The sequence below is a fragment of the Thalassophryne amazonica genome, chromosome 11 (genome assembly GCF_902500255.1).
Source record: "Thalassophryne amazonica chromosome 11, fThaAma1.1, whole genome shotgun sequence".
Taxonomy (NCBI): Eukaryota; Metazoa; Chordata; class Actinopteri; order Batrachoidiformes; family Batrachoididae; genus Thalassophryne; species Thalassophryne amazonica.
Window position 1 is genome coordinate 69,234,491 of NC_047113.1, and position 144,179 is coordinate 69,378,669.

Genomic DNA, 144,179 nt, shown 5'->3' on the forward strand with positions numbered 1-144,179 from the left:
CAAGTCACTGATTATGTTGTGGATGTCATTTACATCAATCTTTAAGAAATACAAACAGGACTGTATGGCAAGTCTGTCTGGAGGAAGCAGTTCTCAAAACCTGAGTGACCGACTGTGCAAGAAGGAGATGACTGAGGAGTCATAGGCTTCTGTGGCTGCAACTGGAGAAATTGTGCATAATGCAAATTTTGAATTTTGCATCAACAGTTACACAGCTTCATGGTGGAGTGGAACAGAGAAGGATTTTCTGAAAGAGATGTGAAATTTCAGCAACAGTTCGCCAGAAGGTACACGAGAGATGCAAGCCTAGATTTCACTTGTATAAAAATTCTTCTCTGTTCCACTTCACTATGAGGCTGTGAGTGGAGCTGCAACAGACAAAAGCTGCACTATGAACAATTCTCCAGTCACGGCCACAGATGCCCATCTCTTCTTCAGAGTTGTCTTGGGTGTCTTGGTGGCTTCCCTCACTCTTCTCCTTCTTGCACAGTCACTCGGTTTTTGAGAACTGTCTACTCCAGACAGATTTACCATACTGTTTGTAATTCTTAAAGATGGAAATGAAGTCCAAGACAAAATCAGTGACTTGGAAATGTTCATGTAACCATTCTCTGACTTTATCGGCTCGTTTCTGCTTAAAACTGATTTTAGAATGATTTAAGAGGTTTTATTTTGTTATCGGATGGTTCATAATCACATTATTCCCTTTGATTGCTTTGGGTGTAGAGAATCAGACTCAGAGAGTCAGACTCAGATATGCTGCTGTGGCGCTCTAATTGGTCCTCTGTCTTTTATTATGAAATAATACTGAATTTATGTGGAAATGATTGTTGTACAAAAGCTTCAGATATCTGTCACTGAGACAGATGATGACTGGAGTGCAGTTTGAAGCAGAAAATTGGTCAGTTGCTGGGGGGACCGATCAGAATGGAACCGATTTTTACATGGAAATAGAGACTGGAATGGTCGTCACGTGACTAGCGGCGTGCCGCACGGCGGCCATTACTAAGAGTGGAGAGGCCGCCTTGAGCCAGTTAAGACACCTGTTATTAAACAGAAGTGAAATGAGGGGAAAAAAGGCAGCCAGTGCTTCGCCATCAACTGCACCAACTATAAAAACAAATTCTCCAATACTAAAATGAACTGTACAAGAGCCTTAATGTAATTATGTAAAAAAAATGTCTATTTTAAAGTCGTTATGTTGCAATTTAATATCGATATACTGAGACTATAACTCAACGCCATAAGTTCTTTTCATTAAGCTGCATTCACATGCATACAAATACAGAAACAAAAATGTTTAAATATATTTATGTCTATATATATATATATACTTACAGTGTTGTTTAATATGATATGTACATGGTGGTCGCAGGCGGCATTTAAATTTTAACAGTGTGGTTGGAGGGGATGGGGTTGGCACTTTTTACCCTGACTGAGGGTCAAAAGTCATAAATTCTGAATGGCTTTATATCTACTTGGAATAAAATGCTAGTAAAAATCATATATATGTTGTTGTCATTAAAAGACTAGCCATAATATTACAGTGGAAAAAGCAGCAAGGTAAATGACCACAATGGCAAGGCATACTTCAGATTAATATTTTAATACATAAGGATTATTTATCCAGGCATGTATGGGTTCATTAGAGCTTTTAATCAGCTTGAATACAACTTACAAGGCTTAATTTATAAAAATCCATCGACAATTATGACAGGAAAAAAAAACTTCACAGTAAATGAACAGAATAGCATATTTTCCCCCAAATTTCCACACTTTACATAAAACATTTTTTTTCTACCCAGGCATGTATGGGTTCATTAGAAAGAGCAATTAAAGGACTTTAAAACAAACCTACTTTTATTAAAATCTGTTAACAAAAAGCGGCAATAGAGCAAGAAAAGCAGCAGAGTTTGTCATAATTTTCCCAAATTTCGGCATTTTACATAAAAGTTTTTATTTTCACCCACACATGCATAGGTTCATTGGAAAGAGCTTTCACAGGGCTTTAAAACAAGCCTACATTTATTAAAATCCGTTAAGAAATAGTGACGCTAGTGCAAAAAAAAGCGGTCAGTTTATTATTGATGATCGGCATCTCCACCCTTAGTAATGGTGCCTTTCTGTCCTGAGCGACGCTAATAGATTGAGGCGCGCACGTCCATTCCAGGGCTATATTTCCATGGATTTTTAGAGGGGACCATTTGGTCAGTGACACCAACATACATTTTATGTCAGGGATTTTTTTCTGCACTTTTGTTTTGTTCTTGTTGCCAAATAACTTGGGACATTTTTAAAAATATTTTGATTAAACAAAATGGCTTTGTTCTCATGGTCTGCCTCTCTCCTTTCCTTTTTTAACCTTGTGTATAGTTTGTTAGTTTTTCCCCCTAGATGGTGCACTGCAGAGTCGAGGAACACTTGCTGCTCATCACTGCCACACACCTGACGTGTATGAGCGGCTCATCAGCAGTGGGTTACTTAAACCCGGGGTTTCATCTTTTTCACTGCCGGATTCTTGTTTTTTCATGCCATGAAGCCCGAGTCTTGTATCGCATCCTGCATGAGATTCCATGACCTTGACCCTGTCTTTTCCTGCCGCTTCCATGCACTCAGACTTCGGAGTTTTCTGCAGCTTGTTTCAAGGTAACCTGGCCAACTCTAACTCAAGTATTAGAGCTTGTTGATTTCTCTCATGCTTCCAGACACTCTCCTGCGCAGCTTCCACGTTGCATATGCTCACGGCTCCACGACTATCTGCACCATGTCACTGTGAAACTCTCTCTGCCATGCTTCAGTTAAGTTCCATCATGTTCTGTGAGATCCTGCTCTCACACTGTTCCTGTCAGTGACTGTGCTTGACTAAGAACTAGTCAAGAACTAGTACCAAGAACTATTTCCAAGAAGTGTTTTCCTAGAACTGTATGAACTCTGATAATGAACCACTAAGAACTTTCCAAGTCGTTTCTTAGTCCTGCTTAATTGGAACTACATCCAGATGCACAGCACTTGACCTCTGAAGATACTCATGAACTGTGAACAATTCCTGAACAGCAAACCTTATTTCCTAGAATATGGACATTATTTCCAGAACAGTGAACATTCCTGTTTTAAGCCTACAGTGAACTGCTCGTTGTTAAAGGCTTCAGTGCTATGAGTGCAAGCCCTCACCTCTGTTCTCCTCCATTCTCCTAGTTCCTGTCCTCATCTCTGTGCGCCCATCTGGCTCCTGATCCAGTTCCCCTATACCCCAGAATTCCTGCTTGTTTTCAGAAATAAATCTCTTTTCATTCACAGTGAGTTCTGTTCCTTGCTCCCAGCATTTAAGTCCATCACCTGTAACGGTCCTGCCTGGACCCCTAACCCTAACATTTGTTTGCATTTATTTCTGACCATATATTAACATGTGTACATAAAACAAAGATCTACCTACAATTTTGTAGGTATTGGACCAAAAAAAGGAAGGACAAAAACTACGTACAGTAATACTGAATGTTTAAGATCGATGATTCCCACAGGTTTCCCCATATGGAGCTTAAAGCATACTTACACAAGAGCAATCTGAGATTTCTGACATCTGCCAAGGGTTTACAAGGACTCAAAATAAGTTATGTGATTCACATTGTGACTTGGACTGCATCTGGAATACACAATGCAATAACTGCATACTGATCCAGAATGGTCAGACTGATAAAGATGGAGCAATCTGATATTTGATTCACAAGCTGAAACAAAATGGTGTCTTCCTGATCTTGGTTTTACATTGTGAGGTCGTATTCATGAAGTAGTTTTCGAGTAATCCTTAAAAGTCTAAGAAGTGAAATACTGATTCCGGATCACCTCCAAAATTTAATGGTCTTCCAAGGCCTAACATCAATATGTGATGAAAATTTGGTGAAAAATCAATTAATCCTCAAAATCAGACGTAGTGAAGCATTGAATTTGAAATCCTGATTCCGGATCACCTCCAAAATTTAATGGAGTCTTCCATGGCCTAATATCTATCTGTGGTGAAAAGTTTGTCAAAATCTGTGCAGTAGCTTCTGACATAATCCTGACAAAAGACAGACACAAATAAACTCTGCTGATTTTATTATGTCCTTGGTGGGCGTAATTTACATCACGGAGTACTTGTCCGGGGTGTAAACCACATCCCGATCAGTGTAACCGGGTGTAACATTCACAATCAATCGGTGAAAATAAACAGGATAAATTGGGCAATGATAACAGATATGCAAAAACATTTTAACCTCCACCAACCAATGGACGAAGGTTAACTGATCATCTGTCTGTCCAACTGTGTGATCATTCAAGGTGCAGAAAATCAGTTGTAACAGAATTTTGTTGAACAATGGTCAGTGTCTAAGAAGAGTTGGCCAAATTTTGAGACAGAGCCAGATTTGATGAAAGAAAATTTCTTGTATGTTATTTTATAATTTGGACCTTTTCTCAGCATTCCAAGAGCTGCTATTATGGCTTCACAAAGACCTTTACATGCAGTGCTTGAAACAAAGACCAATCGGCCAGTGTTAAAAACTTCACTTCTGTTAGCTGGTGGAAGTATTATCACTATTATCACTATTTGAGTTCTTTAACTTGATATACATTCGACTCCATAAGTACTTGGACAGTGACAATTTTTGTAATTTTGAAACCAGAGTGTGTGTGCCAGCTACAGGGGTATCACACCATTCGGCCTCCCTGGTAAAGTCTACTCCAGGGTGCTGGAAAGGAGGGTTCGGCCGATAGTCAAATCTCAGATTGAAGAAGAACAATGAGGGTTCTGTCCTGACAGTGGAACAACTGACAAGCTCTTCACTCTTACAAGTACCCTAGAGGGTGCCTGGGAGTATGCCCATCCTGTCTACATGTGTTTTGCAGACTTGGAGAAGGTGTATGATCGAGTACCCTTGGGATGCTGTGGGAGGTGGAGTGAGGGGGTCCATTCGGTCATCTAATCCCTGTATTCAGAAAGCTAGAACTCTGTTCAGTCCTCGGCACTAAGACAGACTTATTTCCGGTGATGGTTGGCCTCCACCAGGGCTGCATCTTGTCACCAATCCCATTTGTGTTATTCATGGACAGGATATTTGGTGGGCTGAGGGTCTCATCACTGCTTTTTGCAGATGATGTGGTCCTGTTGGCTTCATCAGCCTGTGACCTCCAGCACTCACTGGGACGGTTCACAGCCGAGTGTGAAGCGGCTGGGATGAGGATCAGCACCTCTAAATCTGAGGCCATGGTTCTCAGCAGGAAACCGATGGATTGCCTACTCCGGGTAGGGAGTGAGGTGTTGCCCCAAGTGAAGAAGTTCAAGTACCTCGAGATGTTGTTAATGAGTGAGGGGACAATGGAGCATTCGATTGGCTGCAGAACTGGTGCAGCAGGGAAGGAATTGCACCCGCTCTACAGAACTATTGTGGCAGAAAGGGAGTTGATGCTCTCAATTGACCAGTCAGTCTTCGTTCCTAACCTCACCTATGGTCATAAGGGTTGGGTCATGACCAAAAGAACTAAATCACAAGTACAAGCGGCCAAAATGGGTTTCCTCAGGTGGGTGCCTGGTGTCTCTCTTAGAGATAAGGTGAGAAGCTCGGTCATCCGTGAGGAGCTTGGAATAGAGCCATTGCATCTTCACATTAAAAGGAACCAGCTGAGGTGGTTTGGGCATCTGGTAAAGGTGCTTCCTGGGTGCCTCATTATGGAGGTGTTCCAGGCACGTCCAGCTGGGAGAAGATCCAGGACTAGTTGGAGAGATAGCTCCACACTTGTCTGGGAACGCCTTGGGATACAACAGTCAGAGGTGGTTAATGTGGCATGGGTATCAGGCTGGGCTGAAAGAGATGTCTGGATACAAATGCAGGACTCAACAGAGCAGCTCTGGTTTTTAAGATCTTTTACTGCATGGTTAAGCAGGGTCCGGTATACAAAAAGGCAGTCTAAAGGGGCTTTCACACCGCACGCTTTGGATGCGGCAGAGGAGTCATGAATCGGTCTAAAAAGCATTATTTTCAATAAGACGCATTACGTCAAAACCTGAGCTAAAGCAACACTTCTGCCAGGAGCATGCATTGCCGCTTGTCTACAGGCTGCCGCGGTCAAAGTTCAACCCAATCCAACTTTTGCCACGCTGAGCTGTGACGTAGCTTCGCGCTGTCCAATAGAAATGAGGCGTCGGCCCAAAACACGGACGACTGCAGTGCAGAAACCACTGATCTGTCAGTGGCAGAAACGTGTCACAGGACTGCTCCTTTATACACAGCAGTTTTCTGAAGAAAATCCTTGCAAATGTTTTTGTAAAACCTCAAAATTAATTTCTGATTACTGAAAAAAAGTTTAGAAGACTTGTAATTATAGTAAAAATAAATAAAAGATTATTTCAGAACCTTTCTTCATCTGTAAATTAAAACCATAATTTACCTGTTATTTCAGATTAGATGATTTCTTGTTTTAACATAAGGAACTGTAGACATTTATTTTTAGACAAATAAAATAGCATAGAAATGTGTACATTTTTAAAGTCTTACTTTTTTAAAGTCTTATCTCATTTCAACCAGAAATCTCAGGATGAACAAAAACGCTGCAGCTTTATTTGGTTAAAAAAAAAAGAGAGTTATTTACAAGTTAAAAGTTCACTCTGCTGACTGTGATTCTGCAGCTAAAAGGCTAAGCTGAACATTAAACCTTCAGAAGTGCACGTCAAAATTTATTTTTAAATTATTCACACTAACTAAGCTTCATTGCTTAAACTGGGTGTTTTTATATATCCAAAAGTGAGGAATTTCGGACTGAGTGGGTGTGTTCCATCACCCCAGCTGCCTGCCTCAGTCTGCCCAAGGATGAGGCTAGAACCCTGGCTGCTTTGTGTGGGTCGGTCTGCTGTCACAGTTCGATCGATATTCCATCAAGTCGTCAGTCCCCCCTCGGTTTGGCATCACTCCCAAAAGTAGCTGAAAAAAGCTTCTCCCAGCAGGGTGATGGGAGATTCCTTCAACTGCTGTTTTTAAAGCTTTTTCATGGTTTAGCCGACACAAATCCAACACGGCGATCACTCAGCTTTCTCAGGAAAAAAATCAGAGTGAAAATCTCTGCTTCCTTACCGCAGCTGACGTGAGGTCATGATGTGACATGTTGGGCTGATGCCTTCAATGTGAAAAGGCCAATAAGAACAGCAAACAAATCAGATACATCAGGCGACAAGGCGTTTTCGTAAAAACAGGCAGGTTGTCAAAAACATAACGTGGCAAGCAGGACTAGGAACACACAAGAACAGAGCTGGAAGCGATGGCATGAAGCACAACAATCTGGCGGGGAACTAATGCAACCAGTGAAGCTTATATACACCCTGATGATGAGCTACAGATTAGAAACAGGTGTGTGGAAAGCTCCGGAATAGAGTGTGGCCCAAACAGTGTGCACCGCCCACCACCAAGCATAAAGAGATACAGAAAAGAGAGACAGGGAAAGACAAAGCCCAAGCAGGAAAAACCCAGCAAGAGACATCACACACTGAAAAAATAACCAAGCCTAAACTACAGAAAACAAAACAGAAAAAAACATGATACAAAAGTCCAGATCAAGACACTGGGAATGGGAGGCTTGGGGTATCCTACTGGAGCTTTTGCCCCATGACCCTATCCTGGATAAGTGGCTGAAGATGACTGAGAGTGCCTCAGAAACAAAACAATCAAGGTGCCCTTGTAGTGTAGCCAACTTTAATTAAAAAGATTTAGCAAAAAATATTGCAATAACAATTCAGGAATTACAGCCATTTTTATACACAGTGGGTCAATTTTAAGAGACCATAAGTATTTGGACAAATAACATGGTGTTTACTGTCAATACAAATAATTAGTTTTACAGCCGGTTTTCTTTCGATAACTCAGGGGATGGATACATGATTATTTCCAACTCGTTTAATATGCCTTGGACTGTCCAAGCAGTTATGGACCTGACTCTACATACAATATTTATATACACTGCACTATGCATGAATGAATTCTGCTGCATGCAACTGTACAATAACTTACATCTGAACAGTCTAACTGGGTCTATCAATGGTACAACAGCATCAAGTAAAATATATCCGTACAACAGCTTTGCTTAGCAATCATTTACATGAAACCAAAGACACAAGACTTCAAATAAAGATGGTCAGCACTGACTGGTGTTCACCCCAATTCAACCAAAACGTCAAGGAACATACACTGTATAAAATGTCTCAAAGCAAATGGGACAAGTGTGCATATCCTTAAAGTCGTTGAATAAACTGACTTGAAAAATTTTGCTGAAATTACAGCATGGCTTGGTGTTCCCTAAGCCCCAACCTCTCACCATCAAAAATTAGAGTGCATCCAGAAAGTCTTCACAGTGCTTCACCTTTTCCACATTTTATGTTACAGCCTTATCCAACTTATAATGATGTGATACAGCCATAATCCAGTTGCAGATGTCGCTAGCTATGGCTGCTAGCTGTTGTGAAAGACTGTGTTTTTCCTTTCTGAGCATTTTATTTCAAATATCTGTAATAATATGTCTTGCTGTGTGGTTAATTGTCCTAGCAGATCATGTAAGAAGTCTGTGCTTCGGTATTTCCAGCAAATGAATTTTTCAAGTTGCGCATCATGTTCAGCAACATGCTGTGGGGAACTTTTCAAGTACATTTGTTGGTTCTAATGCGGCTAACAAAAGTATGTTAGCAGCATTAGTACTTCTAGAAGCTATCGGTAGCTTGATAACATTAAATCTAGTTAATCCACAATACACACAAGCCAACCATCATGAAAACCACTGCCCAGTCCACAAAATCATGCTTTAATAAAAACACCCAAACCAAGGTTAGCCTGTATGCTGTTAGTTCAGAAACTGAGATGGGCACCAAACAACAGGGGGCGCTGGTGATATACCTTTTAAAAAGCCTTTTTAATCGCAGAGGTGCAATCGCTTGTGCTATTACTTCTTTTCCTTCCTGCAGCGGAATATGTGAAACATTACTGATGTTATGTCACAACAGAAACCAATCTAGTCTTTTAATTATGGGCAGGGAGACGTAAAACTCCCCTTTGGCACAATCACTCAGGCAAGGGTTCAAAATGATATAAATAGGAATGGGACAGTACATTATGACATGTCATGTTTCCTTGATGACTATCTTGCTGACTCTTATGGATTTGGTAATTTTTCATTTTAGGATTTTTTTTTAATATTCTTCACAGTCCAGGTGTTTCAGGGGCTGTCTGATTTGCATATGTTCCAGGCTGCAAGCATCACTATATATAGGTGAGACAGGGGGTATAGAGGGTGCCACCCCTCCACTCAGTTTCCTTAGCATTTGCATCAGTGAGGATCTCATCTGGTCTGACAACACATGCTAAATCATCAAAAAGCCCCAGCAACGACTTTACTTTCTAAAAAGGCTGAAGAAACCTGGCATGCCACCCACAATGCTCAGCAGTGTCTATAGGTATATGATCAAGTGTCCTTACAATCTCATCACAGTGTGGCAGGGACGCTGGGGACAGGACGGCTCTTCAGCGAAACATTAAACTGCACAGTTCATGTCTGGAGCAATCCCCCCCCCCCCCCCCCCGCCGACTCCAGGACAACGTGCCTACCAGAGTCATTAGCAGGGCACACGACATCATCAGGGACAGTGTGCTGCCCCCTCACACACGCCCCCCACCCCAGCACAGCCTGCTCTGTCTTCTATTATCAGGCAGAGTGTGAAATACAGGACACGAAGACTAACAGCTCCAATCCACAGGCCATCTGGTCGCTGTCCCGTCACATCAGTCTGACTGATTGAGCGCTCAACACAAATGGTGCAAAACAATACACTTTTTGGTCTTGCCACAACTGCTGCATTGTGCTTCTTGCACAAACCTACCCGTCACATATATCAGGGTTTGGGCAATGTCAGCTTAATGAAAAAAAAATCATTGTGTCCAAAGTAAAACATAGTGATGAAGAATGAGACGGACTATGTACATTTGTCCATGTTCACAAATCAGAATAAATTGAATTCCATCTAACGACATGGTTAATGCTTGCAAAGTTTCAGGATGAGTCAAAGCAAAAGAAAGTACAGCACCACCAACAGGTCTGGGGTGGTAAAGATGTGCATGAACCAATAGAGTGCTTTGTGCACACGTTCAGAGGTCTAAAATCAAGATGTCACTTGTCTCTTCCTGTTAAATGACGCTTTTTTAAATGCTAACATGACTTACCCTGCAACACACGGAATTACTGAGATTAATCATTTATCACATTATGAATTGGTCCATATTATGCTAATAGATGAGTTCTTTTGTGCATGCCATCATCTGTTTCTGTGTGGACAATTTCGTATGACACTGCTAAGGTCACCGTTTGTTTATCCACAGAAGGGATCTTGATTCCTGTTGCATGGAGTGGTTGGTCCAGGGTGAGGCTGTGGCTGTTCTCCTGGAGGGGCCACATTTCCTGCCACATGACCAACGGGTGAAGACTTGGCTGTGTGCTCATCAGTGGCCTCCGCTGCCTGTAGTTGGCCCACACCTGCAGGATGGTCTCTTTGAAAGGCCGCGTGGTTAGTGTGTAAAGGATGGGGTTCAGGGCACTGTTGATTGGGAGGATAAATATGACCACCCAGGAGCAGATAGTCCCTGCCGGAGGAGTGACAAAAGAAAGAAATAAAGATTGGAAAAAAATCAATAGAAATGGTATTTCACTGTGCCAAGTCACCGACCATTTATAGCAAATAACAGGACTCGATCACCTGCAGATGAAAGATTGTATCTGGGACCCAGCCAACGACAGGTTCATTCATTCATTCATCACAGTAACATCACAGCTCCATTATAATGTTGGCAGTGTTATAACTGAGAAACATTTTCTCACCCACTTTTGTAGTCGATTCTTGAACTAGGCCAAAACATTCTTGACCATTTTAGTTTGTCATTGCCCTATAGGGCAGGTGGCTCAATGAAGCATGAATTGTTGTGTGGGCCGCTGAAGAGGAGGTACTGCTGGCCCACTACCAAAGGGCGCCCTGCCTGAAGTGCGGGCTTCAGGCACGAGAGGGTGCTGCCACCTCACAGGAACAGCCGGGGTGACAGCTGTCTCTCATCAACTATGACAGCTGTCACCAATCACCTGGTCATCACCCACACACACAAAAGCCGGACAACATCTCCACCTCATCGCCAAGATATCATCTACCTTCACGGTAAATTCTCAGCCGTTGTTGTGCTGACACACGTTACTTGTTTCCGTGTTTGTTGAACTGTTTGCAGGTGTCTGGCTCGCTACTTTCAGCTGGAGGCTGGGTTCGCGGATGGTGGAGGAGTGACGCACTTCACTCCGAACTCCGAACTTCAATAAGTAGAAATACAGACTCTGCATAAACTGGGTATTTGAGGTGGAGGTGTCTTTCCCACCCGACTAATACGAGAAGAACTTGCTGACTGTTTACTGGGTGTGTTTTTCACACACTCATTACTTCTGTCTTCTGCTCCTGCCAGCAGTACCAGATCCGACAGTCGGAGACGGTGACCACCTGGGGACTCAGGACTTGGCGGCTCCAGTATCCTTCGGGTTTGGTGGCAGTGGAAATCGTGTGGGATCCGGTTCTACTCGGGACGGACGTCTCCTATCCTCGAGCCTACCCACACGTCACCTTGTATATTTTGATTGTGATCCAAATTCTATGTTTGTCTGTATTCTCGTTGTGCACATTTCACAAGAGTAAAGTGTTGTATTTTTGGCTCATCTATTGTCCGTTCATTTACGCCCCCTGTTGTGGGTCCGTGTCATTACACTTTCCCAACAGGATATCTCGGCCATCGTCATGGATCCCGAGGGGCGTCAACCATCTGTTGGACAGCCAATGGAAGAGCAGGGTGCACAGGCGTCTGCAGGAGGCGTGATTGGTGAGTTGCAGCAAATCCTCACCGCCTTTACTGCTTGCTTGGATCTAATGACCGAGCAGAACGTCATCCTCAATTGCAGGATGGAGGCACTCACCGCGCAGGTGGAAGCGTGCGCTCAGGGCGCTGCTGCAGTTCCTCCTCCTGCTGACCCGGTGCCGAATATAGACATTCCACTGGTCATTCAACGACCCCCCCCACCATCCCCTGAAGCATACATAAGTCCCCCAGAGCAGTACGGGGGTTGTGTGGAGACGTGCGTGGACTTTTTAATGCAGTGTTCGCTCGTCTTTTCACAGCGTCCTGTGATGTACGCTTCGGACGCCAGCAGGGTGGCTTATGTAATTAATTTGCTTCGAGGCGAGGCACGCGCCTGGGCTACGGCGCTCTGGGAGCAGAATTCACGGCTCCTTACCTCTTATACTGGGTTTGTGAGGGAGTTCAAAACAGTATTTGATCACCCAAACAGAGGCGAGACTGCTTCAACAGCGCTGCTGTCAATGAGACAGGGGAGTCGGAGTGCAGCTGAGTATGCAGTCGACTTCCGCATCACGGCTGCGAGGTCTGGCTGGAATACCACTGCACTCCGCGCCGCCTTCGTAAACGGACTATCGTCAGTCCTGAAGGAGCATTTGGTGGCTAAGGATGAGCCACGGGATTTAGATGGGCTTATTGATCTGGTCATACGATTAGACAATCGGCTAGAGGAACGCCGTCGGGAGCGAGACGAAGAGCGTGGTCGGGTACGCGCCGTCCCTCTCTCTTCCGGGTCCGAAAGGGTACCGCCCTCCCCACGCTCCACTGCCTCAGCGCTCCGTGTGGCGACAGCTCCCCCTGCTGACGATGCTATGGACACGAGCAGGGCTAAAGTCAGAGCCACTAACAGACAAAGGAGGCTGGCCCGCGGAGAGTGCTTTATCTGCGGCTCAAGCGAGCATCAGCAGAGAGACTGCCCCAAACGTTTAAACACCAACGCCCGCTCTTAGAAACTGGGATAAGAAATTCACGTGGGACAAACCCGTCTTTCTGCACGACTCCCAGTTCAATCCTGAGTGGGGATTTAACCCTTCAGGCCCCTGCACTGGTGGACACAGGGTCAGAAGGGAATCTGCTGGACAGCAGATGGGCAAGGGAGGTAGGGCTCCCTCTGGTGGCGCTTCCTTCGCCATTGAAGGTGCAGGCACTAGCTGGCACCCTTCTCCCTTTAATCACACACAAGACACTACCTGTGACTCTGGTGGTGTCTGGGAATCATCGGGAGGAGATTGAGTTTTTTGTGACTCCTTCTACCTCCCGCGTGATTTTGGGCTTCCCATGGATGATTAAACACAGTCCCCGGATTGATTGGCCGTCTGGGGTTGTGGCTCAGTGGAGCGAAACCTGTCACCGGGAATGTCTAGGATCCTCGGTTCCGCCCGGTTTGACCGCTAACGAGGAGGATAAAGTCCCCCCCAATCTGGCGGCGGTGCCAGCCGAGTACCATGATCTTGCTGACGTCTTCAGCAAAGATCTGGCACTCACTCTTCCCCCGCACCGTCCGTATGATTGCGCCATTGATTTGATCCTGGGCGTTGAATACCCGTCCAGCAGGCTGTACAATCTCTCACGCCCAGAGCGCGAATCAATGGAGACCTACATCCGGGACTCATTAGCTGCCGGGCTGATCCGGAATTCCACCTCCCCGATGGGTGCTGGTTTCTTTTTTGTGGGTAAGAAAGATGGCGGACTCCGTCCATGCATTGATTACAGAGGGCTGAATGAGATTACGGTTCGCAATCGATACCCGTTGCCCCTGTTAGATTCGGTGTTCACGCCCCTGCATGGAGCCAAAATATTCACAAAGTTGGATCTTAGGAATGCGTACCACCTGGTTCGGCTCCGGAAGGGAGATGAGTGGAAGACGGCGTTTAACACCCCATTAGGTCACTTTGAGTACCTGGTCATGCCGTTCGGCCTCACCAACGCCCCCGTGACGTTTCAGGCTTTGGTAAATGACATCTGGCGGGACTTCCTGCACCGATTCGTCTTCGTATACCTAGACGATATTCTCATCTTTTCCACGGATCCTGAGACCCATGTCCAGCATGTACGTCAGGTCCTGCAGCGGTTGTTGGAGAACCAGCTGTTTGTAAAGGGCAAGAAGTGCGAGTTCCACCGCACTTCTTTGTCCTTCCTGGGGTTCATCATCTCCTCCAACTCCGTCGCCCCTGATCTGGCCAAGGTTGCGGCGGTGAGAGATTGGCCCCAACCGACAAGCCGCAGGAAGCTGCAACAGTTCCTCGGCTTTGTGAATTTCTATAGGAGGCTCATTAAGGGCTACAGTCAGGTAGTTAGCCCCCTGACAGCTCTGACCTCCTCCAAAGTACCATTTACCTGGTCGGATCGGTGCGAGGCCGCATTTAGGGAGTTGAAACGCCGGTTTTCGACTGCACCAGTTCTGGTGCAGCCCGATCCTAGCCACCAGTTTGTGGTTGAAGTGGATGCCTCGGACTCAGGGATAGGAGCCGTGCTGTCCCAGAGCGGGGAGTCCGATCAGATACTCCATCCTTGTGCCTATTTTTCACGCAGATTGACCCCAGCTGAGTGGAACTATGACGTGGGCAATCGGGAACTCCTCACGGTGAAAGAGGCTCTTGAGGAGTGGAGACATCTGTTAGAGGGAGCCGCGGTGCCATTTACGGTTTTCATGGACCACCGGAACCTGGAGTATATCAGGACCGCCAAGCGGCTGAACCCCAGGCAAGCCCGCTGGTCATTGTTCTTCGGGCGTTTTGACTTCCGGATCACCTACCGCCTTGGGACCAAGAACCAAAGATCGGATGCCCTGTCCCGGGTTCACGAAGTCGAAGTCAAAACTGAGCTGTCGGATCCGCCGGAATCCATCCTGCCCGAGTCCACTATCGTGGCCACCCTCACCTAGGACGTGGAGAAGACCGTCCGGGAGGCCCTGGCACGGAACCTGGACCCAGGGAACGGACCGAAGAACTGCCTGTACGTCCCACCAGAGGCCAGAGCTGCCGTCCTGGACTTCTGTCACGGTTCCAAACTCTCCTGCCATCCAGGGGTGCGAAGGACCGTGGCAGTGGTCCGGCAGCGCTTCTGGTGGGCGTCCATGGAAGCCGATGTCCAGGACTATGTCCAGGCCTGCACCACCTGCACCAGGGGAAAAGCTGACCATCAACGGGCACAGGGACTCCTCCAGCCGTTACCTGTGCCCCATCGCCCCTGGTCCCACATCGGCCTGGACTTCGTCACGGGCCTCCCGCCGTCCCGGGACATGATTACCATCCTCATGATAGTGGACCAATTCTCCAAGGCGGCCCACTTCGTGGCCCTCCCGAAGCTCCCTACGGCCCAGGAGACAGCAGATCTCCTGGTCCACCACGTCGTGCGTCTGCATGGGATACCCGTGGACATCGTGTCAGATTGAGGTCCCCAGTTCTCCTCTCAAGTCTGGAGGAGTTTCTGCCGAGAACTGGGGGCCACCGTGAGCCTCTCGTCCGGGTATCACCCGCAGACCAACGGACAGGCAGAACGGGCCAACCAGGAACTGGAGCAAGCCCTGCGCTGTGTGACGTCCGTGCACCTGACAGCCTGGTGTGAACATCTGGCCTGGATCGAGTACGCGCATAACAGCCAGGTGTCCTCTGCCACCGGCCTCTCCCCATTTGAGGTGTGTCTGGTGTACCAGCCCCCATTGTTTCCTGTGGTGGAGGGAGAGGTTGGTGTGCCCTCGGTCCAGGCCCACCTGCGGAGGTGCCGTCGGGTGTGGCGCACCGCCCGTTCTGCCTTGTTCAAAGCCCATGCAGATCGCCGGCATTCCCCGGCCCCTGCATACCAGCCCGGGCAGGAGGTATGGCTTTCCACGAAGGACGTTCCTCTCCAAGTGGACTCCCCAAAACTCAAAGACAGGTACATTGGACCATTTCGGATCCTCAAAGTCATCAGTCCTGCCGCAGTGAAGCTCAAGCTCCCAGCTTCACTGCGGATCCACCCGGTTTTTCATGTCTCCAGAGTGAAACCATATCACACCTCACCCCTCTGTGCTCCCGGACCGGCGCCGCCTCCTGCCCGGATCATCGACGGGAAGCAGGCTTGGACTGTGCGTCGGCTCCTGGATGTCCGCCGGAAGGGCCGGGGTTTCCAGTACTTGGTGGACTGGGAAGGTTATGGACCTGAAGAACGCTCCTGGGTGAAGAGGAGCTTCATCCTGGATCCGGCCCTCCTGGCCGATTTCTACCATCGCCATCCCGACAAGCCTGGTCGGGCGCCAGGAGGCGCCCGTTGATGGGGGGGGGGGGGGGGGGTCCTGTTGTGTGGGCCGCTGAAGAGGAGGTACTGCTGGCCCACTACCAAAGGGCACCCTGCCTGAAGTGCGGGCTTCAGGCACAAGAGGGCGCTGCCGCCTCACAGGAACAGCTGTCACCAATCACCTGGTCATCACCCACACACACTAAAGCCGGACGACATCTCCACCTCGTCGCCAAGATATCATCTACCTTCACGGTAAATTCTCAGCCGTTGTGCTGACGCACGTTACTTGTTTTCGTGTTTGTTGAACTGTTTGCAGGTGTCTGGCTCGCTACTTTCAGCTGGAGGCTGGGTTCACGGATGGTGGAGGAGTGACGCACTTCACTCCTCACTCCGAACTTCAATAAGTAGAAATACAGACTCTGCATAAACTGGGTATTTGAGGTGGAGGTGTCTTTCCCACCCGACTAATACGAGAAGAACTTGCTGTTTACTGGGTGTGTTTTCCACACACTCATTACTTCTGTCTTCTGCTCCTGCCAGCAGTACCAGATCCGACAGTCAGAGACAGTGACCACCTGGGGACTCAGGACTTGGCGGCTCCAGTATCCTTCGGGTTCGGTGGCAGTGGAAATCGTGTGGGATCCGGTTCTACTCGGGACGGACGTCTCCTATCCTCGAGCCTACCCACATGTCACCTTGTATATTTTGATTGTGATCCAAATTCTATGTTTGTCTGTATTCTCGTTGTGCACATTTCACAACAGTAAAGTGTTGTATTTTTGGCTCATGTATTGTCCGTTCATTTACGCCCCCTGTTGTGGGTCCATGTCATTACACTTTCCCAACAATGAATTGAATCACTAATATACACATCAGAGTTTGATTCAAGGTGTGTGCTTCACACTACCTCTGTCCTTGGACATCTGAATTGTCCAAATCCACTCACCTGTAATTGGGTATTGGTCTTGGCTGAGGAAGTAAGCACCAATGGACTGTTGCCCTTGTCCATGAGAAGTCATAGCCTCCCATTTGCTTCATGTTAAGGTATCCAAGAATAAGAACTAGCCTGATGGGTCTCTGGGTGTGTATAGGACTTAGTGTACTTGACACCGGCGATCAACTTAGTATTCCTTGTTGCTTAATGCTGACAAATTATACTGTATTTGTTGTCTTTCTGATGGCTGATTCTATCTTTTTCTCTCTGTTTGAGGTGCGGTGTGGTGTCTGTTTCTGAAACCCTCCTGTCCTGTGCACCGGCAACATTTCCTGTATGTGAATTGTTTTGTAATTTGTGTCAGTAGCATGGCCCAAGCAGAGGGTCACCCCTCTGATTTTGGTCTGCTTCAAGTTTCTTCCTCAGAGGGAGTTTTTCCTTACCGTCACCTGTGTGCTTGCTCTGGGGGTTGGTAAGGTTAGACCTTACTTGTGTGAAGCACTTTGAGGCTACTTTGTTGTGATTTGGCGCTATATAATTTAAAATAAATTGAAATTGACACTGCATTATTGCTGATGACTCACTTCAATGATCAACTAGTGTTTTGGACCATGTCTCTAAATAAAGATATGAAACTGTAAAAAAACGAACAAACAAACAAACAAAAAAACTCAGCTATTCTAGATGTCATTCTTGTACACGGGGAAGATGTAAAGCAGGTAAGATAAGAGCCCATGACTTTGTTAGTCCATTATTTACAGTTGGTGTACTGTGACACGGTGCATGATGTGTCTTGTCCAAGGACACGGTCAGGTACCGTAGGATGAGCAAGATTCAAACCCAGGTCTACATGTTCGTGTTACCGATTACTGTGACTGTGTACTGCCATTTCCTAACCATCAAGATTTGTTACCAGACTTTGGATTTGTTTGCATGGTAGCACTGCTTTTGAATTCTGACCTGTGACTGTATTATTGGATCACCCTTTACTGTTCCCTCCAGAAAGACCGTAGTTCCATTGATTGCTCACTTGTGTACTGATCTTGCTAGTGATATCGACTACAAGTCAGCCTGTCATCAGATATTGACACCACTAAGCCATGTACAGGTGCTAGTCAATTAATTAGAATATCATTAAAAAGTTGATTTATTTCAGTAATTCCATTCATAAAGCGAAACTTGTATATTATATTCATTCATTACACACAGATAGATATATTACAAGTGTTTATTTCTTTTAATTTTGATGATTATAACTGTCAACTAATGAAAATCCCAAATTCAGTATCTCAGAAAGTTAGAATATTACTTAAGAATAATACCAAAAAAAAAAAAAAAAAAAAAAGATTTTTAGAAATGTTGGCCAACTGAAAAGTATGAACCTGAAAAGTATGAGCATGTACAGCACTCAATACGGAGTTGGGGCTCCTTTTGCCTGAATTACTGCAGCATGGCATGGAGTTGATCAGTCCGTGCCACTGCTCAGGAGGTATGAGAGCCCAGATTGCTCTGATAGTGGCCTTCAGATCTTCTGCATTGTTGGGTCGGGCGTGTCACATCTTCCTCTTCACAAGGTCAGACGGGTTTGCTGGCCAATTAAGAACAGGGATACCATCGTCCTTAAATCAGGTACTTGTAACTTTGGCACTGTGTGCATGTGCCAAGTCCTGTTGGAAAATTAAATCTGCATCTTCATAAAGTTGATCAGCAGCAGGAAGCATGAAGTGCTCTACAACTTCCTGGTAGATGGCTGTGTTGACCTTGGACTTCAGAAAACACAGTGGACCAACATCAGCAGATGACATGGCACCCCAAACCATCACTGACTGTGGAAACTTTACACTGGACCTCAAGTAACGTGGATTCAGTGCCTCTCCTCTCTTCCTCCAGACTCTGGGACCGTGATTTCCAAAGGAAATGCAAAATTTACTTTCATCAGAGAACATAACTTTGAACCCCTCAGCAGCAGTCCAGTCCTTTCTGTCTTTAGCCCAGGCAAGATATCAAGTCAGCAGTCTTCCCCATGACTGTGTAGCCTCCAGAACTAGACTGAGAGACCATTTAAAGGCCTTTACAGGTGTTTAGAGTTAATTACCTGATTAGAGTGTGTCACCAGGTGTCTTCAATATTGAACCTTTTCACAATATTCTAATTTTCTGAGATACTTAATTTGGGGTTTTCTTTAGTTGTCAGTTCTAATCATCAAAATTAAAAAGAAATAAACAGTTGAAATATATCAGTCTGTGTGTAATGAATGAATGAATATAATATACAAGTTTCACTTTTTGAATGGAATTACTGAAATCAACTTTTTCATGATAGTCTAATTATATGACCAGCACCTGTAGTCACCCTGTGCACTGTAGTAGTCAGTGGTGCACTAGTGCATGCCTCTGTCCAGTGTTTGTGCAATATAACAGCAAATTTTTCTGAAACACATTCCCTGTTTCGGGGTTTCCGTCTGGTCCATTACATGTCTTCCTCACTCTTGCAGATAGCCTTCTGTCAAAAATGACTCCTGCCACCTTTCTCCATCCACTCCACCCTGCGTGTACTCTCTTCTTCACCTCTCGATTACACTTGGCATTACTTTGGATAGCTGATCCCAAGTATTTATAGTCATCTACTTTCACCACCTCCACTCCTGCATGATTCCACCGGGCTCCCTCTCATTCACACACACATGTACCAAGTCTTGCGCCTACTGACTTTCATTCCCCTTCTCTCCAGAGCATACAGATCTCTCTCCAAGCTAGTCTGGTCCATTACAAGTAGCCTTAAAAATTCCTTTAGAGGGCCAACTTTCAGATGAAATTGTATACAGTGCTAAAACATTTAAAATTTGATATCACTTATACTATACCGGGAATGTCCACCTGCAGTAGTGATAAGATCTTGAGGATGAAAATTGGGATCCAGCAAAGGGAGTCAGTAATGACAATGGAGAAGAACCTTTTGGCAATGGTCACCTCCTTCTTGATGTGGTTACTGTATTTGGTCGTCTGTGTTCCTGTTCTTTGGATGTTATAAAACATACTTGCATAGGATAAAACAATGATGAGGAATGCCACCAAGTTCAGACCTGGAGAGAACAATAAAAAAAGATCAATATCAAATTTGTGACAAACGAAAATAAGAGGTTATAGTTGGACAGCAATTGATAATTTACTGGTGCTATGTGCGCACATATAAAGAAACAAACATACTCATTACTTATTAGGTATTAATATAATTAGATAAACAATGAGCATTAATAAGATGGAAGATAAAAAATGCTTGAAGAACAACTGTAAGTACACATCCTCACCGAGAAATATGATGATGGAGTACACATGAGCCCACAGTGTCTCAGGTTGCTCAGAGTGCAAGGGGAAGCAAACACCATTGGTTCCATAGAAATTGCGGAATAACCCTTTGCAGACCAGTGGCAGGAAGGCAACAACAAAGCCAAACACCCATATCCCGAGAAGGATGGTTACAGTTCTCCGCCATCCAGGTGTCAAGTATTGGAAAGGGTAGACGATGCAGATGTATTTTTCCAGAGTGAGGTAAGTGAGAAGGAGGACAGATACCTCAGTGGACAACATGGCCAATGAGCCAATGACCTGACACTGACTGCTGTCCATCCAGGCCTGAGCATGTCGGTTGTACTCGCCACGGAACTTGAGGTCATACGCACCAATCATGAAGAGATAGATGCCCATCAGCCCATCTGCACCTGTTTGAAAGGAGAGCTATAGTTTACAATGTTTAACAACTGAGCAGCAATTTTGAGAAAGTTTAATCTTTAAGTAGTTATAAGACTAAAAACTGAATTCAAAGATACTTTTACTTTTACTCAAACTGTGGAGTGTTTACACCTTGCATTAATTTATTTTAGAGACAAAGTATAATCTTCAAATATACCGTGCAGACAAAGTATGTTTATGGAACTCAAATTTCCCTTTCCATCAGAATGCACAACTCAAAATTTTCAACTTTATAATAAACCCTGTTGACTTGGTAGCCAAAAGGCTGAATTATTTGGTATAACTATGAGTCTGGGTTTGGAGCTGTAAACTAACTGGGAAAACACTGAACTCTATTATAACACACTGAGTATTCATATTGGAAAAATTACTCCATATACTGTAATTGGCATTAATTTTTTAAATTCCCATTAGGAGTAGGGGGAGGAGACCACTTATGTCAAGTCTGAGTCAAGACCTAGACCTTAATTAGCTAAGTGTGAGTCAAGACCAATACCTTAAATAGCTAAGTGTGAGTCAAGACCAGTCATTGAGAAGGCAAGACCAAGACCAGAGTACAATAACACCAATTCCCACCATATGTATCAAGTTTTATGTCAACCTGAAAGTGTAACAGATTAAACTGGAAGAAGTAAATCCTATTCTGGAAAAAGTGGTTTCATGGCAGCTCGTGGACCACCTTATTAAGAATAAACTTTTTGAGCCACTGCAGTCTGCTTTTAGAAAATACCATTCCACAGAGACAGCTCTCACTAAAGTAGTGAATTATCTTTTGCTTGCAACTGATTCAGACACCAACTATGGTTCTGGTGCTGTTAGAGCTCAGTGCTGCGTTTGATACCATGGATCATCATATTCTACTCGATAGGCTGGATAATCATTTTGGGATTACTGGGAGTGCCCTTGCGTGGTTGACGTCATATCTGACCAGTCGTTCTCACTGTGTTTTGTACAATAACACTAACTCTAACCTTAGTGACATGAAATTTGGGGTTCTGGGGTTCCACAGGGGTCTGTCTTAGGCCCCCTGCTTGTACATGCAGATAAATTCTGGTAATCTCATCCACATAAAATCCTTAAAAGATTACTTTGCATCAGCAAGAAGGTGGATGTCTAGCAACTTCTTAATTTTAAATTCTGATAAGACTGAAATGATGGTTATTGGTCCAGTAAGACATCAGCATCAATTTGACCAGCTAATGCTTAGACTAGGCTCGTGTGTCATACATCACACTGACAAAGTGAGGAACCTTGGGGTAATTTTTGATCCTACGTTGTCCTTTTTTTAATTTTATATATATAGATAGATAGATAGATAGATATAGATATAGATGTATACACATGCAACACAATAATTAATGGTCAACCAGTTGAAATTGTGCAAACTTATAAATAACTTGGGACTATCATTGATAATTCGCAGAAGTTTGAGGCAAACTGTGAGGTGGTGGGCAGGAAGGGACACCAGCGCTTGTTCTGCCTCAGGAAACTGTCCTACTTCCAAATCGGCCGAACCATGTTAACACTATTTTATCTTGCTTTTATTGAATCTGTTTTATCTTTTTCTTTGGTGGCATGGTTTGGCAGTCTGACACTGAAGGACAGGGACAGACTGGGTTAGATTATTAAATGGTCCAGTCGGCTGATTGGTGAGTCGCAGCTGAGTTTAGAGTCCCTGTACACCAAACAATTACAGCGGATAACCAGCTGCATCACAGTTGATGACTCCCACCCCCTGGCTAATGAATTTCAGCTCCTACCTTCTGGCCGTAGGTTTAAAGTCCCAAGGTGTAGGACAAAACGCTACAGGAGTAGTTTTGTCCCAGCGGCAATTGTGCAATTGAACAAATCTTAGTAGGTTTTGCACATATTTATATATTTATTTATTTATTTACCCTTTGCACATCAGTTTTATGCTGACCATCTTTTAGTGGTTTTTCCTGAGGCTTCTTTTTAATAAGCTTGTGAGTCCCCGGTGGTGTTTGTGTTACATTTGTTTTGCACATGTTCTTTGTTAGTATTTTTAGTGTTTTCATTGTTATTGTTGTGTTTGACTAACATGGACGCCCTTTTCTGTTTGCTGCAAGTCAAATCTACCTACGGGTACCTGACCTGACCTGAAATATAGCGAAGATTCGTCCCATCCTGTCTATGGCTGATGCTGAGACCCCGATTCATGCATTTGTCTCTTCTAGATTGGACTACTGCAATGTTCTAATTTCTGTTTACTGCAGTCCAGCATTAGGGGTCTCCACATGGTTCAAAATGCTGCTTCCAGACTTTTGACATAAAACAGAAAGTTCAACCACATTACACCCATTTTGGAATCTCTTCAGTGGCTTCCTGTCCCAGTGAGATCAGATTTTAAGGTTCTGCTACTTATCTATAAAATTGTTCACGGACTGGCATCCCCCTACCTAGCTGACCTAATTAAACCTTATGTACCAGCCCGAATTTTGCATTCTCAGGGTGCAGGACTACTTTATGTCCCTAGGGTGAATAAAAAGTCTACGGGTCACAGAGCTTTCTCTTATCACGCCCCTGTTCTGTGGAATGATCTCCCTGCATCAATAAAAGAGTTAGATTCTGTAGAGACTTTAAGTCCAGACTTAAGACGCACATATTTTCCCTTTAGTATGGCTAGCATACTGGCATAGTGTGTTACTATGCCTTTTACTCTTTTAATTCATTTTATTAGGATTAGGATTAAATTCTGTGTCTTTTAGTGAAGCTTAGAGCTACTGGCCGGCGATCACCTTAGTATTTATTTTGTTCTTCTTGTTGCTTAATGCTGACCAATTATACTGTATTTGTTATCTTTCTGATGCCTGATTCTGTTTTTTTTTCCTCTCTGTTTGAGGTGCAGCTCCATCCAGAGATGGGTGTGGTGTCTGCTTTGGAAACCCTCCTGTCCTGTGCACTGTGTTGTGTGGGCCGCCAGAAGAGGAGGTACTGCTGGCCCACCACCAGAGGGCGCCCTGCCTGAAGTGCGGGCTTCAGGCACGAGAGGGCGCTGCTGCCTCACAGGAACAGCCGAGGTGACAGCTGTCACTCATCAACTATGACAGCTGTCACCGATCATCTGCACTTCACCCCAGATAAAAGCAGGATGACACCTCCATCACGTCGCCGAGATATCGTTCTTCTAAGGAGGTAATATTCTCAGCCATAAACTAAACTGTATCTTAGTCTGACCTCTTTTTGCAGCCGCTTTCCTGTGGAGCCTTGTCCGCTGATTGGTGGTTTGTGAGAGTGCCGACGTCTTCGCCTCTCACTCTTTCCAGATAAGTGCTGAAACAGGAGCTGCACGAGTGTGTGATTTGAGGTGGAGGTGGAATTCCCACCGTTGTTGTTACTGGGTGTACACACACCCACACTTGACTGTCTTTGCTCTTCGCCAGCGGTACCAGATCCGACACGCGGAGACGGTGGCCACCTGGGAGATTCGGGACCTGGCGGCTCCAGTACCCTTCGGGTTCGGTGGCGGAGGAAATCGTGTGGTTCCGGTTCTTCTTTAGACAGACGTCTCCTATCGTCGAGCCTGCCCACACGACACCTTTATCCATTGACTTTGTATCATTCTATAATCTGCTGTGTATGGTTGTCGCATTCACAACAGTAAAGTGTTCAAATTTGACTCCTTCTATTGTCCGTTCATTTGCGCCCCCTGTTGTGGGTCCGTGTCACTACACTTTCACAACAGGATATCTCGGCCAGCGTCATGGACTCCGAGGGGCGTCACCCAGCGATTGAACGGCCAATGGGAGAGCAGGGTGCACAGGCGTCTGCAGGAGGCGTGATTGGTGAGTTGCAGCACATCCTCACCGTCTTTACGGCTCGGTTGGATCAGATGACTGAGCAAAACATCCTCCTGAACCGCAGGGTGGAGGCTCTCTCCGCACAGGTGGCAGCGAGCGCTCAGGGCGCTGCTGCGGCTCCTCCTCCTGCCGACCCTGTGCAAGATATGAATGTTCCAGTGGTTGTTCAACAACCCCTCCCACCATCCCCTGAAGCATACATAAGCCCCCCAGAGCCGTACGGAGGTTGTGTGGAGATGTGCGCGGACTTTCTTATGCAGTGTTCACTCGTCTTTGCACAACGTCCCGTCATGTACGCGTCTGACGCCAGCAAGGTGGCTTATGTTATTAACTTGCTTCGTGGTGAGGCACGCGCTTGGGCTACAGCGCTTTGGGAGCAAAACTCATGGCTCCTTACCTCTTATACTGGGTTTGTGAGGGAGTTCAGAACAATGTTTGATCACCCTAACAGAGGAGAGACCGCTTCAACAGTGCTGCTGTCAATGCGACAGGGGCGCCGGCGCACAGCCGAATATGCAGTCGACTTCCGCATCGCGGCTGCGAGATCTGGCTGGAATAACGTTGCGCTCCGCGCCGCCTTCATAAACGGACTGTCGTCGGTCCTGAAGGAGCACCTGGTAGCTAAGGAAGAACCGCGGGATTTAGATGGGCTTATCAATCTTGTTATACGGTTAGACAATCGGTTGTAGGAACACCGTCGGGAGCGAGGCGAAGGACGTGGCTGGGCACGCGCCATCCCTCTCCCTTCCGGGTTCAAAAAGGTTCCGCCCTCCCCATGCTCCACAGCCGCAGCGCTCCGTGGGGCAATAGCTCCCCCTGCTGACGTTGCTAGGGAAACGCACAGGGCCAAAATGAGAACAGCTGACAGAATGAGGAGGCTGGTCCGCAGGGAGTGTTTTCTCTGCAGCTCAAAAGAGCACATACAGAAAAACTGCCCCAAACGGCCAAAACGACAACACCCGCCCTTAGAGACTGGGCTAAGGGGGGGTCATAACATTCACGTGGGACACACACATATTGCTACACGACTCCCAGTTACAATCCTGAGTGGAGATTTAACCCTTCAAGCCCCAGGACTGTGGACACGGGGTCCGAAGGGAATCTGCTAGACAGCAGATGGGCAAGGGAGGTAGGGCTCCCTCTGGTGGCGCTTCCTTCGCCATTGCAGGTGCGGGCACTAGATGGCACCCTTCTCCCTTTAATCATGCACAAGACACAACCTGTAACTCTGGTGGTGTCTGGGAATCATCGGGAGGAGATCGAGTTTTTTGTGACTCCTTCTACCTCCTGCGTGATTTTGGGCTTCCCGTGGATGTTGAAACACAATTCCCGGATTGATTGGCCGTCTGGGGTGGTGGTTCAGTGGAGCGAAACCTGCCATCGGGCGTGTTTAGGATCCTCGGTTCCTCCCGGTTTACATGCTAAGGAGGAGGTCAAAGTCCCTCCCAATCTGACAGCGGTGCCGGTTGAGTACCACGATCTTGCTGATGTCTTCAGCAAGGATCTGGCACTCGCCCTTCCCCCGCACCGTCCGTACGATTGTTCCATTGATCTGATTCCAGGTGTTGAGTTCCCGTCCAGCAGGCTGTACAACCTCTCACGACCTGAGTGCGAATCAATGGAGACCTACATCCGGGACTCATTAGCTGCCGGGCTGATCCAGAACTCCACCTCCCCGATGGGTGCAGGTTTCTTTTTTGTGGGCAAGAAAGATGGCGGACTCCGTCCATGCATTGATTACAGGGGGCTGAATGAAATCACGGTTCGCAACCGATACCCGTTGCCGTTGTTAGATTCCGTGTTCACCCCCCTGCATGGAACCAAAATCTTTACTAAGCTGGATCTTAGGAATGCGTATCACCTGGTTCGGATCCGGAAGGGAGACGAATGGAAGACGGCATTTAACACCCCGTTAGGTCACTTTGAGTACCTGGTCATGCCGTTTGGCCTCACCAACGCCCCCGCGACGTTCCAAGCCTTGGTTAACAACGTCTTGCGGGACTTCCTGCACCGATTCGTCTTCGTATATCTGGACGATATACTCATCTTTTCTCCGGATCCTGAGACCCATATCCGGCATGTACGTCAGGTCCTGCAGCGGTTGTTGGAGAACCGGCTGTTTGTGAAGGGCGAGAAGTGTGAGTTTCATCGCTCCTCTTTGTCCTTCCTGGGGTTTATCATCTCCTCCAACTCCGTCGCCCCGGATCCGGCCAAGGTCGCGGCGGTGAGAGACTGGCCCCAACCTACGAGCTGTAGGAAGCTGCAACAGTTCCTCGGCTTCGCCAATTTTTACACGAGGTTCATTAAGGGGTATAGTCAGGTAGTTAGCCCCCTGACAGCCCTGACCTCTCCAAAAGTCCCCTTCACCTGGTCGGATTGGTGCGAAGCTGCGTTCAGGGAGTTGAAACAGCGCTTCTCGACTGCACCCGTCTTGGTGCAGCCCGATCCCAGTCGCCAGTTTGTGGTTGAAGTGGACACCTCTGACTCAGGGATAGGAGCCGTGCTATCCCAGAGCGGAGAGACCGATAAGGTTCTTCACCCGTGTGCCTATTTCTCCCGCAGGTTGACCCCAGCAGAACGGAACTATGACGTGGGCAATCGAGAACTCCTAGCGGTGAAAGAGGCTCTTGAGGAGTGGAGACACCTGTTGGAGGGAGCGTCCGTGCCATTCACGGTTTTCACTGACCACCGGAACCTGGAGTATATCAGGACCGCCAGGCGGCTGAACCCCAGGCAAGCCCGCTGGTCACTGTTCTTCGGCCGTTTTGACTTCCGAATCACCTACCGCCCCGGGACCAAGAACCAGAGGTCAGATGCCTTGTCCCGGGTGCATGAACATGAAGTCAAAACCGAGCTGTCGGATCCACCGGAACCCATCGTACCGGAGTCCACTATCGTGGCCACCCTTACCTGGGACGTGGAGAAGACCGTCCGGGAGGCCCTGGCAGGGAGCCCGGATCCCGGAACAGGGCCAAAGAACAGACTATACGTCCCACCAGAAGCCAGGGCTGCCGTCCTGGACTTCTGTCACGGGTGCAAGCTCTCCTGCCACCCAGGGGTGCGAGGACCGTGGCAGTGGTCCAGCAGCTTCTGGTGGGCGTCCGGGCTTACATCCAGGCCTGCACCACCTGCGCCAGGGGCAAGGCGGACCACCAAAAGGCACAGGGACTCCTTCAGCCGCTTCCTGTGCCTCATCGGCCCTGGTCCCACATTGGTCTAGATTTCGTCACGGGCCTCCCGCCGTCCCGGGGGCACACCACCATCCTCACGATAGTGGACCGGTTCTCCAAGGCGGCCCACTTCGTGGCCCTCCCGAAGCTCCCGTCGGCCCAGGAGACAGTGGATCTCTTGGTCCACCATGTCGTACGTCTGCATGGGATACCAACAGACATTGTCTCAGATCGTGGTCCCCAGTTTTCCTCGCAGGTTTGGAGAAGTTTCTGCCGGGAGCTGGGGGCCACTGTGAGCCTCTCGTCTGGGTATCACCCTCAGACCAACGGACAGGCTGAACGGGCTAACCAAGAGCTGGAGCAGGCCCTGCCATGTACCACATCTGCACACCCGACGGCTTGGAGTGAACACCTGGCCTGGATCGAGTATGCGCATAACAGCCAAGTGTCCTCTGCTACCGGCCTCTCCCCGTTCGAGGTGTGTCTGGGGTACCAGCCCCCTTTGTTTCCTGTGGTGGAGGGTGAGGTCGGTGTACCCTCGGTCCAGGCCCACCTGCGGAGATGCCGTCAGGTGTGGTGCACCGCCCGTTCGGCCTTGTTGAGGGCCCGGACGAGAGCAAAGACCCATGCAGACCGTCGACGGTCCCCGGCCCCCGCATATCGGTCCGGGCAGGAGGTGTGGCTATCCATAAGGGACATTCCCCTCCAGGTGGATTTCCCCAAACTGAAGGACCGGTACATCGGGCCCTTCAAGATCCTCAAGGTCCTCAGTCCCGCCGCAGTGAGGCTCCAACTCCCGGACTCACTGCGGATTCATTCAGCATTCCACGTTTCAAGGTTGAAACCACGTCTTACCTCACCCCTCTGTGCACCCGGTCCGGCGCCGCCTCCTGCCCGTATCATCGACGGGGAGCCAGCTTGGACAGTGCGCCGGCTCCTGGACGTCCGTCGAATGGGCCGGGGTTTCCAATATTTGGTGGACTGGGAGGGGTATGGACCTGAAGAACGCTCCTTGGTGAAGAGGAGCTTCATCCTGGACCCGGCCCTCCTGGCCAATTTTTACCGTCGCCACCCGGACAAGCCTGGTCGGGTGCCAGGAGGCGCCCGTTGAGGGGGGGGGTCCTGTTGTGTGGGCCGCCAGAAGAGGAGGTACTGCTGGCCCACCACCAGAGGGCGCCCTGCCTGAAGTGCGGGCTTCAGGCACGAGAGGGCGCTGCTGCCTCACAGGAACAGCCGAGGTGACAGCTGTCACTCATCAACTATGACAGCTGTCACCGATCATCTGCACTTCACCCCAGATAAAAGCAGGATGACACCTCCACCACGTCGCTGAGATATCGTTCTTCTAAGGAGGTAATATTCTCAGCCATAAACTAAACTGTATCTTAGTCTGACCTCTTTTTGCAGCCGCTTTCCTGTGGAGCCTTGTCCGCTGATTGGTGGTTTGTGAGAGTGCCGACGTCTTCGCCTCTCACTCTTTCCAGATAAGTGCTGAAACAGGAGCTGCACGGATTTGAGGTGGAGGTGGAATTCCCACCGTTGTTGTTACTGGGTGTACACACACCCACACTTGACTGTCTTTGCTCTTCGCCAGCGGTACCAGATCCGACACGCGGAGACGGTGGCCACCTGGGGGATTCGGGACCTGGTGGCTCCAGTATCCTTCGGGTTCGGTGGCGGAGGAAATTGTGTGGTTCCGGTTCATCTTTAGACGGACGTCTCCTATCGTCGAGCCTGCCCACACGACACCTTTATCCATTGACTTTGTATCATTCTATAATCTGCTGTGTATGGTTGTGGCATTCACAACAGTAAAGTGTTCAAATTTGACTCCTTCTATTGTCCGTTCATTTGCGCCCCCTGTTGTGGGTCCGTGTCACTACACTTTCACAACACACTGGCAACATTTTCTCCATATTGTTTTGTGAATTTTTTGTAATTTGTGTCTGTAGCATGGCCCAAGCAGAGGGTCACCCCTTTGAGTCTGGTCTGTTTGAGGTTTCTTCCTCAGAGGGAGTTTTTCCTTACCACTGTCACCTGTGTGCTTGCTCTAGGGGTTGGTAAGGTTCGACCTTGCTTTTGTGAAGCACCTTGAGGCAACGTTTTTGTGATTTGGCACTATGTAAATGAAAATAAATTGAAAATCCTATATAGGCCTTGAAACCTATGTGGCTGGTGCTCAATCCCAGATACAGCAGCATGAGGCAGATGAGAGTCTGAAATACGACTCCTTGAGAAGAAGAACATTACTTCTACAGTGAAGTACCCAGTTATCAATGAATTCAATTTATTTATTTATATAGCGCCAAATCACAACAACAGTTGCCCCAAGGTGCTTTATATTGCAAGGCAAAAGCCATACAATAATCACAGAAAAACCCAACGGTCAAAACGACCCCCTGTGAGCAAGCACTTGGCGACAGTGGGAAGGAAAAACTCCCTTTTAACAGGAAGAAAACTCCAGCAGAACCAGGCTCAGGGAGGGACAGTCTTCTGCTGGGACTGGTTGGGGCTGAGGGGAGAGAATCAGGAAAAGACATGCTGTGGAAGACAGCAGAGATCAATCACTAATGATTAAATGCAGAGTGGTGCATACAGAGCAAAAAGAGAAAGAAACACTCAGTGCATAATGGGAACCCCTCAGCAGTCTAAGTCTATAGCAGCATAACTAAGGGATGGTTCAGGGTCACCCGATCCAGCCCTAACTATAAGCTTTAGCAAAAAGGAAAGTTTTAAGACTAATCTTAAAAGTAGAGAGGGTGTCTGTCTCCCTGATCCAAACTGGGAGCTGGTTCCACAGGAGAGGAGCCTGAAAGCTGAAGGTTCTGTCTCCCATTCTACTCTTAAAAACCCTAGGAACTACAAGTAAGCCTGCAGTCTGATAGCGAAGCACTCTATTGGGGTGATATGGTACTAAGAGGTCCCTAAGATAAGATGGGACCTGATTATTCAAAACCTTATAAGTAAGAAGAAGAATTTTAAATTCTATTCTAGAATTAACAGGAAGCCAATGAAGAGAGGCCAATATGGGTGAAATATGCTCTCTCCTTCTAGTCCCCGTCAGTACTCTAGCTGCAGCATTTTGAATTAACTGAAGGCTTTTCAGGGAACTTTTAGGACAACCTGATAATAATGAATTACAATAGTCCAGCCTAGAGGAAATAAATGCATGAATTATTTTTTCAGCATCACTCTGAGACAAGACCTTTCTAATTTTATAGATATTGAGCAAATGTAAAACAAAAAAAGCAGTCCTACATATTTGCTTAATATGCGCATTGAAGGACATATCGTGATCAAACAGCTGGGTGGACTGAGACAATTTGGACATCCAGCCCACACCTGAAATCAAACACCACTTTCTATATTAGTAGTGCAACTTCTATCACACAGATCTACCTCCTCTTTAATGCACTATCAAGGGATAATGTTGAAGAAAGGACACAAATAGGTAGCATCAATGGTAACTGAATGACATTCTTTTGGGAGGCAGTCCAACTCTTTACCCACTGAAATATCTGCTCTGTGCAAATTTTATTGCAAACATGCAAAATTGGGTTAATAGAAATTATTGAGGTTTCCCCTCCCTTACATCTGCACTAAGACTTACAGCAGAGGGAGATGATGCACATGGCATGAAGCTTGTTCTCTGAGCGGATGTACGATCGCATGCAGATGACAAAGATGTTGCCAAAGCAGGTGGTGGCAGACACTACCCAGACAAAGACCCTCAGAACAATGTTGGCCAGCAAGTCCTCAAAAGACGAGATGCCATCAGTATTGGGCTTGCAGCTACGCACATGAGGAGCATAGCCACAGTACTGGAACTTTTTGAAGTAACTGTGAGTACAGACCAAAGCATAAGGTTAGCATAGCTCAGTCAGTCCTTTTTCTTTTGCAAATCCATGTTGGAGAGGGGTTATTAATGGGATCGGAGCAGGTCATCAGTCTTTCAGCTACCTAGTTCTTCCAGAATAAATGAAAGATCAAACTATTTCATTCAAAGTACAGCAAATGGAATTCAAACCAAGTTCAACTTCTAGAGATTTGAAAATTGGCATCTTGTATCAATCAGAAGTTCCACACTTGTTTTCAGGTTATAAGTAAAAAATGATTTATCATCATGACATGATACAAAATTCCAGATATACACACTGTAGGTAAATGTTTTATACGAGGTCTATTAGAAAAGTATCTGACTTTATTATTTTTTTTCAAAAACCATATGAATTTGAATCACGTGTGATTACATCAGACATGCTTGAACCCTCGTGGGCATGCGAGAGTTTTTTCACGCCAGTCGGTTATGTCATTCGCCAGACGACATCGCCTGAAGGGCTGCGCAATGTCCCGCTCCGTGGGAAGTCCTTAAAGCGACAAAAACACCCCATAATCTCTCATCAGCCGTTAAACTTTTCACCGAAAACCAGCTGAATTTCTCGAATAGTGTCCACTTGGATATCCCTCACAGGTCCTGAAAAAAGTTTGATAAAGCAACGCGCGCCATCTCGAGCAGCGTCTCAAACAAAGGAATTCAGCAAAGAGGGCTGGACCAGTGCTCACTCAAAGCCTGCCCACAGGGAAATGGCGTCAAGCATGATTGGTGTAATTGCATGTCATTCAAATCCATATAATTTTTTTTTTTTTTTATAAAACTGCCGGTTAGTTTTATAAGATACCTCGTATATCTTCAAAATACTTCCTTCTTGTAGCCACACAAATGTGCAGTGCATCTGGAAAGTATTCACAGCCTTTGCCATGAAGCTCAAAATTGACCTCAAGTGCATCCTGTTTCCAGTGATCATCCTTGAGATGTTTCTACAGCTTAATTGAAGTCCACGTGGGGTAAGTTCAGTTGATTATATGTAGACACTCATCTGTCTGCATATAAGGCCCCACAGTTGACAGTGCATGTCAGAGCACAAACCAAGCATGACGTCAAAGGAATTGTCTGTGGGCCGCCGAGACAGGACTGTCTCAATGCACAAATCTGGGGAAGGGTATAGAAACATTTCTGCTGTCTTGAAGGTCCCAGTGAGCACATCGGAGCAGAGCACATCATCCATAAATGGAAGATGCTCGGATCCACCAGGACTCTTCCTAGAGCTGGCCACCCATCTAAACCAAACAAGTGGGGAGAAGGGCCTTATTCAGGGAGGTGACCAAGATTCTGATGGTCACTTTGTCAGAGCTCCAGCATTCCTCTGTGGAGAGAACCTTCCAGAAGAAAAACCATCTTTGCAGCAATCCACCAATCAGGCCTGCATGGTAGAGTGGCAAGATGGAATTGACTCCTTAGTAAAAGGCACATGGCAGCCCGCCTGGAGTTTGCCAAAAAGGCACCTGAAGGACTCTCAGACCACAAGAAACAAAATTCTCTGGTCTGAGGAGACAAAGATTGAACTCTCTGGCGTGAACCGGGCATCATGTTTGGAGGAAACCAGGCACCATCCCTACAGTGAAGCATGGTGGTGGCAGCATCATGCTGTGGAGATGTTTTTGCAAAAAACTTTTTTCATGTCATTATGGGGTGTTGTGAGTAGAATTTTGAAGGAAAAAAAAAGATTTTTTTTTAAATAAGGCTGTAACATAGCAAAATGTTGAAAAGCTGATGTGCTGTGAATACTTTCCAGAAGCACTGCAGCAGCAACTGCACAACAATTGCAATCGAGCAGCATGCACAAAACCAATTTCATCTAACACTCAGTAAGAAGAAAACAGTCACAGTATGCGTTTCAGCCTCAAGCTTCTCATTGCCAGATGTTAGGGTACATTTACAGGTTCATAAATGAACTATATTTAGACAGTCGTCATGGCAATCCCTCAGTGGTGAGAAAGATTGTCTCTTGATCAATTTACTGGATGGGATGGTGGATGCAGAGATGACTGAACAGGCCAAGTCTTGACACGCATTGTTTGTGACCAACACTGCATGTCTTTGCTGCAGGAAGCTTCTGCCAGTCAGAATCTTGCTCTTTCTCCTTCCTCATTCTCTTCTTGCCCTCTATGTTGTTTATCTACTTTTTTTCAAATCCTTCCATTCCCTTGTAGTGTTTCTTCTACCCTCCTCTGGGTCATTCACTTAGCTGGAAGCAGAAAATCTGGTTGGGAAGTCGGCTGTCATACATCCTAACTACATAACCCACCCACCGGAGCTGACTCTTGATTTGATGGTGATGCACTCTATGCCCTAGACCTTCAGCCAAGACACTGATGTTGGTATGGTGGGCTTCCCACCGGATGCGGAAGATCCTCAAGCAACTTTGGTGGAATCTTTCAAGGGCCTTCAGCTGGTGGCAGCAGGTCAATCAGGTCTCAGATCCATAGAGCAGGGGTGGCTTGACAAAGGCTTTGTAGATGAGGATTTTCATCTCATGTTAAAGGTCTCTGTTGTTGAAAACACAGGTGTGAAGCCAGCCAAAGGTAGTTCCTGCACATTTGAGTTGGTGTTAAGTTTAAACTGCTTCCTTTATGCTCTATTTTATTAATTATTATATGGTGTGGGATTTTGCCAACTTCTGATTGGCCCATTCGCCACTTTCTGAGCTGTACCACATGCAGAGTTGACCGCTGGTGGAGTTGAGTAGGCCGCGCGTGCGAAACAAGTACACCTCGCGTGCAGCGTAGAGCTAGCTAATCGAGCGACGTCTTCTATCAATAACGACCAATCAGATAATGTGATACAACTCCTACTTTGGCTGTCACTTTGTTGACAAGATGGCAGAAGACAGGTTTGCATCTGTTAGCGACGCTGACTTAAAACTAATTTTACACAAAAAAGATGTGAAGAACACCCGCAGAAATACACAGTCAGGAGCCAACTTTTTCGCAAGTACGTCACTGAAAAGGGACATGCGCCCAACTTTGAAACTTATGACAGACGGATGCTTGACGGAGTACTCGGTCAATTTTACGTAGTAGCTCGACATGCGAATGGCGAACTTTATAAGAAAACAAGCCTGATGACTCTTCATCATGGACTTAACAGGCATCTCCAGTCAATCGATGGAATGTCAGTTGGTGCAGTATGACAGTAATAAAGAGCTGAAACTTGAGATTGATTTTTCAGTTTTAGTATGTTTGACAAACTCCCAATTTTCTTGTTTACCATATAATAAAGCAGTTATAGACTTTTGATTTCGGTGTACCCATGATTATGCGGACCTGGGGTGATCCCCATCCTGACCAGGTCCGCATAATCACGGGTACACCAAAATCAAAAGTCTATAATTGTATAGTGTATGTGGTTGGTTTAACTGTAATCATATTTTATAACATTGTCACAGAGATAATAGTAGTTGACTCTTATTATGCTCTCAGATAGTAGTTGTCTCTTATTATTCTCTCAGACACAGTCACTCTCCTAGTGAACTTTTAGTTTCCTCTTCAAAACGACAGATCTTTGTTATGTCATAAGGCAAACAATTCTGCATATAGAAAAGAGTAGTCACATCCTCTGTTGACTGGTGGAGGTACTAAAAAATGTTTGCGTGATCCATGTTCCATAAAAACAAACAATATATATATATATATATATATATATATATATATATATATATATATATATATTTGTCAGAAAAAAGTAATCAAAGCCATTTTCTTGTATCTTTTAGAAAAGAATAGTAAACAATAGCGTATTCTTTATTGTGTCTTTGTTGTATTGTTTCTGTCGTGACTATGGCATTCAGTCACTCAGCTGGGTGAGGGGAGAGATCCGTTTTCAAACGCGCTTCAAATTAAGTCCAAAAATCTCTGTTAAAATTGGGTGACGTTTCCGTTTATTTTACTTTAATAATTGCACTAAACATTTCTAATTAAAATAACAAAAACGTGAAAGCAGTAGCCTCTCCCACACACAAGCTAATTAAAAGCCTGCATCACCTGTGGCTGCTATTTAATATACACCTGGTGCACCTCTTCACCCTCACCTACTGTGCCAAAGCAAAACAAAACAAAAATATAAAGTGGCAAAAAAAAAACAAACAAACAAAAAAAAAAAAAAGAAAAAAAAAAAAAAAAACCAAGCCACAAATGGCTCCTAAACTTTCTTGGTTCTAAAGGTGTGTATCTAAAGCCACTTTACCCACTGAGAAGGCAGATTGTGCAATGCTCAACTTAATCCTTTCCCATATGGTAAAGAAATCTGAAAGCAGTGATAAGAACAGTTTGGGACTCTTTTTTTAAAAAAAAAGAGGGCTACAGTCTACCTGAAAGACTTTGTGGATTAACATCATGAATAAACAAGCGTAACAATGGCATACTTACATATGAGTTAAGTACTTAAGGGGTTCAAACATTCGCCGTTGTATGTTTCCAATCTCTATTCCTTCTATGCTCCTGGAGGGCGAGAAAAACAACTATAACAGCGTTGTTGACAATCCATAACATAGTAATTAAAGTATGGCATGCACACAGAAATACAATGTGCTGATGAAGAACCAATGCAGGAGTCATTCGAGGAAAAGTATCACTGGTAACACCAACACCACTGTAAGGAGCACACGCTAAATACTATACAACATACTATAAATACTTTGTTTTCTGTCACTAAACAGATGCTGACTCACACTGTAAATGCTCATTTGTGAATATTTGATCAGTTTAATGTATAATACACCAAACACCTTCTCCATTTTTCTTTAAAAGTGATTTCCCGCAAATTCACGGAACGTCAGAAGAAACCTACACTGTAACTATCCTTTACCAGCCCTATCTGGAAATGTAGTTGGGAGTTCTTTTTGTTGGAGTTATTCTGTAGATACACTGTTTTATTTTATCATGCATGTTTTGTGTTCTCTGCTCTGGCAGAATGTAGTTCTCTCTGCTCTGATAAAGTGTACTGTACTGATGTGATGGGTGAAGGTTACTTAAGATATGTGACATGACGTGCTTCTGCAAGTTGTGGTATCTCTGTGTGCACGCTAAGCTCTTTTTCAGGACATGTGAAGATGACCCAGGCAGAATGCAGCCATAAGCGGAGCAGTGAGATAAAGAATAGAGAATTGAATGTTCCAACCACAGTGTGATTATGATACATTAGTCCTTGTGTCAGAAGAAGTGTGATTAATCGTTAGATGTCTTAAACACATCTTAATCGAGCCCAAGATTAAAAAGGTTCTGAAAGTCCTGAATGTATTGTGCAATCAGCGGTTCTGCGGCAACAGCTCACGCGCTATCACTCCTCCCCTTAGGAGCTGTACCGCCCATGTATGTAGGGAAGTCCTAAATAAAAGAGCAGGAGCGCAGGCCAGACTTTAGTGTAGCTTTGGTGTACAGCCTGACTTGCACTCCTCGCGAGCTAAATTTGACTTTCTGTCTCACTGGTGGTTCTTGACTCTGTTTGTCTTGTTAAAGGTTTTAAGAATGTTTGGAGGCGAAAATACCCAACATTGACTGGGGGCTACGTCCGGGATCTCAACAATACCGGAGGTGTCTGGCGGGGGTCGCCAAGTCCAGACGTAAATCCTTGGCCAAGGTCAGATCGATTGATCGTGTCTGCAATTGTCGACCGCCGGTGGCATCGTCTGGTTGACGAGATTTTCCCGAAGAAGACAGACAGGAAGTCGAGTCAGTGAGTAGAATTTCTTTGTAACAGTACTGAGTGAATGGTGATCAGATCACATAAACAGTTAAATTCCGCAAGCGATGATACAGAATCGTCTGTTAATGAAACACAGTTAAACTCTGTAAGGAGGTCGGACTCCTCTACGATGGCGAGGAACGCACGTAGTTAAATTCCGAAGGAGGGTGCGGACTCCTCTGTTTATATACGCGTACCGGTAGGGAATAAAAGTGTGATCACATAAACAGTTAAACTCCGTAAGCGATGGCGTGGAATCGTCTGTTAATGTAAAGCAGTTAAACTCCGCAAGGAGGGCGGACTCCTCTACGGTTGCGAGGGACGCACGTAGTTAAATTCCGAAGGAGGGTACGGACTCCTCTGTTTTAATACGAAGTAATACCGGTTTTTGAGAATAAAAGTGTGAAAGTGTAATACTTTGGACAACGTAAGTGACAACCGTGTGTGTGGATGCAGAGGCAAGTGATTCCGCTTCCTACGGGGAGGTGAAAGGAATCAACCACACGACGGCAAATTAATTGTCACGTCCAAAGAAAGTGAAAACTTCAGATTTAGAACACCCTAGGTGTGCCCCCGTCTGAAGTCCAAATTATAACAAGGAATAATAAAAATGGGGGGAAAGACGTCTAAAAATAAGGAAAATTTATCAACTGACGACTGGAAATTTATGGAAGCAAAAAATCCAAAAGCAACAAAGAAATTGGAGACCTGGATAAATAAACATGACTTTGACGGACGACTAAACCTGACTAGTATTCAAAAACTGAAGGAAAGGTTGGAAAAGGAACATAAAGGTGATAAAAAAAAGAAGCAGAAAGTAGGGGCAGATTTAGTGGCATTTTGGGAGGAGGAAGCAGAGAACAGACGGAAGGGAGCAGAGAAGCGACGATTAGAGAAAGCAAGGAAAAAGAAAGCTGTAGGTAAGGCAGAAGAAGATGTGATAATTCAGCACAGAGAACCTGAACAACCTCAGAAACCACCGACGGCTGGACCGCCGGCAACAACGCATTTGTACCCTCCTCTACCAGAGGATGATGATGTGCCGCCACCGCAGTATGATATGGCGGTGCGACCTAAAGTAAAAAGTGAAAAACAAGAAAAGCCACAAACACGCAGTCAAACAAAAGTGCCTACAGCTCCTCCCATGGAGGAACACAGTGACCAGGAAGGTACCTATCCTTTGATAGAAGTACCAAATCCTCGTGCAGGAACTCCAGGGCACCGATCAACCATGCTCGTATATCGAACATGGAATGCTGATGATATCAAAGCAGCAGTTGACATGATACCATCACCTCATGTTGACATTGAGGGATTCATGCAAGACATAGAAAACATTAGAAAGTCGTATCACCTAGATGGAACTGTGGAAGGTGTAACTCCCCCACGAGAAGATGTAGCCCAGTACATTATTGACGTAACCGCTTTGGTTAAATCCTACAATCTTAGAGGGGATGAAGTTCAACAAGTCATAATGGCAACTGTGACAAAGGATTGGGCTGATGTAAAAGGAGATTGGGATCCTGCAGAGGCAGACCACACTCCATTAGCCCATGATAGTCAGGAATTGGAAGATCGATTGGCCGCACTATTGCTGAGAATTAAGCAGAAATACCAGCAGAAGTCAAATTACACAGAAATAAATCGCACAAAACAGAAAGATGATGAACCATTCGAAGACTATCGACATCAAATGGAAAAAGTTTTTAAAGTGCACAGTGGTCTTCTACCACTGAAAAATGATAGCGTGTATGAACAACAATTGAAAAATGCACTCCATGCCAACTCCAGATCAGATATCCGAGCATGGGTAGACAAACACATGATAACGTTCCCAACAGCTGGGTTACAAGAGTATGTAGACCACGCCATACACGAAGAAAGAAATCTGAAAACAAAAAAGGCAGCCCGCTACTGTATATACAAATTTGGCCCAGGCCTGGCAGTGCTCTTTGGATCTGTCGGAATTGAGACAAACTGAACAATTATTGGAGGAAGGTCTGATGACCTGTGAAAACAGAGAACATGTAGTAATGATGTCACCTAAAGATCTACACATAACTATACTATTCACTCCACGAAAGGATGAAAGGTATGGAGCAGGATTTCTGAAAATTCCATCAGAATTACAGACAGTAGCACACTTATACACAGACAGAAAAACCACCTCTGTGTGTAGTGTAGTGCTGACCCAAAGTGCAGACAAATGGTACAGAGGAAAACCTGAGGCTGTGCCGCATATTTCACTGATAAGGGCAGACACTCAGTCCTGGAAGGACCTTGGAGGAATTGTTAAGATAGCTGAGGAAGCAACTGATTGGCATGAAGCAGATGCAATGTCGGTGTGGGATTTCAGTCCATCCACAGGCTTGTATCGGAAATACAAGTTTGTAAGTGCTTGAACGACACCGGTGATACATGAAGTAGATCTGGATGATTGAAATTTAACAACATCTGTGTTGTTGACACAGGAAGATGAGACTTTATTGGCCAAACTGCCTCCTCATCTCTGGGTGAAAGCACCCACAGATGTAGGACTGTTGAAAAATATTCCGCCAGTCGAAATTAAGCCACGATCTGATTGGAGACCACGGATCAAACAATATCCGTTAAAACCTGAAGCAGAAAAAGAAAATGATGACTTTTCTAGGTATCTGTAATTATTGCAGAGCCTAGATTCCATGTTATGCAGAGATGGTGCAGAAATTGCAGGATTTAATACACTCTATACCAATGGATATGACTGACAAAATACAGTGGAATAAAGAAGCTGAAGAACAGTTTACAGCTCTTAAACAAGAACTTGTGAGTTCCACAGTATTATCTCTGCCCAATTATGCCAAGCCATTCACTCTCATGGTGGACACAAAACGGGGATTCATGTGTGCAGTCTTGCTACAACAACATGGTAATAAAAATAAACCAGTTGGCTATTATTCCAAACGTTTGGATACATTCTTATCGCCTGCCAGACAGACAATGAACCATTAATAGATTCTGACCTTTTATTGGATATGCAAAAACAGGCACCAGCGCAGGAACGACATTTGTGGTTGAAAAATGGGGCAACCCCAAACCCCAAAGGACTTTATTGTATACATAACAAACCCATCCTACCCAAAAGCTTATTCAAAGCAGCTGCAATTGCGACACATGGGTGTGTCGACAGGGGGGATGGTATATATGGTAGACCAATACTTTACTACCTATGGATTTAATTTATACTCAAAAAAATTTTGTAAAGCCTGTGTTACCTGATTGAAACACAACCCACAGGGAAGTATAAGACCCCTTAGAGGGCAATTCCCAAAACCACAGTATCCTTTTCAAATTGTCCATATGGACTTTATTGAACTAAATCGATGTGGACCTTATCAATACAGTCTAGTATTATGGAATACCAGAGACATTGTACAGTGATAATGGAACACATTTTGTAAATGAAGTTGTACAAAGAGTAGCAGAACACATGAAAATTAAGTTAAAACATCATTGTGCTTACCACCCACACAGTGCAGGATTAGTGGAAAGGACAAAGGGCACAATAAAAATAAGATTAAGGAAATGTATAGAAGAGACAAAACGAACCTGGATTGAATGTTTGGACCTAGTAAAATTGTATATGAGAATAACACCAACACCATCAGGGTTAACACCATTTGAGATACTTTATGGACGACCATATCGTCTACCAATTTTGACATGGATACTAAAACAGCAGATGAGGAACAAACATTAGCAAATTTTATGAAAAAGACATTAACACAGAAAGAGATAACTTAAACACATTTACTGCCGAATAATTTTGATCTTCCACAGGACGGCCTTCCAGTAGTCTAGCCAGGAGACTGGGTGTTCGTCAGAGTGATTAAGAGGAAGAACTGGTCCAGTCCTCGTTGGGAAGGTCCATACCAAGTGCTGTTAACAACACCAACTGCAGTAAAGATAGCGGAGAGATCAACGTGGATACATCACTGTAAGATACAGCGTGTGTTGGCTGCCTCCACAGTGTAAGGGGAAGTCTGGCTACAAAGGGAGTCTATTTAATTAGTAATAGATTGTCTCAATGCCAGTGAAGCAGGGAGATCCTTGCACTATTAGGTGAGGTTGGTTAACAACACTGTATCCTAGCAATCATGACTGAACTACAGCAGACCCCGGAGCAGCGTGCTCAGCGCCGCCGCTGCCGGACTGTTGGTAGGGCAGCCGGTTGCGTTGTGATCTTAGTGTGTTTCGTGCTCCTCGGATTCCTGGCCTGGTGGTTGACCCAAGAATTGCAGCTCACTGTGGACCGAGCCAGAGAACAACGCAAGCAACGTCAGAAGAGGTTTATTCATAATGTGAATGAGACAGATGGACACCCTCATATATACCATACTAATATGTGGTACAGATATGTTCATTTATTGGCTATGGAATTACGTTACTAATTGTTATGTTTGTTCGCAAATACCTATATCCTCAACACACCCAGCTCTGACGGCTAAACCGTACCCTGCTAGGGTGACAGAATGTCTTATCATACGGATGCATAATCAAACTGTATTTCGGGGGCAGCAGTTCTCAGCAAATCTGATAAGATGTAACACCACTTGCCTCAGTGCAACCACTTATATGATAGGGATTTCAACAGAGGACGTACAAGCGTGCCCAAGTGCTGCTCCATTGACTAGACTGAAGGGAAACGCAAAAATATCATCACATTAAATTGTCATCACAACGGCCATTCCCAATTTGCTTTTACGGGACAGGGAATAAAACTGTAGGTAAAATTAAGAAACGTCTGTGTACCCAAACGTATGTTTTATCAAATAATTTAAGCCTAACCAAAACATAATATGTGGATGGTACTTATCTTCATCACATTGGACGGGGATGTAATTATACAGGCTCCTGTCCATGGGGAACGGATGAATCATGTGCTTATGTTAGTAAGTTTTTGCTACCACCTGTAAATGGTACTCCGGTGTATGATGACATCTATTGGCTTTGTGGTTCCAGACTGTACATGAGTCTCCCACCAAATTGGGGTGGTGTGTGTGCACCTACCCAGGTGACTGACCATACATATGTGGTAGTGCCAAGGACCTCCACAGAGAAGAATGGCAGCACCAGACGGAGGAGATTGATATACCCAGATGTGTTACCACATGATCACATGTGGGGCTCGGATGTACCAAAGGACCAAAAATTGTGGTCTGTAGGAGATAAAATAGCACATTCATTGTTCCCCTGGATAGGAGTGGGAAAAAATTCATTAATGATTGAAACTCTGAATTATCGATTGGGTCTGTTCATGAATGTAACTGAAAAAATAGTAGCAGCTCAAAACACTGAAATAGATGCTTTACGTACCATGGTGATGCAAAATCGCATGGTTTTAGACTTGCTTACTGGTTCACAGGGAGGAGTTTGTGTTCTGCTGAACACAACATGCTGTACTTTCATCCCAGACTCCATTCATTCAGTGGATATGCAGGACGCATTGGAAGAGCTGAATAAACTTCGTGATGCAAAGCATAAAGACACCCTAGCCATGAACCGGTGGAATCCCTGGTCCTGGTTGACTTCAGGACCATGTTGGCAGTTACTATTGAAAATGGTGACACCAGTTATTATAGTCCTAATTCTGATTGGACTTTGCATGTGTTGTGTGATCCCTTATATCAAAACAATGGTTGGCAAAATGGTGTCAAATACATTTGTACAGTGTAATCTGGCCTTCCAACAAACTATGCCAAAATATCAAGCATTGAAACAGTCAGACCTTAGTGGAGAAAACTATAATGACTGTACTGAGAATTATGATGATATTGAAAAGCTCACAACTCCAGTTCAAGCTTGAACTGTTGACGTGATGAGTTAACACACTCTTAGCCTATGAAGCTTTAGCTGAAAATGTAATAAGACAAGTGGTGTAGTCGAATAATACAGATAAACGGTTCATTTATACCAGTCAGCCGAAGTGACTGTGTGGTGGTGGTGTGGAGATAATAGAATTTTTGACAGATTGCCTAGGAATGTGTCAGGCTACTGTGCTTTAGTGTCCCTACTCCTCCCAGTAAAAGCCATTCCCATTTTAGCCAAGGACTTGTTGACGCACCTAAAGTCTGTGGTGCCTGAAAATTGCAGCTGAAAATCTGAATAAGAAGTGGTTGCTTAGTAACAATTGTTTACTTTTAGGTGAAGATGTAATACCGTTGGAATGCATGATAAACAGAGGGGAATGTTGGAGTTATTCTGTAGATACACTGTTTTATTTTATCATGCATGTTTTGTGTTCTCTGCTCTGGCAGAATGTAGTTCTCTCTGCTCTGATAAAGTGTACTGTACTGATGTGATGGGTGAAGGTTACTTAAGATATGTGACATGACGTGCTTCTGCAAGTTGTGGTATCTCTGTGTGCACGCTAAGCTCTTTTTCAGGACATGTGAAGATGACCCAGGCAGAATGCAGCCATAAGCGGAGCAGTGAGATAAAGAATAGAGAATTGAATGTTCCAACCACAGTGTGATTATGATACATTAGTCCTTGTGTCAGAAGAAGTGTGATTAATCGTTAGATGTCTTAAACACATCTTAATCGAGCCCAAGATTAAAAAGGTTCTGAAAGTCCTGAATGTATTGTGCAATCAGCGGTTCTGCGGCAACAGCTCACGCGCTATCACTCCTCCCCTTAGGAGCTGTACCGCCCATGTATGTAGGGAAGTCCTAAATAAAAGAGCAGGAGCGTAGGCCAGACTTTAGTGTAGCTTTGGTGTACAGCCTGACTTGCACTCCTCGCGAGCTAAATTTGACTTTCTGTCTCACTGGTGGTTCTTGACTCTGTTTGTCTTGTTAAAGGTTTTAAGAATGTTTGGAGGCGAAAATACCCAACACTTTTAATGAAATAGGGTTGAATGATACACGTGTATCACAATACGATACATATCACAGTTCGATACATTATCACATCTCTGTTTAGACTAATTATGCACAAAGGTAATCAACAGTTAAAGTTTAAGGTTTAAGAAACAAATTATTCTGAAATATAAACTGTAATTCTCAACATAACCTGCTTTCTATTTGCATGTTATATACAAATCATTTATACTTATTTTTATTACTCTTATTTATACTTCTTCCATTGAGCAGATGGCTTTTAATGGTATTACCTTATTCATAAAAATAAATAAATAAATAATAATAAATAAAAAAAAATAATAATAAATAATAATAATAAAATAATAAATAAAAAAATCAATAAAATAAAAAGATTCAACACAGGCTCCACACTATGATTATCATGATATGCAATGTATCATTCCAAACCTGTTTAACATAGCAACCTTTAGCCACTTGCTTAGTATTCATCACAAAAGAAATCAGAAATAGGACTGCCCCCTGTCTCACTTGGAAAGGCTAACGATAGCTGGAAATGATTAATTAAGCACCTCTCTAAGTTTTTGGTTACTTTTCGAAGATTTCTCTAATTCAGCAGAATGCCCCTAACACATTTGTGAAACATTATGTTCTTTTCTTAATGGAGAAAAGACATTTTAACCAGAACATATGTTTTATTTAATAATAATTGTTGTGAAAGTGTAGGAACACGGACCCACAACAGGGGGCGCAAATGAATGGACAATGGAGGAATCAAATAACACTGTTTTTACTGTTGTGAAAAAGGCACAACAAATACAACCGATTACAATATGGAGATTGAGTCTTATTACAACGGTGTCGTGTGGGCAGGCTCGACGAAAGGAGACGTCTGTCCAAGTCGAACCGGAACCAACCCGATTTCCTCTGCCACCGAACCCCGGGAATACTGGAGCCGCCAAGTCCCGAATTCCCAGGTGGCCACTGCCTCCGCTCGTCGGATCCGGTACTGCTGGCAGGAAACAGAAACAGTCAGGTGTGGATGCGGCTGCACCCAGCAACACGGAGAGTGGAGAGTCCACCTCCACCTCTCGTCAACAACAATCAAGAAATGTAGGAAGGTGAGTACTTATCCTACTTCGTCCAATACGGTCTTCAGCTGACCTAAGCACAAGCAACACAGTATTAATTCTCAGAATAATACAACTGGCTGAGTTCGTTACCTCTTTGGTAAGGCGATATCTCGGCAAATGAGGTGGAGATGCCGTCCTGCTGATATACCTCCTTATTGATTGGGATCAGCTGTCTCCAGTGATGGGTGACAGCTGTCATCCTGGCTGCTCCCGTAAGGCGGCAGCGCCCTCCGGTGCCTGGAGCCTGCACTCCAGGCAGGGCGCCCTCTAGTGGTGGTGGGCCAGCAGTACCTCCTCTTCAGCGGCCCACACAACAGGACCCCCCCCTCAATGGGCGCCTCCTGGCGCACGACCGGGTTTGTCAGGGTGGTGACGGTCGAAGTCGGCCAGGAGGGCCGGGTCCAGGATGAAGCCCTTCTTCACCCAGGAGCGTTCTTCGGGGCCGTACCCCTCCCAGTCCACCAGATACTGAAAACCCCGGCCCATCCGTCGGACGTCGAGGAGCCGGCGCACGGTCCAAGCCGGCTCTCCGTCGATGATCCGGGCAGGAGGTGGCGCCGGACCCGGAGTGCAGAGGGGTGAGGTGTGATGGGGTTTAATCCTGGAGACGTGGAATACTGGATGAATCCGCAGTGAGGCTGGAAGCTGGAGCCTCACTGCGGCGGGATTGATGACCTTGAGTATCTTATACGGGCCGATGTATCGTTCTTGCAGTTTTGGGGAGTCCACTTGAAGGGGAATGTCCTTGGTGGACAACCACACTTCCTGCCCAGGACGATACGTGGGAGCCGGGGCCCGCCGCCGGTCTGCATGGTTCTTCGCCCTCGTCCGGGCCCTTAACAAAGCAGAACGGGCGGTACGCCACACCCGACGGCACTTCCGTAGGTGTGCCTGGACCGAGGGCACACCGACCTCCCCCTCAACCACCGGAAACAACGGGGGTTGATACCCCAAGCACACCTCGAAAGGGGAGAGGCCGGTGGCTGATGACACTTGGCTGTTGTGGGCGTACTCGATCCAGGCCAGGTGGGTACTCCAGGCCGTCGGGTGCGCGGCTGTCACACAGCATAGGGTCTGCTCCATCTCCTGGTTGGCCCGTTCTGCTTGTCCGTTGGTCTGGGGGTGATACCCGGACGAGAGACTGACCGTGGCCCCCAGTTCCCGGCAAAAGCTCCTCCAAACATGCGAGGAGAACTGGGGACCGCGATCGGAGACGATGTCTGATGGTATCCCATGCAGACGGACGACGTGGTGGACTAGGAGGTCCGCTGTCTCCTGGGCCGTTGGTAGCTTCGGGAGGGCCACGAAGTGGGCCGCCTTGGAGAATCGGTCCACTATCGTGAGGATGACGGTGTTTCCCTGGGACGGCGGGAGACCCGTGACAAAATCCAGGCTGATGTGAGACCAGGGGCGATGAGGCACGGGCAGCGGCTGTAGCAATCCCGATGTCTTGCGGTGGTCGGCCTTGCCCCTGGCGCAGGTGGTACAGGCCTGGATGTAACCCCGGACGTCGGCCTCCAGGGACGCCCACCAGAAGCGCTGCCGGACGACTGCCACGGTTCTACGCACCCCAGGATGACAGGAGAGCTTCGAACCGTGACAGAAGTCCAGAACTGCAGCCCTGGCTTCTGGTGGGACGTAGAGTTTGTTCTTCTGTCCGGTTCCGGGGTCCGGGTCTCGTGTCAGGGCCTCCCGGACGGTCTTCTCCACGTCCCAGGTGAGGGCGGCCACGATAGCGGACTCCGGGATGATGGGATCCGGGGGATCCGACGACTCCGTTTTGACCTCATCTTCATGTACCCGGGACAAAGCATCCGATCTTTGATTTTTGGTCCCGGGACGGTAGGTGATCCGGAAGTCAAAACGGCCGAAGAACAGTGACCAGCGGGCTTGCCTGGGATTCAGCCGCTTGGCGGTCCTGATATACTCCAGGTTCCGGTGGTCAGTGAAAACCGTGAATGGCACGGACGTTCCCTCCAACAGATGTCTCCACTCCTCAAGAGCCTCTTTCACCGCAAGGAGCTCTCGATTGCCGACGTCATAGTTCCGTTCGGCTGGGGTCAACCTGCGGGAAAAATAGGCACATGGGTGAAGGACCTTATCGGTCTTCCCGCTCTGGGACAGCACGGCTCCTATCCCTGAGTCCGAGGCGTCCACTTCAACCACTAACTGGCGACTAGGATCGGGCTGCACCAGAACAGGTGCAGACGAGAAGCGCCGTTTCAACTCCTTGAACGCGGCTTCGCAACGATCCAACCAGGTGAAGGGGACTTTTGGTGAGGTCAGGGCTGTCAGGGGGCTAACTACCTGACTGTAGCCCTTGATGAACCTCCTGTAGAAATTAGCAAAGCCTAGGAACTGTTGCAACTTCCTACGGCTTGTGGGTTGGGGCCAGTCTCTCACCGCCGCAACCTTGGCCGGATCAGGAGCGACGGAGTTGGAGGAGATAATGAACCCCAAGAAGGACAAAGACGTGTGGTGGAACTCACACTTCTCGCCCTTCACAAACAGCCGGTTCTCCAACAACCGCTGCAGGACCTGACGTGCATGCTGGACATGGGTCTCAGGGTCCGGAGAAAAGATGAGTATATCGTCTAGATATACGAAGACGAACCGGTGCAGGAAATCCCGCAAGACATCGTTAACCAACGCTTGGAAAGTCGCGGGAGCGTTTGTGAGACCGAACGGCATGACCAGGTACTCAAAGTGACCTAAGGGGGTGTTAAATGCTGTCTTCCACTCGTCTCCCTTCCGGATCCAAACCAGGTGGTACGCATTTCTAAGATCGAGCTTGGTGAAAATCTGGGCTCCATGCAGGGGTGTGAACACTGAATCCAACAGGGGCAACGGGTATCGGTTGCGAACCGTGATCTCGTTCAACCCCCTATAATCAATGCATGGACGAAGTCCGCCATCTTTTTTGCCCACAAAAAAGAAACCTGCGCCCATCGGGGAGGTGGAATTCCGGATCAACCCGGCAGCTAACGAGTCCCGGACGTAGGTCTCATTGATTCGCGCTCAGGCCGTGAGAGGTTGTACAGCCTACTGGACGGGAACTCACTGCCCGGAACCAAATCAATGGCACAATCATACAGACGGTGGGGGGGAAGAGTGAGAGCCAGATCCTTGCTGAACACGTCGACAAGGTCGTGGTACTCCACCGGCACCGTCCCCAGATTGGGCGGGACTCTGACCTCCTCCTTAGCTTGGGAGCCGGGAGGAACCGAGGAACCTAGACACACCCGATGGCAGGTCTCGCTCCACTGAACCACTACCCCTGGATGGCCAATCAATCCGGGGATTGTGCTTCAACATCCAGGGAAAACCTAAAACCACACGGGAGGTGGCCTGAGTCACAAAAAACTCGATCACCTCCCGGTGATTTCCTGACACCACCAGAGTTACAGGTGGTGTCTTATGCGTGATCGGAGGGAGTAGGGAGCCATCTAGTGCCCGAACCTGTACCGGCGAGGTAAGCGCCACCAGAGGGAGCCCTATCTCCCTGGCCCATCTGCTGTCCAACAGATTCCCCTCAGAGCCCGTGTCCACCAGTGCTGGGGCCTTCAGGGTTGAGTCCTCATAAAGGATCGTGACTGGGAGTCGTGTGGCAATGTGGGTGTGTCCCACGTGAATGTCTTGGCCCACCCCTAGCCCAGTCTCTAGGGGCGGGGCGTTGGAGTTGAACCGCTCGGGGCAGTCCCTCATGTGGTGCTCTATCGCACCACAAACAAAACAAGCTCCGTGGGCCCGTCTCCTCTGTGCGTCTGGTGCCCTAAATGTTGCCCTACTCGTGTCCATAGCTTCGTCAGCAGGGGGAGCTGTGGCCCCACGGAGCGCAGGGGCCGTGGAGCGTGGGGAAGGCGGAGCGTGGTCGGAACCGGAAGGGAGAGGGACGGCGCGTGCCCGGCCACGCCCTTCGTCTCGTTCCCGCCGACGTTCTTCTAACCGGTTGTCTAACCGTATGACAAGATCGATGAGCCCATCTAAATCCCGCGGTTCGTCCTTAGCCACCAGGTGCTCCTTAAGAACCAATGACAGTCCGTTTACAAAGGCGGCGCGGAGGGCAGCGCTATTCCAGCCGGACCTCGCAGCCGCGATGCGGAAGTCGACTGCATAGGCAGCTGCGCTCCGACGCCCCTGTCTCATCGACAGTAGCACAGTTGAAGCGGTTTCTCCTCTATTGGGGTGATCGAACACGGTTCTGAGCTCCCTCACAAACCCATCATATGTCTGAAGGAGCCGTGACTTTTGCTCCCCGAGCGCTGTAGCCCAAGCGCGTGCCTCGCTGCGAAGCAGGTTTATTACATAAGCTACCTTGCTAGCATCAGTCGCGTACATAACTGGACGCTGTGCGAAGACGAGCGAACACTGCATAAGGAAATCCGCGCACGTTTCCACACAGCCTCCGTACGGCTCTGGGGGGCTTATGTATGCTTCCGGGGAAGGTGGGAGGGGTCGTTGAACGACCAGTGGAACGTCAATGTTACGCACAGGGTCTACGGGAGGGAGAGCCGCAGCGGCGCCCGGAGGGCGCGCTTCCACCTGCGCGGCGAGAGCCTCCACCCTGTGGTTCCGGAGGAAGTTCTGCTCGGTCATTAAATCTAACCGAGTCGTGAAAGCGGTGAGGATCCGCTGCAACTCACCGATTACCCCTCCTGCGGACGCCTGCGCGTCCTGTTCTTTCATTGGCCGTTCAACAGCCGGTTGACGCCCCTCGGGATCCATGACGTTGGCCGAGATATCCTGTTGTGAAAGTGTAGGAACACGGACCCACAACAGGGGGCGCAAATGAACGGACAATGGAGGAATCAAATAACACTGTTTTTACTGTTGTGAAAAAGGCACAACAAATACAACTGATTACAATATGGAGATTGAGTCTAATTACAACGGTGTCGTGTGGGCAGGCTCGACGATAGGAGACGTCTGTCCAAGTCAAACCGGAACCAACCCGATTTCCTCTGCCACCGAACCCCGGGAATACTGGAGCCGCCAAGTCCCGAATTCCCAGGTGGCCACTGCCTCCGCTCGTCGGATCCGGTACTGCTGGCAGGAAACAGAAACAGTCAGGTGTGGATGCGGCTGCACCCAGCAACACGGAGAGTGGAGAGTCCACCTCCACCTCTCGTCAACAACAATCAAGAAATGTAGGAAGGTGAGTACTTATCCTACTTCGTCCAATACGGTCTTCAGCTGACCTAAGCACAAGCAACACAGTATTAATTCTCAGAATAATACAACTGGCTGAGTTCGTTACCTCTTTGGTAAGGCGATATCTCGGCAAATGAGGTGGAGATGCCGTCCTGCTGATATACCTCCTTATTGATTGGGATCAGCTGTCTCCAGTGATGGGTGACAGCTGTCATCCTGGCTGCTCCCGTAAGGCGGCAGCGCCCTCCGGTGCCTGGAGCCCGCACTCCAGGCAGGACGCCCTCTAGTGGTGGTGGGCCAGCAGTACCTCCTCTTCAGCGGCCCACACAACAAATAATAATAATTAGACTAGATTAGATACAACTTTATTGATCCTTGGGAAGACTCTCTCAGGGAAACTGAGGTTCCAGCAGCATTGTATAGTAGCACGCAGGGTAAGAAGCACACAGAGTATCAAAAGTGAAAAAAATAACAATTTGCAAATATAAATATAAAGACACAATATAAATACCAGACATACTGATCAATACTGGTTTACTGGCTTAGTGTTCATAATAATAATAACAACAACAATAATGATAAGCCCTGCGACAGACTGGCATCCTGTCCAGGGAGTACCCCGCTTCATGCCCCATGACTTCTGGTATAAGCTCCAGCCCCCCTCCCCCTCCCTGTCACCCTTAATCGAGTAAGCAGGTATAGAAAATAGATGGATGGATAATAACAACAACAACAACAACAACAATAATAATAATAATAATAATAATAATAATAATTACCCACCAGTAACATTAAATCCATTGTCTCATCTCATCTCATCTTCAACTGCTTATCTGGGATCGGGTCGTGGGGCCAAAAGCTCTAGTAGGAGACCCCAGACTTCCCTTTCCCATGCCACATTAATCACCTCTGACTGGAGGATCCCCAGGCGTTCCCAGGCCAGTGTGGAGATATAATCTCTCCACCTAGTCCTGGGTCTTCCCCGGGGTCTCCTCCCAGATGGACGTGCCTGGAACACCTCCATAGGGAGTCACCCAGGAGGCATCCTTACCAGATGCCCAAACCACCTCAGCTGGCTCTTTCAACACGAAGGAGCAGCAGCTCTACTCTGAGCTCCCCACGGATGACAAGCTTCTAATTCTAGGGAGACACCAGCCACCCTCCTCAGGAAGCACATTTCATCCACTTGTACACTCAATCTACTTCTTTTGGTCGTGACCCAACCCTCATAACCATAGGTGAGAGTAGGAAAGACTGACCAGTAGATCGAGAGCTTCGCCTTTTGGATAATAATAATAATAATAATAATAATAATAATAATAATAATAATAATAATAATAATAATACCACCATGAACATTAAATCTATTGTTTACCTTTAATAATGAGGCTCATATGTTGCTGTTCAGTTAATAATACTTACAATGATTTCAGCTTATGCAGTTGGTCAAAGTGGTTAACCTGGAGCTCCATGATTGGATTGTATGATATGTTCCTGAAAAGAAAAAAGATAGTTCACTCTGAGGCAAAAAACATTTAACATGACTGAAAAACATAACACCACATGCCAGACACATTTAGGTGCATCATCATTTCCTGAGTGCAGTGTTACAAAAGCACATTAAATAATCATATTCACACAGAAATATGAACACATCTGCGTTCATAGAACTCACAGTTGGAGCAAATCTCCCAGTAAGACAAAAAGATTCGGAGGGATCATCGTTAGTTTGTTGCTGGAGAGATCTCTGCATCCCCATGAAACACATAACAACAAATAGCAGCATAAAAAACTGTGCTTGCTAAAAAAGTTAATATGGCACTTTTTCCTTGCAGTATAAGCAGCAAGAGGAACATGTGGGATAACAAATTATATAAGCTGATCAAGTTTACAGTTTTTGTTCAGAGATGTCGAGCTAAAGACACTCAGGTCCATAAGTATTTGGGCAGTGATGTGACTTTGCCTCTGTACACCACCATAAACAAGCTGAAAACAAACCACCAAGATGTTGTTGTGATGTAGAATTTGAGCTTAAATTCAAAGTGTTTAACAAAAATAGCTCATGAACCATTTAAGAATTACAGCCGCTTTTGACACAGTCCCTCCATTTTCAAAGGACAGAACTAATTCGACAAACTGCCCCACACTGCTGCAACTTCCCCAGAGGTACAGCACCGTCATACTCTAAATTTCTGGGGAGAGTGCTTGGATCTCTTGTATTTAATATTGATTTCATCTGATGCCATGCTTAAACACTACTGATTTTATGTTATTTGGTAGTGGTGATAAATGTTGGGCCCATATAAATTACATTACATCATAACATAATGTAGAGTCACTGTGACTTTTTTACTGCATCCCAGGGGTATAGAGCTCTGAAACATGACGTAAAGTCTCCATGACAACACCTGAGCTGGTTCTACTGTAATGTTTCAAAATGGCCCAGTCTGACTGCAGTGTGTGGGCCTTTTTCCATCCTTGTGCACAGAACTGAGAAGCGAGCTCTGAAAAACAAAATGTTACATTTTCATTGACAGTTTGCCAAAAGGCACATGGGAGCTTTGAGCCTAGATTTAACATATTTTCTTGTGTGAAAATGCTTTTTTGTTCCAGTTCACTATGAATATGTAACTGGTAACTGGTGGTTCGACTGGGGAACCAAGTCCTTTTCTGGGATATAACTATGACATCATAGTTAAAAATTGGTGCTTTCTCTTGGTCTTTGAATTCTTGTGTGATAAGGCCCTTTTGTCAACAGTGTGATGAAAAATGTTTTACTCTCTGCAATAAATGTGTTATAGTTCTGTGAGTTTGACAAGGGTCATACATTTGCAGGAATTCAAAAAAAAAAATCTAAAATATTAAAGGCAACCTTTAGAGTCTCTCAAAGGTTCTTTTTATCCTGCTATGGATCAAAACAATATTTAAAGAATCAATATTTCCTCCTCTTGTGTCCACTGTCCTTTTACTGACATGTCTTTTGTTTCTTTGATGCACAGTCCCGAGAGCGATGACATGTTTTTTCCTAACACACTTTTTTTTTTTTTTTTGCACTCATAACAAACTTACAGTTCCCCAAGTTTCTGAAGAACCGAAAAAGCATCCTCGTGGATGTAACTGATTCTATTACGCTGGAGAACACTGCAGAAAAACAATCAGAGAAAAAGAATCATTCTGTTCCCTTTGCTCTCCTCAGCCTCTTTTAATTAAATGGCAATGTGGATTTCATGCACAAGATGAAACATGGAAATCATATTTTAAGAAACTGAGACTGATGCCTAAGGCTATTATGCATGTAATTATGTAAAGTTACACTTACAGGACTGTCAGCATATGGCATGACCGGAATGACACGTTACCAATGGATTCAATGAGATTTCCCTCCAAATCCCTGCAAAAGCATTCAAATATACAACACACACAAAATATCATCAAAACAAAAATTTGTTACACTTGGTATAACAGCCTTATTTCATCATCCTTACAGCCAGTTCAGTCTTGGCATTTCCCGACAGATGTCACCTAGCTTTGTCAAAGAGTTGTTCAACAAAACCCTGGAAGATGAAATAGAATAAGTGCAACAACAATAGTACTACTACTACTACTAAAAAACACACACATATATATATATATCCATTTTTCATGCATTGAACTAAAAGACCTAAGATTTCTTCTATGCACACAAAAATCTTATTTCTTTAAAATTTTGTTCATAAAGTCGTTGAAATCCACCTTAGATAGCACTTCACCATTGCCAAGATAATCCGTCCATGTGGCAGGTGCGGCATATCAAGATGCCAAATGACCAGCATGATTATTGCACTTTGGTGGAAGGGTGGATTAGTGGTTAGCACTGTTGCCTCTCAGGAAGAAGGCTCGGGGATTGCATCCAGCCTGGACCTTTCTGTGTGGAGTTCATATGTTCTCATGTGGGTTTTGCTCCTGCTACTCAGATTTCCTCCCACTTCCAAATACATGCAGGTTTGGTGCAATGGAACCATTAAATTTGACCATGTGTTGGTCTATAATGGCCCTCCTCTTGCCCTATGACTGCTGGGATAGTTTCCAGCTTCCCCGTGACTCCTGATTGGAGTAAGTGGATGTAGAAAATTAATGAATTATTGCAGTGGTTTGTCTTGGAGTGATAATACCAGGTCACTCTAAAATGTGCAGTTTTGTCACACAACACCTCAGATATTGCAAGTTTTGAAGGGTTGTTTAATTCTCATGAAGACAGCAGGAATGTTCACCAGCACCAGGTGATGGTCTAGTGGTTAAGTAGTGGGCCCGAAACCAGAGCATCCTCGGTTCAAACCCCCGCCTGGCTGAAAAATCACCAAGGGCCCGTGAGCAAGGTCCTTAATCCCCAAGTTACTCCCAGAGTGTAGTGAATGCCTTGCATGGTAGCACCCTGACATCAGTGAGCATGTGTGTGAATGTGAGGCATTACAGTGTCCATTTTTAGTCTGAAGCGCATCATTTTCAGTAACTGATTAAGTATTAAGAGTGTATTGTAAGTGGTCCAAAAGATTCTGATTGTATAGTATTTTGGTTTGAGTAAATTATTACATTTCTGAATAATGCCCAACTCTGACCAAAATCCACCTTAGTCACTTCCAATCAGTCTCACAACTGCAGACCATGTGTAACCATGCCAGCCGAAGGCCGCCACATCTGGCTTTTTCTCAGAATAAAGATTTTTTCTTTCCAAGGTCAACTGGACATTTTTGACTGTCCTTTTATTGTAACCAGTCCAAGCCACACCTGTGCAATAATCATGCTGTTAAATCATCATCTTGATGTGGACCTGCCAGGTGGATGGATTATTTGGGGAAAGATGAAGCGCTTGTCAACACAGATTTCTAATAAGCTTCTCAACAAAACTGAAGAGACATAAACCTTTTGTTTGCAAAGAAGAAATCTTAGATCTTTTACTTCTACTTATGAAAAATGAGCAAAAAATGAAAGTCTTGCCTTGATGTTTTTGTTTGATATATTGTAAATGTGTGATCACATATGTGCAGGGTAGAAACAATATGTCTCAGTCAAACTCACAGCAAAACCAGGGAGTACAATCCCGAAAACGTCAGTGGAGATATATGATGGATGTTGTTATTTTCAATGATCCTTCAACAAGAAAGGGAGCAAATATTAAATGTATTTGCGGTGCTACAAATGTAACACACATTGGATATGCATGAAAACAGATACAGAAGAACATAAATTTAACAGGCATTATTCATTTCAAAAACTGGACTTGTTAAAGAGGCAAGTGAGTACTACACAACTAAAATATCTGCACCTTCATGTCATGATTAACATTGAAATATTCATGAAATATACATACAGCCACTCCAGCTTGTGCAGATCCTGAAACACACCCGGCATCAAGACACTTATCTTATTGTCACTCAGATATCTAAGAGAGGGGTAGAAAGAGAGAAAAAAATATATCAGTTTGACAAGTTACCAACAGAAAAAAAACAACAAAAAAAAAACCTCAACATCTGTCTGGAAAACTTGTCTTACTTAACCCTCAAGCGACCAAGCTATTTTAGTTACTAATATGACCGAGTGGGTTATTTACTCTGCAACATGTTCCAAGGTGTTGACTGCTTATTTCATAAACTACCAATGGTGTCAGAAATTTTTTTTATTGTTGTTTAGTTTTATTGCTTTTTGGTCCTGTGTGTGAATATGTTCACATGTGGGGGCCCAATTTGGAACAAACATGGTGGAATGATGGAGTGTCAGCCAAGGACAAAATTCTTTGACTTTGAAAAAAAAAGGAAAAAAAAAAAAAAACAGGTGAAAAGTTAAGGTCATAGGCCAGAGTCAAAGATTTGGCCCAGTGCTTACGTACAGTATAGTGAGAATGATTATTTTTCAGTCTTGGACAAAGATGGTTGCTGTTAAACACTAATATGAAGGCACACATATGACCCCTCTATTGGCTGTACGATCAACGATCTTTGGTCTTGAGTAACTTTGAGGCCGCAACTGCTTAACTCAGACAGTATTGAACCAATGTTGATTAACCATCTTGGAATAGTTGGCAATTTGCATGAATTGGTGTCAAATGCGTTACATGTGTTACACTCTTCAGGTGTCCCTTCTTGTTTTGACTGGATCCAAACCATTATCTAGAGCCACAAGAAACTGCTAATGTTTTTAGATGAACAATCCACATAAAATTAAGATCCATGCCATCCTGTGAAAATGCCAAAATATTTGATCTCACAATGCAAAGTAGGAAAAAACTTCCCTCAGTTCACCCCTTTCTCCTAATCCTCTCCAAGATTTATTGGGTTCTTTATTATGGCTTTATGCTTTTGTTGGGTCCCTTGAATTAAAGCTGAAAGTCCACACAACAAGCACATCTTTATTCTTTCATGTCCAACCTGATGTGGTGGTGCAGTCAAAATTTAAAAAAATTGTGTCACTGACTAACTACTTATGGATCTGACTGTAAATCTGTGCCTTTTATATCCTGTAATAATGGCAGGTGTTGTGTGGCTGGGGTGCCTGGTTGGCTTTTGTTTCTGTCTTCTGTCTTTCCTTCCAGGTGGCATGCGTTCAGGACTGAGTGGCTGATGTGTGGCTGAGTTATTAGGACCTCACCCTGATCACCTGAGGCTTGTCATGTGCAGCTCGTCAGGACTCACAGCTGTGGTGCATCTGTATGGATTGGGGCATGGTTGCATTTAAGTCTGGAGTACACAGTGTGTATTTGCCAGAGACTCGACCTTGTGACCAGACGGGTGAGATCGACGTTTGGAGAACCATCTCATCATTATGGACGCAGAGACCATACCAGGTTTGATGCCATGGTCTGTGAAAGAGGAGGGGGTGAGGTCTCACGCTCGTCAGCACACTTCCTGAGGTACTTTAGGTTTTGTGACTAACATGAGTACAGTCAGTAGATGTGGTGTCCCTCACACCTTATTATATTGAGCTGTTATGTTAGTCGTTTAATCAGCTTCCACTGCAGTGGAGAATTGAACTGGGTGTTCTATGCCTGCAGGGTGGGAAGCTGATTGGTGATTAAGCCAGGAAGTGTTTGCTGTTTATGTACACCTTTGAGTGGTCTCTCTGTGTGTGGAGTGGTGGACTCACATTATGGTTTCTTCTTTCACAGACTCGGTTGGTCGCGGCCACCTGGGGGGTGTCGGCGGGGTCCTTGGGTCCGAACTGTTCTGGCTCCGGACCGTTTGTGCTGCTGGGAGCGCGCCGTTTTTCCACCTCGCCAGACCGCGCACTTATTGGTTATTAATTGAGCACTCACTGTTATGTCATTAAATTCTGTTATCCTTTGAACAGTGCTCTGTTTCCTTTATGCTGGGTCCTGTCAAACGCTGGTCGGTGCTCCGACTGCGTCCGACACATAACAGGCAGGTATGGTTCCAGCCATCTGAAAGTGATTCTTCAGATCACTTAATCTCAGCGTTCTTTTTCCTTGGTGGCTTGCTCTTACACTTTCTTCAGATATATGTTGGAATATTCATGAATTCATTTTAACATTGAGTCTCATTGGCTGCTACCTTTAAAGAGGCCATCACAATGCAGCGGTAATTGGATTCCACTGTGCTAATGACCCTCACTGTAAATATCCTCAGTGTTAAGTATTTATGTTTTTTAGTGGTCAGTGATTTATGAATATGAGCCTTTTTTTAAATGCCATTTACCGCACACATTAGCATACTTACAGCCGTGTTAAATTAAACAGCCCTCTGAACGCATCAGGACTCACATCTTCAATCCTATTGTGTTGGAGATATCTACACAAACAAGCACAAACCAGTATAAACAAAGTACATGACTCGGGCAAGGACTAACATTCAAAGTCTGTGTGACATCATGAAGCATGTTTTTGAAAAGACATTCTATCTGACAATGTGAAGAGATTAAAAGAAATATTAAGATATGTGCACATCAACTCAAAGGACCACCTCTCCATAATTATTTGTTAAAAAGTGTTCATTACTTTTGGGTGGTTGTTTGTCACCCTTTTTGTTTGACATTGCAATCGGACCACTGGCGATCGCTATTAGAGCAGACAGCAGGATTAAGAGCAGAGGTGGGATGAAGTCACCATCAAGTCACTCTCAAGTCATGAATCAGCAAGTCCCAAATCAAGTCTCAAGTCATAATGATCACCAGTTGTTTGCAAGCTGACTTGAGACTTAACTTGGGACTTGTTGATTCATGACTTGAGAATGACTTGACAGTGACTTCTGATTAAGAGTATTTCCAGGGGTGAAACAAACCAGAAAATTTTGCTCTATGCAGATGATTTACTTCTGCTAATAACTGATCCAATTGAGATCATGTCCTACTTTTTCTATTGGCTGCAAAAATTTAGTATTTACTATATCGGGGTATAAAGTTAATCTGTAAAAATCTTTGTTATTTCCATTGAATAATCTGGCAACTCAGATTATGTATGAAAATCTGATGTTTAAAATGGAGAGTAACAAATTTACTTACCTGGGAATAGAAACAGAAGGTTCAATTCAAGCTATTTTCATCATAACTATAGGTCTATTTTAGACCATACCAAAATTGATCTGGACAGGTGGTCAAAACTCTCATCCTCACTGGGAGGACGGATAAATGTAGTGAAGATGACTGTGATGCCCAGGTTTCTTTATTTATTTCAAATGATCCCCATTTTTCTTCCAAAATCCTATTTTGCACAGCTGGATTACTCTGTCACATCATTGATCTGGAATATAAAGCCTGCACATATAAAGAAGGCAAGCATAATGGTGGTTATGGTCTACCTCATTTTTTATTTTACTACTGGGCAGCTAATATTTTAAAATAGCTTTTTGGATTAATATGTTTGCAGATAAGAAGGGTCCAGTTTGGGCTGATATAGAACTGACAGCTACACTTCCAGTCTCCCCAATTTCAATCTAACTGCCCCTTTCCTACTAAATATTAAAATCATTCAAGCTGAACTTAAATTTGGTGGTCCAAAATTCGACTAAGATCTGGGGTCGCTTCAGAAAACACTTTAATTTGACAACTATAGGTGGCTGTTCTCTAATAACATTTAATCACCTTTTTACACCATCTCAAATAGCTCAGGCATTTGCAGTTTGGCACAGATGTGGTTTGGTCAACTTTCAAGATCTCTTTACTGATGATGGCTTTGCATCATTTAAATCTTTATGTGAGGATCATAATTTACCAAAAATCTCATTATATCAGATATCTTCAGGTTCTGAGTTTTACCTCTAAATTCCTTCCAGTTGGGAGAAGTTGGGACATGTCCAGCTCTCCACAAGTTCTCTTATACTCACTCGACTGGTAAGCACTGAAAGCCAAGATAGGCATGTCCAAACTTGTCCTCTAACTCTCCGAAACGGAGGTGTTCCTTTGTCTCGCTTCATCAGCGAATCGGTCGTGACGCGCGAAGCCTCCACGCGGCTTTCCTTGACAAGATCTCTTGTTAAAAGTGAAATCTGCCGGAAAATGGCTGATGTCCAGCTCTTGTGATAACCAGAGAAAGAGAACACGACGGTCTCGTATCCACAGAGCAATCAGCTTAGAAATGATCCAGTGGTTTGTGCCGCGACGGCGCAGCTCGGAGCGCGGCACACCGACCGTCCTTAAAGGGGTCCTTAAAGCTGTAGTTAAAGTCCTTATTCTCTGTGAAGCCCGTAAAATTTTCACCAAAAGCCAGATAAATTTTTCGAATGCTTTCCAGGTGCCAGTCTCTAACAGCTTCTGAAAAAATTCTAATGGAAAAAAAGTCCTTTTCATTCCGCCATTTCCACACAATGAAAATCCGACGAGGGGGCGGGACCACTCCTTCCACAAGGCGTGCTCACAGGCGAATGACGTCACCGACAGGCGTGGAAAAACTCACGCATGCGCACAATGGTTCAAGCACGTCTGACGTAAAAACATATGAATGAAATCCATATAGTTTTTTTAAAAAAATAAAAAGGACCGTTACTTTATGGACAGACCTCGTATGCTAGTATACTAAGGTATATCTAAATATCTAAAAAGGAAGAGTAAAATAGAAGAGTAGAAAAGAGTAGAATAGAGCCACTTAGGTGCCTGGTCTTGAGAACCATGGATGGTAGGTTGAAAAGCTTTATCCCATGGGAACTCTCCCTACCCACCCAAGCGGCTCAAGAAAAAATAATATATAATAATAAATAATAAGACATTAGAAAGATAAGACATCATACATATAACTGATATTTAAATAATAAGGGTAATAATCAACATATACAATAAATATGGTATGATATAATATACAAGAGTAGGGTTTAAAACCTAAATATTAATACAGGAGAAGATTGTAGTATAGGTATTTTAGTATGTAGACTAGTATTAAAATTAAATTTTAGTTAGTAGGCTAAGCTATAAATCTGGTATTTTAATATAGAAACAGAAGCTATGATGTAATGTGTATTGGTATCCATCTAAAGTAACTCTGTGGGTGATTGTCTAGTGGTCAAGGTGTTGGGCTTGAGACCAGAAGATCTTCAGTTCAAATCCCTGCCTGACTGGAAAATCACTAAGGGCCCTTAGGCAAGATCTTTAATCCCTTATTGCTCCCGGTGTGTAGTGAGCAACTTGCATGGCAGCACCCTGACACCGGGGTGAATGTGAGGCATAATTGTAAAGCACTTTGAGCATCTGATGCAGACGCTGTATAAATGCAGTCCATTTATACTATAGGAAAATAAAAAGCATAATCTATATGCTATCAAATGGAAACCTAAGAACTTAGGTACTATATGTTGATATCTTTTAAAGAACACAAACTGATGAATCATTAAAAATCTACACCATGTAAAGTAAAATGTAAATAATGAAAATAAACTAGTTATACTTAGAAGAGCTAAATTAGCCATTAATAAGCCAACCGTACCTAGCAAGCTAACAAGATAAACAAAAAACAGTAATAAGTATATAAACAAACTAGAAGCACTCAGAGAGTGCAAACCTCCGCCAATTCCATGGGGTCACTGACGCCATAACATCTACATGCCATGGAATCATTGAACCTAAAAAAGTCTAACAATGATGTTTGCTCAGTAGTAAAAAAAGTTTCATCTGCTGTGACTGGATAGCATGTATCCTTAGCGCTTGGCATCACAGTTTATTGCAACTTGCACCTTTCCCAGAAGCTACTGTCATCTGAGCACTGATATTGATATTGCATGTGCTTATAGACAAAAACAAATAAGAGACAAATTCAATTTATTATTCAACCTAAACTGCAAATATATGAATTTTTTAACATTTATGAAAACTTCTCTAAACAAGGCCATAGGGTCACTGACCCTAAAGAGATTCCCTCCTTGGCACAGTGATCTATTTCTTTTTGTCTCTTTCTCTAAAATTGTATATAATAATCATTAGATTATTAATATATAAACAAAAATAAATTTAAGACCCGAATGTGATGACAGCTGCAACTGCTTAATGCTAACTTTTAACATTGAAAATGCCATAGACATGCTAACACATTAGCATCATGATCCGGATCGTGATCCAGATCACCACTAAAATTTAATCACTTGTTCCTCTTGTCATTTCCAACCACTCCACAAAATTTCAACAAAAATAAATTTAAGAAATGTTACAATTTGAAAACAAATGCATCCAAACGTGATGACAGCTGCAACTGCTTAATGCTAACTTTTAACATTGAAAATGCCATAGACATGCTAACATGTTAGCATCGGGATCCGGATTGTGATCCGGATCACCACTAAAATTTAATCATTTGTTCCTCTTGTCATTTCCAACCACTCCACAAAATTTCATCAAAATCCATTCAAAACTTTTTGAGTTATACTGCTGACAAACAGACAAACAAACAAACGCGACCGAAAACATAACCTCCTTGGCGGAGGTAAAAATGGTAATAAGTATATAAAGTATAATAGCGTAGTTAAACCTACAATAACAGCATTAACAAATACATATAAAAATAAATGTGGACAAAAGGATGAATTAACGTGGGCTATCAAACAGAAAAGAGACCAACTATATTGTAAGCTACAATAAACGGTGCTACAGCCAGCTAGATAAGCTAATGTTAGCTGTTAGGTATAACTAATTGTACCCCACTCCTCCAATTATTCCAAAAATATAATAATATAAAAAAAAGGGGGGGGGGGGGATATGTGATACAAAACACAAAAAACACAAAAATGTTCAAAAACATTTTGAACTATCACATATGGGGATGTGATAGTTCAAAATGTTTTTGTCATTTGTTCAGGAAAGTGTTGGTGAATTTCTGAAGAAGATACAACTCTGATACAAAATCTTGCCCTTGTCTCTTTAACACTGTTAGGTTTTCCTGTTTCTTTCTGGCATTCTGAATTTGTTCCATCTTTATGACATCACACAGATTAAGACAAGCAAGCATATATGCCAGTGCACATACAGACCCTGCACTGACTGTAGCTTTTAAATAAGACATTTAGATTTCCATATGAACACATATTCCTGAGCTGTCGTGCAGGTGGCAGCACAGCAGAGCATGTGAGTCAAGTGCAGTCCAATTATCACATTCTCAGGCACACTTAATGTGTGTGTGTGTGTGTGTGTGTGTCCTTGCACAAGATGTTTCATCTGCGTTGTCTCAGTCCACTCAGCTCAGATTTGGAACAAACTGCCCTTTTTTTTGCTTTTTGGTCCAGATGTTTTTGGTAAGATTCTGTGTATGAGTTAGATTATCTCTTACAGTCCAACCTCTCGTCCTTGTCGCAGGATGTGGAAATGGGTAAAGCTGGCTAATGGGGATATGGTGAAGCAGCATGGACTAATCCGCCATGTGCAGGTTTTAAAGGATTATAGTCATATCAACAATCAGTTGGGGATTTTCTGTGGCTGATGTGGTGTCCAAGAGAAAAAAGGGTACAAGAAGCAAAAGAATTTCATGGATGAGTTAATTTACATTGCCACCTAACAAAGTAATAACGAGCATCTGCATCCATGCATCAAGATCCAAGTCTTCACCAAACTGATATTTCCATATATTTGATGTCAGTGAATAAAAATGCAATCAGATATAACCTCCAAAAGTAACCCCACAGCTTCAGTGGAAGTAAAAGAAAATGCAAAAATTAAATGTTCCAACTCAAGGAAGTGAACCGAAATGGTAATCATGACGTCCAGTGATACAATAACCACAAAATTAGTCAAAGTCACACAATTAGATAAAGGTCAAATGATGCATTTGTCATAGTCACATAACATGTTTCAGCAGTTGGGAAACTCACAGTTTCTGCAGACTTTGATACTTGAAGAACATGTTTTCTTTCAGTTTCTGAAGCTCATTCTGTTGTAGGGACCTGAAGGATGAGAAGATGGAAAAATAAATAAATAAATTGATAAAACCGACACTGAAATGTTTGATTAAATCATAAAATAAAGAGTAAACCTATGTATATACAAATTTGCCATTATGCCTGCAATTATGGAAGGCTACTTCTGTGTATAATAATAACAACAACAAAAGAAGTTTCAAAGCCTTTTGCAAATACTCCGCGTATAACCAGGAAATAAACACATTAAAAGACAGAAAGGAAAAATAATCATAATTGAAAAGATGAACAATAAAAATATATAGTGAGAATTTAAATAACCTATAATAAAACAGCAAAACCATGTCTAAAATGATGTGTGTTTTAAAGGGCGTGGATCCAGATATGAGATATTTCTGTGTGGCGGTGCTCTGACACTGAACAGCTATGACAGAACCCAATAGAGCCATGTGCTGATTACCAATGTACTGCAGTAATTCTGCTTTATGACAGGTTTCATTAAAAACTCTAACAATGTAAAATAGCTGATTTTTGTGTAAAAAAAAAAATCAAAGATATCAGAGATGTGTGGATATGAATGTGGATGATCACCACATGGTTACTGGGTTAGTAGTAGTAGTACTTATTTGATTACAGTTCAGTGTCAAATCACAACACAAGTCATCTCAGGGTGCTACTCACAAACAAGATTAAGTTGGACTAAATTAATTAAAATATACTGGTGTTATTAGGTCAAAGTGTTTCATTTAAGTTATTCTAACCTCTATTTCACCTCCATTCTACTCAGAAATGCCCATGAAAAAGGTTACCTTTAGTTTTTTAAAACCTATTTCACTTATTCAGAATAAATTTCATGTTATAATTATAGTTTTACAATAAAACTTTATGTACAACTGTTTAAAAAAAAACAACTTTCTTTCATCATCACATTGCAGCACAATCTCACGCAATTAGATTGTGATACCTTCACAAAATGTAGCAGATTTCCGTGATGGGGCTGTCTATCCTAATTTTAACCAGAACCCAAACACCCCATGGTGGACCTGCAAAGCAACCCTGTTTGTGATAGATTATTTTGTGATATTAGTTTGTGATACCATGACGAAAATCTACATTTCATGACGTATCATCATGACGTATCATGAACTAATAAGATTAAATGACTTTTTTATGGCATCACAAACTGAGACTGATTTGCATGTTGTACATTATTAATTAAATAAAATGCAAACATGTAATTGTTTTATGCTGAAAACACTCTTCACTTAGACTTATACACAAAGGATTTTTTAAGTGGGTCTTGCAGGCTTGTGCAAAATTCCAAATTGAATTGACCACTGACACTGATAGTATTGGGACATACATTGCAAACAGTTTGCTCCCCCTCTCTACGGTTGAAAATAAGGATTTTATGAATATGTTTCAACTGGCCCAACCAACCATCTTTCATAATGCCATCCCAAAGAGCTCTCAGCTAGAACCTTATCCCAAAATGCTCTGATTGTGTAAAAAGCACATCTGGCTAGTCTGATGGGAAAAGCTCACCACGTTTGCCTGACAATAGGCCTATGGTCAAATCGATCATTGAGGTCATTCTATGGGATGACGGGCCATTTTATTGTTGATTTGGATTTGCAGAGCATTGTGCTGAGCTGTCAGCATTTTAAAGGCAGGCACACAGCTGAGAATATTTGTCAAGTTTATGAGGATGTATTGAAAGTTTCAAAATTCAGAATAAGAACTCTTTCATTGTAACTGACAAGGCTTCAGATATGATAAAAGCATTCACACTGTTTCCACCATTTCATGCTGAGAGTGATGTGAGAGGATGAGGAGGATAACACCTCTGATCTAAAAGTGGTCAATGTAGAGGAGGAAATTGCACAGAACATCCTGCTTTGCCCAAAGTCTCCAACTAGTGGTCCGTGATGCTGTAGAGGATGCTGGTCCAATACAAACGCTCCTAGCTAAAGTTCAGAAACATATATATTTTTGCCATAAATCCATGCATGCTACTGATGTCCTGGAGGGAATGCATAAACATCAGCTTGCTATTGTCAGATGTTGAGCTCAGTTCTTTCAGTTGCCAGTGATGTGCTTGCAGAATTCCACTGCCCTATCCAGCTGTCTGCATATGAATTCAAAATCATCCAGGTGCTTTTTGAGGTATTTAAGACCTTTTGAGGAAGCTACAGACCGACCGCTGACAGGCAGAGAAATCAGTGACATTAAGCGCTGTGATTCTGTATATCAGAGGCTTACGACATCCAATTAAAGATGTGAGGATGACTGAAAACAAAATGTTTGTGTCCACTTTACAAAACTTCACTTGATAAATGTCTTCAAAAATTTGAGGACATGGAGTGCTTCCAGCTGGCTGCCATGCTTGATCCCAGATTCAAACTGGACTGATGTACTGTTGAAGAGCACATCCTAATTAAAAATCTCCTCTCTGCAAAAATCAAATCCACCTCCCCAAAAGTCAATGCCACCTCTGACCTTAGTACCCAGACAAGGAAAATCCCCAGACTCTTTTCCTACATAGAAAGCCAGTCAGCTACTGTGCCAAGTTGGCACAGCCTGGCATGAACTCCATGTTGACCTGAGGAAACCCTGCCACACAGGATGCTGATCCTTTGCTGTTTTGGAAAGAAAACCAGAGCAGTTTTCCAAACCTAGCTGCACCTACCTGCACATAACTGGACATACCTGCATCCTCTGCACCTGTTGACAGCATCTTTAGTGTTACAGGAAAGATATTCCACCAGAAAGATGTTGTCTCAATGATGAAACCTTTGAGGAACTTATGACAATTAGATGCAACAATACTACCCTATAAATTAAGAACTGTAATAATGTTATGGTTCGGCGAGGATGGAGGACGAACCCAAGAGCAGGGAGCAGAGAAAGGTATGTTAGAGATTTATTTACAATGAGTTAAAATACTGAGGATAAATGAATCAAGCGCGCGGCTATCTAGCCGGCCCGCTCAGCGGTGGAACCAGGGGAACCGCAGCCCAGATGTCTTCAGTTCAGGTGGAATGAGCCCGGAGCCAGGTGGCCACCTGCAAGCTGTCGACGTGACTGGGGAGGAGAGACAGATGAGTGAGTGCTGAGCCGGTCACTTCCAGAAGTGATTCTCACAGTCAATCAGTGATAAACTATCACAGCTGGTCCAGATATGCAGTAGTTAGACAGAGTGATTCAGTTCAGTTTCTTCTTAGTGTTTGTTATCAGGAAAAGTTCACAGTTCAGTTTGTACAATATTCCAATCAGAGTTCAGAGTGAAGCGGCTCGTGTGAGCAAAAGGTGACAAACACTTAGCTGGTAGATGCACAGTGTGAGAGCGCCACGCACAGGCTGCAGAGTATGAGAGCTCTGCGCACAGGCTGCAGGTAAAGCTAGTCTTGGTGCAGCAGCAACGAGGAAGAAGTCAGCTCTAAGCTGAGGCTCAGACAGAAGGTGTGTGGAAACACCCCAAAAGTCAGAGAATATTCTATTTCAGGAAGAATAGACAGGCCATGGTTACCGTGGAAGATTAGCTGAGTTTCTGGCGAAGATGGAATGAGGAGCCGGGGTTCATATGCAGGTGCTGATTGAATGGAGATCAGGTGTGCTGATCAGCTTGAGGTGCACCACCTGTGCAGAGGGAAAAAAGGAGCAGCAACAGGAGGAACAGAGCAGCCAGCCCACAACAGTACCCCCCCTCAATGGGAGCCCCCAGGCGACCTACCAGGACGACCAGGATGGTCCCGGTAGAAGTCACTGATGAGGGAAGGGTCCAGGATGAGCCCCCGCCTGACGCAGCAGAGTTCTTCAGGGTCATAGCCCTCCCAGTCCACCAGGTACTGGAAGCCCTGCCCCCGATGGTGTACATCTAAGATCTTCCAGACGGTCCAGGCTGGATAACCGTCCACTGTCTGTGCAGGGGGGTGGCAGAGGAGCAGGAGGACACGAGGACTAGAGTGGACAGGCTTCAATCTGGAAACATGGAAGACCGGGTGGCTCCGCAAGGAGCGGGGAAGACGGAGCCGGACGGCCACCGGATTGACCACCCGGTCTACAACAAAAGGTCCGATGAAGCGGGGAGCCAGCTTCGGGGAGTCCGTCGCCAGGGGGATGTCCTGCGATGAGAGCCACACCTCCTGCCTGGGTTGAAAAGCGGGGTCGGGAGCCCAATGTCAGTCCGCATGGCCCTGTGTCCGGGTCTTCAGCAGAGCAGAGCGGGCTTCCACACCCGACGGCATGTCCTGAGGTGAGCTGCACTGAGGGAATGGAGATCTCAGGTTCCTGGGAAGGAAACAGTGGAGGCTGATAGCCCAAAGAGGCCTCAAAAGGAGAGAGTCCAGTGGCTGAAGAGACATGGGAGTTGTGTGCATACTCCACCCAGGGCAGGTGTTGACTCCAGTCAGTCGGGTAGGCAGCGGAGACGCACCGTAGGGTTGTCTCCAGGTCTTGGTTGGCCCGCTCTGCCTGCCCGTTGGTCTGAGGATAAAACCCATACGACAGGCTGACCGAGGCCCCGAGAGCAGCACAGAAACTTTGACAGACTTGCGAAGTGAACTGAGGCCCCCGGTCAGATACGATGTCCAGAGTTATGCCATGCAGCCGGACGCCGTGGAGGACTAGCAAGTCAGCGGTCTCCTGGGCAGTTGGTAGCTTTGGCAGGGGTGAAGTGGGCAGCCTTGGAGAACTGATCCACGATTGTGAGGATGACTGTGTTACCCTGGGATGGAGGTAGTCCGGTGACGAAGTCCATCCCGAGGAGTGACCAAGGGCATCCAGGGATCGGGAGAGGTTGCAGGAGACCAGCGGGAGGTTGGTGTGAAGTTTTTCCACGAGCACAGACTGAGCAGGCTTTGACAAATTCTCTCACATCGGCCTGTGACGAGGGCCACCACAAGCAGTGACGGAGGAGGTCCAGGGTATGGTGGACCCCGGGATGACAAGACAGCTTTGAGGAATGACAGAATTGGAGGACTTGAGACCAGACCTCAGGTGGATCAAAAAGCCGACAGGGTGGCCCACTGCCAGGGCCTGGATGGGGGGGTATGGCTTGCTCGATATCCCAGGTCAGTGCCCCCACAATCATGGATCGAGGAAGGATGGTCTCTGGAGTCTGGAGTGGTTCTTTGGTGGGAGAAAATTGCAGAGAGAGTGCATCTGGCTTGGTGTTTTTGCTGCCGGGATGGTAGAAAATGGAAAAGTTAAACCTCCCAAAGAACAATGACCACCTGGCTTGCCGGGAGTTCAAGCATTTGGCAGACAGGATGTACTCAAAATTGCGGTGGTCTGTCCAAACGATGAACGGAACTGCGGCCCCCTCCAGCCAATGTCTCCACTTGGCTAGCGCCTCCTTAACGGCCAAGAGTTCCTGGTTATCCACGTCATAGTTTCTCTCAGCAGGGGTCAGACGTCGCGAGAAATAAGCGCACGGATGTACCCGATTGTCTTTCTCCGACCTCTGGGATAACACGGCTCCTAACCCTATGTACGAGGCGTCAACCTCAACGATGAGCTGGCGATCCGGGTCCGGCTGTGTGAGGATCGGTGTGGTGGCGAATCATTCTTTTAACAACGAAAAGGCAGCATCAGCCTGAGGTGTCCACTGAAAAATGTTTTTTGAAGATGTGAGTGCAGAGAGAGGGGCTGCGATCTGACTAAAACCGCGAATGAAGCGTTGGTAGAAATTTGCGAATCCGAGGAATTGCTGGAATTGCTTTACACAGGACGGAAGTGGCCAGTCCACGACTGCATTGACCTTGGCCGGGTCAGGTTTGACCTGATTGTGAGAAATGATGAAGCCCAAAAAAGACACCATGTTGAGGTTAAACTCGCATTTTTCTGCCTTGACGAATAACCTGTTTTCTAACAGTCACTGGAGTACCAGGCGAACATGTTTGGTGTGGGCTTGAAGGTTCGGTGAGAAAATCAGGATGTCATCTAGGCAAACGAAAACAAACCAATTTAGAAAGTCACGCAGCACATTGTTGATGAGTGCTTGGAAGGTGGCAGGTGCGTTGGTGAGACCGAAGGGCAGGACCAGGTACTCAAAATGTCCTAAAGGTGTATTAAAGGTGGTTTTCCACTCGTCCCCCTCCTTGACATGCACCAGGTGGTAAGCACTGTGGAGATCCAATTTGGTAAATATGGTCGCCCCATGCAAGGAGCTAAACGCTGAATCAAGAAGTGGTAGTTGGTACCGGTTGTGGACCGTGATGGCGTTTAGCCCCGGAAATCGATGCAGGGGCGAAGGGAGCCATCCTTCTTACCAACAAAGAAGAAGCCTGCCCCTACGGGTGATGAAGAGGGTCGGATTAGCCCAGCGGCCAAGGAGTCCCGGATGTAGGTCTCCATTGACTTGCGTTCCGAGTGGGAGAGGTTATACAGCCTACCCGAAGGTAGCTGGGCACCAGGAAGCAAGTCAATGGCGCAGTCATATGGACGGTGAGGAGGAAGTGAGACAGCACGATCCTTACTGAACACTTCACCAAGGTCGTGGTACTCAGGAGGAACTAACGACAAATCAGGAGGTGAATGGACCTGGTCCTTGACCTCCACGCTGGGGGGAACCGAGGAACTAAAACACCCCCTGTGAGAGGCTTCGCTCCATCGAGTGATAACCCCGGACTGCCAATCAATTCTGGGATTGTGTTTGAAAATCCAAGGGTGGCCTAGAACCAAGGGGGATGAAGATGGGATAACATAAAACTGTATAATCTCTCTGTTATTACCTGAAACCACTAAAGTGACTGGAACAGTGCGGTGAGTGATGGTAGGAAGGGGTGTGCCATCTAAAGCATGCACAGACAGTGAGGAAGGAAGTGCCTCAAGTAGCAACCTTGGAAGCAAAACCAGTGTCGATGAAATCTCTTCGGCTCCTGTGTCGATAAGCACCGGAACCAAAAGTGTTTCACTGCCAAAACAAAGAGTGGCTGGATTTGAGTGCGGCAGGAACCCACACTCGTGAATTTAGCTTGGCTCACTCGCAGCCCAGATCCTATGGGTGAGTGTTGGCTTTTGGCCAAACAGGGCATGTGCTAAGGCTGTGCCCCTTAGCACTACAACAGAGACACTCCCCAGCAGCCAGTCTCCGTTGTCATTCTTCAGGGGGCAATTTAGCCCTGCCGAGCTGCATAGGCTCACCAGCAGGGGGAGCTGTCATATCAGGGGACGACTCGATGGAGCAAGGTAGAGGCGGTCCTGGTGTATGCCGAGGGAGGGGCGAGTGGAAGAGTCCCGGTCAGCCCACGGCCCTTATCCCGGCGACGCTCCCTCATGCGGTTATCCAGGCCTAATTATTAATGCAATAAGTGAGGTCCAGATACTCGGTTCGTCCGGACTGCCAACTCATCTTTTAATGAGTCATTGAGGCCATTTATAAATATGCTCCTTAGTGCTGCGTTATTCCAATTGGCCTCCGCTGCCAATATGCGGAAGTCCACCGCGAACTCTGCAGCACTACGCGAGCCCTGCTTGAGAGTGAGCAGCCATTGAGAAACGGAATCTCTCCGAGTTGGATGGTCAAAAACTAAACGGATGAGAGATCTGAGAGGCGGGTGTTAGAGTGTTTGACATGGTCTGTGAGTGTGCTCACGTGATCCGCGATGGAATCAACGGCTTGCTGGAGCTTTGAGAGGTATGCTCCCTGGATGTTAAGTGCTTGCTGAAAACGGTCTGCCCCTGCTGGGTCCATGACGTGGCCAGAAACTTCTGTTATGGTTTGGCGAGGATGGAGGACGAACCCAAGAGCAGGGAGCCGAGAAAGGTATGTTAGAAAAGAGACTTATTTACAATGAGTTCAAATACTGAGAATAAATGAGTCAAGTGCGCGGCTATCTAGCCGGCCCGCTCAGCGGTGGAACCAGGGGAACCGCAGCCCAGATGTCTTCAGTTCAGGTGGAATGAGCCCGGAGCCAGGTGGCCGCCTGCAAGCTGTCGACATGACTGGGGAGGAGAGACAGATGAGTGAGTGCTGAGCTGGTCACTTCCAGAAGTGATTCTCACAGTCAATCAGTGACAAACTATCACAGCTGGTCCAGATATGCAGTAGTTAGACAGAGTGATTCAGTTCAGTTTCTTCTTAGTGTTTGTTATCAGGAAAAGTTAACAGTTCAGTTTGTGCAATATTCCAGTCAGAGTTCAGAGTGAAGCGGCTCGTGTGAGCAAAAGGTGACAAACACTTAGCTGGTAGATGCACAGTGTGAGAGCGCCACGCACAGGCTGCAGAGTATGAGAGCTCTGCGCACAGGCTGCAGGTAAAGCTAGTCTTGGCGCAGCAGCAACGAGGAAGGCTCAGACAGAAGGTGTGTGGAAACACCCCAAAAGTCAGAGAATATTCTATCTCAGGAAGAATAGACAGGCCAAGCTTACTGTGGAAGATTAGCTGAGTTTCTGACGAAAATGGAATGAGGAGCCGGGGTTCATATGCAGGTGCTGACTGAATGGAGATCAGGTGCGTCGATCAGCTTGAGGCGTACCACCTGTGCAGAGGGGAAAAAAGGAGCAGCAGCAGGAGAAACAGCAGGCAGCCCACAACATATAAATGATTATTGCATTTACCACAATTTTGTGACATTTGTTAATTTTCAAATAAAAAGAATGGTACAAATGATTCAAAATGGAAACAATTTGTGTTCAATTTTAGTGTTTGTAAAGTCTTTTTAGCATTTAAGCCAAAAACCTTTGTTAAATGTGAAATTCTTCCTGTTACTTGGCTATAAGGAATTTCTCTGAATTGCAATGAATTTAATTCCACTTCCCGTAATTACAATTCAACATTCCATGGGGCGGAGCCAGTTCAGTTGAAATTCTTTATATGAATTGAGCTGAATGTCCAAATTTGGAATTTTGCACAAGCCTGGTGTCTTGTACTTCTCACCACATCCTTTTGTGAACTTGACTTAAAATCGATTTTGTTTCTTTTTTCTCCATGGACAGGTGGAGACATACAATCTTGAACACTTTTGCATCGATTGCTGTGCATGCTGCCTTTAAATGCTGATGAATCTGTAATAACTACGTGGTTACACGTCACCTCTAAGTACACAAACAAATCAGAAAAATTGGTTTCATCGATTAGGACACACTCAGGATAGAGCTTCCACACACTGACACCATAAGGGTGTTATATCAGACTCACATCATGGTGACATTCACAGCTATCACCGGGACATCTTGAAGCTCCATGCCATCGCAGTCCACCTCCAGGTCTTGGCACAGGCACAGCTCAGGAATGACACCCAGCACTGGATAGGTGGAGAAGGGCCATGAGAGAGCAAAGAAAACAGGACCTTCTGTCAAGTGCCAAAGTCCCAAAGCAAGAACCATCTGAAAGAGAAACGCATCCGCATCCTACTGGAAGACTATTTTACACCTGAGATTAAAGAAAGATCAAGTCAAGTCTTGGAGCACGGGCCCTGCTGCCTGTCAACATTCCTCACGCTATGAGCCACTTTGGGACCTGGACTGCAACCACTCTGGCAGACAATTGTTCTATCTACAACTCTCAAACGCAGCCATGTATCTAACTACCGGGGTTCTCAACACAGAGGCACCTGGGTGAAAGAGGTAATATATCCAAATGTGTCAATATTTTCATATTGCTTTGCACTGCAGACATCTTGGGTGTTGCATCTGGGGTATTGCAAATGAACTTCAATAACCTATGTAACCTATAACCTTACATATCTCAGTGAAGAAATTTGGCATTTTCGCCTTATGAAAAATGGTGATTTTGGGGTATATGTAATTATTACATGAAAATAGGTAGTGCATGTCAAACTTTGTAATGTTAACATTTAATTTAATTAAAGGGACACTAAAGCTTCAGAAAAATATAGTTTTATAGAGTGGCGGTGGTGAGGCAGCTGCGCGTATACCCAATTTGACCCATGGTCTGTATCTGACCTATGGACTAATACAAAAAAATAAATAAATAAATAAAAAATAGTAAAGAATTTCCAAAATAGAATACAAAAATAAACTTACGGCATACTTTGGACTTGTGTACACCACTGTTGTAGCTGGGCATTCCAAAATAGTTGTCAAAAAGATGAGGCCATCCATTGTTATCCCCTAGAAATGAAAATAAGACAAGTCAAGTCAGGTCTGGTAGTATGCATTGGTGTTGGGCATTGCTGCACACACCATACAACAGAGAGAATCTCCTTGCATCTCAAGTGGCGACCACCCAGGCTAACAACAGTCCATTCCTACCTTTTGTAAGTAGCTATCCACAGAATGCTCAGAACTGAGGCACCTTGATCAAGCCCAGAAAAATGCACCACATGGCCAAAATGTTGACTGAGTGCAATCATCTTCATAACTGTACCCAAGAATCTTCCAAAGATACCTAGTACAAAAGGCATCTAGTCTAGTCATCTCCTTTGGTCACTGGTGTGCATCCAAGTCTGACAACCATACAGAGTAAGACCACCGGGAGCCTAAAGTCTTGAACCTTCATTCTCCTGCAAAGACATCTGCATTGCCATACACTTAAGAAATAAGACAGCATAAATTAAAAGACTGCCCAACCCACCACCAAACCCTAAGCAACATACTCTGAGATAACATTCAAAGTCATGCTAAAATCCCACTTAGAGAAGAAAAGAGATGCAGTTCATCTCTGCTCTTAATTAAAGAGCATGTTGGCACATTCACCTCACACATTTTAATCAGCTCAGATGAAAAGAGATTATGGATGACATTATTACAGATAATTACCCACCAGTCCAACTCTCTGTGAGTGTGACATTAAAGATTGTAATTAAGTGACCACTTGAATATGTGCTCCACAGAAGGTGGATATCAAAGAAAATGAAACAGAAGTTTCTACACACAATCTTTCTTTTTAAAAGTGAACAATCTTTCACATATACAAGATGATAAAAACAGATCTTTTGCTCACCATGCTACAGCAATACAAACGTTGTTGTGAAGACCATTTGTGAGACTGTTCCAATCTACCCCGTTGTGTTTTGTTGGGCTGCTATGTTTGTAGGTCTGTGCTTTTGTGGCAGTGCTGTGGGCACGGACAATGGTTCTTTCAGGCTGAGCCGGCACACCTGCTTCTTATCAGATAATCAGTAACAGGTTATCTCCTCAGGGTTTGCAAGTGACGGTTGCCGAGATGGTTACTGGCTCTGTGTTGCTGCTCGTCTCCATCATTGCCATCACTCAAGGAAGGCTCAAACAGCACCATAAACTGGCAACATCTTGGCTGAAACACTCCTCTCTTGGCAGACCATCCAACCTGCTCCTGTATATCCTCCAGATCTTGCCTGAAGGAACAAATATCCAGTCTAGACACCATCTTGCCCACCTCTTCTGTTGTAACCATCTGTCATTGTCAAGACTGCATTCTTTGCTACCAAAAATCAAAGACATTTTTGGTGAACCATAATGGATTCAAGCATCCACACTTATGTGGTTGGAAACATTGCATTTGCCAGCAGTACACTGTGCGATTTTAGAACTGCTTTAGTCAATTTTCGATTCTAACCCTATGAGTAAATTAATAGGTTCTGTAACCCGAATGGCTGGACACAACTGCTGAACTCTGACACAGGAGTTTGACGTTCAAAAGGTTTTACTGAAAATACTTGCAGGGTTCGGTACACAAGAAGGCAAGCAATTATCAGCAATGGTAAGCAAAACATGAGGCAAAAGGGTCCAGAAAACAGGCAGAGAGTCAGAAAACACAGCAGAGCAACATTGGACAAAAACTGAAGCACAACAATCTGGCGGAGAGAAGAGGGAAAAGAGGGGCTTAAATACAGGAAGTGATGGGAGACAGGTGTGAGAGAAAGAGCCAGAGCAGGGCCTGGTAAACAAGAGGGAACTGCCCAACACCAAGCACCCATCGCCTAGCCTTCAGCTTAGCCCCAGCTCGACAGCCACAGAAGGGTTTTCTCAGCTCACGAGGGATCAGGTGAGTGATTCCTCTCGATTTACTCTGTAGTAGAAGGGGCTCCTCACGTGTGTATGTTATAGTGCACATCTTGTATCAAAACACTACAAACACAACATTCATCGAGCGCTAACACAGAGCTACACGGGCCTGTAGCCTCTACAGTTGGCGCATGTGTAAACTGTCAAGTACACCCCCTGCTGATGCTCCAATGTGATCTCAGATTCAGATTTACTTCACAGAAGGTTTTGATAGGTAACAAAGGAACTCAGCCCCTGGGACAACTCAGCCTGGGTTAAGAAGTTGGCCTGGGTTAGGGTTAGGAACTAGAACTGAAGCCTTTCAAGCCAAGGCATGAAAGAATAATGTGTTTTCCTACTCTTGCTGCTTTGATTTGTGCAATTTTCATGGAGTTTATGTCGCTCAACATAACTCAAACATATAGATTTCCATACTGATTACATAAGTCATAGGGATGTCAAATTCCTCCAAAAATCCTCCAGTACACCTTATTCAAATGTTGTCAAAGCTTTGAAGTGTGTATAAAGGAATAGACAATGTGCACAGAGCTTGTGTGGATTCCATTGCCTCTCCCCAGATGTGACATCCAACTGTTAAACTTGGCTTTCTTAATAGACCACAAAGCCAAACTGTCCCTGAGGCTCAGGTGCATCATTTTACACAGCTGTGAAATGACCCATTTTGTCATGTGGGTGGCATCAAGTTTGATATCAGGCAAGAAAAGTGGGACACGTTATTGATGATAATGAACATCAAACAAGGACAAAAATCATCACAGATTAGATTTAAAAAAAAATGTAATCTCTAATTGCTCGTGTTGACTTTACTTATGTTTATGACAGAATCTACATGGTTTATTTATTAGAAGGAGGTAAGATAAAGTGTTTTGGTGGTAAATGTCTTTATAGCAAGCACATGGATATAAGGAATGTCAATTTTACCTGAAAATTATATTCATTACATCCTCCATCTATGAAATCCTTTTCTCTGTTGTCACTGTGTCTTTCTATGAGTAATTACCTCTGAACATAATGGTTTCAGCCCCCGTCTTTATGCTGGGTTGTTTGTTGGAGCGTTGCTGTGTAATGGAACTATTTACATGACATGGGGAGAGAAGTTTGATTCTGGTACAGAGAACAAAATATTTTGAGGTGATTCAAAAAGGGCCTGAAAAAGGAAATAATAAAAAGGAAATAGTAAGGTACACCTCACGAGCACCAGGTTGGACCCCCTTTTGCCTTAATACTGCCTTAATACTTTGTGACACAGATTCAAGAAGGTGCTGGAAACATTGCTCAGAGATGTTGGTCCATACTGACATCACACAGCATCCCATTCAACCAGTCTACCAATTCTCCTCAACAAGGCATTTTCGTCCACACTACTGTCACTCACTGGATATCTTCTCTTGTTTGGACCATTCTCTGTAAACCCTAGTGATGGTTGTGTGTGGAAATCCCAGTAGATCAGCAGGTTATGAAATGCGCAGACCAGCCTGTCAGCACCAAAAACCGTTCAAAATCACTTGAATCCCCCTCCGTCCTCATTTTGATGCTCGGTTTGAACTTCAGGTAGTCATCTTCAGCATGTCCAGATGCCTAAATGCATTGAGTTGATGCCATATGATTGGCTGATTAGCTATTTTTGTTAACAAGCACTTGTACAGGTGTAACTAGTAAAGTGGCAGGTGAGTCTTAATCTTCTTTGTGAATGGTTCTTGTATTTTGGGATGGATCTGAATAAAAATTACAGCATCTGGACATCTTTCATTTGAACACTGAATTCTTGTTTTAGAGTGTAGTTTCATTTGAGAAGAGTTGAGGAAACATTTCAAGTCTCTCCCCCACCTGGTGTAGTGGTTAAGAGGATCCTCTGTTCAAAACCCAGCCCGTGGGCAAGGTCCTTGCTCCTGGTGTATAGTGAGCACCTTGCATGGCAGCACCCTGACATCGGTGTGTGAGTGTGAATGGGTGAATTTGAGACACAATTGTAAAGCACTTTGAGCTTCTGATGCAGAGGGAAACGTGCTATATAAATGCAGTCCATTTCTCACAAACAGAAAGCAATACAAATTAGAAATAGAGTTGATTACAACTAATAGCAATGCAATAAAAATGTGCTAAAACAAGAATAAAACATTTAAACAACAAACAATTAAAACCAGTGGTAAAAGAACAAATCAAAACCACAAAATCAATGTCGATGACAAGAAACACAAAACACATAAGTCTTCAATCTAGATTTAAATGAGTCCACAGAATCAGATTTTCTTATCACAATTGACAAACTGTTCCACAAAAAATGTGACCAATAAGAAAAGGCCCTGTAACCAGCTGACTTCTTCTTCACCCTCGGAACACACAATAAAGCCTAGATCCAGAGAAAAGACAGCATGAGCAGGTACATATGGTAAAAATAAATCAACCAAATGAGGGTGCTAGTCCATAAAAAAAAAAAAAAAAAAAAAATTGTTAATAAGAAAACCTTAAAGTCAGACCTCACATGAACATCTCTAATGACTTTCATTACATCACTGTGACATCAGTGACCCCACAGAGGATAAATATTTGAGTGTCTTACTACTTCCCATCAAGCTGATGAAGCCTTTCTGGATGAAGGTTGAAAAGTCTTCAAGGAACTAAACAAGCCCAGTTGACGTAACCTTGGATATTTTAATTTAATTTAATCTTTATTTAACCAGGTTAGTCCCATTGAGATTGAGATCTCTTTTACAAGGGAGACCTGGGCAGTTATAAAGTTTCCAGTTCACCTAACCTGCATGTCTTTAAATGCAGGAGGAAGCCAGAGCACTCAGAGGAAACCCACGCAAACACGGGGAGAACATGCAAACTCCACACAGAAAGGCCACAGGCGGGAATCAAACCCATGACCTTCTTACTGTGAGGCAACAGTGCTAACCACTAATCCACTGTGCTGCCCATGATATGAGTAAGACACATTTTCAAAAAACTTGCTGAAAATGCTCGGTCTAACCTGGGTTAGCAACCAAAATATTTTGAGCTGGACTGGCAAAAAGGGGAGGAGCCAGGGTCTTTTATATTAAAGTTGTTTCTATTTCTCCCTTTTTCCACTGGGGGTCTCTGCAGCACATCTGATATGAATCTGCATGTTGATGTGGCACAAGCTTGTGACGTGATGATATTCCATGGAACATGGGCATGGGCGGTAGAACCAGGAATGTGAAAGTTTATTTTAAAGAAACAAATTATTCCCAAGTATAAATTGTAACCAATGTTATTTGTTTCTTATGCATATGTGATAAATGATTTCTATTTTTTCTCCAAGAGGTCATTGTACGTGTTAAACTTTCAACCTCATTTAAAATTATCATCACAATGTGCATTTAAATCAGATTCGCTCCCATACTGAAAGATAAGAGGGAATCACTATAGTTTTTCCACAAAACCTTTGCAGATTGGATATTTTCTGTTAGAAATATCAATAAACTAATTTGTTTTATTGTTTCATTCCTTTTTAAAAATAGGACAAAAACAAAACAGTTTATACATTTCAACAAAATTCCATCCCATAAGTGGCCCTGACCTACTGCATGTTTACTGATTTACAATATGATATATCAAAACACTGATACATATGATAAAACACAATTTTGTAATCTGAGTTCTATGAGAGAGCATTTAAGATAAAGTAAACAAATAACTACCCCTAGCAGTTGGAACAGATTCGTCAAGTCTGAATATGTGACTTCACAGTAAACATGATTGTATATATTGTAAATTGTAAGAACAGATTATCCTTTAAAACCTGTCAAGTGCAGTCTCTTGATAAAATGGCTTTGCCTCACTTTTACAGATGAAAAAAAATGGCTTGGCTGTGAGAGTCCTTGTTCTCTGGTTCTATTTGAGCTAAAATGGAGTCAAATGACATAAACCTGATTTCCACAACCAATATCTGATAAAAATTAAATGTTTTACCTCCAGAAACATTAGTCAAGATGGATGAAAGTCACTGAATATTAATTTACACAACTCACTTTTTCCAAAACGTTAGGCCCTCTGGATTTCTTCTAAACTTGACTTAAAATTTCAACCCCAAATCAGAAAAAGTTGGGACGATACAGAAAATAAAACAAATACAATGATTCCTACATTTATTTCTATTTAATTGCACACAGTATGAACCAAAGATTTTTCATGGTTTGTGTAGTAAAGTTCTTTGCATTAAAAAAAAAAAAAATAGCCAGCTGAGGTGGTTTGGGCATCTGGTGAGGATACCCCCTGGTCATCTTCCTAGGGAGGTCTTCCGGGCACGTCCTACTGTGAGGAGGCCAGAACACCTACCATTTACTGGAGGGTTATATTTGCCAGCTGGCTTGGGAACGCCTCTGGATCCCCCAAGAACAGTTAGAGGACTTGATCGAGGATAGAAAAGTGTGGGATGACCCGGATAAGTGGCAAAAAAAATGACTGAATGAATATTCTATATTTCATTATACCTGCTTACTCCACTTAAGAGTCATAGAGGGTTTGGAGACTTAGAGGTGCAGTGTATGCTAAATATAAAGTATTAAATCATCACTTTTACAGCCAGTTATCTTGAGACAAGTCAGAGGATGGATACTTTTTCTGATCTGGGGTTGTATTTAACCCCTTAACGCCTGAATTTATATAGCTGTATATACAAAAAATGTTTTGTGTGTGTTTTTGCCTTTAAGTAGATGGTAAATAATGTTGAGATTATTAATTACACTTTTGCACAAAAAATAAATAGTAATTTTGGTATTTTGGTAATAATTTATGTTATAATGTTATAATAATAATAATAATGGTATGTTGCAAATTTGCGACAACAGGCATACTGGTCAAATTGGTATGTTGCATATTTGAGTCAAATATTGTAGCATATATGCGACAATAGGCATTAAGGGGTTAAAACCATCTCACAAGGAAGCATTGTGCAGAATATACATTTCATTTTGCTTACTTATGGCCAGCTTTATTTGAAGTCCTACGTAGGCCCTGAGGCCTCTTGGTGCTGGTGCTTGGCTTGAAATTCTGTAAAGAGATGTGGATGAGAGTCAACCACTTCCCTTGGATGCGATGCCAGTGCAATGCAGGTTACTTCCCCAGCCAAGGCCAGTACGCAGTTCAACTGGGTGGGTGGTGTGCCAGTAATGTTAATGTTTTGAGACATCTTATTTCATGATTTTTAATTTTTTTTTCAAGAAGATTACGTGAAAAACAGTGTCACTAGATCCCCATATAATCAGACATATTGTACACATGTTCTCACAGCATAGAAGAAATATAATCAATTAGCTCAAATGCAAATGCCCAGCTTTCACAGAGGTCTGCATTTTATTTTAGCATGTTAAACAGGCTACACTATTTGTTTAAAAGTACATTCAAAGTAAACCGGTGTCAGGTTCATGCACAGAGGACATGTGTCCATTATTGACTTTGCTTTAAAAGTTCAAAAGGAGATGTTCTTACTCTAAGTTGACTATAGAGTTCCCACTTGGCAGGAGCTCCATTAATGAACAGCATGACTCATTTTTCAACAACCCAAATGGGACAAAGTTTTAATAAGAATGATTAAATAATTTGTGCTTTTTTGGGGGCAGATCTAACAGGAGACCAAACAAATGATCAATCCCATTCTTATCCAATATTTGGTAGGAAACCTCTCTTGTTTTTCTTTCTTCAAAAAATGACCACCTTTATATAACTAACTATTTTTTGTGGTATATAAGCACACTACGTTTTTTTCATTGGTGGAAAAAATTAAATATGCCTGATACAAATAAGAGTCAAATACACAAATCACGAGACAATAGTGCTAAGGAATCTTCATAGATCACCAACCTGGGATCTGGCACAGGCTTCATTGGATCTAGTGGGGACTGTATTTGGTCCTGCTCTGTTGCTGCTGGTCTCAATTGTTTTTGTCCTCATATCTAATGGCCGAGTAGTTTCAATGTTATTATATCCAACAAATACTGTGCAAAATGTTTGGCTTGTATTATCTTTATTTTTGGCGGCAAAGTTCCACACGTCGTTACTTTTGAACAATTCATGCTATGTGCTTGACATTTGCAGGGATTTTTCAACAGTATTAGGGCAGAATGGTGGTTCAAGGGGTTCAAGTTCACCCATACCCCATTGTCCATGTATATCTGGAATGGTTTCAGTAAGGGCATATGGTGCAAAACATGTCAACTCAACATTCTGTAGCAACCCCAAGCAAATGGGAGTTTTCTGCAAGTTTTGGCTTGCAGAAAATTGCATTTAAAACATTATTTAGCATGTTGGAGCCTGGTACATCTTTACACTAAAACATATCAGAAATATCTTTATGGACAACACTAATGCTGTGCTGTCTTTGCAACATGTATGAACGAATTTCTAATTTATGGTGCACTAAAAATAAAGATGGTTTCACAGCTACATCTAAGTCTATCCAAAAAGCAATCATACTACTGGAAAAAACAAAGTTTAATTGGTAAATTTACAAAATGTGAAGTTTGTGACTTGAACCAAACTATATTAAGGGGAATTAGGTATTTGGCTGAATCGGGCCGAATTGGGGGGGGTTTGTCTTGGTTGCTTTGGCTGACAAATGGCACAAGCGAAGGTGTCCATTATCATTTCATAACTCACCATAATTATATGCACTTTACATTTCTTTTCTAATGTTTAATTACACTGGATATTTACTTCCCCTATGATTATCTGTTCAGTGGCTACAAGAAGCAGTTTTACACTGGACTTATTTGTGCATAATTAAGTAGCCTGTTACCTTCTACTTGCATAGGTGGTGTTTGTGTTAAATAATTAACGCATCAATTAATTTTGCTTCTTGTTGCATGAAGCAGCACCATATTTCAAAAGTAAATGCAACTTATGTTCTTTTCTGTTCATGATGCATTTTTGGACATATGTGAGCAACACTCCGGTGCAATTTATAGTCCACAAGACACAATAATTGAAAGAAAAAAAAAAAGTGCTTTTTGAAGAATCAAGCTGTGCCAAGTGAACTCCTCTCTTGGCTTAACTTTTTCCATGTTTAGTATGGAAATTGAGTGTCGGGTTGCGCTTTGTCACTGCGCCACTCAGTCAAGCAGTTGTGTGTTTGATGTGTGTACTTCATATTCCATCTCAGAGCGAGTTCAGAAAGGCACACTGTGGTTTGTGAATACAAACCAAGACAAGAAAGTTAGATCTTTTTCATTTTAACAGCATGCAAGCTATTTGTTCAAGAGGACTACACTCAAACTACCTGCAAACTACCTCAAAGCAGTCCTGTTTATCTAGCAGCGGGGGAAACAGCATGACATCTTTGTCTGTGAATCTTTGATGCCTCTGACACAATTGAAAATCTATCAAAATCTAAAACTGAAATAGAAATCAAGGCTTCATTTGTTTTTCTAAGTGACACCCTGATGTTCTTTAAGAGATCTACCTGTGTAATAAATCATACTTTTGTGATATTTCAGACTGTATAATTAAAGCGCTGAGCCCATGGAAACAACGTTAAACCGAAATGTCAAGTCAACCCAAAGGACTGAGCATGAAAGCTCGTGCATTATGCCGCCATACTGACGTTTACCGCCATTATAATTAATGCACATACTAAAAAACAACCTTTTCCACCACACATACATACATATACATACATACACACGTATACACACTGGTTTCATTATTTTGGCTCAGGGCCGAGGCAATATATCTTGCTGACCTAATTATAAGCAGTACAATACTATAGCTGGCATTAATCATACAAAGAGCAATATTTGTATATATTTGTAACATTTTCATTCATTGTCAAGTTCATCTGACAAAATAGTTATTGAGAAAAGCCATCAAGTGTCACTCATTTCTTGTTTTTGAAATAACATTTTATCTTTTACTTTACTGCCTCCAAACTCCAATTTGACATTCATGATACCAATCAGCATTTATAAATGAACTCGCCATTAGCTGTTCTCATTACCACCACAAAGATACTTATGTTTCTTTTTGGAAAGCCATCAAATTTTACACAGACATTGTTTGATATATATATAAAATAAACAAATAAATAAATAAATTTCATGTCAAGTTTGTTTGTTTGTTTATTTGTTTTTAAATCAGTGTAATTTTGGTTTGGATGGCTTTTGATGGTTGATCTTTACTATACTTTTATTCATTCATTCATTCATGAACAAAAATTTCCATGAACAAGGAACGATAGAAGATAAATCTTGCAAACATTGTCCCTTATAAACTGATAAAAACATCCATAAACTTCCACAATTTCAACCCTAACACGTCTCCTCGTCAGTCACCAAACATCAAATTAACATAATAAACAATGACATTACTGTCTTACATTTCAGCAGCTGCATTCATTTTTTCTGCTAGTTTACTGTATTCTCTCATAATTTTATCCTCATACATTTTTTTGAACTCGTAAACATTTGTACAACATTTAATTTCATCAGTCAGTGCATTCCAAAGCTTAACTCCATATACACAGGGACATTTCTGTTTCATAGTAGTTTGTGAGTACTTAACCCAAAAGTTATATTTTCTTCTATAGCAAGTGGCCTGTGTAACAAAACTAAACAAACTCTGGACTTCATGTGGCAAAATACCACGCTTAGCTTTTCACATAATAAGAGCAATTTTTGAGTCAACAAAATCTTTAAACTTTAACTGATTGGCTGCAATAAACAGATTGTTAGTATGCTCTCTGCAACCTTTTTTGTTGACTATGTGGGCTTTCCAATTTAATTTCTCATCCAGCACAACACCAAGAAATGTTCATTAACTCTTTCAATATTAATCCCATCAATGGTAATTTTCACATCATCATTCTTCCTTCGATTGCCAAATATCATATAGTTTGTTTTATTCCAGTTTAAAGCCAACTTATATTTTCATTAAACCATCCATCCATCCATCCATCCATCCATCCATCCATCCATCCATCCATCCATCCATCCATCCATCCATCCATCCATCCATCCATCCATTTTCTTCCGCTTTATCCTGAGTTGGGTCGTGGGGGCAGCAGTTCAAGCAAAGCCGCCCAGACTTCCTGATCCACACACACCTCCCCCAGCTCCTCCGGGGGAACCCCAAGGTGTTCCCAAGCCAGCCGAGAGATGTAGTCCCTCCGGTGTGTCCTGAGTCTTCCCCGGGGCCTCCTCCCAATGGGACGTGCCCGGAACACCTCTCCAGCGAGGCGTCCAGGGGGCATCCGGATAAGATGCCCGAGCCACCTCAACTGACTCCTTTCGACGTGGAGGAGCAGCGGCTCGACTCCGAGCTCCTCCCAAGTGACCGAGCTCCTCACCCTATCTCTAAGGGAGCGCCCAGCCACCCTGCGGAGGAAACTCATCTCGGCCGTTTGTAACCAATTTCTCACTTTTATCATTTCTTCCCCTATTATTTCTGTTATTTCTAACAGATTACTTCATGAATAATATATACTGGTATCATTGGCAAACAAAACATTTAGTGTTTTAGAAGATTCACGTCATTAATAAACAAAAGAAAAAGCAAAGGCCCTAAAACTGATCCTTGCAGAACTCCACATTTAACCTCTCTAAGATCAGAATTTATTCCGTTTATATGTACATACTGGTGACGATTCGTGATATAACTTTGAAGCCACTGGTGTGCTGGCTGTGCCCCTAATCCCATACTTATATAGTTTTAGTGATGAATCATGATTTATAGTATAAAATGCTTAGTGTAGATCAATAAACACTCCCACAGTGCACTCTTTTCTTTCAATTGCAGTTGTAATTGTTTCTATCAATTCAATGAGTGCTAAGCTTGTAGATCACTGAGATCTAAATCCATATTGTTTTTCACTAATTAATTTATGTTTCTCAAAAAAAAAAAAAAAATTGTTAGTTTTTTATGTAAACCATTTCTCACGAACTTTAGAGAACTATGAAAGCAGTGACACTGGTCTATAGTTGTTAAATTTGTGTTCATCCCCATTTTTAAAAATAGGGATCACTTTAGCCACATTCATTTGCTCAGGAAAAACTGGTTTGTATGGAAAGATTAAAAATATAGGTCAGCTGTTTAAGAAAGCAATCAATAGTTCTTTTAACAATTGTCATATCTATCCATCAATATCTGTAGATAATTTACTTTATGTTCACTAACCTTCCCAACATAGACAGACTGCATTATTCTACTTCCCATTATGAATGATTTCTTTTGATTAGTTGTATTCATGGATTCTGCAATATTAGCTCCAATATTTAAAAAAAACAAAAAAACTTGTTAAATTCATTAGCAATAGTTTTACTGTTGGTACAACCCTGATCCAATGAGTTGGGACATTGTGTAAAATGTAAATAAAAACAGAATACAATGATTTAGTAGAGAAACTTGAATCTTCGACTTGAAGCGAAACGTTCTCTCATCAAGCAACCCAGTCCAGTCGAAGATTCAAGCTTCTCTACTATGGAAACCACCTGGACAACTGAGAACATACACAGAAACAATACAATGATTTGTAAAAACTCTTCAACCTATATTCAATTGAATACACCACAAAGATAAGATATTTAATGTTTAAACTGATAAACTTTATTGTTTTTGAGCAAATATTTGCTTATTTTTAAAATGTATGCCTGCAACACGTTTCAAAAAAGCTGGGACAGTGGTATGTTTACCACTGTGTTACATCACCTTTCCTTCTAACAACACTCAGTAAGCGTCAAGACAAGAGTCTGTCAGTTTGAACATTAAATATCTTGTCTTTGTGGTGTATTCAATTGAATATATGTTGAAGAGGATTTGCAAATCATTGTATTCTGTTTTTATTTACATTTTACACAACGTCCCAACTTCACTGTAATTGGGGTTGTATATTCAACATCATTCTCAATAAAATATTCTGGTAGCTGTCTTGGTTTGAAGTTAAGTCTCATCGCACTATTTAATACATTCCATGTTGCTCTCATATTCCCATGATTCTCCCTCAATTTTCTATTGTAATAGTCCTTCTCAGCAGTTCTCATAGTAGTTGTTAGTTTATTTTTATACATTTTATATTTTATCTCACTGTTTGGGTGTCCATTTAAAAAAAAAAATTTCTACAGTTTATTTTTCTTTTGGCATGATTTCATCATTCCTATTGTAAATCAAGGTTTTCCACTTTTTGAAAATTTTTTATTTGGTTTATCGGACACCATGTATTATCCTTCAGACTCTTTTGAGTAAATGCTTTAGGAGAGCATTAGCATGGCAAAAACCTTTCAGCTTCTGGGGGGGTGGAGCCCCCTCAGACCGCCCGCCTTTTTAAGCATTTTTCTTTTTTTGCCTCTCACATGCCTTTAAAAGCTTTTGCTTTTCAGCTGACTCCTCGAATTACAGCCCTCTTAACCCCCTGCCACTTTAATCATTTTTAATGTAGATGTAAATTAATATTCAAAGTTTTCAACTAGTTGACAGTAGGGCTGTACAATACGGCCAAATTATCATATCTCAATATTGTCATATAAACTGTCAAATAAATGTCACTTATATACATGCTGTCCATATTCATGAGCTGCTTGGGTGTGTAGGGAGAGTTCCAATGGGATAAAAGCTTTTCCACCTGCCATCCCGGGTTCTCAAGACCAGGCACCTAAGGTGGCTCTATTCTCTCTCTCTCTTTTTTTTTTTTTTAAAGATATTTAGGTGTACTAGTAAACACTAGTAGAGTTCCACCTTAGATTTGGAATGTATAATAGCAGATATACTTACTGAATTTTCATATCAAATATGAGGACTATGATTTGACACAAAGTGCAGCACAGTGAAAATTAAACAGTCTTAAACAAAAAGGTGATAATACCACACTCATTTTGCACTCATCATAAGGTTAGGATACTGTGTCCTCAAAAAGTATTGGAACACTTGGAATTTCACACATTTAATTTGTTTATGCCATCTTAAATACAAGAAATACACACACAACACAAAAAATATAATTTTCTAAAATTATCTTCCTGAAACTCAGACTGAAAGCAAATCTCTAAAACTGATAAACCTGTAATAATAATCAGTTTATTGCCTGTTTTCTTTAGAAAAGTCAGGGGATGGAAACATGAACATTTCCAAGTAAATGAATATGTCTTGGACTTACTTCCATCAATTATGAAGAAATACAAATGTTTCTTTCACCGAAACATCAAATCTAGGCTTTCATCTCAAATGTATTTTCTGCCAAATTGTAGCTGAACTTTCAGGTCTTCTTTGTAATAAATCCTCCTCTACACCACTTCATCAGGAAGGTTTTACATTTTTAATTAATTTATATGAAGTTGTAGAGATTTGCTTTCAGTTTGACTTAAGGAAGATAATTTTAGAAAAAAATGTATCTGAAATTGAATAAGAAATTAAAATGTGTGAAATACCAAGTGTTCCCAATACTTTTGAGGGCAATTGGGAAACAGTGAGGAGCAGCATCTTACATCTCATATATAGTGCAGCAAATAAGATAATATTTAGAGTGGAATCCTGCAAATGGTGATACAAACATCAGATTTGGTACAAATAATCCATAGACATGAACTCTTTTGAAAAAAAGAAAACAAACTGATTGGCCACTTGAATTTTCAATAAGCAGCCAGGTAGGGGCCAATTGAAGAATTACAGAGGGGCCAAAATTAAAAGATGCTCCAATCATATAGAAAACTACACCACATTATTTGTCTGATCATAAAGATTCCAAAAAGGTATAGTGTGGACTATCTGTGACTGAATGTTATGGAGTTATGAGGTAAAAACAGCAAGAATGGTGACAAAGGTAAGTTTCAGTTTGTACAGGCGTCAAAAGTTAAAGTTGCTCCATTAATTTTGCTCCATCTGTATTTATGCTGAATTTGATGCTTGTATCACCATTTGAAGGATTGTTTCAGTTATCTGCTGCACTAATAAGCCAACAGAGCATGAGCCAGCTGCTGTCTGTTAGCTTAAACGTGTATATAAGGCAACCCGAATTAAAGGAGAAATGCTGCTTTTAACAACCTGGACTTCATTTCTGGCATAAAATACGGTCGTTTACTCACCAATATAAGTTTGGTGTCATGAGAAGTCCATAGTTCAAACGATGTGTTCAGTTAAATCCGAAGCAAACATTTTTCTTCTTCTACTAAGGATTAGAACGTTTTGTGGTACACAGCACTAACTACTGGACAGGAGGAACCTAGCAGTCAATGTCACTCACTGATTTGAAAATGCAGGTCTTTCAACTAGCCGTGTGGTGCCGTGACTTGTCAAACATCTGTGTCCAATCAGATTTCAGAGGAGTCCAGTGAAACTCTGGCCTCTGCTCCAGCTCCACCCATGCCAGGAAGTGTTCAACATTTGACATTTCCTGTTTCACTGTGACTGAGAATTTGGCACTTCTATTGAGTGTGAGCTTGCCACTGACTTCCCTCAATTTCCATGGGATCTCGTCTCTCAGTCCAGGAAGTGTTCGACATTTGAACATTTCCTGTTTTACTGTGGATTTGAATTTTGGCACTTCCTGTTTAGGATGCCCTGTACCATGATTGAGCTTTGTGCCGCTGCGCGACGCTTCGCTCATATTATATTTCAGCCGATGAATTACAAACTGTTTCCATATATACCTTCAAGTTGTTTTTTTGACTTCTTTAGGTCTTTTTAGGTTCACTGAAATTGTGGGATAATTCACTTGTTAGATGTATGATTTTGTTGTTCCATTGCATTTTTCCAATAGGAAGCCTATATATGATTTTTTTCCTCTGATTACTGCCTTCTCAGTTTTCCATAACACTGACAGTGAGATGTCTGGAGAGTTGTTCATTTCCAGTAAGAATGGCCACGCTCGCCTTATTAATGATGTGCAATCCGGGTCTTAATAACATGGGCGTTTTAGTCTCTGACTATCGCTAACACAATAGTCCTCCACGTATTGCTTTGTAGTTCTGGTAGAATACCAAATTCCTTGAGTTGCCAGAGGGGCTGGAGCATTCGATTTTGGGTTGATGATTGTATTAAAGTCTCCAGCTGTATTAACGTTATTTAAGTTGGACAGGAAAAGAAAAGATCAATAAACAACTATTGATCTTGGCCGAGGTCTGTGTTCTTCGAGTGCCCTGCTAGTTCACGCAGTTTAGAGATTCTACTGCAAGAGAACAGAAAATAATAATGCAATGGGCTCCTAAATGTGAACATCATGATTTCAAGATAATGCTTTAGTTTAGCCTCGCAAATTATCTGTATCTGTTTGAAAAGCACTCAAGCATGGTTTGTTCAAAAATGAAATCCTGCAAAAAAGCTCAGTGTAGCTCACACATGGCCTCAAAAAATTATTAAGAAGCACCCCTGTGCTTACTTCTCCCACAGGTTAACCACCGCTGAACAGAACTATGACGTTGGCAATCAGGAACTCCTGGCTGTGAAAGAGGCCCTTGAGGAGTGGAGACATCTGTTGGAGGGAGCTGTGGTCCCGTTCGTGCTTCTTACCGACCACCGGAACCTGGAATACATTCAGACCGCCAAGCGGCTGAACCCCAGGCAGGCCCGGTGGTCGTTTTTTGGCAGGTTCAACTTCAAGATTACCTATCGCCCCAGGACTAAGAACGTCCGGTCCGACGCCCTGTCCTGGGTGCATGAAGAGGAGATAAAAACCAGGCTGTTGGACCCACCGGACACCATCTTGCCGGAGTCCACTATCATCGATACCCTCACGTGGGACGTGGAGGGAGTCGTCAGGAGGCCCTGACCCAACACCCGGATCCGGGAGGTGGACCATCGATCCGGCTGTACGTGCCACTAGACGCACAGACTGCTGTGTTGGACTTCTGTCATGGGACCAAGCTCTCCTGCCATCCAGGGGTGCAAAGGACCGTGGCAGTGGTCCGGCAGCGGTTCTGGTGGCCATCAGTAGAAGCGGACACACGGGACTACATCCGGGCTTGCACCACCTGCGCCAGGGGCAAGGCAGTACACCAGCCAGAGAAGGGGCTCCTCCAGCCATTGCCTGTGCCTCGTCACCCCTGGTCCCACATAGGACTGGATTTCGTCACAGGCCTCCCTGCATCCCAGGGGAAGACGGTCGTTTTGACTATAGTGGACTGGTTCTCAAAGGCGGCCCACTTCGTGGCCCTCCCGAAGCTCCCGACTGCCCAGGGGACCGCAGACCTCCTGGTCTACCATGTCGTGCATCTGCATGGTATCCCCACAGACACTGTGTCAGACCGTGGTCCTCAGTTCTCCTCGCAGGTCTGGAGGAGCTTTTGTAAGGAGCTGGGGGCCACGGTGAGCCTGTCGTCCGGGTACCACCCACAAACAAACCCGCTCTGCTCTCCTGAAGGCCCGGATATGGGCTAAGGACCATGCGGACCACCGACGAGCCCCAGCCCCAGCTTACCAGCCTTGGCAGGAGGTTTGGCTCTCCATGAAGAATATCCTTCTGCAAACGGACTCCCAAAATTGACCGACCATTTCATCGGACCCTACAAGATCGTCAAGGTGATCAGCCCAGCCGCAGTGAAGCTTCAACTCCCGGCCTCACTGCAGATTCACCCGGTCTTCCATGTTTCCCGAATTAAGCCATATCACACATCAGCCCTCTGCTCCCCTGGACCGGCGCCACCTCCTGCCCGGATCATCGTTGGAGAACCAGCCTGGATGGTGAAGAAGCTCCTCGATGTTCGTCGGAGGGGTCGGGGGTACCAATATCTGGTAGACTGGGAGGGGTATGGCCCGAAAGAATGCTCCTGGGAGCTTCATTCTGGACCCCGCCCTCCTGGCGGATTTCTACCGGGAGCACCCAGGACCCCCCCCCCCAACGGGCGCCACGAGGCACCCGTTGGGGGGGGGGGGTCCTGTTGTGTGGGCCGCTGAAGAGGAGGTACTGCTGGCCCACCACCAGATGGCACCCGGCCATGCTGGCACCTTTTGGCCTCCAGAGGGCGCACTGGCTTTTTGTACCACCAGGAGGTGCACCTTAAGGTTGTCATCAGCTGCACTTCATCACTCATCATTGCACCCATAAAAGCATGGTAGAGACATCATAACTCTGCCGAGTTATCAGCTTAACCAACAGCTTGTAGCTGGATTTGTGGAAGTTTGGAGGAGCTGGCATTCTCCACTCCTCACTTCTCGTTTCTAAGTATAACCTTTGACACTGCACATTCTCAAGTTCCTCTGCTCTCTGAGAATTATTGGATTTTTCCCTCAAGAGGAAACTGTGTTTTGCTGACTGTTTGCTGGGTGTACACACACCCACCTAATCTGTTTTTGCTCCTGCCAGCAGTACCGGTCTGACAGCCTTGAGCGGTGGCCACCTGGGGTACCAGGACTTGGCCGTTCTGGTGTGTTGCAGACCTCCGGCTGGCGGTGGAACTACATGGGTCCCGGATCTTCTCTGGATAGGCGTCTCCTACCCTCGGGCCTGCCCATGTGTCACTTTTGTGCTAATTGGAGTTTGCCCTTTTGGACCTTTATTGCGCTATTTGCATAATAAATTGTGATTTATTGGTGAACCTATTGACCGCTCATTTACGCCCCCTAATGTGGGTCCGTTTCATTCACTTTCTCAACAAAGCACACAGAAAGATGAAAGAGAAGAAAACAAAGTAATTACAGCATCTGCAGAGCTTTTAAAAAGTTTTGATGATGATAATTGCTTGGCTTTTGTGGACAAAAGGCCAAAAGAGAACAACAAAAAAGATGATATCAAATGTCTGTGACGTTATGGGGACAAATAGTTTCACAGCAATGCAGCATTCAGTGAAAAAAGTTGTTACTTGAGTTATTTAGAACAGAATAGGAATAAGAAGAATATGTTAGTTAGGAAGTAATGTTTAGCCCTTTATCTATGGCGATGGCGCCCACGACATATTTTCCAGATGCGTATTTTTTTTACCGTAACTCCGCCATAGTTTGTCCAATCCGAATGATTCAAAGTGCATTGTTAAGCTAACACCAAGGGCTTTCCAATGATATATGGTGTATTATGGTAAACGTAAGCCTGTGACATCATAACGCAGAGGAAAAACACGGAAGTTTCACACTACTGCGCCGCTGATTCTCGTTACCGTAAGTTCTCATGTAAGCCCTCAATCTGAAAAATTTCAACACTGACAGCAAGCCAAGAACCCGTGCTTTCCAACAGTATGCTATATGTTGCATATATTACGGTGAAGTGCGTTCGGTGACTTTTGAAATGAGGGAAAAGTATGAAAAAGAGCGCAAAAATGACAGAAAAGTACAGAGACAGACAGCAAACATAAATGTAGTCATTTTTGAGGAAAAGGCAGGGTGTTAGTGTCATTTGTGAAGGTGTGTGTGCATGTTTGTGTGGGTGTGATGGCTCCATTAGCCACAAGCCACTGCCCGGTGCCAACAAGCAGTGGAAACCCAACTTGCCAGCGATCAACAAAGGGGCGGCGTTCTTGCAAGGTTTGCAAGAGGTCACCGTGCTGGATGTGCAAACTTTGTAAAATTGGCCTCTGTCTTCAGCCAGACAGAAACTGTTACAAACAGTATCACACCGACTGATGTAGTTTAGATCTAATTTTGATTCTTGGTTATATATTTGTATATAGTTTGACACTTTATTGTTTTATTCATATTGTATAATTTTGCACAAAATGAGTGATTTATTGCACATTTTAATAATACAGATAATAATTGATACATTTATGTATATATAGTTTGCACTTTGTTGTTATTCATATTGTTTGGTTCTGCACTTTAAAATTGGTTACTTTTTGCATATTTTCGCCTTTCAAAATGTTTACTTTTGCACTGTTTCTGCACTGTTTCTGAGTTTTAGACACACAAAATTAATTATTTTGATTGTAAACACTTACAGCTTCCTGTTAAAAATGTGAAATCCAACTTCCTTTACATAATCATTTTTCACTAAAAACTGAAAAAAAATCAAGTTCGTTTTTGTGTTTTTTCTGATTTTAAATGCTAAAACTTACAAATAATGTGTATAAATAGTTAATCAGGTGTAATGTAATTGAAATTCAGGTACTCTTGGAAAAGGGTACCAAAGCACACAAACATAGAACATTATTTCTTAATTTTATTGCTATAATAAAAATTATAACCAATCGTCCATTTATAGCCTCAGTAGGTAAGGGTTAAGAGATCCCCAGGTGTCCATTATTGCTTTCTTTGTTAGCAATCAATTTCTGATCATATGCACAAATTATACAGTCAGTACTTCACACAGTGATTTACAAATACTGATATTCCTGCCATTATTCTTGAAGCACTCAAAATACATTTCAATAAAATTCTCTTTCATTAAGCAATCTCATAAAAGAACTAAGTCACCATGGATACAGATGCACCTAAAGTCAAGGGCACTGCCGAATGAAATAAAACCAGTTGTGAGCCAGAGAAGAAGTAAATCCTAGAATCTGCATTCACACTCTGATGATTAGCTCGGCCTTCGCCAATGGAAAGTGACAATTTGACAGAGAGATTTCACAGACATTTTGGAGACTCTACACACTACATTGGTTAGCATCAATCATAGTGTGACTATACCCACTGAGACCCATTGGTGCTGTGCTCATTCCTGGATTCCGCTGCATGCATGCATGCATCTATCTATCTATCGAGCTATCATCTTATTGTGAAGTATTCAATGGATGTGAAGACCCCCTCCGCCTCCACCTCTACACTTTTATCTCTTTTGCAGTAGACACATTATTACAACTTCTTTGACACCACCATGCTTAATGTTGTCAGAACAAGTGCTCTCTAGTGGATATTTTGTTTAATGTTCATGTTTAGCAGTAATGGTACTTGTAATAAGTGTAGCTTATTCGTAGCTTTGGAGGCCAGGCTGGGCGAATTGGAGACTCGGCTCCGCACCGTGGAAAATTCTACAGCTAGCCAGGCCCCTGCAGTCGGTGCGGACCAAGGTAGCATAGCCGCCGTTAATTTCCCTTTGGCAGATCCCGAGCAGCTGGGAAAGCAGGCCGACTGGGTGACTGTGAGGAGGAAGCGTAGCCCTAAACAGAAGCCCCGTGTACACTGCCAACCCGTTCACATTTCTAACCGTTTTTCCCCACTCGACGACACACCCGCCGAGGATCAAACTCTGGTTATTGGCGACTCTGTTTTGAGAAATGTGAAGTTAGCGACTCCAACAACCATAGTCAATTGTCTTCTGGGGGCCAGAGCAGGCGACATTGAAGGAAATTTGAAACTGCTGGCTAAGGCTAAGCGTGAATTTGGTAAGATTGTAATTCACGTCGGCAGTAATGACACCCGGTTACGCCAATCGGAGGTCACTAAAATTAACATTGAATCGGTGTGTAACTTTGCAAAAACAATGTCGGACTCTGTAGTTTTCTCTGGGCCCCTCCCAAATCGGACCGGGAGTGACATGTTTAGCCGCATGTTCTCCTTGAATTGCTGGCTGTCTGAGTGTTGTCCAAAAAATGAGGTGGGCTTCATAGATAATTGGCAAAGCTTCTGGGGAAAACCTGGTCTTGTTAGGAGAGACGGCATCCATCCCACTTTGGATGGAGCAGCTCTCATTTCTAGAAATCTGGCCAATTTTCTTAAATCCTCCAAACCGTGACTATCCAGGGTTGGGACCAGGAAGCAGAGTTGTAGTCTTACACACCTCTCTGCAGCTTCTCTCCCCCTGCCATCCCCTCATTACCCCATCCCCGTAGAGACGGTGCCTGCTCCCAGACCACCAATAACCAGCAAAAATCTATTTAAGCATAAAAATTCAAAAAGAAAAAATAATATAGCACCTTCAACTGCACCACAGACTAAAACAGTTAAATGTGGTCTATTAAACATTAGGTCTCTCTCTTCTAAGTCCCTGGTAGTAAATTATATAATAATTGATCAACATATTGATTTATTCTGCCTTACAGAAACCTGGTTACAGCAGGATGAATATGTTAGTTTAAATGAGTCAACACCCCCGAGTCACACTAACTGCCAGAATGCTCGTAGCACGGGCCGAGGAGGAGGATTAGCAGCAATCTTCCATTCCAGCTTATTAATTAATCAAAAACCCAGACAGAGCTTTAATTCATTTGAAAGCTTGACTCTTAGTCTTGTCCATCCAAATTGGAAGTCCCAAAAAACAGTTTTATTTGTTGTTATCTATCGTCCTCCTGGTCGTTACTGTGAGTTTCTCTGTGAATTTTCAGACCTTTTGTCTGACTTAGTGCTTAGCTCAGATAAGATAATTATAGTGGGCGATTTTAACATCCACACAGATGCTGAGAATGACAACCTCAACACTGCATTTAATCTATTATTAGACTCAATTGGCTTTGCTCAAAATGTAAATGAGCCCACCCACCACTTTAATCATATCTTAGATCTTGTTCTGACTTATGGTATGGAAATTGAAGACTTAACAGTATTCCCTGAAAACTCCCTTCTGTCTGATCATTTCTTAATAACATTTACATTTACTCTGATGGACTACCCAGCAGTGGGGAATAAGTTTCATTACACTAGAAGTCTTTCAGAAGCGCTGTAACTAGGTTTAAGGATATGATTCCTTCTTATGTTCTCTAATGCCATACACCAACACAGTGCAGAGTAGCTACCTAAACTCTGTAAGTGAGATAGAGTATCTCGTCAGTAGTTTTACATCCTCATTGAAGACAACTTTGGATGCTGTAGCTACTGTGAAAAAGAGAGCTTTAAATCAGAAGTGTCTGACTCCGTGGTATAACTCACAAACTCGCAGCTTAAAGCAGATAACCCGTAAGTTGGAGAGGAAATGGCGTCTCACTAATTTAGAAGATCTTCACTTAGCCTGGAAAAAGAGTTTGTTGCTCTATAAAAAAGCCCTCCATAAAGCTAGGACATCTTTCTACTAAGAAAAGTAGTTCAAGAAAATAAGAACAACCCCAGGTTTCTTTTCAGCACTGTAGCCAGGCTGACAAAGAGTCAGAGCTCTATTGAGCTGAGTATTCCATTAACTTTAACTAGTAATGACTTCATGACTTTCTTTGCTAACAAAATTTTGACTATTAGAGAAAAAATTACACATAACCATCCCAAAGATGTATCGTTATCTTTGGCTGCTCTCAGTGATGCCGGTATTTGGTTAGACTCCGATTGTTCTGTCTGAGTTATTTTCATTAGTTACTTCATCCAAACCATCAACATGTTTATTAGACCCCATTCCTGCCAGGCTGATCAAGGAAGCCCTACCATTATTTAATGCTTCAATCTTAAATATGATCAATCTATCTTTGTTAGTTGGCTATGTACCACAGGCTTTTAAGGTGGCAGTAATTAAACCATTACTTAAAAAGCCATCACTTGACCCAGCTATCTTAGCTAATTATAGGCCAATCTCCAACCTTCCGTTTCTCTCAAAGATTCTTGAGAGGGTAGTTGTAAAACAGCTAACTGATCATCTGCAGAGGAATGGTCTATTTGAAGAGTTTCAGTCAGGTTTTAGAATTCATCATAGTACAGAAACAGCATTAGTGAAGGTTACAAATGATCTTCTTATGGCTTCGGACAGTGGACTCATCTCTGTGCTTGTTCTGTTGGACCTCAGTGCTGCTTTTGATACTGTTGACCATAAAATTTTATTACAGAGATTAGAGCATGTCATAGGTATTAAAGGCACTGCGCTGCGGTGGTTTGAATCATATTTGTCTAATAGATTACAGTTTGTTCATGTAAATGGGGAATCTTCTTCACAGACTAAAGTTAATTATGGACTTCCACAAGGTTCTGTGCTAGGACCAATTTTATTCACTTTATACATGCTTCCCTTAGGCAGTATTATTAGACGGTATTGCTTAAGTTTTCATTGTTACGCAGATGATACCCAGCTTTATCTATCCATGAAGCCAGAGGACACACACCAATTAGCTAAACTGCAGGATTGTCTTACAGACATAAAGACATGGATGACCTCTAATTTCCTGCTTTTAAACTCAGATAAAACTGAAGTTATTGTACTTGGCCCCACAAATCTTAGAAACATGGTGTCTAACCAGATCCTTACTCTGGATGGCATTACCCTGACCTCTAGTAATACTGTGAGAAATCTTGGAGTCATTTTTGATCAGGATATGTCATTCAAGGCGCATATTAAACAAATATGTAGGACTGCCTTTTTGCATTTACGCAATATCTCTAAAATCAGAAAGGTCTTGTCTCAGAGTGATGCTGAAAAACTAATTCATGCATTTATTTCCTCTAGGCTGGACTATTGTAATTCATTATTATCAGGTTGTCCTAAAAGTTCCCTAAAAAGCCTTCAGTTAATTCAAAATGCTGCAGCTAGAGTACTGACGGGGACTAGCAGGAGAGAGCATATCTCACCCGTGTTGGCCTCTCTTCATTGGCTTCCTGTTAATTCTAGAATAGAATTTAAAATTCTTCTTCTTACTTATAAGGTTTTGAATAATCAGGTCCCATCTTATCTTAGGGACCTCGTAGTACCATATTACCCCATTAGAGCGCTTCGCTCTCAGACTGCAGGCTTACTCGTAGTTCCTAGGGTTTGCAAGAGTAGAATGGGAGGCAGAGCCTTCAGCTTTCAGGCTCCTCTCCTGTGGAACCAGCTCCCAATTCAGATCAGGGAGACAGATACCCTCTCTACTTTTAAGATTAGGCTTAAAACTTTCCTTTTTGCTAAGGCTTATAGTTAGGGCTGGATCAGGTGACCCTGGACCATCCCTTGGTTATGCTGCTTTAGACGTAGACTGTGGGGGGGTTCCCATGATGCACTGTTTCTTTCTCTTTTTGCTTTGTATGCATCACTTTGCATTTAATCATTAGTGATCGATCTCTGCCCCCCTCCACAGCATGTCTTTTTCCTGGTTCTCTCCCTCAGCCCCAACCAGTCTCAGCAGAAGACTGCCCCTCCCTGAGCCTGGTTCTGCTGGAGGTTTCTTCCTGTTAAAGGGGAGTTTTTCCTTCCCGCTGTAGCCAAGTGCTTGCTCACAGGGGGTCGTTTTGACCGTTGGGGTTTTTCATAATTATTGTATGGCCTTGCCTTACAATATAGAGCGCCTTGGGGCAACTGTCTGTTGTGATCTGGCGCTATATAAAAAAAAAGTTGATTGGTTGATTGATTGATCACTAATTGAAGAAAATAACAACAACCCCAGGTTTCTTTTCAGCACTGTAACCAGGCTGACAAAGAGTCAGAGCTCTATTGAGCCGAGTATTCCTTTAACTAGTAATGACTTCATGACTTTCTTTACTAATAAAATTTTAACTATTAGAGAAAAAATTACTCATAACCATCCCAAAGACGTATTGTTATCTTTGGCTGCTTTCAGTGATGCCGGTATTTGGTTAGACTCTTTCTCTCTGATTGTTCTGTCTGAGTTATTTTCATTAGTTACTTCATCCAAACCATCAACATGTCTATTAGACCCCATTCCTACCAGGCTGCTCAAGGAAGCCCTACCATTATTTAATGCTTCGATCTTAAATATGATCAATCTATCTTTATTAGTTGGATATGTACCACAGGCTTTTAAGGTGGCAGTAATTAAACCATTACTTAAAAAGCCATCACTTGACCCAGCTATCTTAGCTAATTATAGGCCAATCTCCAACCTTCCTTTTCTCTCAAAAATTCTTGAAAGGGTAGTTGTAAAACAGCTAACTGATCATCTGCAGAGGAATGGTCTACTTGAAGAGTTTCAGTCAGGTTTTAGAATTCATCATAGTACAGAAACAGCATTAGTGAAGGTTACAAATGATCTTCTTATGGCCTCAGACAGTGGACTCATCTCTGTGCTTGTTCTGTTAGACCTCAGTGCTGCTTTTGATACTGTTGACCATAAAATGTTATTACAGAGATTAGAGCATGCCATAGGTTTTAAAGGCACTGTGCTGCGGTGGTTTGAATCATATTTATCTAATAGATTACAATTTGTTCATGTAAATGGGGAATCTTCTTCACAATTATGGAGTTCCACAAGGTTCTGTGCTAGGACCAATTTTATTCACTTTATACATGCTTCCCTTAGGCAGTAGGGAATTGCTGTAGGGAACGGCATTGCTTAAATTTTCATTGTTATGCAGATGATACCCAGCTTTATCTATCCATGAAGCCAGAGGACACACACCAATTAGCTAAACTGCAGGATTGTCTTACAGACATAAAGACATGGATGACCTCTAATTTCCTGCTTTTAAACTCAGATAAAACTGAAGTTATTGTACTTGGCCCCACAAATCTTAGAAACATGGTGTCTAACCAGATCCTTACTCTGGATGGCATTACCCTGACCTCTAGTAATACTGTGAGAAATCTTGGAGTCATTTTTGATCAGGATATGTCATTCAAAGCGCATATTAAACAAATATGTAGGACTGCTTTTTTTGCATTTACGCAATATCTCTAAAATTAGAAAGGTCTTGTCTCAGAGTGATGCTGAAAAACTAATTCATGCATTTATTTCCTCTAGGCTGGACTATTGTAATTCATTATTATCAGGTTGTCCTAAAAGTTCCCTGAAAAGCCTTCAGTTAATTCAAAATGCTGCAGCTAGAGTACTAATGGGGACTAGAAGGAGAGAGCATATCTCACCCATATTGGCCTCTCTTCATTGGCTTCCTGTTAATTCTAGAATAGAATTTAAAATTCTTCTTCTTACTTATAAGGTTTTGAATAATCAGGTCCCATCTTATCTTAGGGACCTCATAGTACCATATCACCCCAATAGAGCACTTCGCTCTCAGACTGCAGGCTTACTTGTAGTTCCTAGGGTTTGTAAGAGTAGAATGGGAGGCAGAGCCTTCAGCTTTCAGGCTCCTCTCCTGTGGAACCAGCTCCCAATTCGGATCAGGTGACCCTGAACCATCCCTTAGTTATGCTGCTATAGACTTAGACTGCTGGGGGGTTCCCATGATGCACTGAGTGTTTCTTTCTCTTTTTGCTCTGTATACACCACTCTGCATTTAATCATTAGTGATTGATCTCTGCTCCCCTCCACAGCATGTCTTTTTCCTGGTTCTCTCCCTCAGCCCCAACCAGTCCCAGCAGAAGACTGCCCCTCCCTGAGCCTGGTTCTGCTGGAGGTTTCTTCCTGTTAAAAGGGAGTTTTTCCTTCACACTGTCGCCAAGTGCTTGCTCACAGGGGGTCGTTTTGACCGTTGGGGTTTTTCTGTAATTATTGTATGGCTTTTGCCTTACAATATAAAGCGCCTTGGGGCAACTGTTTGTTGTGATTTGGCGCTATATAAATAAAATTGATTTGATTTGATGCTAAAGTAAAGGGAACATGGAAGTATGTGGGCAATGATGATTACACCATTTGCCAGATACTGATACGAGGTCTGTCCATAAAGTAGCGTACCTTTTTATTTTTTTTTAAACTATATGGATTTGATTTATATGTTTTCACGTCAGACAAGCTTGAAGCCTTGTACGCATGCGTGAGTTTTTCCACGCCTGTTTGTGACGTCATTCGCCTGTGAGCACGCCTTGTGGAAGGAGTGGTCCCGCCCCGTCGTCGGACTTTCATTGTCTGGAAATGGCGGAATGATTTGGGGTTTTTTTCCATCAGAATTTTTTCAGAAGCTGTTAGAGACTGGCACCTGGAAACCGTTCGAAAAATTTATCTGGCTTTCGGTGAAAATTTTGCGGGCTTCACAGAGAATAAGGTCTGTTAGTACAGCTTTAAGGACCCCTTTAAGGACGCTCAGCGCGCCGCGCTCCGAGCTGCGACGACGCGGCACAAGCCACCGGACCATTTCTAAATGGATGGCTCTGTGGATACGAGACCGCCGTGTGCTCTTTCTCTGGTTATCACAAGAGCTGGACATCAGCCATTTTCTGGCAGATTTCACTTTTAACAAGAGATTTTGTCATGGAAAGCCATGCGGAGGCTTGGCGCGTCACAACGATTTGCTTTGGAAGCGAGACAAAGGAACACCTCCGTTTCGGCGTGTCAGAGGACAAGTTTGGACATGTCTATCTCGGCTTTCAATGCTTACCAGTCCAGTAAATATCAGTGAAATTGTGGAGAGCTGTTATAACCAGAGAAAGAGCACACGGCGGTCTCGTATCCACAGAGCCATCTGTTTAGAAATGGTCCGGTGGCTTGTGCCGCGTCGTTGCAGCTCGGAGCGCGGCGCGCTGAGCGTCCTTAAAGGGGACCTTAAAGCTGTACTAACAGACCTTATTCTCTGTGAAGCCTGTAAAATTTTCACCGAAAGCCAGGTACATTTTTCGAATAGTTTCCAGGTGCCAGTCTCTAACAGCTTCAGAAAAAACTCTGATGGAAAAAAACCCCCAAATCATTCCGCCATTTCCAGACAATGAAAATCCGATGACGCGGCGGGACCACTCCTTCCACAAAGCATGCTCACAGGCGAATGATGTCACCGACAGGCGTGGAAAAACTCACGCATGCGCACAAGGGTTCAAGCTTGTCTGACGTGAAAACATATGAATCAAATCCATATAGTTTAAAAAAAAAATAAAAAGGTACGATACTTTATGGACAGACCTCGTATATTTACGTAGGGGGTGTGGTTTGGAGGTTTAAACTCCTGACATATTCTGCACACAGTGATGGCAGCAACTCTGAACCAATTGTTCACAACTTCATAATCCTCAAAATGGAAAGTGAAACAAGCAATTCAGGCAACAATTTAATGTTTCAAAATACTCAAAACACAAAATGAAAAACTGACAAAGTGCTGTGTCAAAGTCAATAAACCAAATGTGAAGCAAAAATATTCTGCATTTTGAAAGCCTTTTTTAAATACCTTGAACACAAAACAAACAGCAGCAAAATGGAGTCCCTCTGTAGAAATGCTGGGAACACTAAAGGAATTAATAGAGTTGGAAAGCGAGTTTTTCAAAACAGTGGCAATACTACAACAGTGATCTACTGGACAGTGAGTTTCCATAAAACAATTTCCTGGCTGTATATCATTAACAATCTTGAAGAATAAGAACAAACTAGGGTTAGGACCACTATTTACAATAGACATATGACTAGCTGGTATCTGACTAGTCAATGAGTTGGATAATTCAGACATCAACTTCACGCTGATTTTCCTACAATTTAAGGGTAAAAAAATATGTTTCAAATAACTTTCAGATTTTCTAATAATTACATTTGCCACCTATCCATCTCAGTGCCATCAGAGAGACCATTTCCTGCTCCCTGTAACATTGTTGCCAAGGACAGGTCACATCTGGAAGTAAGACAATGAATTAACTTCTTTTTCTGCACAGTTATCAACAGATATCAGAGAGAGATAACAGACAGATATCAAGCAGGAACCGACATAGGACAACATTCACTAGCAGCCAGCACGAGCTTCACTTAAGGTTTTTGCATACAAATCTTGAATTAGTCTGTGTTCACCTGTAACCGGTTGTGACTGACTCTGCGTTGTGTTGTTATGACTCCACCCATTCGCTCCCCTCGGGATGGGAACTCATGATCTCCGGCATGGGAGTCGGACTCTCTAACCAGAAGGCTAAAACCCAGGGCTCTGGCCTTGTGACCGGAGAATCCTTTTGAGCTGTTGGGAGCGAGGTTTACTAACTATATTTGCACAGCGACACCTGCTGGTCTCCGTTACACTCACCCCCCTAAACTCACTCCAATCCGGGTCACGGCACCATTGTAGTGGCTGTCTCTGCGTTGTGTTGTTATGATTCCGCCCATTTGCTCCTCTCGGGAGAGGAACTCACAATCTCTGGCATGGGAGTCGGACTCTCTAACCAGAAGGCTAAAACCCTGGCCTTGTGACCAGAGAATCCTTTTGAGTTGTTGGGAGTGAGGTTTACTAACTACATCTGCTGGCCTCCGTTACACACCTTTCATTTGAATTTTGTGGAGATTTGCAAAACTACACATTTTTGTAAAGTGCATTCAATAGTAAATCAGAAATGGATTATCCATTTTCCTGGAAGCCACCATGGTGGCTAGCTTAGATTTCTTAAAAAACAGTGGCTTAAAAGTTCCAGTAAGTTGTACTTCAGTTGACTTCAGGTGTTTATTCCAGTGACATTTTTGTAATGAGTAACATTGGATTCCTTGGCCCTAAAAAAATGTGTATTTAGCCACTGGAATCAAGATCGTAGGTCATCCAGAAGACAAGATACTGTCAGGCAGCGAGAACTTGTAGCACAGAAGGTGGAGGACACAAATTCAGACCCATAGGCAGAGTTGATGGAATAATTAGAAAAAACTTTATCAGGAGGCAAAGCAGTGGTTCGGTACACAAGTTCGTAGACAGCAAAAGCGGAGGTACAAGCAGGCGTGAGACAAAAGGTGTGGTCAAAAAACAAGCAGGATTCAGTAACATGAAGAGACTAAGTACTTCGGCTGAGGCAAATGCAGATCCGAAAGACAAAGCAAGGTCGGTACACGACAAGGCAAAAACAGGACAAGACAAAAGCCTGGGATACAAATGATCGCAACGAACTGACGAGGTGGTGTTGAACTCAAAAGACTTAAATAAGGCAGGTGGTAAATTAGAGAACAAGACACAGGTGTGCAGAAGGTGCTGGAAGGGGGCGTGACCAGGGAAGACAAAGGCAAGTGCAAGAGAGTGGAGTAGGACAAAAGCAAAGTGAACAGGGGCAAGATACTAAAGTGACAGAAAACCCAACAGTGCAAAACATGACATACTTGACAACCCATAATAAATGTGAACAAAATAAAGGGGCAAAACTGAGAACTAAAGTGGCGAGTCAAACAGTGGAAAACAAGAAAACAAATGATAATAATTAAAACTAGAGAGGACCTGATACGGGAAAGTGAATACAATAAACGACTAAACAAACTAAGGACTGAATAGAAAATAAATGATGAACAAAAACAAAACCAGAGACTACAGAATACAGGTAATGCAAAGAATGACTAAACCACAAATAAATGATAAACAGAGAATTAAATTGGTAACAAAAACATTACACAAAATAAAGAGACGAACAGAACCAAAACAAGACTTAACTGACAATGTAAAAAGATCTGAAAACTAAAGCCATAAAAATCCTCAGCATACTATAAGCCTAGACCCAAATAAGGGGAAAACCCCGACATGAACCCCGGGCCGGGGCAAATCCTGACAGATACTGGAAAACCTCCCACTTTAAGATGCCATTTTTACTAATCCACAATGGCCACTATGATGGCTTCCATGTAAATGGAAATATACATTTTCAGATTGGCTATTGCAAGCAGTTTTCAAAAACACATTTTACGTATTGGTACAAAATTACACAATGAACTTGAATACATCTAGGAGTACAAAAATGTTTTACTGTACTTTTGTGTTTATTCCATATTTCCAACTTTAAGTTCCTTAGTTAAAAAAAAAAAAAAAATTTATCAATTTGGAGTTTCAATGCTTATATTTGACATTACTAATTTATTGTCACGCTTAGTTAGTCGACCACTCAGCTTCCATTAGTTGCTGACTTCTTAATGGAACACGAGTTGTCAGTTAATGATTTTCTTGAATTGTCCCAAGCTTAAAGACAAACAACCAACAAAACCAACATGACTCATTGATCCAGACTAAAATTAAATCCGGAACTCTCTTGCTGTGCGATGATATCAGTAAACTCTTCAGCTGGACAGTGTTGTGAGGGCACAGAGTGCTTGGTCAAAGTACACAGATGTTTTAGGTGGAAAACGCGACTCACCACAGTTCTCCTCATCAGCTTGATTTCCGCAGTCGTCAAAGCCATTGCAATGAAGGAGCTGCGGGAGGCACATGGACAGATTTCCACATGGAAAATATCCAAGGGGACATGCTGCCTTCTCCTCTGTCATATTGAGTGCTGCAAATACAACAACCACATTTTCATATCAGGACATGCAGTACTGAATGTTGGTGTTACAATAACTAGTTTAGCAGACGTGGTGGCTCTATGACTATAAGACATTAATACCAGGTCTGTGAGAAAAGTATTGTACCTTTTTATTTTTTTCAAAAACTATATGGATTTGATTTGTGCTCCAGAGCACTCTTGACCTCAGACTGGGGCTACTGTTCATCTTTCAGCAGGACAACGACCCTCAGGCCACAGCCAAGATATCAAAGGAGTGGCTTCAGGACAACTCTGTGAATGTCCTTGAGTGGCTCAGCCAGAGCCCAGACCTGAATCAGATTGAACAGAAATCTGAAAATGGCTGTGCACCTATGCGCCCCATCCAACCTGATGGAGTTTGAGAGGTGCTGCAAAGAGGAATGGACAAAACTGCTTAAAGATAGGTGCACCAAGCTTGTGGCATCATATTCAAGAAGACTTGAGGCTGTAATTGCTGCTAAAGGTGCATCAACAAAGTATTGAGCAAAGGCTGTGAATACTTATGCATGCATGATTTCTTAGTTTTCTATTTTTAATAAATTTGCAAAAATAAATGAAAAAAAAAACTTTTTTATGTTGTCATTATAGGGTGTTGTGAGAATAATTTTGAGGGGGAAAAAATAATTTACGCCATTTTGGAAAATGGCTGTAACATAAAATGTGGAAAAAGTAAAGCACTGTGAATGCTTTCCGGATGCTCTGTACTACACCTCCACACTTCTGCCTGTAGTGCTGTGGCATGTTAGGCTGGTTTCCATTTATGGTCTTTGCTCCACCCCATGAAGGATGAAAAACACTTGAAGTCTCCTGTGTCTAAACCTTTTGCACACAGTGCCATAGGTTTATTGTCCTCAAAAAAGATCAGGTTTACAAGTGATTCATTACTACTGTAAGACAGGACCAATTGTTTTTCATGACCTGTGTACATATACCCATTATTGCCACTAGGAAGCACTGTTGTCGATCTGAGTGAAGAAAAAAAGCTCAATAGGTCTGCAAATAACCTGCTGTTCATTTTTAAGACAGAAAAACAAAGTCAGTGGGGTTATTTCTGCTTCATTTCCCATATTAATATCTATCACTCTGCACCAAATAATGATTGGAATAATGATCATATTTTAATTTGATAACAGTGGTGGCGCCAGGAAATTTTTGTTGGGGGGGCTGGGGGGGGGGGGGGGGTCTGGGGTAAACGTTGGAGGGGCTCCACAAAATGTCACTGAAATGAACAATATATAGTAAATTGCTTTATACTGTAAATACCAAGGTATATGTTTAAGTCACCGGTGTTCCTCTAAAATGTGGTATCAATGCACACTCACATCACTTAGAATGATTGCAAGTTCAGTAAACTTGCACATAGGTATAAATAAAGATAAGTGAAGTTTTAAGAGTGGCCATAATAAATATTTAGGAAACCTAAATTTTTGGAGTATGGAGTTAAATTTGTCTCCTTAATATTTGCAAATGCACAGAGGGTTATTTACAAATATCCTTTGATTTTTACACATGCTTTGTGATCCACAAACACAAATTTCTGATTTGTAACTTGTGTGTGGGTTTTTACGAATAAATGTTTATTTGGAAAACTGAAAATTCTGTTTGTGAAGGGTGATTCAGCATTGGTGGATCACTGAACACACACATTCATCACTTTGCTCAGTTCCGCAATATTGAGACATTCTCAGTGCAAAACTGCAGTTGAGATCCATAAATATGTCAGTCACTATTCACATTATTGGCAGAATTATTGGAGGAGCTGAGGAGAGGCTTGGCTCATTATTGGGTGGGCTTAAGCCCCCCCTTGGCGCCGCCACTGTTTGACAATATTCAGCCTATTGCGGCATCCTGAAGTGAGGACCTGATATACTGCTGTGGTGAGGATTTGAGTTTCAGTTAGTTTTTGCCAACATCGAGATGTTATTCTGCAGTTGTTTGCTGTGTGGAAAATCTGCCCGAAGAACATTGACTTTTTGAGATGCTGGTGCTGAACTGGTTTCCTAAAGAGCCATTTGATGATGTTGTGGACGATCTGTTCAAATTTGACATGTCAACAGGCAAAAAATTACCCAGATCAGTGATGCTAAACTGCAACAAACAACATATTTATTCATATTCATTTCTCAGTTTCTCCATGTGAGGCAAATATTATTATTCCAAATACAAAAAATGTGATATATGATGCATAATGCAGACAGGCAGCATGAATCATGAACATTCACACACAAAGCACAAACTAAACATTCTATTCAGGATTATGTCCATAGTGCATAGAACTCACTTTCAGGGAATAAACCCTTAAATTTTGGAGTGTATGCAATAAGAAATTAATGCATAAATAATCGGGGGGGGGGGGGATAAATCAGGAATTTATGCAACAACATATTTCAGCAGTAGTGCAGATACCTATGAAAAGGTCAAAATATTAATTTTAAGTTGATGCATTTATATTGGGTGAGTAGAAGATAATTTTGGCTGAAAACCTTCAACTTAATTTTTTTTTCCACATACTTATTTCTCATCCAAATACTTATTTCTGATCTGGTAAACACAACAAAATGATGTGGCATGATGCCTGGTACACACAAAGTCTGGCACGGAGTTGTGTTAACCCATTAGAAATAAATATTTTCTTGTTATGCTCACAGAATGCAAATTAGTGGAAGGTTTCTATCTTACTTTATTATCTTCCACTAAACCAATAGAAGTGAGGAAGCCAGCTTTCAGATTTGTGTTTCTCGTTACTCCAAGGGAAGCACAGCATGACGAGAGGCTCCTATTTTTCTTCTCCCTTGGGTTTCTCTTAATGAAATCTATAATTAAAATATATACTTGAGTATTAGCAGAGGTATGTGCTCTTGGAACACTTCCAGTGTTCGCATTTTTCCTGCCTCAATTGAATCCAAACTATTATCCATATCCACAAAAAGGTGCATATTATCCTTATATAGAAAATGTTTCTCCTCACTCTTTTGTTTTAAATGCAGGAAGGTACATTAATGATTATCTATCTATCTATCTATCTATCTATCTATCTATCTATCTATCTATCTATCTATCTATCTATCTATCTATCTATCTATCTATCTATCTATCTATCTATCTATCTATCTATCTATCTATCTATCTATCTATCTATCTATCTATCTATCTATCTATCTATCTATCTATCTATCTATCTATCTATCTATCTATCTATCTATCTATCTATCTATCTATCTATCTATCTATCTATCTATCTATCTATATATATATATATACGAGGTCTATTAGAAAAGTATCCGACTTTATTATTTTTTTCAAAAACCATATGGATTTGAATCACGTGTGATTACATCAGACATGCTTGAACCCTCGTGGACATGCAAGAGTTTTTTCACGCCTGTCGGTTACGTCATTCGCCTGTGGGTAGTCTTTGAGTGAGGAGTCGCCCACCCTCTCATCGTTTTTTTCATTGTTTAGGAATGGCTCAGAGACTGCTGCTTTGTTTGATCAAAATTTTTTCAAAACTGTAAGGCACAACTGAGTGGACACCATTCGATAAATTCAGCTGGTTTTCGGTAAACATTTTAACGGCTGATGAGAGATTTTGGGCTGGTAGTGTCGCCGTAAGGACGGCCCACGGCGCCTGACGGCGATCTGCGCTTCGAGGCGGCAGCGTCTCGCCGTTTCAAGTTGAAAACTTCCACATTTCAGGCTCTGTTGACCCAGTAAGTCATCAGAGAACAGAGAACTTTCAGAAGAAGTCGGCATGAGGAGTTTATTCGGACATTCCATTGTTAACGGACATTTTGTAATGAAAGAACGTGCGGGCAGAGTCGCATGTCGGGCCGGACCCGACCGCGGGGGGTCGCGACAGGAAAAACACCTCCGTTGGAAACCTTAACGGGCAAGTTGGAACATGCCCAAGCTGTTAAACAATTTCTCAGTTATTCACTTGTTGAAAGCCATCAAAAGCCGCCTGAATTTTACAAATGGTTTTCAACACGGAGGTGTTTTTCCTGTCGCGGCGCACACAGATTTGCTGAGTCGTCACGGAAACGACTCGGCGAATTTGCGCGCACGTCTTTCATTAAAAAATGTCCTTAAACAGTGGAATGGCCGCATAAAGTCCTCATGCCGGCCTCTTCTGAATCTTCTCTGTTCTCTCACGACATCCTGGGTGAATTAAGCCTTAAATTAGGATGTTTTCAGGTCGAAACAGGCCGACGAAGCGCTGCACGAGGTCCCGCTCCGTGGGAAGTCCTTACACCGACAGAAACACCCCATAATCTCACATCAGCCGTTAAACTTTTCACTGAAAACCAGCTTAATTTCTCGAATAGTGTCCACTTGGATATTCCTCACAGATCCAGAAAAACTTTTGATAAAGCAACGCGCGCCGTCTCGAGCAGCGTGTGAAACAAAGGAATTCAGCCGAGAGGGCGGGACCACATCTCACTCAAGGCCTGCACACAGGGAAATGACGTCACCGACACGCGTGAAAAAACTCACGCATGCGCACGAGGGTTCAAGCATGATTGGTGTAATCGCACGTCATTCAAATCCATATAGTTAAAAAAAATTAAAGGGTCGGTTTATTATCTAATAGACCTCGTATATATATATATATATACGAGGTCTGTTAGAAAGGTATCCGACCTTTTTATTTTTTTCAAAAACTATATGGATTTGATTCATATGTTTTTACGTCAGCCAAGCTTGAACCTTCGTGCGCATGCGTGAGTTTTTCCACGCCTGTCAGTTGCGTCATTCGCCTGTGGGCAGGCTTTGAGTGAGCACTGGTCCAACCCTCTCGTTGTTGTTTCATTGCGAGGAAATGACGGAACGATTTGGGCTTTCAAAAAATGTATCTGGCTTTCGGTGAAAATTTTACGGACTTCACAGAGAATAAGGAGTGTTACTACAGCTTTAAGGACGGCCCACAATGGCGCACGCCGCGCCGCGCTCCGAGCCGCCATCGAGAGGCAGAAACCACCACATCATTTCTAAACGGATGGCTGTATGGAGCCGGGACCATCGTGTGCAATTTCTCCGGTTATCACAAGAGCTGGACATCAGCCATTTTCCGGCAGATTTCACTTTTAACAAGAGATTATTTCATGGAAAGCCGCGTGGAGGCTTCGCGCATCACGACCGATTTGCTGATGAAGCAAGACAAAGGAACACCTCCGTTTCGGAGTGCCAGAGGACAAGTTTGGACATGCCCAGCTCTCCACAATTTCTCTTATACTCACTCGACTGGTAAGCACTGAAAGCCAAGATAGGCATGTCCCAAGTTGTCCTCTGGCACTCCCAAACGGAGGTGTTCCTTTGTCTCGCTTCATCAGCGAATCGGTCGTGACGCGCGAAGCCTCTCTGCGGCTTTTCATGACAAAATCTCTTGTTAAAAGTGAAATCTGCCGGAAAATGGCTGATGTCCAGCACTTGTGATAACCAGAGAAATTGCACAAGATGGTCCCGGCTCCACACAGCCATCCGTTTAGAAATGATGTGGTGGTTCCTGCCTCTCGATGGCGGCTTGGAGCGCGGTGCGCCGTGCACCATTGTAGGCTGTCCTTAAAGCTGTAGTAACACTCCTTATTCTCTGTGAAGCCCGTAAAATTTTCACCGAAAGCCAGATAAATTTTTCGAATGGTTTCCAGCTGCCTGTCTCTAACAGTTTCTGAAAAAATTCTGATGAAAAAAAAGCACAAATCATTCCACCATTTCCTCGCAATGAAACGACGACGAGAGGGGTGGAGCAGTGCTCACTCAAAGCCTGCCCACAGGCGAATGACGCAACCGACAGGCGTGGAAAAACTCACGCATGCAGACGAAGGTTCAAGCTTGACTGACGTAAAAACATATGAATCAAATCCATATAGTTTTTGAAAAAAATAAAAAGGTCCGTTACTTTTCTAACAGACCTCGTATATGCAGTAGTGTTCAGAATAATAGTAGTGCTATGTGACTAAAAAGATTAGTCCAGGTTTTGAGTATATTTCTTATTGTTACATGGGAAACAAGGTACCAGTAGATTCAGTAGATTCTCACAAATCCAACAAGACCAAGCATTCATGATATGCACACTCTTAAGGCTATGAAACTGGGTATTAGTAAAAAAAAAAAGTATAAAAGGGGGTGTTCACAATAATAGTAGCATCTGCTGTTGACGCTACAAACTCCAAACTATTATGTTCAAACTGCTTTTTTAGCACAAAATATTCCTCCATTTCTCTTTAGGCCAGTTGATATGTTCTTTGGCAAATTGTAACCTCTTCTGCACATGTCTTTTATTTAACAGAGGGACTTTGCGGGGGATTCTTGCAAATAAATTAGCTTCACACAGGCGTCTTCTGTCACAGCACTTACAGGTAACTCCAGACTGTCTTTGATCATCCTGGAGCTGATCAGTGGGCGAGCCTTTGCCATTCTGGTTATTCTTCTATCCATTTTGATGGTTGTTTTCCATTTTCTTCCATGCGTCTCTGGTTTTTTTGTCCATTTTAAAGCATTGGAGATCATTGTAGATGAACACTGTATAATTTTTTGCACCTGCGTATAAGTTTTCCCCTCTCCAATCAACTTTTTAATCAAACTACGCTGTTCTTCTGAACAATGTCTTGAACGTCCCATTTCCCTCAGGCTTTCAAAGAGAAAAGCATGTTCAACAGGTGCTGGCTTCATCCTTACATAGGGGACACCTGATTCACACCTGTTTGTTCCACAAAATTGATGAACTCACTGACTGAATGCCACACTACTATTATTGTGAACACCCCCTTTTCTACTTTTTTTTACTAATAGCCCAATTTCATAGCCTTAAGAGTGTGCATATCATGAATGCTTGGTCTTGTTGGATTTGTGAGAATCTACTGAATCTACTGGTACCTTGTTTCCCATGTAACAATAAGAAATATACTCAAAACCTGGACTAATCTTTTTAGTCACATAGCACTACTATTATTCTGAACACTACTGTATATATTAATGTACCTTCATTATATAAAATGGAGTACATATAATGTTTCTCACACGTGCATGTTGCATTATGGAGTATGCCAGCAACATAGGTAACATGCTGCTGCGATGCTTTGCAGTTAATTAATTGCTTTCCATTTTTCATATCGACTTAATTGTGGGACTCTTGAGTTCAGAATGGAAGCTTCATTTCCAAGTCAGTTGTGATTAAAAACAGAAGGGGGAAATTACATCAGGATTTGCATGTGCACCATTTTCTGAAAACGATTTTGTATTTTTTTTCTTGCTTTTGTGTCTTTGCAGATCTTCAAAATGGATTCCACACATGTATTTAATAAGAAAGAGCTCCCAGGTGTTTGATGTCAGATTGGCGCCTTAAAGCCAGAAGACACCTTTGAGAATAATTCTGAGTGCTCTGACTTGATCATCCGTTTGACAATGAGAAAATAGAAAACAGAACCTTAATGGGTTATTGCTTCTTCCTCCTGGAAGAGAGCAACTTGTCACTCTGCAGCACACTGCACAGCTCTCGCTGATTTGGATTTTGTTTTTTTTTATCTTCCACATATCTTCAATGGATGTGGCTGCAACAAAAACGCAGATAAGTGTAATACTTTACACACAGTGCTGTTGCACCAGTTCCACAGGGCACTTTCTCAAATTAAATGTCAAAGATTGAGACTGTGTTCGTGTGCACCTGTGCAAAATAATGAACTAAAACAGGCCCCTGAGAGGTTACAACACCTACACATTGTGTATTTGACTGTTTTGAGTAAATTAATTTGTTGGTGACAGCACAATTTATGGCTCTGTGGGACCTTGACATTTGATCAGTTCTGTCTAAAATTAAACTACTTTATCCTTGGCAAACCTTCCACCAATTTAACCCATACTCAAACCAACTCATTCAAAGGTTACAGAGTTTGCACCTGTTGATGTTCAGTCTCACTTGCTATGATAAGAGACATTCTGGAGTTTATGTTCTTTTGTTATTCTGGGCTCATTAAAGTGAAATCTGCTGTTCTGAAAAATTCCTATACAGCCAGCAAACCTGGACCTGTACAGTAACTACAATCCACAGACCTCAGTCATGGAGGCTGGGGAACTGTAGAGGGTTGCAATATATCAAATGTTGTATTGCACACAAACGTTTATACATACAGTTGTGCTCAAAAGTTTACATACCCTGGCAGAGTTTTTTTTTTTTTTGGCCATTTTTCAGAGAATATGAATGATAACACAAAAATCTTTTGTTTTTTACTCATGGTTGGGTGAAGCCAATTATGTTTACTCTTTTTAAATCAGAATGACAACGGAAACTGTCAGGTCTTCTTTGTAAGAAAATCCTTCTCTATACCACTTCATCATGATGCTGTATAACTGGTGATACAAAATGCAAAACTTGCACTATGCACAATTTCTCCAATCACAGCCACTTCTTCTGGGTTGTCTGGGTGTTTTGGTGGCTTTCCTCACTCTTGTCCTTCTTGCACAGTCACTCAGTTTTTGAGAACTGTCTTCTCTATGCAGATTTACCATAAAGTGCCATACTGTTTGTATTTCTTTGTAATTAATAAATAAATAAAGTCCAAGACATACCATAACCCTAACCCTAACCCTAACCATCAGAGAGCCTCATCCACAACCACCACAAAAGACTTCAAGCTGTCAATGATGTTAAAGGGGGCCACGGTATTAAGAACAGGGAGATGTAAACTTTTGATCAGGGTCATTTGGGTAGCTTCTGTTGTCATTATGATTCAAAGAGAAAACACAGTTGTTTCACCATAAATAGATTCATCCAACCACAAACCACGAGTGGGAAAAAAAAGTTTTGTGTCATTTATATTCTGAAAAATGGCCAAAAAAAAAAAAAAAAAAAAAAATCTGCCAGGGTATGTAAACTTTTAAGCACAACTATTATATATATATATATATAAGCACATAGTTCGGCGACTTAAGTCACTGTAATATACTCTGCTCTGGTCATCACCATAGCAACATGCAAATCAGTTGGCACAGATCAGCTGTGTGTTTTGACAGGTGAATGACAGAAATGCAATAAAACATGGATTTCCAAGTGAATTTAATATTTTTCGGCCAAAATAAAACGTTTGAGGAATGGGAAGAGGAGGAGAGCAAATGAGAAGAACACCAAAAGCAACAGCATAAAGATTTAACATTGGACAAACTGGACAAGACTGAAGATGGGAAAGAAGAAGAGAACACGAAAAAGTTAACTTAAATAAATATTTGTGTGTTAGCTCACTGTGTGGGACCATGGTATAAGCAGATTAAACAACTCAAAGCTGTGCATTATACGGTTTGAATACACTTCGCGGAATGTTTTAGACTCCGCATCACATATGTATGTATATATATATATATGAAACCTGCTAAAACACCTCCACAATCTTTTCTGCCTCTGCTGGGAACAGGGACACATTCCCCAGGACATGTAGGATCGAGCATAGTAGCATAGTCACCTTGTGTAAGAACAAAGGCGACAGAAGCGACTGCAATAATTATCGAGGCATCTCCCTTCTCAGTATTTTTGGGAAGGCCTTCACTGCAGGAGAACTGTCAAGAGCAGCAAATGCCACTCTACATCACCTTCATTGACCTGACTAAGGCTTTCGACTTGCTCAGTCTAAGCGGACTCTTCAGGCTCCTGCAGAAGATCGGCTGTCCCCCACAACTCCTCACAGTGGTCTCTTCATTCCATGAGAATATGCACAGGACAGTTTGCTTCAATAGTTTGCTTCAATGGCGCAACATCAGAGGCCTTCCCAGTTAGGAGTGGGGTGAAACAGGGCAGTGTCCTTGCAGCAATGCTCTTTGGAATCATCTTCTCCATATTCCTCCAGTACGCCTTGAAGGATTGCAGTGAGGGAGTGTACACTCACACCAGGGCAGATGACAAGCTCTTCAACATTGCCTGACTGTGCACCAAGACAAAGGTTGTGGAGGGACTCATCCGTGAGATGCTCTTTGCCGATGATGCTGCCTTGACATCACACTCCGAAGACAGTCTGCAGCAGCTTGTTAGTTGCCTCACTCACACCTGCAAGGAGTTTGGACTGACCATCAGCCTGAAGAAGACAAACATCATGGCACAATTTCTCATTGACATTGATGGATACATCCTGGAAGTGGTGGAACATTTCACATACCTTGGGTCAACCATCCCTAACTCACCCTCCATTGATGCAGAGATGAACAGCAGGATTGCGAAGGCAGCAGCAGTTATGGCAAGACTAAGCCACAAAGTCTGGAACAACTCCAGCCTCACCGAGAAGACAAAACTGCGCGTCTATTAGACCTGCATCTACGGTAGCAAGGCATGGACGACCTACGTCAGACATGAGAAAAAGCTCAACAGCTACCATCTGAGATGCCTTAGGTGAATTCTGCACATCAGATGGCAGGACAAGATACCCAACACAGAGATCTTGGAACGTGCCAACATGAGCAGCATGTTTGCCATTCTTGGCGAAAGGCGCCTTCTTTGGCTTGGAGAATGGATCCAGGCCACATTCCTAAAGATCTACTGTACAGTGAGCTGGCAAAGGGCACTCGTTTGGCTGGTCGACCACGCTTGCACTTCCAGGATGTCTGCAAGGAGGACATGAAAATGTGCAGCATCAATGTCAACACGTGGGAGCAGTGTGCAGAGAACCGTGCAGCCTGGTGCCTTACTGTCAGAACAGGTGCACAGAGGGCTGAGCAGGAGAGGAACCAAGGTCTTGCTGAGCAACAAGCTAGGAGGAAGGAGCGACAGCAGGCATCACAGTACACGTACAACAAATGTAGCTGTCAAGTTTCGACCCCGGGGTGGGGTCCGTTCTCTTATTTCCCTTTCCACAGCTCAATATTCTAGTCATTTGGTTTGTTCTGAGTTCGTCATTTATTTTCTGTTCAGTATTCTGCAGTCTCTGGTTTTGTTTGGTGTTTATTTTGTATTTTATGTTTTTCTTACTTTAGTAATGTGGTTTATTCAGTTGTAGCTTCTGTCCAGTTATTGTCTTTTCCATTGTATAATGCTTTTGTTTCTGGTTTTATTTTCTGCTTCTTATAATGTAGTCTTTAGTTGTTTCATTCCTTTTTTGTTCTTCAATTAGCTAATACGGTTATCTTGTGTTTTGGTTTCTGTTCAACTGTTCAGCTGTTTATCTACATCCTAAAACATTGCAGCCTCATTTAGTTATGTCCACTTGCCATCTCTCTTTAACATAAAGAGCTCATACAAGTTTTGGATGATGAACTCAACTTTACAGCTCAACTAAATGAGGCTGCAGTGTTTTAGAGTGTATAGGTTCTTTGCTATGATTATTATCTTTTAGACTTTCACCATGTGTTTAGTTTATTACCTTTATAGTCATTGATTTTGGTCACTGTTTGTATTTCTTTCACGTACACTCTTGCACCTGTCTGTCTCTTCTTTGTTTCTGTTCCCCCCCCCCATGTGTTCACTTACACTCTTGCACTTGCCTGTTTCTTCTTTGTCACAGTCTGCCTGAATCACTCTCTTGCATCTCTTCCTTCCTGTTAGATTCACCTGACCACACCTCCCTTCTAGAACATTCTTCCACGCGTGCATCTTGTTAACCTAAATACCCCCACCTGTGTATTTAAGAAGGCCTTCACTTTCTCCACTTCCCTGCCAGTTCATCGCGATCCTTGTATCTACATTCCAGCCTTTTGCCTTTGTCTTGTTTTGCCTCTTAGTGTTACGACCTGGCTTTGTTTACCGGACCTTGTTTTTTCCTCATCCTTTGATACAGTATCTCACAGTGTTTTTGAACCCAGCCTGTCTCTCGACCACGTTTTTGCTTAGCACTTATCTGTAGTTCTGCTTTGCTGCCTGCCTTCCTGTGTACTGTACCCCTGCTTGTCTTCTTTGCCTTTTGGCTGTTCCCGTTAGGGGTCGCCACAGCAAATCAATCATTTCCATCTCACCCTGTCCTCTGTATCTTCCTTTGTCACACCAACCACCTGCATGTCCTCCCTCAGCACATCAATAAACCTCCTCTTTGGCCTCTCTCTTCTCCTCCTGCCTGGTGGCTCCATCTTCAGCATCCTTCTCCCTATATACCCTGGGTCCCTCCTCTGCACATGTCCAATCCATCTCAATCTTGCCTCTCTGACTTTGTCTCCAAACCGTCCCACCTGAGCTGTCCCTCTGATATGTTCATTCCTAATCTTGTCCATTCTTGTCACTCCCAAAGAGAATCTCAACATCTTCAGCATTGCCACCTCCAGCTCTGCCTCCTGTCTTTTTGTTAGTGCCACCGTCTCTGCAGACCTCGGCACCACCAAGGAGATTTTTGAGGACATTAGATTCTTTTTTATGTGCTCTTGTGACTGTTTCTCCCCAAAAGAGAAATTTGATTATCTTGATCAGGCTTGGGATCTTGTGGAGGCAAACCAGTGGCTGAATAAAGTCTTCCCTGAATTATTAGGGCTGGATGATTTATTTTCAGAGAAGAGACTTTGTAACTGGGTGAAGCACCCTGAGGCACACCTGCCATCCACTCTGCCACCTACAGACAGCAAGTCCGATTGGGAAGACATTGAAGATGATGATTGTGATGAGGATGAAGACAAGTGATGTTGAATCCTCAACAGAAACAGAGGGACTGAGGCTTTAGGACACTGCTAACATTTTGTGTAAGATCCAGGACTTGTTTTTTTGAGTTTTTTTTGGCAATCCAGGGCAGCAGCACAATAACCATATCTTTTCTGCTCTTGATGAGATACTACAGACTGAACCGAACTTGGTCCGGATATTTCCTGAATTAGTTAACATAAAAACCCTGTTCGAGCAAGGTCAGTTCCCTCCGTTCATCAAGGATCAGATGGACTATCTCTTTGAAGATTAACTGAATGAAGCCTGCCATGAAACACCTTGGGTGGTAACACTCTCTGCTGCCGCTGTCACGCCCCCACAGAGGGGTTTTCTAACCACGCCCAGTCTGCCAGCCGCAACAACATCACAGTGCTCTTCAACCAGGAAGTGGGCCGAGCTTAATCAACCCGGCGGGCCGGTCCCACAACCTTACGCGGCACCGGCGCTGGCCGCACCCACACTGGCTCCACAGAAACTACGTACACCTCAGTTACGGTCAACGGCACCCGCAACCACTCCACCTATGGGTTTAGAAGCTATTATGTTGCCTGACTTCCCTGTTCATGCAGGACCATCAGGAAGCGACACATCACCACAGCAGCTGACATCACCTGCCCCACCTTCACCGGTGTGCCAGCTCCAGGAAGCTCCCTTTCCAACACCTCGGTGCATCTCAGTGGGGCTCACCCCAACACCACCAGCTGGCGCCGTCAAGGCATGCACGCCACCATGGATTACAGCAGCACCGATCGCATCGATCACGACATGCATGGCTCTGCAGCAGTCTCCAGTGTTGGATGAAACAATCTGATTCCAGCACCCCCGCCAGCAGTCTTGCCATTCAAAGCAGCTCTGGCACATACAACTCCATGCACAGCCTCTGATCCAGCTGCGCGCACGGCACCAAACTCGTCTCCAGCATGTGCCAATGCTCATTTTCAAATAAAATGGAAACAATGTCTTTCTCTGTGGACGTAACACAAAGACATTTGCCAGTGATTAAAATGACTTAAAATTTCATTAAACACATCCCAATTTATTTCATAAGTTGCAGATGAAACACAAATTTCTAATGGATGAAAGGTTAGCACATTTTACTTATTTACATTTCCAAATTGCGTATTTTGCATAACTATATAAATGAAATAAATTATTTTTTATTGTAGAAAAATTAATAAATAAATAAATAATTCATCACATAAGAATTTGGCACAAGTTTTACACTGGATGCCCTGACTGTGGTTTACTCCAGATGTCCATGAAGAATAATGCAGGGATAGCTTTGAGCCAGACATCCTGTTTCGGAGGGAAGAGATTATATACATCTCTGGACTAACCACCGGTGCCACCACGCTCTGCTAAAGTAGTCAAACTTAGAATCCAACCATATAAAATTCCAGCGAGATAAAACACTGAGTTATGCACATGCAGACGAGCACCAAAATGAAATCATGCAAAATAAATAAATTCTCCCAAGCTTTTTTAAAGTCAAGCTCGAATACAAATGTCAGATGCATCAGCTGCCTCCCTTTGCGCACATCTTTGTTGTCCACTTCTTTACATTAAAAAGAAGCAAAACAGCGCGAGCATGTTGAACTTACCTGACACTCCATAAGCCAAAATTATTATCGCATAAACTATCATGACGCCCGGTGAGGTTTTTCATGAAAGGAGAAAAAATGAAGGTGCGCGCGTAAAAATATCTCCAAGTTTGTTGTGCGTAAGATAGAGAGACGAGCATGCGGAGAGTGCGACTGCAAGAAGCTGTGAGGTTCAACTGCGTCTGAGAAGGAGAGAGAGAGAGGGGTGGGAGAGGGAGGAGGGGGGCCTGCCATCCTCCGGCTGACGCACAACCAGTAGGAACAATTGCGGCACAGGTGCAGCGCGCTTGTAGGGAGCTGGAGGTGTGCGTAACAGGCATAATGGTGTTCGATCAACGCGCTGTAGGTGGACATTAAGCGCGTCAGCCGTGCAGCACCTGGATTCTACACGAATTCCACACAGCTCTGTTAAACTGTTGCAGTGTGTCCACTACTTTCAGACGCACAGCCGAAGACAACAAAAAACACACGACTATAATAAAAATAATGAATGAAAGATGGTGTGTGTGCGCATATGCATTGGTTCATAACTTTCTGATATTTTTTTAACCTAATTCGCTCAGTCTGTCTTTGCTCCGCCCACACTTGATTAATTATGTCTATTGTCTTCCAGCTCTTTATTGGCTGAACTTGAACGCACCTGGTGGAGTTAATCAGGTATACAGAGCAGGTGAAAAAGAAGGAACCTGTAGAACAGCTGATCTTCTGCAGCAGGACTCAGGAAAAAAAATGAAGAAACGTTTTACATCCAAATTTATTAGTTTTCCCCACATTAGATGTATCATTTAAGGTTGCAAGAAAATTATAAATATACATAGAATAAAACTAACACATTAAGGAATAATTATTGTTATTGTTCTTATTTTAAAGTTTGTCCAAGTTAATTTTTTTCAGCTTCTCATTTAGTCCAGCGGTCAACACCAATGACATCATCAAACCCTGATCAATCAGTTAAATAATGATCTTCAGTCCTAAAACCATATCTGAATAGGTTTTACAAAATTCAAAAATTGCAACAGTCACAGCTACAGAAGCCTATGACTTTGAATTTGTGTGGGCCTCTTGGTGGCTTCCCTCACTTGTCTCCTTCTTGCACAAGTCATTCAGTTTTTGATAAATGAAGAGAAGCACAAGTTCTCCCAGGAAGACTCAGGTTTTAGCTCCCTCACATTTGCTAATTAATATCATGCTAGCTAATCAGAAGCAGCTGTTCTCAATTTCGGCATCAAGGGTGACCAATAGGAAATGCTGAAGCCAGTTATAGATGGCTATCCTTTTGCCTGTTTTTCCTGCTTTGCCTACTCCACCCCGCCACCTTCTGGTTGCTTCCAGCCGGTCCTCTGTGTTCTGCTTCCTCCCACTGGTCCCTGTCTGTTGCTGGCCTCACCTCTGCCTCCTCTTAATGTCGCCTTCACGGATTCCTGTGTGCTCCTTGGTCACCAAACTACGCCCCACTCTCCTCCACCCCACCACCACCAGTTGGTCCCCGTCCGATACAGAGGGTAGGTTCGGCACCTGCCTTCTTCCGATGGCAGGATTTGAGTGTAATATACCCGACACCATCATTAAAAGGGACCAGCCCCAAAACAAAGACAATTTCATTTGTACAATTGTATTTATGGAATAAATGTTCAAGCTGTTTTCCTTCTGAGTCTTACGGTTAGAACGGCCTCCTCCAGACAGATTAACCATAGTTTGTATTTCTTAATGATTCATATAAATGAAGTTTAAGACATCTTCATTTACATGGAAATGTGTTCATCCCCTGACTTGTCAAAATACAAACAGATGTAAAAGTGATGATCTGCTGTAAATTCATCAAAGTGAGACAGTAACTGTATGAATATTTTATGCCTATATTAATTATTTCACTATGTGAAAGCACTTTGTTTTAGACATTTTAGAAAATAATCTGATTATACACAATTGGTTCATTTTGCATTTATCTTCGGAACAGATTTTCAATTCCATAGTGAGAATTCAGGAGTCGCAGCCCTTCTGGCATCCTGTTTCTCTGAGAATGGATTTTAAGGTGTTGTTACTGGTGTATAAAATTGTTCACGGACTGGCACCTCCCTGCCTGGCTGAGCCCTAGGTGCCAGCTCGGGCAATGTGTTTGTAGTGTGCAGGACTGCTGTGTGTTCCTAGGGTGAATAAAAAGTCTGCGGGTCACAGAGCCCTTTCTTATCGTGCCCGGCTCTGTGGAATGATCTCCCATTGCAGATACAGCTGTCAGACTCTGTGGAGATGTTTAAGTCTAGATTGAAAACCCATTCCCCCCCCGCCCCATTTTATCATTAGCATTTTATGTTATTGTGTGTTTTTTATTCTTTTTATTTTTATGTTTTTATTCTTTTATTGTGCTTTTAATTCATTTTGTTCTGTTTTTTAAGTTGTGCCTTGAGGCAACCCTGTCGAGAATTGGTGTTATATAAATTAATAAATTTGATTTTGATTTGATTTGCAGTTATTTTCAATCAGGACTGTCAGTCCAGGGAATGTTGTCAGATAAATACTTTTTCTGTTTGCTAATTTATTTTCCCAGCAGAGTTACCTCGAGGCTTTGCTCTGACAGGCACAATGATCCATGCCTCAAATCAGATTCAGATTTTGCTCATCAGATCATCTTATCTGTTTCTCTGACACAAAATTTGTCAAACTTCACATCTAGTTGGAGTGTCTTCATGCTTGGAATTCTGTTTCATCTTCAGTGTTTTGACACCAAATGTGAAAACACCGAATGCATGAATATTGAGGCGGCAGACGGAGAATTGATTTTTCTTGTCTAAAAGCGTGTATTTGCTTTCGAAGGACATCCAGCAATACAACCACTTAGTTTCTGTTTTTGCAGAGCATTTGCTGCTGTTTTGGGGATTACGCAAAACAAGAGATGTACACACATAATCTGTAAAAACAGTGGCTAAATAAGTGACCTTGTGAGAGATTTCGACATGTTGTCAGTGATGTAAGTGAGAGAAAAATGCTTATTAGAGTTGTTCATTTCAAAATAAACAAAGAATATATTTGGAGCAAAGCGACCATGTAACTTCTTGCCCAAAACTGCAGAAGTTGTGATTCTGGAAGGTTATCGGTAAGATGGGCTGGAGAATTTCTTTTGCTAACCAGTTGTTATGACGAAAGATATAATTGGCAAGGTTGGGTAGGATTACTTTGAAAGAATACATGTGGATTACATGTATGTATGTACATACATTTGGATTACTTGTAATCTGATTACTTTTGGATTACATTTCAAAGTAATCCTACCCAACCCTGATAATTGGTTAGCAAAAATTGTGAACTTTATGTTAACTACCTCAGCCAAAAAGGTTACATGAGTACTCACACTATTTTGTTATTCTGTATTTGGATTACAAAAGAAGAATAATAGACCAATTTTGACAAAATTCAGTGAAGGAATCTGGAATGGGCCAACAAAGAAACCATTAAATCATGGTGTAGATCTACGTCAGGTCATCGACCCTGAACATGGCCATTACTGCAGCAACTTTTATCTAAATTCCTTTAAGATGAATTACACAATCAAAGCAATTAGTGTGATAAAGATCTGTGATTAAGGATCAAAGATTAGTGATCACAATGCAAGGTCAAAGATCATGATGGAGGGCAAGGTTTAAAGATGAGTGACTGGGATTAAGGGCCATTAATCATGATCAAAGGTCATTCATCATGATCAAGGGCTAGTCCTCAAGATGAATGATTAGGATTAAAGACCATTAATCACGATCAAGCATTTGTGTTCTGCATCAAAGGTCAGTGATCATGAACAAAGGTCACCTGTCAGGATAAAAGTGCAGAATTAAAGACAAGTGATCAGGATGAAAGGCCAGTAATCAAGATGAATGATTGCTGTTCAGGATCAAAGGATAGCAATCACAATCAAAGATCAGGATTAAAAGTAACTGATTGGAATGAAAGGCCAGTAATAAGGATCAAATATCATTGTGTAGAATTAATGTGCAGTGTTCAAGATCAAAGATGAGCAACTAGTCATGATCAAAGTTTAATTTTCTGGCTCAAAAATGAGTGATCTTAATCAAACATCAGGATTTAAAAGCAGCAATCAGGACCAAAATTCAGTGTTTAGGTTTAAAGACCAACAGCCAAGATCAAAGACAAGTGATCATGATCATAGGTAAATGATTAGGAGCAAAGTTCAGCAATCTGGGTCTAGGCCCATCAATCAGGATGATTGATCAGGATCAAAGATGAAGATCAGGATCAGAAGCTGGCAGTAGAAATAAAGATTACTGATCAAGATCAAGGTCTTTGTCAGGCTGCTGGGCAAAATTAATTTCCAAATGGGGGTGATCGACTAGAGTTGACTAATGATTAAAATCTGGTTTGAGTCTTAAATAAAAGAGGTCTGTTTGGTCTTGCCAAATACCCTGTGAGTATTGGATGCTTTGGCACTTGTTTTGTTGAATGAATTCATTCATCGTTTGCATATATATATTTCAATTCCAATTTATTCCATTTATATAGTGTCAAATCACAGCAAAGCTGCTTCAAGGCGCTTCACACAAGTGAGGTCGAACTTACTACCCCTAGAGCAAGCACACAGGCGACAGTGGTAAGAAAAAACTGCTTCTGATTATTTGAGGAAGAAACCTCAAGCAGACCAGACTCAAAGGGGTGACCCTCTGCTTGGGACATGCTACCAACACAGTTGAGAATACAAATACACAGGAAATTTTTGTCTTTTGTTTCTATCTGCACCTGTGCAAATGACTTATCTGTCCAATGTGTGACTGACAATCTCTGCTGCATTTGTTGCATGTGTACTTTGATGCCTGCTGAGGCTGCCGCTGTCGCTCCTTCCTCCTAGCTCATTGCTCAGCAAGGCCTTGGTTCCTCTCCTGCTCAGCCCTCTGTGCACCTGTTCTGACAGTAAGGCGTCAGGCTGCATGGTCCTCTGCACACTGCTCGCACGTGTTGACATTGATGCTGCACATTTTTATGTCCTTCTAGTAGACATCCTGGAAGTGCAGGCGTGGTCAACCAACCAAACGAGTGCCCTCTGCCAGCTCACTGTTCAGTAGATCTTTAGGAATGCTGCCTGGATCCATTTTCCTGATGTGGCCAAACCAATGAAGGTGCCTTTCGCCAAGAATGGCAAACATGCTCTTATGTTGGCACGTTCCAAGATCTCTGTGTTGGGCACCTTGTCCTGCCATCTGATGTGCAGAATTCATCTAAGGCACCTCAGATGGAAGCTGTTGAGCTTTTTCTTGTGTCTGGCATAGGCGGTCCATGCCTCGCTACTGTAGAGGAGTGTGCTGACCATGCAGGTCTGGTAGACGCGCAGTTTTGTCTTCTCGGTGAGGCTGGGGTTGTTCCAGACTTTGTGGCTTAGTCTTGCCATAACTGCTGCTGCCTTTGCAATCCTGCTGTTCATCTCTGCATCAATGGAGAGTGAGTTAGAGATGGTTGACCCAAGGTATGTGAAGTGCTCCACCACTTCCAGGCTGTACCCATCAATGTCAATGAGCAATTGTGCCATGATGTTTGTCTTCTTCAGGCTGATGGTCAGTCCAAACTCCTTGCAGGTGTGAGAGAGGCGACTAACAAGCTGCTGCAGACTGTCTTCAGAGTGTGATGTCAAGGCTGCATCATCAGCAAAGAGCATCTCACTAATGAGTACCTCCACAACCTTGGTCTTGGCGTGAAGTCGGGCGATGTTGAAGAGCTTACTGTCAGCCCTGGCGTGAATACACTCCCTCGCCGCAGTCCTTCAAGGTGCATTGGAGGAGAATGGAGAAGAAGATTCCGAAGGGCGTCAGCGCAAGGACACAGCCCTGTTTCACCCCACTGCTAACTGGAAACGCATCTGATGTTGCGCCATTGAAGCAAACTGTAGTGTCCATATTCTCATAGAACGAAGAGACAACTGTGAGGATTTCTGGGGGACAGCTGATCTTCTGCAGGAGACTGAAGAGTCCGCTTAGACTGAGCAAGTTGAAAGCCTTGGTCAGGTCAATGAAGGCGATGTAGAGTGGCATTTGCTGCTCTTGACAATTCTCTTGCAGCTGGCATACTGAAAAGACCATGCCCACAGTAGATAGTACTACTGTATCAGGATCCTGCACTTGTCACCAGGGTAAAACAAAATGGGGGTCTGTCATTGATGGGACCGGGGTTCCTGATTGAATGAAAAGCAGGACGGTACAAAGCCTGGTATTTTCAATATCTTTTTTTGTATCACCCTGTTTTAAGATTTGTATCGCCCTGACTTTATTGCCACGGTTTCCAGGCCAGTGAAATTGATAGGAAAAGTGTAAGATTTATCAGCCCTATTTTTTCTTGTATCTTGTGAGGGCTGGTTTACGAGTATAGGGCAGATTTTGTTGTGATATTACAACAAAATATCTATCTATCTATCTATCTATCTATCTATCTATCTATCTATCTATCTATCTATCTATCTATCTATCTATCTATCTATCTATCTATCTATCTATCTATCTATCTATCTATCTATCTATCTATCTATCTATCTATCTATAGATAGAAAATCTGCAAATGAGAGACAATAATATAAACTTTTTAAATGACAGTAAGTTTTAAAACTGAATGAATGAATGCAGTTTTTGAGCTGAGAAGACATTTGGCAAACGGCAGTTTCTCAGTGTTAATTTTAATCTTGTCACTGATTTTTTTTACTGCAGAAACCATAAGCACTTGTCACGCTTAATCCTGAATTAGTGATTGCAATGGCAATAATTTAGTCTCTTCAGTATCCAGCAGCTTGATTGGATTGTGCTGTCTTTTGTCAGTGCTGCTTATAAATTATACATTTTGTGTTATCACTAGCCCACTTCCAATATGGTTAATAATTCAGGAGTGCCAAAAGATTTTCTTACTAGTTTGTATGAGACAATGAGCAAGAATGAGTGTTGATAGCTGATGAGTTTGTTATCCTGTATGGAATAATTTTTTTTGTGACTCACTGAAGACAAAAGATATCAGAACTGACTATAATTTCAAATGTTATACTTCAGTGCAGTGCAGAATCCCCAGTTTCTTTTGTTTTGTTTTTTTTTTCTTGGTCAGGCTCATCATAGTCAGCATATAGGCCTGTGTTCTGGTGTGAACTCATCCCGAGTGTCTGGGTTTGTGAAGGACATGGGTCGGAAGTAAGTTCCATGCTTTGAAATGGCTTCCTGATTCAGCCTTCAGAAGTACATCTGTCTGTATGCATTGAAAGTGTAGAACTTGGGGTGATATTTGCTTACCTCTGCAGTGACTTTTATGTCTCTGTGTCCTCGGCCTTTGAGATTAAAAGACACCTTTACTGCAAAAACTTGGTTTTAGAAAACAAGAAAAAAGTTATGATTTAAGGGATATATCACTTATGACCAGCAAAATTATCTGCCAACAGAACAAGAAAATGTGACTTGTCAAGTTAAAAAACAAACAAACAAGTAAATACAGTGAGGAAAATAAGCATTTTAACACCCTGCAATTTTGCACGTTCTCCCACTTAGAAATCATGGAGGGGTCTGAAATTTTCATCTTAGGTGCATGTCCACTGTGAGAGACATAATCTAAAAAAAAAAACAAAAATCTGGAAATCACAATGTATGATTTTTTTTTAAATAATTTATTTATATGTTACTGCTGCAAATAAGTATTTGAACACCTGTGAAAATCAATGTTAATATTTGGTACAGTAGCCTTTGTTTGCAATTACAGAGGTCAAACGTATCCTGTAGTTTTTCACCAGGTTTGTACACACTGCAGCAGGGATTTTGGCTCATTCCGCCACACAGATCTTCTCTAGATCAGCTAAGTTACTGGGCTGTCACTGAGAAACACGGAGTTTGAGCTCCCTCCAAAGATTTTCTATTGGGTTTAGGTCTGGAGACTGGCTAGGCCACTCCAGAACCTTGATATGCTTCTTACGGAGCCACTCCTTGGTTATCCTGGCTGTGTGCTTTGGGTCACTGTCATGTTAGAAGACCCATCCACAACCCATCTTCAATGCTCTAACTGAGGGAAGGAGGTTGTTCCCCAAAATCTTGCAATACATGGCCCCGGTCATCCTCTCCTTAATACAGTGCAGTCGTCCTGTCCCATGTTCAGAAAAACACCCATGTATAGAAAATGGATCTTAGTAAGATATCATTTTTTGCAGTGTTGGAAATGCTTACAGAGTCATGAGGTCATCAGATAGAGGTTTTTGATGATGCCCAAACCTAGGGAGAAGAATGAAGATCCAAGTCTTAGGCTCCAGGGCATTCCTGTCATACTGTATGGTTGTGAGAATCGGATGCCAACCGACCTACTGTGACAACTGGATGTCTTTGGTGGTAGAATACTTTTATACCTCTAGAAAGATTTTCTGTCTAACTAATAATTTCGGTAGGCTAAGATGAGGAGTATCATTTGCATGGTGATGCATGGTTGACCATGTGGCATGTTTCTAGAGGAATGATCCAGCATGCAGAGGTATCAGTGTTGAGGATCTCAGCAACTGAAAAAGGTAAAGGGGATACTCACATTTCAGTTGTCTGCAGGAGACAGATGGTCATTTTGGATAGGTGGTGATGGACTGGTTGTTTACTTGGGCAATTGCCATTCAAGACCCAAGATGACTCCATAATGTGATGGATGGGGCGATCCATGGGACCAGTGGATTGTTGAGTTATTCTTCTTTGCAGCACGTTGCATTTGGGTGAAAATGGCGATGGAGTGAGAAATCACTTTCAGCCAAGCATGGCATATTTATTAGCAAGATACACTCATCATTATGACAGTGTAATCGCAGCTCTCAGGAAAGAAGAAGAAAAAGGAAAAAGTGTGGTTCTATAGTGCCTCACAGTGGCAGAACCCTATACTTCGAACAGTAGGCACAGAACAGTGCATATTACATAGAACTGCGGACATACGCTGTCAGTGATATTTAACACCCTCACTTGTTCACAGATTCTTGTAATCAAAATAAAAGTAAATAATAAATGAAGACACAGAGTGAATGTGGACCCCCGTCTTACACATTTCAAACTCCAAAAATAGCAGCTAAGTTTGAACTTATTACAGGTTTGGTCATTATATCAGCGACCATATCATCGGTAGGACAATAAACCAAGGTTACTCTTCCCTCACTTACAGTAGACCTGATAAAATGGTACTTTATGCCTACATGCTTAGCTCTCTGTCTGTTAACAGGATTTTTGGCAAGAGCAATTGTTCCCCAATTATCCTCTTGCACAATAGGTTGTGTGTACTTATAGTTATTTATACCCTCAAGTAAGTTCTCCAAGTATAGACACTCTTGTATGGTTGAAGCCAGTGCTATGTACTCCGCCTCACAGGTGGAGAGTGCAACCGTAGGCTGTTTCCTAGTTTTCCATGAAACGAGTGAGCTGTTTTTACTGAGACTTACACAGTATCCTGTGGTACTGCGCCTGTCGCTGACATCAGACGCCCAGTCAGCATCACTGTAGGCCTGTATACCGAGCTTATCACTGTCGTTCCTTCTGAAGCTAAACCTTTGTCAGAAGTGCCTTTGAGGTACCTTAGTACGTGTTTCACAGTAACCCACTGCTCCTCTGTAGGCTCAGCAAAAATACTGTGACAACCTGCTGACCACAAAGCTTAAGTCTGGCCTGGTACAAGTGGATAGGTATATGAGGCTTCCAACAGCCTCCCTGTACATTCTGACATCACTCATATTTGCTGCATCCTCAGTATATTCAAGCTTCTGATCGCATGGTGTTTCTCCGGTTCTACAGTTTTCCATATTAAAACGCTGTAGCACCTTGTTAATGTATTTTTCCTGTGACATTTTTACACATTCATCGGATTGGTTGAAATCGATACCCAGTAAATGCTTGAGCCTGCCGAGCTCTTTCATTTTAAACTTTCCTGTAAGCATCTCTTTCACCTCTCTCAAAACCTTCTCATGGTTGGCTGTCATAATCAAGTCATCTACCCATATGATTATGACCACCTTCTCGTCATTTGACTCTTTGGCATAAACACAGTGGTCAGCTGAGTTTTGTGTGAACCCATTCTCAGTTAAACAATTGTGCAAAACTCTGTTCCAGTTCCGCCTGGACTGTTTGAGACCATAGAGCAGGGGTGGGCAATTAATTTTTACAAGGGGCCACATGAGGGACCTGAATTGTGTCAAGGGGCCATACCAATGGTATCTTTAGCTTAATTCTGCCCAACTGTCTTCCATTGTAAAATGCACTTAGTTACATAATGTGTATCATTCAGTTCATGAATATCTGAAGTTTTTAATAATGAGGAGAACTGTTGTACGCTAAAAATTTCACATTTAATTACTAATTCGCAGCTGCAGTATACAGGTGGAGTGAAAAACAGAAGACACGTGGTCTGAAACATCTTACAGGTGTGAACCACACGAAATCCAGTCAAGTCACATATATAAACACACAATGACACGTTCGCTCTTTTAGCTTCACAATAAAAGCATCTGACTAGTTTAACCAGGCATTTTCAGAATAAAATAAATTTCTGGCAACTGAATTTTTACAATTAATGCAATTCTTCCAACATGGCAACTTTTCACATTATAACTGTAAATATGGTAAATAAAACAATTCTACTCAACTTTTTTTCATTGGAAAATGCACTTAATTGCATATTTTGAATAGCTGGTACTGGTAACTGGGAGAATAAAACTATTCTGTAAGTATTTATAATTACGCTATGTGAAATTGTAGTGTAGAGGTCAAATACAGGCATACAATAATACATCAAACAATATCTTGCAATGTTTTCAACCTCATTTCACCTCTTCAGTGACAATAATCCAGTCGGTTCTGGGCTTCAACAAGGGCATTGAAATCTGGCTGAATGTCAGAAGTGGCTATGCGCAGAACAGCTGAGAGGTGGTCATCAGTGATAGAGGATCTGTGTTTAGATTTGTTGAACTTCATCACTGAGAATGTCTGTTCACACACGAATGTAGAGCCAAAGAGGGCTAGGATACCCTGAGCATGTCTGCTCAGGTGAGGAAAGCTCTCCTTTTTCAGAGAGGAGTAAAAGTCCAGCAGTGAGACCGACCTAAAGTGCTCTGCCAGAAGTATGTCAGACTGTAGGTCAATGAGTTCCATCTGAACATCACTTGGTGCATTATCAACACTAAAGCTAAAGGGAAAAGAAACCATGTGCATTTCACTTTCAAGAGTTTTGAAATCTTGAAATCTCCTTGAAAACTCTTCATGCAGAGCTTCTAACATGGTTGTGTACTTGTGGAGGTGATTGGCTGATCTTGTGGTTTCCTTTAGTGTTGGCATGTGGGTCAGAATGTTGTCCTTCACTTGGTTCGAGAGAAGCTGCAGCTTTCTCATGAAAGCCTTCACTGCACTGTACATCTCATACACAAAAGCACCCTTGCACTGCAGTTTGACATTTAGTTCATTCATAAGTGCAGTCACATCCACGGCAAATCCGAGGTCTGCCACCCAGTCTTCATCTGAAAGCTCTGGGATGTCATGTCTTTTCTTAACACAGAAAGCCTGAATCTGGTCTTTCAGGTCCCAGACACATTTCAGTACTTTGCCCAAGATGAGCCACCTGACAGCACAGTGATAGCTTATTTCACTATGTTCAGTCTCATTTTCCTCCAGAAGTGCAACAAATTGTCTGTGATTTAATGCTCTCGCTCTGATGAAGTTCACTATTTTAGTTACAGCATCAACAACGTGATTAATTTGCAACACTGTCTTACATAAAACTTCCTGATGTATAATGCAATATAAAAATGTTAATTTCTGCACAGGGTTGATTTCTGTCACTTTATCCTGCATTCTCTTTAGAAGCCCAACATTCTTCCCTGTCAGATTTGGACAACCGTCCGTTGTCACACCTGTTAGCTTTTCCCATTTCAGTCCTAATTTGTCCAAACATGCATTTACCTCTGTGAACAAGTCCAGACCAGTGGTTGTCCCTTTCATTGACTGCATGGCTGCCAGCTCCTCTGTGATTTGAAAGTCCGCACTTATCCCACGTAAAAAAATTAGTAGCTGGTTGGTGTCACGTACATCGCAGCTTTCATCTAATGCCAGAGAAAAACAGTCAAAGTCGGCGGCTCTGTTCTTCAGCTGAAGCTCCAAGTTTCTAGTGATGTCCTCCACCCGCCTCGTGACAGTGCGTCGGGAGAGTGACACGTTCTCAAACGCGTTCTTTTTCTCTGGACAAATCAGTGAAACAGAGTCCAATAAGCACTCCTTAACAAACTCTCCGTCAGAAAACGCTTTACTTTTTCTGGCGATTGTGTGAGAGATTACATAACTTGTCCTGACGGCTGCATCTCTGGTGGTGTGAAGTTTAGTAAAAAGTCCTTGTCGGGCTTGCAGTTTTGCGAGCAATGCAGCAGACTCCCTCACGCGCTCGTCATCTGACAAATTTCTGTATTTATCCTCATGCTTAGTCGTGTAGTGGCGATTCAAATTGTAATCTTTAAACACAGCAGCTTCTGTACCACAAATTAAGCACACGGCTTTACCTTTAATTTCTGTAAAGAAATACTTGGCAGTCCACGTCTTATTGAAAACACGACATTCGTTATCGATTTTTCTTTTCTTAGGATGAGATGACATTTTGAGGGTGACCTGGCTAGCATCACATCCCGCTGTTCACCTTCACACACATACGGAATAGGCGTGAGTGTATTTTCAAAATAAAAGCAGCACAGTTGTATTTCATGCATAACATCGTTATTTTTTCAAATTATTTTTTAATTTATGATTGGCCTCACGCGGGCCGGACAGGGATGCAGAAAGGGCCGGATGTGGCCCGCGGGCCGTGGTTTGCCCAGGTCTGCCATAGAGTGATTTTTCAAGTTTATACACTAGACGATCATCCATCTCCTCATAACCCTCTGGTGGGTTGATGTATATTTCATAATCTATGGGGGCGTGCAAATAAGCTGTTTTCACATCCGTCTGATGTAGGAGGAGCCCCTCCTGTGCCACTTTTTCTAACATCACCCTAACACTCATTAGGTTTGCAGTGAGTGAAAACGTTTCCCCATAATCTATTCCCATGACTTGGTTGTAACCCTTGGCCACGAATCGTGCTTTATACTTGTCTTTTCCATCTACATCACTCTTGATAGAGTAAACCCATTTACCCCCCACTGTTTTCATGCCTGGACTTGGTTTCCTTATTTCTCTAGTTGGACACCTCCTGCTCTCAGGTTCATCACTTGTCACACTCTGTTGTGTTTGGGTATGATCAGTAGGCCTCATAACAGAAGTTGAACTTCCACTGTGAGCATTTCTCCTCTGTCCACTTGGCTCCTGAGCATTTTCTCTGCTCCGATTAACCTCCTGCGTGGTCTCCCTAGTCCTAGATTGTCTTGTGTCGTCATAGTCATCAATTTGGTAAGTCCTATCTCTCTGTGTCTGCTTTTCTGCACCTGTCCTTGTCACGAACTTCACCAGTCTGTGTTTTAGCACCCTGTTTGTATCTGGATGATATACCACGTACGCTGGTATATATCCCACAAAACGCCCCTGGTCATACCTGGAATTCAGTTTTCCTTTTTCCTGTTTGTACGTGTAGCATACTGACCCAAACTTTTGCATTTTTGATAAATTAACCTTTTTGCCTGTCAGCATCTGGTAAGGAGTCTGCCCTGTACGCCTGTTAAAACATCTGTTACGTACAACCGCTGCTGTTTATACTGCATAATGCCACAAATGTTTTGGCAGTTTGCTTTCAACTAGCATGCACCGACTCATCTCAAAAAGGGTACGCCAGCCCCATTCTGCAGTCCTGCTCTGGTGAGGGGAATATGGAGCTGACATCTCATGTCTGATTTTATTTTTCCTCATCAGTGTTTGAAAATCATTGCATGTATACTCTGTTCCGTTGTCGGACCTGAGATTTTTCACTTTCCCGTAAGGGGACACATCTGCTAGGAATTTTTTCCGTAGCTTGAACTGTATCACTTTTCTTTTTCAGAAAATATACAAACACTGCGCTTGAGTAATCGTCAGTGAATGACTGCACATATTTGTAACCATCTACTGACTCTGTGGCTACAGGACCTGCAAGATCTGTGTGTACTAACTGTAAGGGAGCCGCTGCTCGAGCATCTGGGTCCCTATTTCTTGTTTGGGCAAATTTTCCCTGAATACACACTTCATACTCTTTCTGGTCGACATGTTTTGCCCTTGATTTGCATACCATCAACCACATTCTGCAGCTTTAGGACATCGTCGTAATTGCAGTGGCCTAATATTTCGTGCCATGTCTGTATGTCATGACATACATTACATTTGTCCTTAGACTCACCATCAGTATGCAAGTTTATCATGTACATGTATGTCAAATCTGGTACCATTTCTGGTTATCAGTGCATCTTTCTCTTCTTTGAAGACGACTGTGGCTCCATTCACTGTTGCCGCCTTCACTGAGAAGATGTTCTGAGGGTACAATGGTATGTACAAAGCGTCTCTCAGCGTCGCTGTCCTCTGTTGTCGATTAGGGAAACCTCAGGAGTCCCCCTTTTCTGTGCGACCCCGCTGCATCGGGTCCCATCTGCCAACTCGATGCTGTGCCTTTATGGTCTGAAGGTGCTGTCAAAGTTGTTAAACTTGGTCGCGTTGGTGATGATGTGAGAGGTGGCCCCCGTATCCCCCATCAGTCCTCTCTCCTGGATCTCTCCTGGATGCCGCTCGCCTGCTGTTGCTGGGTGCCAGTGTCGCCGTCTCTTATCTTGAATGCAAAGTCAGCTCCGTCATCATCGTCTGTGACTTTACATGCTCCATCCTGTTTATCCTTCCTGTCCCTGTCTTTACGCCTACACGTGGAGTCTTTGTGTGTGTCACTTTGGCAACGACTACTCCATGTCGCTTGTCGACATTCTTTCGCTCAGTGGCCCTTGGTGCCACACTTGAAGCGCACCATCTCTGTGTCGTTTCTGCGCCGGTCATGTGCGTTTCTTTGGGCGCGTCGCTGTCCAGTTCTCCCCTGAGTCTTCATCACACTGTCACTTGACTCAGCCGCACTTATTTTTTTCTGTTTCCTCAAAACTTCGCAACTTAGTCTTAAATTCTGTAAACGCGATATTATCATCTGTATGTGCCACGTGTATGGCAAATGGCTTGTAACTCTCAGGCAGTCCTTTCAAGACCATAGCCACAAGTAGACCATCTCCCAACATCTCATCTGCATTCCGCAGTGCTGTAATGGCAGTTTCTGCTCTGATGATAGAGTCCATGACACTTTCGTTGTTCGCCTTCTGAAGTGATGTAAGCATTGTGTACAGGTTAATTATCTGGGGTTTCCTTTCCGAGCATAAAACTCTCTTAATATTTTGAGAGCTTTTCCTCCATCGTTGGGCGCGTCTCTCATAATCAATGAGAGGCTTTTCTCATCTAAAAGTAGGATCATCTCAGCATATGCATCAGCATTCTCCTTTCCGTCCGCTGCTCTTTCGTCTTCGGTCATCAGTTCTCCCAGGACTGTGTCTTTTAGCCTCAACAAATGGAAGTGTCCCAACATTTTTGTCTCCCAGAGCTCATATTTACTCTCATGTCCGTCGAACCCCAGTCGAGGCAACCTGCTTGTCCCTCGTTGATCCATGATGCTAGCTTGCTCCTCTTGCTAGGCTAGCAGTCCGTTAGCATACTGTTCACCTTGTTTCTTCACAACTGAAAACCTGCAAATTTTTCTCCAGAACGGCTTCTGGGCCCATAACCTGTTGAGTTACTCTTCTTTGCAGCACGTTGCATTCGGGTGAAAATGGCGATGGAGAGAGAAATCACTTTCAGCCAAGCATGTTATGTGTCGGACGCGGTCGGAGCACCGACCCAGCGTTTGACAGGACCCAGCATAAAATAAGCAGAGCACGGTTCAAAAGATAACAGAATTTAATAATCATAGTGAGTTTAGTGATAAACAACCAAAAATGTCCGCGGTCTGGTGAGGTGAAAACACGGCGTGCTCTCAGCAGCGCAAACGGTCCGGAGCCACAGCAGTTCGGACCCAGGGACCCCGCCGACACCCCTCAGGTGGCCGCGACAAACCGAGTCTGTGAAGAAAGAAAACATGAGGTGAGTCCAACACTCTCCACCCAGAGAGACACAGCTCAAAGGTGCACACAATCAGCAAACACTTCCTGGCTTCAATATATATCAGCTTCTCACCCTGCAGGCACGGAACAACTCAGTTCAAATCTCCACTGCAGCAGAAGCTGATTAGACAATTAGCATAACGTGACAGCTCAATACAACAAGGTGTGAGGGACACCAAATCCACTGTCATTACTTCATAAAAGTCACCAAAACTAAATTACCTCAGGAAGTGTGCTGAAGAGCGTGAGACCTCACCCAATCCTCCTTCACAGACTGTGGCGTCAAACCTGGAGCGGTCTCTGCGTCCATAATGGTGAGATTGTTCTCCTGACGTCAATCTCACACGTCTGCTCACAAGGTCGAGTCTCTGGCAATCACACACTGTGCATTCAAGGTTTAAGTGCAGCAATCTCTGATCAAGACAGAATACACCACAGCTGTGAGCCCTGATGACCTGCACGTGAAAACAAGCCTCAGGTGTTCAGGGTGAGGTCCTAATTCTCAGCCACTCAGTCCTGAATGCATACCACCTGGTGGGAGAAACAGAAAAACAAAAACCAAGCCAGCCAAACACCCCAGCACACAACAAAGCATGGGATATTTATTAGCGAGATACACTCATCATTCTCACGGTGTTACCGCAGCTCTCAGGAAAGAAGAAGAAAAAAGAAAAAGCGTGGTACTATAGCGCCTCACAGTGGTATAACCCTATACTTCAACAGTAGGCACAGAACAGTGCATATTACATAGAACGGAGGACATATGCTGCCAGTGACATTTCAATCAATCAACACGGATACTCTCAAACCTGACCTGGTCAGTCTAGGCAGATGATGATTAGCAGTGGGGTGACATCATTTGTAGTAACTACTGACTTCATCTTTTAAATAAACTTCATGTTGCTATATGCATGCTATTAATACACACACAGACAAAACAGATGGAAGCACCAACAACAAATTATAATTAATCACGATTCCCCATGTGACAGAACAGAAGTGTCACAAAAAAATCTGTGAAACTCATGCAGGTAGAACATTTGGAAATCTGCACAGTGAACAAAATGTGACAGTTAGAATCGAGGCTGCTCGATTTTAATTTTTTTTTCCATTCATCATTCTCTTCTTAATGTTAACTGCATACTGGCGAAATTAGCAAACAGTTAGAAATCAGTCCATTGTTTAACTCCTCAACAGACAGTTTGACAAGGAACCAATCATTTAATTGTACAATGATGAAGGTGTTTTGTTGTGCAGAAATGGGCAGGCTGCTGTTAGATAATTATTGTGGCACAATAATTAAAATTCACCATAAAAAACAAAAACAAACAAACTCAAAAACAACGTATGAGGTCTATTAGAAAAGTATCCGACCTTATTATTTTTTTAAAAAACCATATGGATTTGAATCACGTGTGATTACATCAGCCAAGCTTGAACCCTCGTGGGCATGCAAGAGTTTTTTCACGCCTGTCGGTGACGTCATTCGCCTGTGAGCACGCCTTGTGGGAGGAGTGGTCCAGCCCCCTCGTCGGAATTCCTTTGTTTGAGAAGTTGCTGAGAGACTGGCGCTGGGCTTCATCAAAATTTTTTCAAAAACTGTGAGGCACATCTGAGTGGAGACCATTCGAGAAATTAAGCTGGTTTTCGGTGAAAATTTTAATGGCTGATGAGAGATTTTGGATTGTTTCTATCGCTGTAAGGACTTCCCACGGAGCGGGACATCGCGCAGCGCTCCGAGGCGACGTCGTCATCCTGTTTCAAGCTGAAAACCTCCAAATTTAAGCCTCTGTTGACCCAGGACGTCGTGAGAGAACAGAGAACTTTCAGAAGAGGTCAGAATCAGCAGTTTATCTGGACATTCCACTGTTAAAGGAGATTTTCTTAATGAAAGACGTGCGGACGGATTGGTGCGTCGGCTCGCAGCCGGCGCGGCGCGCCCGCCACAGGAAAAACACCTCCGTTGGAAGCCTTAAGGACAAGTTGGAACATGCCCTGCTGTTAAACTTTCTCAGATACTCACTCAACTGAAAGCCACCAAAAGCCGCCTGGATTTTACAAATGGTTATCAACACGGAGCAACTCACTGGTAAGATCTTACACTGGAAAAACTCACGCATGCGCACAAAGGTTCAAGCTTGGCTGACATAAAACATATGAATCAAATCCATATAGTTTAAAAAAAAATAAATAAAACGGTCGGTTTCTTTTCTAATAGACCTCGTATATATTGAATTGATGTATGGCTGTACCAAAAACTACACAGACAGATTCATCAATCCAATATGCAGGAAATCTATGTGGAAAAAAGATTTCTTTAAATTGAGTGAATGAATGAATGAATTAATAAATAATCTTCCACATGGGAGTGATGTAATGTTTCTCTGTTGATCCCAGTGTTGCACTTAAATAACATCTCATGGGTGGAAACTGATGTTTCACGCTGCAGCTTGTAGGATGTGGGGCTGTTATATATCATTATAACACCCTGATGAATATATCATTCAAAACCATCTGTTCATTCCTGTATATTACCTGCAACAATGAACTGAGGTATTTTCATGAGTTTAGAATGAGCCTTTGATATTTATATGGGAGTGGGCTTAAAAAGAAGAGCAATCAGCTCAGGCTCATTTGATAAGCCTCACTGTTGTGAAACTTGAGGATCATACATACTGCCAAGAGAAGGTAAAGGAACAAGAATCCCCAATCGCTAAAGAAACGACAACATGAAAGGAAGCAAAATGGTGTCTGGCGGCAGCTCAATGTGATTTGCGACCTCACCACTCGATGACACTAAATCCCACACGCTGTGGCTTTATGATAGCATCAGTCAATCAAAGGGTGGCAGGTGCTGCACAACCATCAAGCCCAGTGTAAGATCTGTTGATGATTCGTAAGAGAGTGCAGAGTTCCAGCAGCAGAAACATGTAAGAACGTGCTGTGGTCCAGTCATCAAATATAGCCATTAGGTATTGCTAAGGCTTTTCATCCATCCATCTGTCCATCTCTCCGTCTGTCCGTGCTCAGCATAACTCCAGTTCTATCACTGCCAGACTCTTGAAATTCACAGGGAACATTCTTGGGACACAGACCTTGGACAAGTTCAAAGATGGCTAACCTTGACATAATTTTAGAGGTATTTAAGAGGTTAAAAAGTCGCATTCTGTTTCAATCTGATCCATTTTGTTTTTGAGTGACAGCCAGTCAGAGTAGAGCTGCACCATGATGTCAGTCGCTGGTCTGTTCAAAACCACTTCATTTTGTGTTTATTCTCAAGGTCGGTCATCTGGGCATTTAACCTCTAGGAGTGGGTTTTGTTGGTGAAAACAACGCTGAACTTAATACAAATACATGTACAATTTCTGCCTCAGCATTGATAACTCCACCCTGTCTCCCTCCCCTCACATCCACAGCCTTGGAGTAATCTGTGATAACAAACCTGTCTTTTGAACTGCAAATCAATCACATCACTAGAACTGCTTTTTTTCATCTCAAGAACATTGCCCGTCTCTGTCCGTCACTCTCCTTTCCTGCTGCGGAAACCCTGATCCACGCCTTTATTACATCCCAGTTAGACTACTGGAACAGCATCTTTTATGGTACATCTTCAAAAGTCCTCAATAAACTCCAGTACATTCAAAACTCAGCTGCTTGTTTGCTCACCTACACCCGTTCCCTTGAACACATCACCTCTATTCTTAAGAACCTTCATTGGCTTCCTGTCCCACATCGGATCCATTTCAAAATCCTTCTCGCATACAAAGCCCTCCACAAGTAGGTTCCCTCCTATCTTACTAGCATGTTTCACTACCATACTCCTTCTCTTGCCTTCACTCCTCTGATGCAAACCTCCTATCAGTGTCACTCAGGACCAAGCACCAGACCTGGGAGGACAGAGCCTTTTCCAAAGCTGCTCCCTTCCTCTGGAACTCTCTTCCCAAACAGATTGTGACTGTACCAATCTGTCCACCTTCAAGACTCAAGTTAAAACCCATCTTTTTAGATCTGCTTTTAATTTGTAGTTATTTTATTTTATTATTATTTTTTAAAACCTGTAAAGTGTCTTTGAGCATTGTTATGCCGGTATGTTCCAGCTTTCACTGAATTAAATATTAATAAATATATTGAATGAATGTAATATTAATAAATATATTGAAAGAATGTAAAAACATTCATTATTTGTTTTATATAACGGCTAAAAGAGATCCTTGTCATTTGATATTTTATTATTTTATAAACAACAGAAAAAGGACTTAGATTTTGGTGTTCCACTGCTGCTAAAGTCCAAATTGTAACATGTAGTCCAGTGAAGCTGTGCACTGACTTCAGACTTCCATAAAAAAATAAAAAATAAAAAAATAATTTGTGGAGTTCCTCAGTCCAGCTGAAAATCACATCAGCATTTCATGTGAACAGGTCTTCTTGCATCCAGGCAGCTTACAGCAGAGTGGACTTTGTGTGTGTGTGTGTGTGTGTGTGTGTGTAGCAGCGTCAGAAATGAGTCCAGTTTTTCTTTCTCTCTTCCTGCTCACAGGCTCCAGACAGCACAATGGATTTGTTTTGTGTGTGTGTGTGTATCTTACAAGAATTAGCAGCGTGAGTTAGCTCAATCAAATTATGTCTCAGGAGAGTTGTTGTCCCCCTCGCACGCGCGCACACACACGCAACCTGGTCGGCGCTTGTGCGTGTGTGGATTTGTTTTGTGTGCGTGCGCGCGTGCAAGTGCGTGCACAATCACGTGTGCATGTGTGCACGAGGACATGCGTGCGTGTGCAGAGTGCAATGGTACCAAGCGTATGGAACCAAATTTGCACTCTAAATGGAACCAAGCTGCACTCTAAATGCAATGCAACACAAATGGGATGAATTAATCCATGTCATGTGACATACAAAGCACTAATCAAATGACAAGGATCCACTCAGCCATTATATAAAAAAATATAATGCAATGCTAAAATACCGTCAGCAGTATGAGCATAAACATAGGAACGAGAATGTGACCTTTTGACTTCTTAAAATAGGTCAAGGTTAGCCATCTTTGAACTTGTCCAAGGTTTGTGTCCTAAGAATGTTTCTTGTGAATTTGAAGACCCTGGCAGTAATAGGACTGGATGCTGAAGAGAGACAGATGAACAGGTGGACGCAAGGCCTTTGCAATACCCAATGGCCATATTTTGGCCTTGAGCAAAAATATGTTTATTCAAATTGCATTGAAATAGCGTATGCATAACCAAATGCCAATTCTGTCATTGATTTTTGATACCCATTTATGATGATTAAAGGTCACAGGCAGGGTGGAGGCGTGGGCTGGAGCCTATCCCAGCAGTCATAAGATGAGAAGCGAGGTACACCAATCAATCACCTAACACATCACAACACCATGACACAGACCAGAGGAACTTATTCACCTACTACATCATCTACATCTGGAGACAAGAAGGATATAACTCAAAGGATTGCTAATCATGGAAAAGTAGAACTGAGAACATTTAAATACACAGACCTCAATGTACTGGACTTGGAGCACGATATAGACCCGGACAATAATTTCTTCTCAAATATCAGTGACAGTTGTTGCTATTATACAGATGAACAGTTTAATCGGATCATTAAAATGGATAACAAATTATCAATAATCCATTTCAACAGCAGAAGTCTATATGCAAACTTTAACAACATTAAAGAATATTTAAGTCAATTTAAAAAAATATTTAACATAATTGCTATATCAGAAACATGGATCAATGAAGATAAAGGAATGGATTTTGAACTGGATGGATATGAATTTAACTGTGTAAACAGAAAGAATAAGAGTGAAGGAGGAGTGGCTGTGTATGTGGATAAGAACATGGATTATAAAATAGTAGACAATATGACAACTGTGATCGATAACTTATTAGTATGTATAACTATTGAAATATGTGAAGAAAAAAGCAAAAATGTATTAATCAGCTGTATATATAGAGCACCAGGATCTAGTATTGAAACATTCACTGACTGTATGGGAAAAACATTCTCAAAAACTAATCAAAAAACTGTGTTCATTTGTGGTGACTTAAATATTGATCTGCTCAATCCAAATAAGCATAAAATAACAGATGAATTTATCAATATAATGTACAGTATGAGTTTATATCCAAAAATCACCAGGCCAAGCAGAATTACATCCCATAGTGCCACCTTAATTGATAATATATTCAGCAATGATACTGAGAATAATACTGTGAGTGGATTATTAATCAATGACATTAGTGATCATCTACCATTTTTCATCGTTTATAATAGAAACCATCGGCGGAATCAGCCAGAGGAGAAAATAAAATACAGGCGAGTGCGGACAGAGGAAAACATGAACACACTAAAGAAGGATTTACAGGAGCAAAACTGGGAAAAGGTATATAGTGAAAGTGATGTTGATAGTGCATATGAAACTTTTTTTTTACAAATATTTACATCATTATATGATAAAAATTGTCCAATTAAACAAGACTACAGAAAACAAAAAAATCCAAGATCGACCATGGATGACGAAAGGGTTACGAAATGCATGTAATAAGAAAAATACACTGTATACAGAATTCATAAAACTAAAGACTAAAGAGGCAGAAAATAGATATAAGGAATACAAAAATACATTAATATTTTACGGGTATGTAGGAAGGAATATTATAGTAACATATTATATAATAACAAAAACAATATTAAAGGAATATGGGATATATTAAATAGCATTATCAAAAATGGTAATAAAAAACAGAGTTACCCTCAGTATTTCATTGATAATAATGTTAAGAAGGAAAATAAGGATGAGGTAGTCAACGGTTTTAATAATTTTTTGTAAATATTGGAACAAGCTTGGCAGAAAAAATTCCCGATTCCCAACCTGAGGACTGGGATAATAATCTCATAGAAAGAAATCCCTGTTCAATGTTCCTTACAGCAGTGGATGGAAAAGAAATTATAGACGTTGTGAATAATTGTAAATATAAAACATCTACCGATTTAAATGAAATTGATATGGTGGTGGTAAAACAGGTCATTGAATGGATTGTAGAACCATTAACATACATCTGTAACTTATCATTTCAAACCGGTAAATTTCCCAATCAAATGAAAATAGCTAAGGTTGTGCCGCTGTATAAGACTGGGGATAGACACCACTTCACAAATTATAGACCTGTTTCTTTGCTTCCACAATTTTCCAAATTATTAGAAACGTTATTCAATAATAGATTAGACAAATTCATAAATAAACATAAATTACTTACTGATAGTCAATATGGATTCAGAGCACATAGTTCAACATCACTTGCATTAATAGAATCAGTTGAGGAGATTACAAACGCCATAGACCACAAATTACATTCAGTTGGAATATTTATAGACCTTAAAAAGGCTTTTGATACAATCAATCATGACATATTAATAAATAAACTTGAACAGTATGGGATTAGGGGGTTGGTGGTGCACTGGGTGAGAAGCTACTTAAGTAACAGAAAACAGTTTGTGAAGTTGGGGGAATATACATCATGCTTGGACAATGCTTGTGGCGTCCCACAGGGGTCAGGATTGGGTCCAAAACTGTTTCTAATTTATATAAATGATATTGTCAATGTTTCCAAAATATTAAAATTAGTATTATTTGCAGATGACACAAGCATTTTTTGTTCAGGGGGGGATTTGCAGGAGTTACTGAGGAGGATCAGTATAGAAATGGGAAAATTGAAAATATGGTTTGACAGAAACAAATTATCATTAAACTTAAGTAAAACAAAATACATGTTATTTGGCTATTGTAATACAGACATACAGGTTCAGTTACAAGTCAAGGGGGTAGATATTGAAAGGGTACATGAAAATAAGTTTCTGGGGGTGATAATAGATGATAAGATAAACTGGAAGACTCATATAAAACATATACAAAGTAAACTGTCAAGAAGCTTTTCAGTTCTAAACAAAGCGAAACATATTCTGGACCACAACTCACTCCGCATTCTTTACTGCTCACTGGTTTTTACCATATTTACAGTACTGTGCAGAGGTATGGGGTAATACTTATAAAGGTACAACACAATCACTATTAGTAATGCAGAAAAGAGCTATAAGAATTATTCATAATACTGGCTATAGAGATCATACAAATCCACTATTTTTACAATCCAAAATCTTAAAATTCACAGACTTGGTTAATTTTCAAACAGTACAAATCGTGTATAAAGCAATAAACAATTTACTTCCAGCAAATATTAAAAATATGTTTTTTAACAGATCAGGGGATTACAGTCTGAGGGGGAAATTTAATTTAAAGCATCAGT

At 43.0% G+C, this 144,179-nt stretch overlaps 1 protein-coding gene across 1 annotated transcript; it reads right to left on the minus strand.

Annotated features, from left to right (window-relative positions):
- Positions 1-9,990: 9,990 nt before the first annotated feature.
- On the minus strand, positions 9,991-119,864 carry rxfp1 (relaxin family peptide receptor 1). Its single transcript, XM_034182097.1, has 20 exons — positions 119,778-119,864; positions 105,417-105,554; positions 73,856-73,942; positions 73,008-73,113; positions 63,821-63,892; positions 58,262-58,333; positions 55,903-55,974; positions 55,611-55,682; positions 54,041-54,109; positions 53,875-53,946; positions 53,625-53,696; positions 52,231-52,302; positions 51,978-52,049; positions 36,097-36,168; positions 31,442-31,671; positions 20,402-20,812; positions 19,958-20,176; positions 10,372-10,643; positions 10,197-10,335; positions 9,991-10,117 (listed from the first exon to the last, which is right to left on the minus strand). Exons 1-19 carry the CDS (start codon positions 119,818-119,820, stop codon positions 10,285-10,287), a joined length of 2,274 nt encoding a protein of 757 aa, XP_034037988.1. The 5' UTR covers positions 119,821-119,864; the 3' UTR covers positions 9,991-10,117; positions 10,197-10,284.
- Between the last annotated feature and the right edge of the window lie 24,315 nt (positions 119,865-144,179).

Bases quoted from the DNA above. Each gene is read 5' to 3' on its own strand.
- rxfp1 (XM_034182097.1), bottom strand. From the start codon at position 119,820: ATGATAGTTTATGCGATAATAATTTTGGCTTATGGAGTGTCAG. The intron at 52,303-53,624 runs GTAAGTTTGTTA...ATGGGGATGCAG, and splicing joins CTTCAGAAACTTGGGGAACT to AGATCTCTCCAGCAACAAAC. The intron at 20,813-31,441 runs GTAAGTCTTAGT...CCTTTCAAACAG, and splicing joins GTGCATCATCTCCCTCTGCT to GTGCAGATGGGCTGATGGGC.